General features: G+C 45.8%; 2 protein-coding genes and 1 long non-coding RNA gene across 4 annotated transcripts; 1 reads left to right on the top strand and 2 right to left on the bottom strand.

Annotated features, from left to right (window-relative positions):
• Positions 1-3376: 3376 nt before the first annotated feature.
• LOC130593997 (uncharacterized) lies at positions 3377-4800 on the bottom strand. The gene is made up of 3 exons (XR_008970949.1): positions 4702-4800; positions 4177-4342; positions 3377-3467 (listed from the first exon to the last, which is right to left on the bottom strand). It is a non-coding gene; the product is annotated as an uncharacterized LOC130593997 (long non-coding RNA).
• A 56826-nt stretch (positions 4801-61626) lies between these two features.
• Positions 61627-99526, top strand: SESN3 (sestrin 3). Of its 2 annotated transcripts, none has more exons than XM_057399823.1 (10): positions 61627-61732; positions 84282-84347; positions 87494-87691; positions 88415-88597; positions 88971-89207; positions 90482-90650; positions 92853-92968; positions 95333-95523; positions 95940-96084; positions 96894-99526. In XM_057399823.1, the coding sequence occupies exons 1-10, from the start codon at positions 61634-61636 to the stop codon at positions 96978-96980; spliced, it is 1491 nt and encodes a 496-aa protein (XP_057255806.1). In that variant the 5' UTR covers positions 61627-61633; the 3' UTR covers positions 96981-99526. The 2 variants fall into 2 exon arrangements, with proteins under 2 accessions (XP_057255806.1, XP_057255807.1); XM_057399824.1 differs by having other exon boundaries at positions 90503-90650.
• A 13913-nt stretch (positions 99527-113439) lies between these two features.
• On the bottom strand, positions 113440-120289 carry ENDOD1 (endonuclease domain containing 1). The gene is made up of 2 exons (XM_057399825.1): positions 119683-120289; positions 113440-115073 (listed from the first exon to the last, which is right to left on the bottom strand). Exons 1-2 carry the CDS (start codon positions 119974-119976, stop codon positions 113940-113942), a joined length of 1428 nt encoding a protein of 475 aa, XP_057255808.1. The 5' UTR covers positions 119977-120289; the 3' UTR covers positions 113440-113939.
• Between the last annotated feature and the right edge of the window lie 4283 nt (positions 120290-124572).

The raw sequence follows: 124572 nt of genomic DNA on the forward strand, positions 1-124572 counted from the left end.
TCCTTCATGAACCAAGATTCATTTCACATTCAATACGTAATTCCACCAGTCTGCAAAGGCTTCTGTGGCTCACTAAACAGTTCTTATACGTATTTTCAGTTCCAAAAGACAGATGAAGAAATGAAAAATCTCTGCTCCCCAGCCCACTCTTCATCTCACCACCAGTAGTTAGGGGAGCAGTGGGTATGGAGGAGGAAAGAAGCAAGCTCCTGTGCAGTGTAGGGAAGTGAAGCAGCAAATGGAGAATCCTTGTAGAGCTGAGCTGCAAAAACATGGGTAAAAAGGAGTGAAAGAGTAGGACCCTGGCTGGATAGAGAAAGAAGAAAACCTCCATCTATAATGATGGAGTGACATGAGGTAGAGAAAAGAAGCTAACATCCACCATTTTCTTGCACACGTATAGAGTTACCTGCTAAAGACAACTGAGATGGCTGATGGAGAAGAAGACAGGATATTTGAAAGTAAGCAGCTTAAAGGAATGTGAATACCTATGTATATTTGTCAGTAACTGAAGTTGGAGCCAATGCTGGGGTAGAGTCATTACCAACTGGGATAAGAGATGGAGACTGATATGAGAAATCCATTCTCTAAATGGAAGTGACTGACCAAAACCAGTGATATGATGAGGATATGACTAATAATGTGACATGGGCCCAAACCACAGACATCAGGCCTGCATTCAAAGCTGGATCTCTCTCAGCTCAGTGGCAGTGAGAGCCAGCCCGTACAAGAGCAGGACTGAACCGTGAAGGCTGGATACAAACTTGGTCTTGCAGAGATTTGGGTTTGGCTTCTCTTTACTGAAAGTGACATTTATTAGAATAAATGGTGGCTGAACCTCCAAAAGCTCAGGGCTGAAGCGTGTTCTTGCTGCTTCTGTGTTTACCTTAAACAAAGCTGAATACCTGCATTTAAAGCACAGCTCCAGAAATCCCACAGGAAAAGAAAACTTTCAGTAAGAACCAGAAATATGCAGGAAGCACAGTTTCTTTGACAGAAATGGTCTCTTTCATCATGAACCCGTCCAAAATCCCAATAGGCAAAGACAAGTGGATATGAGCAGAGACTCGTCTAAATAAAGTTCATCTCAGGGTCAGTACTAAAAAGGGTGGAAGGGTGGAGGAAGAGGGATCCCATTTTGGTGAAAGGTTTTATCCCTTAAAGCCTACCTTACACTATGTGTTTTCAGAGTCAGATAAGGGAAGAACATCCCCTATGGCTGCTTATATATATTGAGTTACAGCTCATTATGTGGAGGAGAGGAGCTGCTAGCCCACAGCAGTTTCAGGCTGTTCATACTGCAGTGGTGAACGAATTAGGTGGTCTCTTCCTGTGCCTCATTAACCCTTAGAGGCACATTGTCATGGAGAAACAGGAGACATTATTCACAGTAGACACTAGATACAGTTTTAATTAAGGAAAGGTCCACACTGAGGCATCCCAACCAAGGTCTGAATCTCCTTGAAGCTCAAAAGAAATAGGATAATCTGGAATTTCACTTTGAAAGCAACCCCCTACAATCCACAGAGTATCTCTAAAGCACAGCTGCCTCCTGCATAACCAGGCAGAGGCTGATTCATCTCATCGCTCATTACTTTTATTGCCAACTTCATAGGTTTTGATTGCACAATGCAAAAGTGATAACAACACTGCAGGGCAGCAGAATGACTCATCAGGCATTACTGCTCCCTGTTAGCAAAGGCTTTTCTATTTACCTAGGTGCTTGTGCTGCCTTCATCTCCCTGGTGTTTGAGTGCTTCCCAAACAAATAGAACTCCATCTCTGCCCGTACTTCCTCTGCAGACCCAGCAGGAGTGTTAGGCTGCTGCGTGTGCCAAGGTCCTGAGACTTATGCCAATAAGGCATGACCTGTCCCCACCAGACCATTGCCAGCTGTGAGATGGAGACTGGGAATATGGTGCCCCAGCAGAGAGGTAAACAGGGAATTCAAGCAGTTGGTGACACTCACAAACATAAATAGCCACTCTCCCTACATGTTTTTTTAAGACTAATAGAACTTAATGCCCTCAAAGATCTGTTTCTTTGGCACAGATTTTGCAAGGGGAAACAGAGCCAAACTTAGCTCTCAGATCACTGGACATGAGGTATTCCTTCCATCTCATCCCAGGCAACAGCAGAGAAAGCAGTGTATTTTCAGATTTGTTCTGTGTGAAGATGTTCCCAGGAGCTTGAATCTGCAGGAGAAAATGCGGATAGCAGCAAATGGGATTACCCCCATGTTGTCCTTTGGGAAACAGCTGCCTGCTGAATACTGAAAACAGGGACTAATTCTCTCTGGACAACCCCTCACAAATGTGCATGTTCATCACCATCCCCTTGGGATGCTGGAGGATAGTAACACCATTGATCTGCAGTCACATAAGAGGACAGCTCCCCTTGAACCTGGGTCTAAGTGAGCCTGGCAGCCCAAAGAAAATGTGGGTCTTGAATGCTCATCCCTTGCCCCTTGGCTTACAAGACCAACATGAAACCTAAACTGTAGTCTTCAAGCAGCCTGGGACAGCGGATTAAAAACCCCACTGCAGTCACATTCAAGGACCCACAATTGGACTTGAACCAGGGAATGGCTGCACAGGGACTGATCCATCATTTTGTCCTGATGAGGACTGACTCAACTCTGAGCTTTCCTACGGTCCCAGAAGCATTTGGTCCAGGGCTGACACTGCAGGCACCATTCTGTATTAGTAACATAGTCTTCTCCAATGGCCAGATCAGGGTCTGGGGCTCCAGATCACACGCACCTCTAATGACATGATGGTCCAAAACTCCTGATAAGAAGAAAGACCTACACATGCCACCAGGGTGGGTTCAGACAGCATGGGTGCTCACCTGCACCCTCTCTTCACCCTCTTGAAGATCTTCTGCATACAGACACCACAATGCTGCAAAATGTGGCCCATAGCGGGTTTGGAGTGGGACCAGAGACAACATAACTCCTGGAGAGCACTGCGCACCAGGGATGTCAGAGGGGCAGGGAGAAGTATTAATTTAACATGTTTAACTTGAGCTTGTACTATTTTAAGATGCAAAACCTCCCAGAGGCTCCGAACTGATTGCAGCTAAAAAGGACTGCTATTTGAGTTTATTTCTTTATAAAAGGCAGATTGTATGCTTTATTTAAAAATACACAGATTCTCTAAGTTGGCAAGGTCTTCATAGCTATGTGGCAAGGATTAATATATCTGAGTTTCTAACTGGATTTTATACCTCCCAAGTATCTTTCCTGCCATTACACAGGACCAGGTCCATATGTGGCAACATCATATCTGGCTTTGTGATGGACTGGAGACATCTAATGAGGCTGGCCTCAGCGTGGGGTCTCCCTGTTTGAGTCCTTGCAGAGGAAAGTGAACAACAAGAGCCAGCTGCATTCAGGATCCCATAGGTCTGCATAAAGACTGGTGTCACCCAAGTTTACTGCTGCTGAGCCACAGGCGGTTTCCTTCCTACCACAGACATCAAAGGAGAATATAGATTCTTAATTTGCAGTGAGAAGATGACACTGAGATGTCCGTGTCCTCTGTGGAGAGGCAATAGGCTACCCTGATTTATAAAGGGCAGGGAAGAACTGTTTTGGTTTGTTTTTATGAGAAAATAGAGTTTGAGGTTATGGGAATTCCATAAAGGACAATGTCTCACAGTAGTAAAAGATTATAAAACCGAATTACAGTTCAAACCAGTAAGTGTTACATTATGCACGGAGACACACTGACTGTAAGGCTTAACAATACACCAAAGCGCCAACACTAGAGCAAGGCAAAGGGCCTCCTTTTAAAACTCAGTTTAATAGTGCCTGACACAGAATGAGCAATAATGTTAAGCAACAGAGAATGGACCATAAAACAGTGCTATATGCAATAGCTATTATCCTATGTGCTAATCTTCATATCACATTATTTCCTCAAATAATCATAACATTGTGCCAACAGCCCCTTCATTCCAACTCATTATTTCTCCAGCTTGCTTCCTTCACAAGGAATAGGACTCACACTAACAATGCCCTCAGGGTCCATGAGCAAAGCTGCGCACTCGGGGTACCCAGAACAGAGGAAGTCTCTTTCTTGGTCCTTTTCTTCAGTTGTCTCTGTTTTTCCTTCATGCAATTACAAGGTAGTAGGAAAGATTTTCATGGAATAGAATAAAGAAATCCTTTACCATCACAAGTCTTCTGACTGCTCTTCTGGTTTATGCCTGTCACATGTTTATTCTCCTTGTTCTCACTTCTCACCAGTTGGGTTCTAATGTTTGCGCTTCTCTTGGTGCAGCCTTTGCTCTAACATTGTACAGCGTGTTCCTGCTGAGAACTATCAGCTTTGACTTTCTGCAAATAAAAAACCCTCTTGTCATTATTTTGTCACACTTTCAGCTTCTACTAAATAACTAATTCACAACAATAAACCTCCTGGTTGCCATTAGAGGCAGGCTGCCAAGCGGTTCAGATGCAATCTCGTGTTATGTTGTTTTTATAAAGGTTTCCCAAAACCCAGTGTGAATAGACTTGGGTTTTGTGACTTAAAGTAAAATATTTGCTTAATTTTACATTCAAAATGTTACTACCCAGAGCTGGAAATGTGAATGCAATGATTTGAGGCCCTTACGCCAGCACAAACAAACTTCTCGTACAAGCTCATACACAAACTCAAATGTCTACATGGAATAAGTTAAAATAAGTAAGCTCACCTCATTCTTTCTTTGCATCTCTCTCTCTGTCCATGTCTGTCCCCTACTATCTGCCCTTACATTTCAGTTCCTGGCACTGGGTCTGGGTTTTGAGGGTGATTTGTACAGCATCTAGCACAGCGGGAGGGGAACGTAAACAGCAGTGAAGTTGCCATTTGAGATCACAAGATGTATGTGCGTCTTCCCCGTGGCCCGTGTCGGGCCAAATGCATCATTTCTGCCATGCAGCAAACAAAGCCCTGGATGCTGATCAGTCGTGAGGACCAGGCGTAATGCTGATAAGGCAGAAGGAGGAGGGGGGCCCAGGGTGGGATGTGAGCAGTCTGACGTCCCTGACAGGGCTGAAGGAACTGAAATGGCTTTGAGCGATGTCAGCAGCAGAGTACAAGATGCATTATGGAAAACTTCATTTCAGTGGCCTCAAAGGGTACAAAACCATCCCTCACATTTTCCTACAGTCTTGTTTATGAATTCCACCGTGACACGGTCCCACCAACCAACACAGAATGGCTTTAGCAAGATTTTTCTTCCACTTGTATATTAACCAATTCATTGGCCCACTGATGCTTGTTCCATCCATCTAATGACACAACTCAATGGGTCTTTGCAAGATTTTGTGCAATAAATGTGGCAGCCATTAACTTTCCCTCCTGTTGGGCACTTGAGAAGATAAAAATCCCCTCTTTCTGCTGTAAATTTCTGCTATAAATCCACAGATGCAATTGCACACAATCCAATTTCAGCCTCTTGGGCCCACATTCATCCTTGTCCAACTATTCCTCTTGACTGAGCTGATTAGATTATAGACAAGGGCAGGCTCTCTAAATGCAAGGTCATGTGGCTTAAATTAAATCTAAAGGAGCTACACTAATATATATAACAGAACTTAGACATCTTTACTATGATAGAGGTGGGGAAAAGGTGCTCAGCTGGCTCCACTCCTGCATCATTTGGTCTTGAGAAGAATAAAGTGGCTTAGTCTTCCCTTGGAAATCCTCAGGGACCTGGTTCCCAGAAATGTTCATAATCTGATTGCTCCCAGAAGCCACATTTCTGGAACCATTTGATGTTCCTGTAGGTACTGTGTAACCTATGGGTGACACGCTGTCCCCACCACTGCCTTTGAGCAACCAAATGGGAGGAGATGGGACAGACGCCAGAGTGAGCAATAATGCTGCCTCCCGTAAGTCACACTGCAACTTACTGTGCACCATGTCTGGGCTGCAGAGTACAGGTTTGAAACCTATGCTGTTTTAAAAGGCTTGCTGGCTTGGTGTACCATACAGTTATTTTATCCTACGAACAAAGCAGCTTGCGATTTTCTGGCTATTGTCTGATTTTTTTTCCCTTCCTTTTAGAACAAATGGATGATGGAGTTACACAATATGTGACACACGCTGCTTATTTACCAGGATCATAAAAGGCCCCTATTTCCCAACACACAGAGTGAACTGAACAAGCCTCTGTGCTCAGAGTTCCCAGCTTTGGTCTGGCCAGCCATCAGCCCAAAAGCGCTTCCTTACGGGTGCTTCGCCAGCTCCTCCTCATTGCCTTGTTTGCCCTCCTTACTGCTTTGTTTGCCCTCCTCACTACTGTTTCTGCTCCTCTCACCCCCCTGCATCCAGCTTTATCCAGCAAAGCATTTTCTCTTGGACCCCATCAATATTGTCCCTGTTAACAAGCACTAGAAATGAAAATCTGAGATTTCTTTCATGGGAATTAGAATGAGAATAAAGTGATTTGGCTTGAACTGAAAGGTTGACCCTCTGAAGCAATGAGAACAGGGCAAGAGTGGTATGGAAAGGGTAGCTAAGCTGCGTTTTGCTAATCTGTTCTAGCCACAGAGCCAGGAGAAGCAGCTCATCAAGCAGAACAAATGCTGAATGCTCATGCATTTCTGAAATGTACTGTCATCAGCTTACGTCTCAAAACCAGAACCATTCTGGGTATTTAACTGGAAGCAACTGAAATTCTAGAGCTGGCTGTGAAATTCTGCTTTGAGGTAAGAACTGAGGCAGAACTAGAGCTGGCCTGCTGCACAAGGGGTAGAATATGAGCTGTAAGTGCTTCATTGCTAAAACAAACTGCGTTAACACTGGTCCCCCAGCAGCCCCACCAGGCAGCCTGGCTCAGCTCTCACTGCTGTGCTGCCTATTTTGCACATCTACTGCCACTATTTAACTGCACAGAGCTACTCCAACTCCTAGTTTTGGGGTGATCCAGAAGGTGAATGAGAGTTAAGTCCTGGGAATAAGCCAGGACCTTGTCTTTCTAAATCCAGCTCTTCCTCCAAGAGCCCAAGTGCAGGGAAAGCTGCGTGGCCTTCACCAATGTGGGAAAGGTGAGCAGCAGCATAGAGGCTGGAGTTAAAACAAGGCTCCCCTCTCAAGTATTTGAGCTTAGGCAGAAAACATTTAAGCAAGTGTTACCAGATGGGAGATGGGATGCTACAGCAGGGCCTCATGGAGGCTGGGGGCATTGGTCTCCTGATGGTACCCCTGGGAAGCTGGCGTTTCACCATCCCGTGCAAGTCCAGAAGGTACAAATGCACTGATGTTGGAGTAGTGCTTTCCAAAGCAGAAAGGGGAAGGGCAAGAATGGGATATGAAGGAGGGAAGAAAACATCAAACACAAGGAAAGAGCAAATGAAAAAGGATAAGAATGGAGGAAGAGTGGGGGAGAGCTGACACACACAGAAACAAGTGAAACATGGCAGGAAACTAACAAGAGACAGGGACCTTAAAGGCACCCTTACAGGTGCCTTTGCTTCCCTTTCACCTGCATGTGTCTTTTGACCCCTTGTGGGTCAAGCTCAAGATTTAAAATCACAAAACTTGCAGAGGAACATGCCTTGTTTTGAAGGGCTTTCCTTCAAATTCCAGTCAGTCACACCAACAAAAATACTGAGCAAAAGCCACAACTTCGTTTGATTCAGTGTAAAGGTCAGCCTGAATGAGAGCCCAGATGAAGCCAAGGAAACAGCTCAAAACACACTGTTAAAAGGAGCAACGGATTCACCTCTAGTGGTTCATGCCCAAGGTGGCTATTTCTGTTATTATTTATACCCTTTATGGGATAAGATGAAGATGTTCATTCTATCTTGGGAACAGCTGCTGGCTGCTGATGCCATGTCTCACTACCACATCTTGCCAGCTTCAATCCAGCCAGATCAACCCCCACCACACAGATGCAACTTAAGCCAGCATCAAAGTCCTTTCCCCAGACAAGCTCTGTATGCCTGTGCAGATAGGTCCTGAACGGTCCCATTCAGGTTTTGGGAATGCTAAATGTTCATTGAAAACATGCCATTTATCACGCTCCAAACCCATCCATGTGACCCCTGGGATCATTTGTTTGCAGGAGTTTGACTGCTGGCATCCATGTGAATGCAGTACCACAGATGCACAGGACACCGTGGCTAATCTTTATGTCTATATAACACTCTGATGATGGTTCTGTCCATGAAATTGACCTTCATGGGAATTGCACTGAATAAAGGAGTGGGTGCAAGGACCAGGTCCTTGAGACCTCATGAGGAATTCCAGCTGGGTGCCAGTGCAGCCTCAGGAGAGGACATCGAGCACCAAGGGAGGGTTTGTGGCCCCCAGGAGGGGCACAGACACAGGCTCCCCAAAGCAGATGCTGCTGAGGCCAGGGCTGGTTGAGCTTCCTAGCTACAGGGCCTTGGTAGCCACAGGGAACATGACTCAGCCTCCAGGAGGGGCTGCGGGTTGGGTGTGAAGAGCAGAGATCGTATTCTACAGCAAAAAAACCCTTAGATTTGAAGAGATGGAATAAAGATGTAAATGCTGTGCCCTGCAGCAGGAGCATGGGGAGAGTCAAAACAACCTGGTGGGAAGGGGCTGAGTCCCACCCTGCAGGTGCAGTTAGGGACTGCATCCCTGCTTATGGGATGTGAAAAGAAAACATGGCAACAACAGAGGAGAGACAGGAAAACCACCCTGCAGCAGCCCAGAAAGAAACCTCAGTGTCTGTGTTGGTGGTAGTGTGAGCACCTAAACCAAGGAAAACAAACCAGACCCAATGGAGGGACACACAAAGTGTAGATGTGCTTCATCCGCCCTGCACACCAGGGGTCAAGCACCAAAGGACTGAGCTCCCCGTGCTCTCTGCACACTGTGAAGGCTGCATGTGCCCATGTGGGTCTGGGCCATCCCCAGCTGCAATCCCACAGTCCCAGCACCCACTGAGCAAAGGCATTGGACATACACAGTGCCTATGGTTTGATGAAATGCACTTCAACTCCCCCAAGGCTCTTCCCTACTGGGATCATCCTGATGGAAACAGCATCAGAAACATTCCTGTTTGTAGCCCCAAATCCCTTCATCTGCAAAACAAATAGTTTGGTCTCTAGTGCCAAACCTTCCCCCTTTTGTTGCTGCTCCTGCTTTTTCTGCCATGCCCCAGCACTCACTGATCTTGGTTCAGGTTAAAGCTGGTGGGAAATGACAAATCCTTTCCACATAAATCTTAACACTGGCTTGAGTTCGTTGAGAAACAGTGGTGATTTATGGGGGATTAGCAGATCAGAGTTGAGGAATGTAAAGAGGTTTAGGCTAACTAAGTGGAATGCTTAGAGCTGGGTCACGGAGAATTTGATGCAGGCTCAGGACTCTTAAATGGTGTGCAATAAAAAGCAGAAGAGGGAAGCATGCGATTCAAATGCCCCTTGCAGCATGGGAAATTGTTTTCCTGTGCTACAATTTGGAGATAAAGCTTAGGCAGCCTTCTGTGTGATGCTAGTTCCCGGTTCCTGAAGGTTAGCATAAACAGAACACTAAAGGTGCATTTATTTATGGTGTATTTTGATTGATTGTAGTTATACATTCCCAGCAGATGGAGGAATAGTAAGACAGTGAAATCAGAAGGCAAATGGAGTGAAGTCAGAAGGCAGTGAGTCCCTATGAAATGTTAAAGGCAATGCACTCAAGAAGGGGCTAATGGGTCTTTTCTTATGCGAGAAGAAAGAGAGTCAAAAATAGAACAAGTAGGAAAAACATCTTTTCTTTAGTCAGGATGGGGAAAGTGAGGAACAACCCCCTTGTGCCTTGCTTTGATTTTGTTTTCCCCGTTTGCTTTGTGGTTCTTGTGAGTGTTGGGGTGCGCTGTATCGTAAGTAAGCACATGACACTTCCTGAAGCTCAGGGCTTAATATCAAATCCCCAGGCTCATAAACCAGCAGCTCCTCACTGGGCTTGTCAACAGCTGTCTTCTGCTGTTGGCTCAGCCCAAACTCCGAGGCACATCACCGGCCCCGCGCATCGCACCCCGCACAGGAGCACAACCCTGCCCTGCCCCTGTGTGCGAGAAACAAGCAGCGAGTATCAGCCAGGCAATCAAACGCTGAGGTTCAGCAGGCCAGGTGAATAATTACACATAGGCCAACTCGAGTAAAATTATTTGGATGACGCAAGTTGGTGCAGAATAATGCTCGTGTCAGAAGCCCTGACAGGGCCAGTGGTCTCACTGCAATTACTCATGTGAATTGCATTACGCAGGACTAGACCCTATTTATTGCATAACATTTATATATTTCGCTGCCCTGTCTTAGAATAATCTATTTATCCAAGTAATAACGAATATTTCTTATACGTTTTGCAATGAAACTTCAGAGCCCTGCCAGGCGGTTCTCTTCCTGAATTACCCCCTCTACTTAGTTTGTAAGGCCAAAATTTCCTTTAATTTCACCAACTGCAAGACAAGAAGAGCAGCAATTAAATTCACCCATATAAACTTTTTAATGTGGTTTTAGGGGATTCTTTAATGTTTGTATGCTACAGATAAGCCACGCATCCACCCATCCACTTAATTACAGGCCTAGTACCTCCAGTCACTCTGTTTTTTAATTGAATTTGCTGCCCAGTTAGAATCTGGAGGAGCCTTTGCCATAACACGCCTGCCACCTGCACCTTCTACCATCTTAGCTATGAGCTTCCAAAATGAGCAGCTCTTTACCACTGTGAGACACTGCGAGCAGGTTTATTTTACAGCATTTCATCCTTCATTCTCATGTAGAGGACAAGAAATCACATCTCTGTATCCTGAGCTCTGAGCAGAGATAGATGCACAGGGGTTAAACGATTACCTGTCACCTCCACTAAATGCAATCCTTTTGGAAGTGGCCAGTGATTCTCACTTGACTTGCTTCTGCATAGAATCATAGAATCATAGAATAGTTAGGGTTGGAAAGGACCTTAAGATCATCAAGTTCCAACCCCCCTGCTGTGGGCAGGGACACCTCACACTAAACCATGTCACCCAAGGCTCTGTCCAACCTGGACTTGAACACTGCCAGGGATGGAGCATTCACAGCTTCTTTGGGCAACCCGTTCCAGTGCCTCACCACCCTTACAGTAAAGAATTTCTTCCTTATATCCAATCTAAACTTCCCCTGTTTAAGTCTGAACCTGTTACCCCTTGTCCTATCACTGCAGTCCCCAGTGAAGAGTCCAATGCACAACCCAAGGCCCTTTCAGAGAACCTGTGTCTCAAGGCTGGGGTGTGACCAAGAAGCTCTGGACATCTGAACCTGGGCACCTTGTTCCTGATTCACAATCACCTGAAAACAGGGAGTAGAACCAAGATAGGCATGGATGAGCTAAGCAAAGAAACTTACCTTCCTATAAGAAGCCCACCATGCCCACCTAGGCATGGCAGCACTTCTCTTTCCAGCCCCTCTGATTATTAATTGCAAATAGTTCAGACAAACACCACTGGTCAGTGGTATTTCAAGCCATCCTTCAGTGACAGAGCAACGTGTATTTGCATAATAATCTTCAAATCACCCATGGACTTTGACTGAACAAGATTTCATAAGTGGATGGTAACAAAAGCTTGAACTTGCTGTAATGGGGTGAGATATTCATCACTGAGATGTGAAGGTTAGTTGCTGCAGTGCAGCTATTTGTGTCAACTGAAAGAAAGAAAACAACCATGGGGAGGATATTGAAAAAGAAACATACCTAATTAACACATGGCCCCTGTGTTCAGCTATTGGGTCACTGCAAGAACCACCAGGGATCACTTATCTGACCCCAAGGGTGGCAAACCCCAACTTGTTAAAATGCAGTTCACTTCACCATAAAGAATGTTAACATTTGCATATGTCATTGAAGAGTGATGTCCTTTCCAACCCTAACTATTCTGTGATTCCATGATTCTATGATGGGGCTGGAACACTGTGTCTTAAAAAAGCTGACGGACTCTCAACAGTGACACCCTGTATTGAAAACTGCATTTCCACCAGCACCAGGGGAATTTCTGCCATTCAACACCAACGTCAGCAGAGTCACAGCAAAGATGAGAAACTGGTCTCTGGCTATTTGGCTGCCAAAGACCAGTGCCGTAAGGCAGCCACTAAGGGTTTTTGTTCCCCTCTGCATCAGCAGGTCTCAGGGCATGAATGCAAAACTGACTTGATGAAACGCAAAACCCACATGGGAAAATTCATATGGCTTAGTGCTTCAGACCTCGAGTCTGCTCTGCCAGTGACACCTGTATAAACCTCGAAGCGGGCGTCACCGAAGCTTGTACTTGGCCTGTTAGGGCATGGAGCAATGCAGAAAGGATTAAGCACAGGACCGGATCCAGCAAGCAGTAACATAAACCTCAGTTTGGCCACAGAGTGGATGGGGTGAGAAGTGCTGCAGGTGGTATGACATGTCTTTAGAACAAACCACAGAGGTGTCACTGCTGGAACATGCAGAAGGGGTGGGAGGAGGGTCACTCATACCCTCGTGGACCCATGCTCCAGACAGGAACCACCTCACTGCTGGGGTCTGGGATGGGTGAAAAGACAGTCCTTCATAAGGTTTGGGCATGGCCCTGAAGGCACTGCAGCCCAGACTGAGCAAAGAGGCACTTTGCATTAGGAAAGACTCAAAGTAATAACACAGAGCACAGGGAGAGCAGTCCTGACCCCAGCCCTGCTCCTGACTGTCACCTCATGGGATGTTTCCACCGAAAAGCTCATTTGGGCGAGCGGCATCAGGGACCAAAGCTGTCTGTGAGCCTGGCAATGGGTTAGCTTCCGTTTGCCAGAAACACTTTCACTTTCAGGCTTTCCCTACCGCTGAGTGTGTTGTGTTTTGGTATTTCTCCCTTCTCATCCAGGCTGTGAAAGGGGCAGTGTTAACACCCCCCGCAGAGAGGATGTTGAGGCACACCTAAGCCAAGCCCAACACCTGTGGAGGACTTGTGCGAGGTCCCATAGGAAACACATGGTGAGACACAGATAGGGACTTGGAGCAATACTGGGCGAGCCCTAGGTCAGTGCTGTAAGGAGCAGTCAAATGCTGACTGTAATGACGAGCTCCGTATGCTGACTCTGCTAACAGATACAACTGTTGCCAGGCCTAATTAACAATAGCTGTAAAGGCCTTTGGATGGAAGTTTCTCTAGATGTAGATAGTCCCAAACTGATCCTGCACTTGCTCATCAAAGCAAGGACTATGGTAAGACAAGCGAGTTTGCACTGCACTTAATGAATAGAGCTTTGGCTCCGACTCGGGATCAGGGTGCTACTGCAATGTAAATACAGAAGAGTAATGGTTACCAGGAGAGGGGCTCTTGAAAGTCTCCATCCCTCACAGCAGAGATTTCTGACAGTCAGTGACTCAATGTTCTCTCTTTCATAACCATAATGACTCACAGCCGCAGGATGGAGAACGAGTGCAAGACAGCGAGTGCTATTGTTCCATCAAAATAAGCAAGGTCATTTTCAGCATTTAAAAGAAAATGAAACCCCATTGGATTAATTTGGGCGGGGGGGGGGGGGGGGGGGAATGTACAGGAAAAGAAAAAAATAGATGAGTAAATCTTCAGAGATTAAAGTTCACAAGGAGATTCAATCTTGAATTTTATAACCACAAGCAAGACAGAGCAGGAGTTTGACTTTGATACCATTTGCTCAGCAATAAATCAAGATTAACCCCATGTGGATTTATGAGGGGTAAATCTGGCATAACACAGGAGAAGGATCAGGCTTTGAGTACTAAGTGCATCTGGGTACCTTCTGCATTGCCTGACACTACGAGGATCAGAGAGACTGCTCCTCACCACTCTGTGGCCTTACAACTTAGAAACACATCTTAGGATAAGTAAATTATCTCTGAACATGTAGGAAGGATGGCTTAAACACAGGAGGTAACTAGCATCAGTTGCAGCACTCCCTGGAGTATGTTCCAAGTGATCTGCAGCTTCCCAAATCATGTCAAGGTTAGGCTTTGAGATGGTTGATTCAATGCAGCTTGGAATTTGTATTTAAAACTAACGCAGTGCTTTTACACTTAATGACATACCAGCTGTAGATGAGAAGCTGGAGTCTCTCACTGTCATCAATGGACGTACAGCCACAGTCTTCCAGTTTTTCCTAGCTGAGGAACACAGACACTGGCCTCCATCACTGTCATCAATGGACGTACAGCCACAGTCTTCCAGTTTTTCCTAGCTGAGGAACACAGACACTGGCCTCCACCAGACCACAACCAGCTCAAGGGCTTGACTGTTACAAGGTCAATAAGCAAGAGCACTATGCTCATTTCTGAACAAGGTGGACTGTGATTTTTAATGCATTCCTGAAATGGAAACCTGCTTGGCTAAGTGGTCTGGTTTCCCAGAAGTGCTGAGTACCTACCAGGAGGTCACTGGGTACTTGGTACACCTGAAAATCAGACCAGACAAATGATGCCATCAGGGAGAAAAGCCTCTTTAGTAGGGCCATTTCTGTAGCTGTTGTCTGATGGTGAGATTTCTAAAGGTCAGCAGTAGCTCCCACAAATGTTTTTTGCACTTGGATGGTACACCCCGATGAGTCTCATCCCTCTCTTGTGCAATGTCCCTGCACACCATTTGATTTCTGTCTTTCACACGGTAAGTTACACCACAAGGGGTAAATGATCCATCTCAGGTGATTGACAGCTGGACAACATTTCTACCCTTCCTAAGAGGACACACGATACTCTCTCCCCATCAGAGAAGCTTTTCTGCCAGTGGCACCACCAGATCAGTTTCCTAGATCACAGGGAAGCTGTTCCTTCAAGTTGGTGTCATGTGGCCTGACCCTGCTAGCCTTGCTCATGCAAAATGCCACTGGTGGATACTCCACAGTGTTGGGGCTCACCAGCGGGAAGAGAATGCTTTGGAGCGAGGTGACAAGTGCCAAGGGGTGAATGCTGGCTTTATCTTTCCAGCCTGGCAGGGATAGAAAGCACAGCCCAGCATGCACCGGAGGAGTTTGTTATTCTGTGAGAGGCAGCTCCTACCCAGACCCCAGCCACTGGAGAACTTCAACCTCCCCATTGTAAATGGAGCCTGGAGGGTCACTGACTAAGCAGGATGCCTGTTAGTGTCCCCTGGTGCTGCATGTAGGACAATGAGCCCTACGCACCACCCTTGGGAAGAGGAAATAGCACCTATAAACTTTAAACAGGGAGAAGGATAAGGGGCAAGTTTGGCATTAGATTCCTGGTGGTAGGCACTACCTGGGCAAATATTTGTAAAAGATAGCTCCATCTCTGTGAACAAGGAAGGGAAGTGGAGGGGCAGGGACCTGCCCAAGGTCAACCAGACAATCTGGAGACCTTTGGGTCCCAACCCAGCCCCCATGCTCTAAACAGGGCCATGTCTCACCAGGAGCCAACAGCTTTGCAGCTTGCCTTGTCTGTGTTGTGTTTTCTTTCTTCTCATTGCCTGGGCCCTGCTGGATGTTCTCCCGATTTCCTGAATCATGTTTCTAATTTCCTTTCACTGTAGTGAGCAGTACTCGTGCAGGCAGTTGCTTGAGTCACTGAGTCCAAAGCATCTGAGACCTAGGAATAATGTCAGCCTTCTAAACATTTAATCAGCAAGTCTCCCCTCTCGCCAATCAAAAATGCCATAAAGCTGATACAGTCCTTTGCTACTGGCATACAAACAAGAAGGTCAGAAATTGCTTCTGCATAACATACGGACTAGGTCACTGGGATTTCTGGGGCATAGTGCTGTACCTGGACTATAAGGAGTGGGGCACATCAATACCTGATGCACTGTTGACACAAGTTTCCCATTCTTCAGAAGAGTGAATGAAGCTAACTAATGTCTGGATGAAGGAGAAAGGAAGCCAACTTATCCCACAGATAAGTTTGGTTGCAGGTCTAATATGACTTGACACAATGTCTGCTAAAAACTGTGGGATTTTCCATGGACTTCTTTGGGCTTTGGGCAGACACATACTTTGGAAGGACCAAAATGGCACTAGCCTGGTACAGACATTTCAAAAGCCCACTGGGGAGGTTTTGCTTCTGTTTTTTACAGTGTTTCTTTAGCGGGAATCAGGTACTTCAGTAACAATACAGAAACCTCATAAAATCCCACATCAAGCCTTGCTTATCTAAACATGAAAACCATCTCCTGCCCTGCAATGATTTCTGATCTACAATTACCTGAAGCCTGCAGATGATTTACAAAGAGGGACGCGGCTCTGCACACCAGCCACCCACTCCCACCTGCCCACTCCCTTGTATGCAGGAGCAACCATCAGCAAAGGGAGAGGAGAAGGAGAGCTCTGCTCTGCAGAGAGGAGCTCCCAGAAACTGCTCTTTTACTGTAAAAATAACTGCTGCTTTGCACAATACTCCTTGCCCCACATGTCCCTGAGAGTTCTCTTTTCTTCTACGTGACATGTAGAATATCAGCCATGCTGATGCAGCTGACAATTGCACTCGCATTGTTTATACACAGCCTCACATCACCCTTGAGGTCTATTAAAGGCCTGGTGCATTCACAATGTCTCCTGCTTAACCCAACTGCTTGCTGGGCTCCTTCCATGCCCACCAGCAAGGGAGGGCTGAGATAAGGTCCAGACCCCAGCCAAGCAGCAAAACACGTCTTGAACCTGTGCTGGTGCTACCTGGGGCTGTTCAGGTGGTTTCACATACACAGTGCAGGCCCCCAGCACACTCTGCTGCTGCAAACACAGCAGTGGTGATAAACAGCAGCGACAGTGTGGTGTAGTCAACGCGCTGCAGGGAAGGGATGCCATCCAGAGGGACCTTGACAAGCTTGAGATATGGGCTACAGCAAAACCTCATAAAGTTCAACAAGGCCAAGTGCAAGGTCCTGCACCTGGGTCGGAGCAATCCCAAGCACAAATACAGGCTGGGCAGAGAATGGATTCAGAGCAGCCCTGAGAAGAAGGGCTTGGAGATGTTGGTTGAAGTGAAGCTCAACATGAGCTGGAAGTGTGTGTTTGCAGCCCAGAAAGTCAACCACATACTGGGCTGCATCAGAAGCAGAGTGACCAGGAGGCCAGGCTGGATGTGGTTTTGGGCAACCTGATTTAGTTGAAGATGTCCCACCTCATTGCAAGGGGGGTTGGACAAGATAACTTTGAAGGTCCCTTCCAACCCAAACTATTCTATGATTCATTGCTGACAAGGTATCTGGGTGATCTGGTACAGACAGAATAGTAAATAACGAGGTCATTGTACAGAGCAATTAGGATCCATTCAAACAAAATATGGTTTCATAAAACCTGATTTGTATCTACTGGTACACGGAGCAAAGCTCAGATGATTTAGGGCCAGAGATGAGGAGCATCTCCCCAAAGCACATAGCAAGAGACGGTAAATGACCTTTGGATATTTAAACAAGAGAATGATGACGACAACAAGGAAGATTTTACCTCTTCATATGGATTTGATAACTGTATTCAACTTAAATGTCAGCACTTTTAAAGGGCTTTGAAAACAATTATAGAGGCAGCAAAAACTTAGTGTGAGGGTAAGGAGAAATTCTTGCAATGAGAGTTATGTGAGTCTTGTGCTGTTCAGTTTATCAGGAAGAAAACTGAGAGGCAGCTCTGACTGGTGTGGATAAGGACACCCACCAGGAGAAATAGGGGATCTCAGTTGCCTATGATGCCCAGCAGGAAAATACATGAAAACCTGAAACCTCTGCCCAGATGAATGGGGAATTAAAGGGAATTAAAATGCACAAGGAGGACTTCATCCAGATGTAAGTAACTGGGCTCAAAGCAGAGGTAGTGAGGTGACTGCTCGGTGGCCTGGGACACACGACAGACCACACTGTTTGAAAGAATGCTAGACAAGATTTAAGCTCAATTCACTGACCTTCACCTCCAAACCTGATGCTGGGGACTGCTTCATGCGGGAGATGAGAAGGCGCAGAGCAGGGTCTGTATGCGGCCTGCAGAAGAGCATCCCCACATCAGAGACGCACAGCATCAGTCCTCCCAGTGTTGCAAAGAGCAAACCCTGGGAAACAATTAGCAATCAATGTTTGGGGTTTTATCCCTGCAAGACAATTATACATCAGGTAGCTGAAGTTGCTTGCCTGGCAAGAGGTTGCACTTTGCATGCTGTTGTGGAAAAGAGTCCTCAGCAGTGAGGGCAGAGGAGGGGTTTTCTTCTGCCTGCAGTGGGTAGCACAGGACCCTGGCTTCTCCAATGCACCCTGTGCTGCTCTTCTGGATAATTTCCAGTTCAGCCCCACAGTGCTGAACCTCTGAAGCAATTGTTGGGCAGAAATAAGCACATGAGAGTACATGGAGCTGTCAGTGTGACCTAAGTGGTGCAAACAGGAACCTGGAGACCCTTTGCTGGGGGAAAACTAGATACCTAAGCTGATTCTGACCCTGCATGTCAGATGGCAGTTATAACCCAATGGCAAAAGCAGCACCAACAAGAGCTTGGGGAGGTTTTCCAACAATTAACAAAAGATGCTGCTGTGTTCTCCTGTGCATAACTTCATACAATCAGCCTGGGAGATGTCCTGGCTCTTGAACAAGAATTCCTTCCCGTGTTTGCTGCCCAGTGAGATATCTGAAACAGCTAAATTGAGGCTGATTCTTCCTGCCAGTGCAATTGAGCAAGGAAACCCCTGTTTGCCTGAAGCTGATGGCAACTGGCAGTGTATGTTTTGCTATGGTGGACAACACCTAAAGAAGGATGTAAAGGTTGATAGGACTCAGAGTTCACAAGCTCAGAGCAGTTCAAATAACACCATTTCCACTTCCCCCAAGCTGTCGGTGGGGACAGCAACTTCTTCCTCTCTCACACACAGTGATTTTGGGGCTCCATGTCCAAACTGCCAGCACCATGTTAGTAACCAGGTCCTCTTGCTCCTGCTGAGGATGTCTTTTCCCCCACCCTGCTCCGTTTGAGGGGCTCAGGAACTGGGCAGTCAGCGCTGAGCCTCCACAGCACTTGGTTGGATTTCATCTTTGCAAGCGGGATGTTTGAGAAGAAATCTGTGTCACTGCCCAGTCCCCACTGCTAACAGTAGGCCATCAAGTCTGAAACTATACAGGGCAAGTGCTTGAAGGACAAGTTAGTCCTGCTTCCCACAAGATCACAGTTTCCTTCAGAGATCATCACATATGCATGCCAGTTAGGTCAACAAGTGGTAGCATGCATCAGAACTAATACAGCCAGCTTGGATAAGAAGGTTCCATGGATATCTTATACCCTACCAAACTCCCTTTTGCAGGCGTTAAATCACCATATTTACCTTGGTATGTGGTTCCCTTCTCCTCTGCTATTTGGCTTCAATTCTCATGTTCACTCCAGAGTATGATCAGGGGCAGCACAGATTTTGCTGTTGTAACTCACAGGAAGGTCACAGTATTAACCACAGGCAGTATTGCAGACTGGATTCATACGCGTTTTCCTTTTGTGAGCCATCTGCAGACAGGGATGGCCGCCTTACTCTCTAAGCCCTGGAAGGGAACATAGGGCTGAATGACTACAAAATAGATTCAGTATTTTCCCTTCAACCTAGTGGGATTTTTATCCAACTGAGATAATCTGCACTGGGACCTTGGATGTTGGCACTGGTGGTTTCTACTTGGTTTGTTCCTCAAGATCCTGTCACAAAGGGGCACAAAGCAGGGACAGATTTAGTGGGTTGCCTTAGGAGATTTCAGCTTTCTTACAGATCACATCAGTGACGTGGTCCTATTTGCATCTTCCCTGCTTGCCTCCAGTTCCTCAACACAATCCATTAGACTTAAGAAGCAAGACAGGAGTTGTGGTGAGATACCAGGAAAACAGGAGATGGAAGGCCATGGGGTGGTCTTGCACCTTTCCCAAGCAAAGTCCCACTCCACAAACCCTTCCTTGCCAAGTGACTCAATGCGGGGAGCTCCGTCACCCCATGGGTATGGAAACTCACCTCTTTCCTTCTCATCAGGGCTGTCTTCAGGCTCACCTGTGCACTTTAGTGGTGTCTGGATCTCAGTGAAACAAGATTCTTGCACCCTGTGTCCTCATCAAACTAAAACCAGGCACAGAATGGGCTATAGGTAGATGCTGGAGAGAGGCAAGTCCAGCAACAGCGTGGTGATTGCTGAAATGAAAGTGCTTGTCTCTTTCTTCTTCCATATTCATCACTCAGAACCAGTATCCACCAAAGCAGAACTGGTAAAATGAATGTCCTTTCCAGCACTGTCCCTGGCCCAGCTGCCTCTGTATTACCCACTACTCACGGCAAACAGACACATCTCACTCTGACACTGTTGTGCGAGGAAAGGAGCAAGAGCCTGCTTGTGTGGTGCCTTCTTTACCAGAAGGATTTGGGGTTTTGGAGGAGCAGAAGGTGAAGGACAGCACACCAACATGAGCCAAAGAGTCAGTCAGTATAATCCACACATTTACACAGCTGGATGGCTTCTGCCCTCAACTCAGGGGTGTGAGCTTGACCTTTCATCTTGGTTTGTGCTGGTGGTCACCACAGGCAGTTGCACCACAGAGCATGGACTGGACAGTCCAAAGTGGATGGACAGGATGGTAACCACTCCTCAGGTGCCAGCATGTCTCCACCACGTTAGCTCATTCACCTGCTAGGCTTGGGATATCCCTTTGGTAGATCAGGCAGTTGGTATAAACAAGCTGCCTGAGAACATCTGGAAATAAACTCTTCTCACAGCAGGTTCTTCCTAACAGGGTTTCTTACACCTTCTTCTGAAGCAGCTTAAGTTGGTCCTTCAGTGTTCCTTTATCTGTGCCAAGATCCCCAGGTGGGAGAGTCTCAATTCATGCAGATGATGAGAGTGGCTGTCCATGGGTGATGCTCATGACCTACAGCCCTTCCTCACCATAGCAACTACCTGGACTATGTTGAGCAAACTCCCACATCAGTGACTGCTGCCTCTTGACTGCTGTCACCTCACCTCTGTCCTGAGGGGTTAGCCAAGAGTGAAGGGGGAAGGGAGGACTCAAGGATACTGCGGCCATGTAAGTCTGTAGGATGAGGCACTCACCCGGGCACACTGAGAAGAACAAAGGGGATCTCCAGAAGACCTCACATGTACTGTGCTTCCCCCCATGGCTGCTGGACCAGTCTGTGTTCATCCAGCAGGGTGGAAGAGCCAACCTCAAACCATACTTCAAGCATTCCACCACTTACATAGTCCTAAAAGCAATAGCAACAGGTAAGCACCAAGCACCAAGCCCTTTGTGGTGATTTAACTAAAGGAACAGCAGACTTGAAATAGGAACTCTAACTACAGTCTGCAAAAACACTGGCACTGCATGCTCAGATCTTCAGTTTATGTTCTCAGGTTGCCACAATATAATACACTTCTTCCTTTCAGTAGTGCAGAGATAAGCCCTGTTTGTGGGAGTTGTTATTCCTATTTAGCTTTCATGCTGGTGATACAGCCAAGAGGGAATGTGTAGGGCTGCAGACAGTCTTAATTTCTTGAGCCAAACCTGAACTCTATAAAGTCAGACTTGGACCAGCAGTGTTTATATAGGACAGCATGTGGTTCTGCTCTGTTATGTGAGGTAGGCACCAAGACTTCTCAGCTCTGTGGAGAGGAAATAGGAAATACTTTGAATGTATGCATCTTTACTTTCATTTCCTTTATTTTTTGGATTATTATGTGTAGCCGCAAACATTTGCATTTGCTACTTCTAGCAGAGACCCAGGCTTTCAATGTGCTCCAAAAGTTTCTTGAAGTAGGTTTTCTAATGGTTTTCTCTTCCTGAAGGTGAAATTTCAGCCCCTATCTGCAATAGCTTCACAGAACTGCATCCTGCCTTCTGTCCATGCCTCATTCAGCCCCGCAGCTGTAACACTAGCGCAAATACCCTGAGGTCAATACAGTTAATTACCTTTGGTGAAACTGGGATCAGTATCTGTCCTTCATATGCACTCTCCACTCTCTGTTGAAGAATTCTTTATGGGCTGCCAGGGTCTCTTCGCTGGTGGGCTGGCTTTAAAATGTTTCTCTTCTTGGTAGTAAACTGCCTTTTCCACTGTTTCCTCTGGTAATATCTAGATTTTTGTAGGCCACCTTCATAGGTGGTCTAATTTATGCCAGATGCACACACTTGTTAATGTGTCCGTGATGATATATTAAAGCTCTATATTTAGAAATGCCTAATAGGGTATTTCAATAGTAAAGATTAGAAAGGAGAAAAAGTGAAATAAAGTTCTGCTCTAGAAGTGCATGAGACACCAGTGAAAATTAACTGGAAAAGTTGGGTTTCAGTGACTGCTGAAACCAGCAGCAGATCTAGGTGCAACAAACTAGTGGAAATTCACCCTGATAGTAAATAGCCTCAAGCACAGATGCCCACTTTAGTGCTGCAGCAGCTCAGAGAAGCTTTGAGATCCAGGCTCAACAAACCACTCCAGGTTTGGTTGTTGTATTCATCAGGATAACAACACCTCAGTAAACCTAGGGAAACAATGCCATGCTTTCTCTCCATCCCATTTGAAGCATTCCAGTTGTAATCTTAAAACTTCTTTCCAGACAAGCCATTGCTAACCACAAAAAAATACTGTAATTGCTGAAAATATTCATCAGTCTTGAAGAGTCTGAGTCCTTTTGAGCCAATGGACCAAAGCTGGGCTTACCATCAGTAAGGAGAGAATTTGTAAATGCTGAATCATAGTCATAGAACCATGGAATCCCAGACTGGTTTGGGTTGAAGGGACCTTAAAGATCATCTCATTGCACCCCCCCACCACGGGCAAGGACGCCTTCCACTTAGAGCAGGTCACTACAAGCCCTGTCCAACCTGGCCTTGAACACTGCCAGGGATGGGGCAGCCACAGCTTCTCTGGGCACCCTGTGGCAGCGCCTCAGCACCCTCACAGGGAAGAGCTTCTGCCTAAGGGCTCATCTCAGTCTCCCTTCTGTCAGTTCAAAGCCATTCCCCCTTGACCTGTCCCTACATGGGCTTGTAAAAAGTCCCTCTTAAGCTTTCTTGTAGGCCCCCTTTAGGCACTGGAAGCAGCTCTAAAGCCTCCCTGGAGCCTTCTCTTCTCCAGGCAAGTTGCATGGAAATCTCCTGATCTGTACACTCTCATCAGATGTGATGGAGAACCAGTGCAGTGGAGTTTCAGAGGCATCCAGCTGGTTCCCTTAAAGAACATAGAGCCTGAGCACCAAAATCTAGGTAAGAATATCCCAGGGTTTGCAATACTTGAAATTCCTGAAAACTTTGCCAATTCATTCTTTCAGGAAACACTGAACTCACTCTTTCTTACTCCTTACCCCACCTCAGGTGGGTAGTCTAAACATACCTGGAATTAAGCAAGTAACTGCTTTATAAGTAGGTCTTTTCTGCCACTGCTCTGTCAGTACTTGAACAAACCCATGAACTTAACTCAGGTTTCTCAGCTAAGCAGAACAAAAGGATGAAAGCATCACCTGGCTGGCTGTGCAACAAGAACCCTCTGAGCTAAGTTCCATGAGCTCTCAGCATATTCTTTCTCCTTAAAGCAGTCTTCAGCTGCCATAGATTGCTGTAGCACTATCTTAATTAATCCCAGATGGAAATCTCAGTTTTTCCCTCCTTTTTTCCTTCCCTTCCCCACAAATTTTAACCAAGTCCAGACTCTGAGAGCCTCTGGCACCATTCCTATAAGCCCGCAGGATTCACAGTATTCAGAAGCTGCAGTAAACAGTCTGAGGATAGTGATGTTCACTGCTGATCCAGTGAGGATTCGCAATGTAGCAGGAGCCTTATGACAAAACCATGTGAGCAGGAGCAGATGACTGTAACAGCACCGCATCGCTATACTGTTTTCTCACATTCAAGCCATGATTTGTAAAATACCCAGTTACCCAGATGGCTCACAGAGCCAAAAATACTCACAATTTCTGGGTTTAAAACTTAACTATGAATTTTCTACATCACTTTTACCTCTTTCTGTTCCCTGCATATTATATTCAAATTCACTAATAATAGTGAATGTATCTTTTATTCTTCCCTTCCTACCTCCATATCCTTTTAGTAATTCACTGTACATACAGTGAATGCTATTGTATTTTGAAACTAATGTTTTGTCAAATTAAGCTTGATATCACTCCCTCAACTTCAGTGATTTTGCTGTCTGTGTGCTGGCATGGTGCAGGGAGGTAGCAGAATAATGTCAATAGTTTGTGCTGTTTTGGTCCCCTGACTTCCATAATCCTATATATTATTCAAACTACGCTACCAAAGCGTTACTATGCCTTGTGGCCTCCTGAAGACTGAGCATACGGCTGAAGTGCAACCCCTTTTGTGATGGTCCTCTTTGCACTTTTTAGCATAGAGCTGTAAATTTAAGCAGGGCTGTGGACTAGCACTGATTTAATAATGATAACACTTCATGCTCTTAGAATGCTCTCCACTTTCAGAGGGCTGTTGAAGCAATCATTAACTCGGCATGGTGTCAAAGCAAAGCAAGTGGGTTGGTGTTTGCTGTGACTACCAAACAGAAGGAGAAGGCAGAGCAGTGAGGCTGGGTGAGCTGTGGCAGCACTCCCCGATCCCGCTCTTCCATGCAGGCTCCGGTCCCGCTGTGCTCCTGAGCTGAGCCATGCTTAAGCAGCAGTCCTCAGGAAGCAGGCAGGGCAAGCAGCTCCAGCAAAGCCCTGCAAAGATGAACCTCTCCATTGCCACCCAATGCCACCAGTGCTTGACGTGGTGTTGGGCCACCTATGTGTCTATGTGCCCATCCTCCAGAAGACAAGGAAGGAGGCTGCCCTCATTGAAAAGTCACTGGACAGAGAAAGGATTCTGTCAGGATACTGGTATATAACGTACTATGACAAGATATACCTTAATATCTTCTAATGATGAAATTATAGGCTGGGTTGATGAAGGACACAGAGCTCATCTAAGAGATCCCCAGAAGGCATCACAATTGCTTATACATGGCACTGTGTCTCAAACAGTGGGAAAACCAGCACAGCATGGTTGAACATCAGTTAAACACCAGCAATGACAAGTTTCAAATGTAAGGGTAATCAGGAAAACATCCCCAAACCGGATCCCATGAGACCTTTTCTTGACCTTATTTTATTTAACATTTTTAATTATGACATGGAAAGAAAAGTTATTTAATAAATTTGATAGCATAAATATAGGCATAATAGCAATTAATGAGGACAGTGCACCACTGACAGGGCAAAGATCTAACAACAAAGACAATTGATTTTACCTACAAGCTGGGGGATGTTGTGGAAAACTGACTAAGGCCACACGGATGAACAAAAACTTGTAGCCAAAAGCAAATGAAACTGAAGTGATTGAATGAACACAGAAACGCTCAGTAGGAGTTCAGAGATCATGGCATCTGAGGTGTGATCATCCAGCTTTGGTGAGAACACCTTAAGGGCAATTTCAAAACATTGGATACCATTCAGACTAAAGCTCTGGGAACCACCAAAGGAAACACATTTGGAAGACTCAGAGAGTTCAGTCTTTTCAGCTACAGAAAAAGAGATTAAATGGTGTCTTGATGATACCATGTAAGTAAGGAGGAATTCGAACAACAAAGGGCTCACTACTCATGGACAAACCTACAACATGATCCAATGTCTATAAGATGTCATTTGACTCATTCAGAGCAGAAAGATGCATTTCAAAGGGTTGATCACCAGAACAGCTCCCTGATTGCTATGGAGAATTCTCTGTCAAAGGGAAACCTAACATCAAGGCTCATGTTAAATTTCTGCCCTTGTTCTGGCAGATTCGTGGCAGTCACAGCTTTACAGATTCTGGCTTCAGTGAGTGACCAGGACTTGGCATAAGGCCTGTGTTGTGCAGGACATCAGACACCTGATACGATTTCTAAGCTTTACAGTCTCAACTGAGAAACCTGGCAGATGACCGCTCTCCAGCTGTGTGAGCACTCGGGTTTGTAGGTGCATCCTGAACTGAAGCTAACTCCCAAGGTAAGACTCGGCTGGTAAGTAGTAACTCCCTTCTTCCTCAAAGCATTTAAATGCGTGAAAAGTCAGAAATGCAGTGGATTGAGTGAACTAGAGCTTTTTAGAGTAAAGATCCATTTTAAAAGTGGGGTAAAATTCTTCTTTCACCATCTGAAAGTTAGCAGTGAGATTCAGTTGTAGACACACCTTTATGAGGGTGTCTGCCACATTAAGATGCGTATGTGATCTAGGTGTCTAAGTTCCTCTGTATCCCATTGAGGTCTAGAGTCTCAATCCACATGGGCAGGTATCTGAGGTGTCCCAGGGTATCCTGTCTATCCTCCAGCTGCTTCCCCAGAAGGTCGCAGATCTGCCTCTTATCTACCTGCCCTGCATGGATATCTTGATATTGCGAATCACCTCATATGGCACTATATGTTACGTGTAGGCCACCAAATCTTACCCCAGCCAATGGAGCCTAGAGACTGTTACCTTAAAGTAGTATCTGTATGTGCCCCCCTGAATCTCTCACTGATTGCACTGATTAGATCTTCCCTGATTACAGTGAGAGTTTGGACCCCCAACTCATATGTAGTCAATACCTAAAAGGAGGTGTCTGAATCTGCAGCTGCACCCCACCCTCGAAGCTTGGTTTGGTTTGGTTTGATTGCTCAGCATGAACATTCTGAGCCACACAATGAGTCCTTGACTACCCTGCCTGCCTTCCAACTATCATTCATTGGGATGCTCATGTCCACCAGCCTCATGCAGGTGTCTCACATGCCCCCAAAAGTCTCAAGGAGCACAAAATGCTGTTTTCAGGTAATCTAATCATGACTTAGCACACACTGTAAGGTAGTTGTCTGTGATCAGTGGTGAAGAACAAGGAGTATATTCAACAGGTGATCAATCCTGTCTGTTCTAGGATTATTTGTTTCACAGCACACCAGCCCTGCAATGTGCTATTGGTTTAATCCAATCTTGAACATTACATGTAAAACCTCTTGTGCAACTGCATTTTGCTCACTTCCTATCCACTTCTTCTTGCCCAAGAGCCTGCTTCACATTGACAAAACAATTTCCTCTAGTCCAACAATCAGCTAAATCAGACAAATAGGAGGTGACATTTGCAACTTTCTTTCCCCTTCAGCGGGATGGGAATAAATTGCAGAGCACATTGAATGTCTCCAGGCATGTTATAAAGGAGGTATAAGAAATGGAAACAATTCAACAGCAGGCAAGCATTTGGGGAAATATCCACTTCTGTGGTTAAGCCAAAGCCCGCACTCAAAAGCAACAAGGTAGAAGAAATAATCCTTCAGCAAAACAAAATGGGAAAAGGAACCCTTCAGTGGGATGCTTTGTTTGGTGATGGGCCTTTGTGCAGAGCCTGCCCAATGCTCCAGCTGCATCTGAGTTGTGCCAAGCATCAGCCTGACATGGGGAACCTTCTCCCCATGGATACAGCCATGGCAATGCTGAGCCTGCCAAAGATCCAGCCCATCATCTACACCCCCCAGCCAGGCCTGGGCTGAGCACACTCACTGCTAAAGCCTTCCCTAGGTCATTTCAGAGAATAGACATGCCCTACGTGTTCAGTGCTGGCCCTCACTGACAGACATAAAGCTGAGAGCAGTTCCATGGCCCTTCGCCAAGAGTTGTATCATTCAATTCTTTTTAATAGGAAATGTATGTCTGTCTTCATTTGCCCACTGCCGTCCAAGCTTTTAGAGCTCCTCACTTTGTTTGCAAGCCTTCTCTTCTCAGCTTTAAAAATTAGACCTTCTCTAAAGGCAATCATTGATCATTCTGCAAGATCACTTAGCTCCAGAAGCCAGAGCTTTAGGACAGCAGATACCCATGGGTTAGCGAGTGAAATACTGAGCTCTGCCTGCCAGGCACCCACTGGTGTCAATGTGGAGGAGGGATGAAGAGAAGAGGGCCCACAGTCCTAAACCCAGACATGGGCTCATGAGCAAACTGCAGATCTACTGTCCTCTGTTACCTCCTGAGCTAATGATAGGTTGAACCTGTTTGACTTTAAACATCTCTGAGGATGCTCACAGCCTCCCATTAGAAATGACAACATTTGCACTAGTTATTTTCTAAACTATTCATTATTCGCGTGTCTCAGTATCTGAAACACACATATTTATGAAAGAGAAAGAGAGAAATGGAATTTCCCTCCTGTCCAGTTGGTCGAGACTAGTTTCTTGTGATTAACAGAACAAGGTCTTGATAAACTACAAAATACAGCGATCAGGGCTCTGATAATCTGCATGCTGCAAGCAGCACACAAAGCTATAAATACAGGATGGGAAAAAACTGTGATCTCAGCAAGGCAACTGCCAGTAGGTGAGCTAATGAAGCAGACACAATATTAACGTCAATCCCGCAGTCTCGTCTGAGCACTGGTAGAAATAGGAAAGGCCATTATCAGATTGACATCATCTCAGTCTTTGCAAGCACACTTTTACAGGAAAACAAGCCAGAAGGGTCTGCCAAGCTTAATGGCTCTTTGTTCAGGAGCCTTCTCGGTGTTTAGATAAACTGCCTTCTAAATTATGGAGGTTAAAAGTGAGTGGTTCTGCTAACACAGCTCTTACCAGCAGGCTTAACAAGCATGTGCCTAGACTCCACTTGCAATGCTCTCAACCAGCAGCGTAAGACACAGCATAAAGACTGATTAGAAGTTCTTCCCTGTGAGGATGCTATGGCACTGGCACAGGGTGCCCAGAGAAGCTGTGGCTGCCCCATCCCTGGCAGTGCTCAAGGCCAGGTTGGACACAGGCACTTGGAGCAACCTGCTCTAGTGGAAGGTGTCCCTGCCCGTGGCAGGGGTTGGAACTGGATGATCTTTAAGGTCCCTTCCAACTCAAACCATTCTGTGATTCTATGATTGGTACAAAGACTTGAAGCCATGTGCCATGAATGGCAGGCCCACGTTTGGATCCAAAGTCTCTAAGTCTCTGGAAACTCTTGGTTGGGACAATAACCAAATTGTGCAAGGCACCCTAAAACGGGCCAATTCCACCCTGTGTCTTTCAACTTCGGCATGCAAACTGTGCTTCCTTCATCCAGAAAGAAAACTTCTCCAGCTACTCAGTTGGAAAGGGTAATATTAGCATCAAGCATTCCTTACAGACCCTTTTGTGTTGTTTCCGTACGTTCAGCTGCACAGGACTAAAACCAAGAAAAAATACACAATTAATGAACTTTGAACAACTCTAAAACTCATGTACATTATGTTTTCTGCAGCAAAAAACATGACTTTAAGGTCTGCTCAATTTGTCAGTCAAAGGAGATGGCAGTGGTCCCTAAAAAAGGCTGAGAATTTATCTTTTCTGGTCATATAAAACTCCCTTTCTCTATCCTGCACAGTCACACGATAATTGGATTTCAACCTCATTTTTGGTCCAGGACCCAATATTGTGTAGCCTGCATTTCTATGGGTAATTATATGGGGTGTGTGGGAAACGAATTTCCCAACAGGGGGAAGAAGGGAACCAGTTCTGTGCACGTTGGTCTCGCTTCAAGGCCCACTGGCTGCTGGCAGCCTCAGGGAGGTTTTGGAGCAAGAGAAGCACCCTTAGGAGGTGGATTAGCGTGGCTGAGCGCAGCGGAGGTGGTCAAAGGTGTGCAATCCATCAGGATCACTGCCGCAGATCCTGTGCGTACGTACGTGGGTATTTACGTGCGTGCGCAACATAATACATCCCCATTGTCGGTTTAAAGGATCACTGCCATCTCACCAAGTATTTCATGGTTTTTTATGGTCTGCTTAGCCTTGGATCGGCTGAATCACTGAAACGGACCAGGAAGTGCTGTCTAATAGATTGCAGGCCTCTGTGAAAAACCACTATCAGGGCTGCAGCAGCGCGCTGTGCCTGTGTCAGAGAAGTGCACTGTCAGCAGGATAGCGCCTGGGCGTCTATCCACGTTCCCCTTACTTTTAAAAGAGCCAATGACCTTCCAGAGGCCTTGATCGAAATGGGGTGAATAAAAACTAGGTTAGGTATTGTAGTTCTCCGGGCTGCTCCTTTCGCTGTGCATAAAGTGGTCTGCATGTCCATTTGCGGGCATGGAGACGGGGTGTGAGCACTTCTTGGGCACTCGTTATGAATTCATCCACGCAGGCTGCTACTGTGGTGCCAGGAGCAAGCTGCACCTTGTGTGACTAGCTTCCAGAAGCGGATCCATGAAGCTACAGAACAAACAAGTCACAAATGAAAGGCAGCTCCAAAGCACAAAACTCAGCCCACAAACCCAGGTTGCTTTCCTTGTTCGGTTCCTGCTCTCTTTGCTCTCCTGCAGCCCCTTTGGGTGAAGGTATGGGCAGAATGTGCTTGCTGCTACAGTTTGGGTGTGTTTTGAGCCAATGTGCTTACACAAGATACAAAAAGCACTGGGTGCACAAGGGGAAGAGGCAGGGAGAAGCAGAACAAGAAGTACACTGAGGAGACGCAAAGTAAGCTTATAAAGTACCCTAGATACCTGGCTTTCAGTGCTTCGTCCCAGCACTGGGAATTTGGTCAGGCAACAGCTGCCAAAACCTTGCTATCAGCATTATTGAGGGACAAGGCATGCCATGGGGGGATGGAAAAGGGACCATGAAACACTCCTTTTGGGACTGAAGTCCCCCAGACACACTGGAAATCCTTACACTGATTTCACCAGCCTTTGGATCAGGACTCCCATCCACTGAGGAGGACAGAACAAAAGCTGCAGGACTGCTGATTAAGTTCAGTGTGGTACACTGCTGTGCCAGAATGCACCAGCCCTACCAGGACTATGTGAGTTTCTCAAAGGGGCCCATGTATTTGTCCAAGTGGTAATGACTCAGGAGTCATTAGGGACCAGAAAGGCTGATTGCCATTAAAAATCCCGCACCCTGGCTGGGCATAGCAACTGGTTCTAGCTACCCTTGGTGAGTTAGGAGGTATCAGACCTTAAATCTCTTGCTTCTTATTCCCATATCTTATATCTGGGATGTGTCTCATGTCTGTTCTTATGGGGTTAGAGCCCTGCTTGTATTTCTGCCTGGGAAGGAGACACATCTGCCCTATCCTGCTATGGAAGCAGGTCTCTGACCTGCTGCTGAGCCTCTCAGATGTCTGGAAGACCCAGCAGTGAAAATCCAAACCCCAGACCCGACCGCATCCTCCATCCCTTGCTGCTTCTGGTGGCTTCCCTCCTGCCTGTGCCACATGACAGGCATGGACGGGATGTGTGACCTAACTGTGGGCCAGGTACAAGCTAGGAACACGTCAGCCTGCAGGGCACCACGTGCAGTGATCCTTGATCAAATCCTTGCACAGTCCCAGCACTGTGGTCTTCCCTTGATGCCTGGTATGGAGCAGCAACTCACATAGGGACCAGCAGCAGGGTCCTGCTGGTACCATTCAGAGCACTTCATATACCCATCAATGGCTTCTGAGGTGCATGAACACCTTAGTGGCTGCATGGAGGAACAGAAGGAGAAGGGAGGGTCTACAAATGGCTCAAAGTGCCGTATTGCTGTCAAAACTGAAGAGATTTCTAAGCTTTCTAAGGAGGCAGGCCATGCTCAAACAGTGCCTGAGATAAGGGGTCCCTGGCCTTGGAGGATCTCAGTATCTATTGACATACAGATGATAAATGCATTATGGAGAGCTTGCTAACAAAGCTGGAAGCACGGGAGCAGGCAGAGCCCTTTGCACACTGCATGGCTGATGCTGTACTTCCACCAGTAGGCCTCAAGGCCTTTCAGGATGATTATCCCCACTCATGGATGGGGAAACTGAGGCAGGACCAGTGGCAGCTCACTGCCACGCAGCAGGCTGGCGAGAGCAAGGAGGGGGAGCAGTTGGATGCCGCACGCAAGCCTTGTGCTAAGAGATATGGTAGCAAAACTAGGCAAACCTAATCTGACGCATCCTAAAGGGAAAGCACCCCATTGGGCTTTACTTCTGTGTCAAGCACTACAGATGAAACCAGATCTTTCCTTGCTCACTTCATCCCAGCACAGAAAGGAACTATTCAGGAGTTGCTGTCAGGAACAGCGTGAGCTGCCCAACCTCTCTGAGGCACCAGGGCTACCTGCAAGCACCCAGGAAAAAGCTCAATGTGCTACTGAAAGTAAATCACGCATCAGGGTACGATGACATTCACACACAAAGCTGCAAGGAATGGTTATTTAAAAGGCGTGAGTCAGGCTGCAGGTATTGTACCATTCAGCTTTGCTTGGTGCTCTTTAAAGCACTCTCTACAAGGATATGGCAGGAAGAAAATAAAGAGGGGATGAACAGAGATGAAGCAAATCTGTCAGCGCAGGAGAGAATGAATCACAGGTTCCCAAGTGCTCTTCCCCATATATTGTCAAAGCCAGTGGTTCCTGTGCTGTGTATTTCAAATGAAATCTGAAATGGAAAATAATGTGAGATGGAAAATCCAACTTTCAAATTGCAAGCATATCTCAATAACCATATGAAAATATTTCATCCCTCGCTGGAGGCTGCTGCTACCAGCCTCTGCCCCTTCCTCACTCCTTTGCTCTTCCATCTTTCTCCAGGTCTGTTCCTTGCTTTCCCATCCATTGGCTCCCACAGTTCCCCTGTCCCAAGCTTTAACCATCACTTGGACAAACACTCCCCATTCTGCCCCTCTTGGGTGTTACCACCTCCTGCTACCCACCAGTGCTTGAACCCAGCTAGCACTAGCCTCTCCCAGTGGCAGGGTAGTGGGCACACTGGGCAGCCCCTGTGACTCACTGTGTGCCTTTCCTCACATGGGCACTGGGCCCTGCTACCCATACTTTACAGAGGACACAAATATGATACTTCAGGGCACAACAGGACATTATAGTGTGTAAAAACACAAAGAAGAGATCAAGAGGTATTTTTGCCACTGCTTTCTGCAGGGCAGGGCTGGGCATGTCCAGTTTGAGGGGGTTTAACTCTCTTTTCTTGGGACGTCCCTTTTGAGAGTGATGCCAGGAATCCCTCCATCCAGCAGGGTACTTCAGCTCCTGTCTGACGGGGAGGGTGTCACTGCTCTGTTTCAGCAGAAGGCTCTCAGAGGTAAGCTAGCCGCCCCTGACAGCGCGCTCTCCTTCCTCCCCCACGCTCCCCCTCACCCCTGCCAAACTGGATGGACTGGATACCTTCCCAAGATACACCCCGGCTTTCAAAGTGCCGTTCTGCTGACATGGTTCAATTCACGTCTCCCTTCAGCACCTCCACGTACAGCGACACAAATTCCAGCTGCCTCCCAGAGAGCAGACACCAAGGGGACCCGAGGTGCTGCACAGCCTGGGAGGGCAGGCTCAGTGCCACCAGGAGCAGCCCGGAGGATGTTTATCTCCAGGGGATGAGCCCTCAGCAGAGCTGCGGGTCTGCAGTGCCCATGGGAAGCTTATTCAGTCTATCAATCAATCACATTCCTCTTCTATACTCACAGTGGCTTAAGCCGCATCATCATAAATTACAGTAGCAACAAAGGTGGCCCATATACTTTCAGTATGGGTTTGGTACCCTTGACTGGGAGAAGATGTTTGGTTTCCATTGATGTAGGAACCAACTGACTCAAACTTAAATAGGAAGATCATGAAGAGCAAAGATGACCTGATCCACAGCGTTCACCTCTCCTCCCACTGGTGAAAGCTCCATTTTTCCCTTATCCTTAGAAACCCTTGTCCCCTGCATGCAAAGCTCCCCAAGGACAGAACAGCACCATCAGGGTTTATGAGGCCCTGACCAGGATTTGGTTTCTGGGCACTCAAAAATACAAGAACAATTTTTGGTCACACAGTCTCAGTATTAACTTACTCAACTGGAGTGAAAAGAAATTGGGTCATATTTTGAGGATGTGTGTGCAAATAATAGCTCTCAAAATCCCATTTATTTTTCTAGCTTTCACTTTATTTGATCTGTAATAGCCCAGCACCCAGAGTGACCTCTAAAACAAACAAGTAGATGTACTTTTTCACCCAACACACAATTACATTGTGACACTCTGTGGCATGAAATGTTGTGGAGGACAATAATTCACACAAGTTCATAAAGGCCAGACCTACCAAGGGCTGCTGAAAGTAATGCTCTGGATATAACTCCCTGGCCAGGAAGATCTCAGACTGCCAACTGTGAGAAGATGCATCTCTTTATTGAACTCCTATTACTGACCAGATCGAGCCCAGACTGAGCTCAGTGGACTTTTGCTCTGCAAAAGGATGGCTCTTCCCTCTATGTATGACCTCTCTGCCATGAACATAAAGCTTTTATTTCTCCAGCATAGCTGGAGAGCCACACTTTGAGGTCAGATGTTTGCTTGCTCTGGAGGGGTATTTGTTTGCTTGGGTTTTGGTTGGTTTTGTTTTGAAGAGTGATGCGGTTAAATAAAAAGAGGTGCAGGCTGGACTCTTGCATTATTCATCAGTTAGGCAATCCCAAACAAAAGCCAGGTTGGCATTAGTGGGAGTTTCATGTGCTACTTGTTCCTCAAGGAGATCTGCTCCATCAGCGCTAATTGGTAGCCTCTACACCAGGAGTCCATGTCCCCATCTCCAACTTTCCCAGGGTATGATGACATGGATGTCACTTGTGGCTGCTGCAGATTGCAGACACCATCCAGCAACCCACCTTCCCCACGGGCTCAAAGGGAGGACGCAGGAGTACCGAGGCAGCTAACCCACACCAGGCTGCAAGGAAAAGTAGAGGAAGGTGAGATGGATGAGTGACATCTGAATAGGAAATGGGATGCATTATACTGGGTTTTCTCTTCGTGTACATAGCAAGGCTTGCAGGGACAAAGAGCTAATAGTAATGGTCCAGTAGAGACCCCATGGAGCCAGAGATGTGCTCAGATATTCCTGTGTTGTTGATATGTGCTGTACCCATGGGCTGACTCATCCTCATGGTACTTTGGTGGATCCCCTTTGTTGTCAGGGCAGCAGTGTCAGCACAAAACAAGGAATCATGGAGCAGTGATTTTGGGAGCCAGGGAGCAGCATTTCCACTAGAATTGGCTCTGTTTGCCATGGTCTTTGCTGTGAAGAACACATAAGGCTATGGCATGAACTGAACTTTTAAACTCAGGCCATTCAAGTGGGTTTGATATTGGGACCTTCTTTACTTAATTAAAAATGAAAGGCGCTTTACAGCATTAAGCTGGCCTTTGATACAGTTAAAAATGTAAGGAGGGAGAAAAACCAGAATCCTAACTGGGGTTTGGAGAGGTAGCTGCTTCACCTCAGTGGAGCACAAGTTGTTTACAAAACTGATGTTTACAACAGGAACAAAGCGCCCTCAGATAAAGCAAGAAAACCCCCTTTTACCTGTGTGGTAACAAGATGCCTGAGCTAAAATCCCTAGTTCGGCAGGGCATACCAAAATGAGTTATTTTGTGCTGCTTTCTGTTGATTTAAAGTGAGATGACACAGAGACAGATTAGCTAAAACCACAGACATTATAAATTGCAATTTGGCCTACAAAGCTGAAATGCTTTGATCTGTGACTCAACTGGGGCCAAACTGAAGAGCATTTAAAGAAGGGGAAACACGTACAGGGGGAAAAAGGCTTGGACATTCACATTTTCTCAAGTTACCGTAGCTGACCTGAATAAGTCTTTGCCATTATTTTCATCAGAGTTTAATCAGGTCCACAAGGAAAGGTGCATGGAAGCATCCACACATGGAGTTTCTAAGACAAAACATGGGAGTGTCTAGTATGTTCATTAACCACAAGCCTAGAAAGTGTTTCTTCTTTGCTGCCCAGTTTAGGGCTTATATTTGGTCTGGCTTTTCTGAGAGAAGTGTGGTAAGAGATTTTGGAGCTGATACAGAAGAAATTGGTTTGATTTGATTTTTTTAAATAGAGTCAGAAAACCTAGAATTTGGCAGCTTTGAAAGTCCTTACAGGTTAAGAATATGCTTGAAGTTAGGTGTGCGAGTCAGTGTGAGCAAAACTGTCCTGCTCTTCAGTGAAAAAGATTCCCCATGTCTCCCTCCCTCCCTCCCTTTGGAAAGGTTTCCGCTCCATGCCGCCCTCCCCACACTACCCAATGGGTCATGGGGCAAAAACCTGGCTCATTTTCTCATCAACGTGAGCTCCTCTCACTGCTCTTTATGCAGTCTGGAGGCATTCTGCCACCTCTTACAATATTTACCTTTTAAAATTACATTTTTCTTTCACCTTGTGAGCAGTTCTTCTTTGTGCTCCCAGCTCCCTTTACACATGCCCTCACTACATCCCAATGTCAGAGGGAATCCGATGGAGTCTCTCTGGAGCACAGCAGAGAAGAGATGTCAGATTTGTTTTGCCAGGAGTTTGGCACAGGTAGTTTAAAGCCAAAGGACTTTCCCACTTCCCAAAGCATAAGAAAAATGCACTTCCAGTCCTTCTCCCCTTGCCCCTGTTACTGCTCAGCAAGCATTAGCACAGCAATGTGAAGAACCTTTCCACATCCATCAGTGCCCCCTCTCTCCTCTTTTAGGGGTGCAGTCATACCTGGGGGGGGGAGTGTTACATTGCTTTTCAGAGGCTGATCAGCACAGCGCTGTAAATGCTACTTTCCATCCCGAGAAATGTTCTTTCAGATGAGAAGAGAGCCCTGGACTTCCTGGGATTATCCTAGACTGAAGGCAGGACACTTTTGGTGGTGGCCTTTGGTGATCCTATGGTCTAGTCCTGTATCTGCCATGGCACCTACTGATTCCCTGCACGCCATAACTCACTTGGTTGTTCTGCCTCAGCAAACCTTTGGAGAAAAATCAGTAGTCATTTATCCCAGGATAATTGCACTGTTTAATGAGATAGCGGCCCTTGTCTTGCTTTTCTTCCTTTAATTGCTCCTACTGAAGACAGATCCATCTCCAGAGGAGGAGGAGGAGGATTTAATGCAGTATTTGCACAGACCTGAGGGATGAAATGCTGATAGGAAAGTGTTTGGATGAGGGAGTAAAGATGACTTAGAGGAGTAAAGACTTTCAGAAAGGCTCGACTTGGAGAGGTCGATAACTTAGGTACCAATCAACGTACTGCTGAACCAAATGCCGCTCTTCTGTGTGCAGTTCCACTCTTACCACTCATGTGCTTAAAATTAAGCATATGCTTAAATATTTCGTCAGATGAGGTCTTCAGAGCTCCATTAGTGCTGTATGTTTTTGCTCTAAATTCACTGTAATTGTTTCTCATTGAATAGATGCTCACTGAGTAAGATATAAAAAGAGCATGGGAACAAAGGGGCCCTCAATCTGAGACTTTGATCCACATATTATTCAAATACATAATGACTGCTTTGATTTATGGATTTATAATTCTATTGAGGCATTCTGGAGATTACCCAAAACATTCCAGCTCCACTCGATGCTGGAGGGTGTTACCAGAGCCCCTGCCTGGAATTAGAGGGATAAAATTTAGTTGCCTGTTTGCTGCTGAGATTACATCACAGATTGCAGGATAAGAGCAAGCTGCACAGCAATGCACTCACTTATATTTGGTGCTAATTGCAAAGGCTTCCCCCCCCACCCCCACCCCGTCACCTAAGAAAAGCATCTGAAAGTACAGACTCTCTTCTACCCGCAGTATATAGAGTGTTGGCAGTATAACAAGACAGCAGACTACATAGTGGGTGTGTTGAAAGAAGGAGCAGATGGTAGCTTGCTAGCACAAGGATTTAGCAATGCATTTAGAAAACAGATTATTTTGGAAGATGAGAAATTATGAAGTATGATTAGCCCCGTCCCTCTACTCCCACTCCCTTCCCCAAACATAACCCCACAAAATGTTCCTTTGGCCATGCACCGCAGGAGTGACTCAGCTCCGACACTCTGTAAGACTCCTGCAAGAATTCAAATAGGTGACAGCTGTCAAGAAAAAGATGCTCTGCTTTTCATTTGCATCAATACCAGCTTGGATCCTTAAAGTCATCTCACCTAACACAGCAGGCCCACCTTGTTGCTAGCAGAGATATTACTAGTAAAGGGACCTGGCCGGCAAGAGGGACTGTTCCTAGATGATGGGACTCATCGCCTATCTCAAGACCTGGTCTTGCTACTGCCACTCTTGTGGGTAGAGATCTTTCACTGTCAGTGGTTACTTGGATCTTGGATAAGGACTTACCTTCACACCTCCCTGGCTGTAAAATTTCCTTTCTCCCATTCACTGTACGTTGAGAGGTTTAGGTGTGGGATAGAGTGTGATGATTGCGCTGTGTGAGCGAGCAGAAAGAGTAAGACTTTGTTAAGTGACAAATCTCTCAATGTGATCCATATAGTCTGGCTTCTGGGAGAGAAAGAGAAATGGGGGGAACCTGTACTGGTAAACCCTAAAGAGCCTTGTTTCTACTTGAGGAGTCCTCTCTTTCTTTAAAGATGGTATTATCATGAGGAGGAGGAAGGCGAAGGGCTTTCTACTGCAACTGGGTGAAATCCCTAGCAGTGACAGGGACCTAATATAAGTATCAGCAGGGGAATCTCATGCCCTCAGTCCCTGTGGCATCTTGAAATTAGATAATGGCAAACCACAGAGACAATGCAGATCCTGGACAAAGAGTTTAATTTGGATCCTTTCCAGCTCATCCTATCAGGATCTCAAATTCCTGGGACAAAAGGGTGAGATTCACCTGGAGACCTGGGTCACTTCGGGTGTTTCAACCCATGTTACCCTAAATACGAGGTCTAAAATTGCATTCTGAAGGTGCCTGCTTCTTCCAAAAACTATATAAAGAGCCCAGAGTAATCAACATAGATTATTACTTTGTAGCATTGTATTAACTTATCTCACCCAGCTTAACTGCATGACCCAGTTAAGCTGCGTGAGATAAATGCCACCCAAAGATCCTGGTTAACTGCAAGAAATGTTCTGGTGGTAGGAAAACCAGACACCTGCAATCCAAAAAATAACTGTAGTGTGTTACCTGTGCATGAGAATAGCATTGAACATGGCTGTCCTTCACCAGTGCACCCTGACTTAAAGTCGTAAGGAAGAAGAGGAGGCTGTACCTGCGAGTATATTCACTTTGGATGGAACTGAGAAAGCAAACAGCAGCTATGTCTCAGTGATTACCACCAGCTGAGTGTTTGGATCTCATTTCTCAGCTGCGAGAGGAGTGCAGGAAACCTGATCTTACACCACGCATCAACCACTACCTCAGTGTTTCAGAGGAGAGGCACATACCTCCAGAAACCACCTATTTTCCATTCATGCTAAGGCTGTGTCCTTTTGCTATCCAGGATCCCAGGAGAGGTTTCTTCTGGTTTTAGATAGACTGGTAAGTCTGGATGGTCTTGATCTCACAGCAAAGCTGGGGGCCTATAATCAGGAAGGAATTGCTTTTTTGTGGAGAGGGCTGATCTGGTGGTGGAACAAATACAGTCCCATCTTCTCTTGTGGAATGTGGACTATAGGTATTCCTAAGATCATAGAATCATAGAATGGTTATGGTTGGAAAGATCCTTAGGACTGTCTAGTTCCAGATGTTGGAAGAACAGACTTTATCTTGCATCTGTGTCATCTGTGGCATATAAAAGCTGGTGAAGAACTATCAGGTCCTTCACTTAGAGATGGTCAGCACTGCTTTTGCAGGGCTGATTCTGCTTTGAAGGAGTCAGTAAAGTGTTTTTTGCCCAAGAAGTCATTGCTGAGTATTTGTAGTCCCTGTCATTCTCATCTACAGCATTTTCTTTCGGGATCAGATTGTGGAGAGACAAATCTCAGAGGAATCAAGTGCCTTTACTCTCCTTAGTCTCATTATAGCACTGTGTAAAGTGCAGAGGTGGTTTAGAAGCCTCCTTCTGGAGACTTGTGATCACCAGGGACATACTGCCATTGGGCTGGCTGCTGGATGCAGACTTCCCAATTAGCTGCTGCTTCTTTTTTTCCCCTGGAAACGCTGATCTGACACAAAGACACACACTTCAGGAATGGGATGATCCTGACAATACTCTGACAGAAACCAGGCACGATTCCAGAGCAGCCCCAGTTGCCAGGTGGGTTTCCAAACTCTCCTCGCTTCTTGTCAGCTCACACACAGCACCCCTGGCAAGATGCCCTGCTGAATCCTGGGAACAGGGATGTGGGATACAGAAAGTTTCCAGAGCTTCCCTATACTGCATGGAAAGAGGCCAGCAAAGGTGTCTGAGTTACAGTGCTAAGAAAGGCAGCCTCTCAAAGTCTTCTCTCGTTGGAAATGCTTGTAAGCAGTTGACACACAAAACACCATCTTAAAGTTTTTTCAGATGACTTTTGGAACTTTGCCATCTCAAAGTTTTGTTTGCTTTTGGAGCAGACTTTTCTCTCTTTTTTTGGTCCCATTCATGGAACTGAGCATGGAATATAACGCAGAACCATCTGTTCGAAACTATGGACTCCATCAATAGGAAGGTGTTGCTGCACTGCCTGAAAATGCTTCTAGTTGTAGCTGTGACATTTCCTTGGCAGCTTCATGCTTTCTCCCTGGAAGATCACCATAAACAGCCCCTCTCCCCACACACCCTCCCAAAGAGCTCTCAATCATGGGGCAGAACAAGGTGTTAATCTGGTCAACCTCTCTTGTTCCTGGTGGCTACAAGGAAAAGCCATTCAGCAAGATGCAGCTCTTTCTTTTTTATCAAGTCCACAATGGTCAAAGGCATGTCACTGTTTGCTCTGGGCTGGAGGACACAGATCAGGCTCTGTGTGGGACTGATGCACTCCCAAGGACAATCCAGAGGGAGCCCCAGGCAGATGAGATGTGGAGCATTATGGCAGCCTGCAGACATGATGGAAGCCACGACAGCTCTTTTGACTACAGGATTACATTTCTGTAATTTAGGGAAATCTGCAATTCAGGACTGACTTTAGACACCCCGCTTGTCCCTTGGTGGTGTGATTGCAGCAGTGACACACCAGCTTTGCAGAGCCTGCACCTCCAGCCCATCCTTTCCATCCTTTTCTCACCAGGCAACCAGGTGGCTGCAATGCCCCAGTGTGTTCAATGGGTGCTGCACTCAGAACCCTGTGAGAACCTGACTCTGCTGCACAGACCTTACAGCTCATCCAGTTCCAAACCCCTGCCACAGGCAGGGACACCTTCCACTAGACCAGGTTGCTCCAAGCCCCGTCCAACCTGGCCTTGAACACTGCCAGTGATGGGGCAGTCGCAGCTTCTCTGGGCACCCTGTGCCAGTGCCTCAGCACCCTCACAGTAAAGAATTTCTTCCTAAAATCTAATCTAAATCTACCCCCTTTTGTTACCCCTCCTCCTATCCCTACTTTCTCTTATATGAAGTCTCTCTCCAGATTTCTTGAAGCCCCTTTAGGCACTGGAGCTGCTCTAAGGTCTCCCTGGAGCCTTCTCTCCTCCAGGCTGAACAAGCCCAACTCTCTCAGCCTGTCTCCACAGCAGAGCTGCTCCAGCCCTTGGAGCATCTTTGCGGCCTCTTCTGGACTTGCTCCAACAGCTCCACATCCTTATTTAGTTTGGGACCCGAGCTGGATGCAGCACTGCAGGTGGGGTCTCACAAGAGCAGAGCAGAGGGTGGGAATCCCCTTCCTTGACATACTGCAGTGCCAGGCACTGCTCTTATGCTGCAGCTGCAAGCAGGGCCAGGAGCAGCAGGGAGCCCCTTGCTGGCACAGGGCTGGGCTGGCAGCTGATCGAAAGCACTTGGTTCCCTCTTTAAAGAAAGACTTGAAAGGCTCCACCATGGGGGAAGAAAAACACAGGAGCAGTGGTATGAGGAGCTGGCTGGAGGGACAGACAGGCTGCAAGCTGGGGTTAGCAGCTGAAGCCTATTAAATAGAGAGAACAATCAATACCCCTTTGAATGGGAGGGAAAGATCAATCTTTCCTCTTTCCCTGCTGCATGGTTTACCACTACCTCTGCTCCCTTGTATTCACTTCTTACAGCCAAGTGAATCTGGGAGAGCTGGACTGTGGGAGGCTGGATTTGGCCTAAGAAACTGGCACTGGAGAAGGATCCTGCTGTGCTGCGCTGTCTGTGACAAGGGTCCCCTCTCCATCCCAGTCTGGCCAGTTGGTATTCACCTGCCCCTGGCACAGGACTTGGTGCTGTGCAATGGACACATCGCTCTAGGCACAAGGGTGGGAAGTTAGTGACAGTCACACTGGTATAACTCATACTGTTCAACAACAGGGTGAGGTACAACACCTGGTTTTGACCAGAATCAAGTGAAAGAGTCATCCTTATGATTTATACCCATGGCTGAGGAAGTCACTCTCCTGTTTCCCACAGTGAGCAACACTGGAAGCTTCAGAAGACGGATCTAGCACTCTTCAATAAGCAGATATGGTCTCCCCAGTTGGAGATTAGCTTCAACCCTGACGTGTTGCTTCAGAAATGTTCCTGTCAGCATTTTGCTGGGATCCTGTACTTGTCCACGGCTAAGCAGAAAGCCCACGAGTCTCAAGAGACTGGCCCTCAGCCGTGGCCCATCCCCTGCCTACTTAATTTGGGAAGCTCCAAAGCACAGACCAGCATTCTCCCGTAGTCCCCCCCAAGAAACGTGCAGTGCTCTAGACATGGTTTTTATTCAGAGTCATGGAAATAGTCCCCCAGTCAGACAGGCACAGCTTTGTATTGTTAGGAGCTGGTTCCACTGGGGAATTTCTGAACTGAGATTGCCCAACTCCTGCTCGGCAGGGCCGGGTGCCAAGGTATTTGGGCACAAAACGGTCAAGTGAGGTTTCATTCTTTTCTCTTCTTGTTTTTTTTATAGGCAGACAATATTTTTATGCCCCGTCATGGCTGGGCAATCAAAACAGCAATTAGGTTGCATCAGCAGATGTGCTCGCTTTCAGTGACTGCCGGTCTCATCGGCGCACAAGCTGTGTTCTGTTTGGTACAAAGATCTTTTTATTTCCAAATAAAACTTGGACCTTTTAAAGTGCTTCATCAACCATCCGTAAGCTGAGCAGGGCATTTGCTTCTAGCACTCTCAGCCCAGAAAGCTGCAGCTGCTTATCCTGAGCAGCCCCGGTAGGTGAGCAGAAAATAGAGCCTCTGCTTCTGCTCGGCGAGGGCAGGCAGAGCACAGCCTGTGCCATCGCTCGCAGTGTTGGATTGGAACAACAGAGCTTGTTTTGTTTCCATATCAGCACAGAACCAGCCCAGGTTTTGTTCCCAGGTCTGCCATGGCCAGCAGAGCTCCACGTCATTGCTCTTCCTCCAGAGTGGCCTGGCCCAAAGTTAAGCAGCTCTCCTGAAAACCATGTACTATTCCTATGGGATCAGGGATGGTGATGGTGCTGCATGAGGAGTCATGTGCCATGAGCTCCCCGTGTCAACAGAGAGAAAACAGAGAGAGAAAACAGAGTAGATGTTTTCCCCATGCCAACAGAGAGAAAGCAGGATAGACCATCTCCTAAGGGCTCCTGCCTCTGTAAGTGACTGGAGAAGATGAGCCACTGAAATGTGGCACTTCTTCGCCTATAGATGACCAAAGCTAGGTGCCATGAATCCTGCCCTCTACCTATACATAGCATCTGCACCCAGCACTTCCCAAACATCCTGCATTCCCCAAGCAGCAATGAAACTTGCTGGTACCTGTCACTTCGGAAAGTCAGGTCTCAGCCGTGCCTCAAGCTTTGCAGGAATTTCTGCAGGTTGGAACAACTTGGGGATTAACTACAATAATACACATGAATTTCACTCAAATCAGCTAAGATGCAGCAAAGTGGATATATAGGTCTAGAAGAGAGATTTGTCTCCTGCCAGCTCAGGTCATCATGCATGCATTCTGGCACCAAGGGAGGGCAGGAACATCTACCTAGCGGCATGAGCACCTTGCGTTACAGCATACCACCCTGGAATCACGCTGCAAGGAGACAATGCAGGGAAAGCTCAGGGCTTCAAAAGCACTTAAGAAAATGGGGCTCCATTTTCATTTGAGCTTCTTTGGTATTAATAGAGTATGAACAGAGTTTAACATGCTACTTCATATGGCAAGAGCACAACCTGCTCACCTTTAGGTTGTCATTAGGCTGCCTGGAAGGAAAACAGTTTCACTCCTTCATGTTAAGTCATAGAAATAATGTCTGAAGTTAAGATAAGCCTCTTATTTTTTCATATTGCTCTTACTTCTGTTATATTCACTTTGCTCTTTTCTTTCCCCTCAGGTCTGCACATGCAGATGTGTACTGAGGATGGTCAGCTTGTAGGAAGTACGTAATTCAATGGATGCTGCTGGAACTGGCTCAGAAATGAATTCCACATCCAGGGTCTGCACCGAGGCAAGTGAAGATCACCTAAAAGTCTGTTTCTGGCTTCAGAGGAATCCTACATATTTTGTGCCTGGAAGGAAAAAGCCTCCCAAAAAGCCCCCAGCAATAAAAAGACGAGAAGCAAATTCTGAGCCTCCCAGCTTTGGCCCTGGCCCATCGGTTAGTGACTGTGTGTGGCAATGGCCAAAGCACCAGCTTCATGGTGAATGTGGGAGGAGCCAGAGAAAGGGTTCATGAATGCTGAGAGGGCAGGGACTTTTCCACACGAAGTTATGAGGGCCCTGAGCTAGGGCTGATGGAGTGGTTGTGATGGATAAGCCTGGCACTGAGAGCCAAAGGGTTCCCTGGGGCTTTCTCTCCAGTGTGTCACTTGGGGGCAGATTTCATCAGATGCAATTTAAAAGATATCAAGCTCTTTGCTAACTTCATTTGTCTGTATAAATAACTGCTGCAGCTAACAAAGGGCTGTTCCAGGATCACAAAAGGGATGGGAGTTAGTACTCAGAGCTGGAAATAGGACGACAGGCTTGATACAGCAGTGTTATTTCTAGGTGAGCTGTCCAGGGCATCCTTTAAAGCCTCTGCAGCACCCTGAATCCTCGTCACTCCTGCTTGGCTGGGACATTCAGGCTGGGTGCGAAAGGTTGGCTGATGAACTTCCACTCATTACATTGATGGAGGATTTCAGCTGTGCACACCCCTTTCAATAGACAGGGGTGCTACTCATCATATGTTACTGTGCAATTTATGTCTATTAGAGCCCTTATCAAATCACCTCCACTTCACCAGCCTGTGTAACCTCCTTACTGAAGCAGGGCCACTAAGGCTAAGGGCAGTAAGTGACTACCAAAACAGTCCACTGCACTGTGGCTCCTGGTTTCTCCTGCCTATACCAGGACACATCTCTCACCAACACTAAGCCTTGGTTTGTCTTCCTGCCCTGGACCCATGGCTGGAGAGTGACTACCAATGGTAGCCTCAAGGATCTATGTTTATTGACCTAAGCACAGGGGACTGACCTGCCCAGAGACCTGGGGAGACTCAGTCATTTCTCTCATGGTGTGCAGAGCTGGGCATCAGGACATGGCCATGGAGCAACGCAGGAACCAAGGAGGGTCCCCAAATCATGCTGACTGCAGTACTAGGGAGGGCACAGCTACATGCACAGGACACATCATCCAGGCTAAGGGGGGAACCCAAAAGTCAGCATCAGACACATGTAAACCCTGAAATGCCAATATACCAATACACTGTAAAGCTCAGACTCATCCTGTATCACTCACAATTACAGGAATTTACAGTGACGCTTCAGATGGACTGATTTACCCTTTGGGAAGGTCCATCTCTTTGGGAAGCTCACTGCAAAGGGAGTGTGGCACATCTATTGTCCTAACTTAAACACCTCTGCTCTGCACATAACTCAGGTGAGCTGAATAATGCCCAAGAGCTGTTTGTGAAACTGCACAAACACGCACTGAGTTCCTGGGAGGGAAATATTTGTTCATTCCTTAATCCCTTATCTGGTCCGCTGCAAATGCTAAAAGAGGCCAAGGAATTTTGCTCAAGATTAGCGATGAACTAGTAATGGAGATTAGCTCTGTGTACCAAACAGGGGCTCCCGATGCAGTGGGATTTTGAAACAGGTGGCAAAAGGAGGGTATGAACCGCAAAGAAAGATATTGTTTGCTTTTGAAAGAAAGCCTCAGCCTACATATCTATATCTATAAGTTCAGTTCTGAAGCTGCCTGAGAGTCTTTCATTTTTTCCTACCTCATTCTTACAAGAAGAACAAACGCAAGGGGCAAGCAGGGGAACTGCAGCACCCTCTAAATACTTTGTCAACCCATTCGTGTTCCTCTACACTTCAGCAACTACAGAAGTGACCAGATTTCTATAAGAGCAGCTCACAGCACAGGGCTGCCTGTTGCATGTATTCAATAAAAGCTGCTACTGAACATCTTATTCCTTTGTGGGTTTTTCAAATAAGGTTTACACCCAAGGACCTGCTTTACATGCAACAACTAGGCAGAAACATCAATAAAGACTTCTCATAACAGTGGCTGTTACAAAAGTACTATTTAGGCAAAATATCCATCTCACTTGTTGGATCCTATCCCTTTAAATGACGACTTTGCAATATCACCAGGACGTCCTGTGCGATGCCCTTAGCTAAAGAGCATCTCTGCTGGCAAGGGATTTTTTTGCTGCTGTGCTTGCAGCACAACCTAACGTAAGAGTACAGCCAAGTCAAATGGTTTCTGGAGTGCACCACTGCAGTAAGACAGATACAGAAGTCCAGTTCTCAGCTGTGCCCATGACCTGCACCGTGACCTGCACCAAGTCACTTCATCTTCCTGTTTCTGTTCCAACCTTTTCCCATTTATCCCCATGACTTGTGAGTTGGGCAGATGAGTTTCATTGTGTTTGTACAATACATGCTAAACCAGAGCTGTCAGCCTGATTTGTGCCTCTTGGCACTGCCAATGGTATCAGTTCTTAGGGATTTACTGCACGTCTGCATGGTCGGTGGCTCTCATGAAGGCTCCTTTCCTGGGATGATGCGCTGAATTAATCTTCCTTTCAAAAGGAAAGCACATAGTTAGGCAAGCTTGAAAAGGCAGGAGCTAAGTTCATACTTGAGAATGGAAATAATGCAGAGGTGAGGTGGTGCTACTTTGAGTGTACTAATCATTGTTTTTAACACTTGGTTAAAACACGTGCTTTAACAGCAGTGCAGCAGCTACACAGAAAGAGCACAAACGACATACCCACAACAGTAAAATTAGTAGAGAGTCAAAATACTCCTGTTGCAAAGGCACTAGACAAGCAAGCATCTAATTACCGTGTTTTAGCAGTATGGAAACACAGTTAGTTTACTCAGGGTTGCATAATGCATCTGCATATTGTGTTTACAAAGGAAGATGCTGCCATTCAAAGGCTGTGGGGTTGTCGGTGGGGATTTTTCAGTGTGTTTATCAGCCCCACACTCCTCTGCACAATGCCACTGGCGGCCCCTCCTCCAAACAGTGCTGCTGAGCCAAAATCTGCCTGCTCCCTTTGCACTGCGCAGGGCAGCCCTCCAGGGAGCAAGAAAAGGGGGTGGCAAGGAGGAAACATGGACTTTCTACTTTGTTGTTGTTGATTCCATGGCTGGCTTGTTACAGCGTGTGATGGCCTGCTAGCCCGCCTCTAGAACAGGGATAATGAGTCATTATTCTGCCAATAACAATGTGTATCTTTATTTAATTCTTCTCCTGGCACTGGCTGCCAGCAGGTGATGGAGATGGCCTGTTTTGGGTGACAGCAAGTGACTGCCAAGCATCTGGTGTGCCCGGGTGGATGGACACACACCAGCTAGGCGACAGCACGCAAAGGTCACCTCATCCATGGGCCTTTTGGGGAGGTGCTGGACAGGCAATCACCACCCCAGGGAGCTGGGCACAGTGTGCAGGGGCAGCCTCCCATTGCATTCACTTGCACGGAATTCAAAAGCAGTTTTATTGTATTGCCCCTCAAAAGGTAGGAGGCAAAATTACTTGCCCACGGGTTAGCCCAGGAGCCTGTGGCAAAGTCCAGCCTGCAGCTAGATTTGTGAAGGGTGACAGAGGAGGCAAGACCTTACTCTGACCTCACCCATAAGATGCCCTGAGACTTCAGGGGGAAAAGCTTGCTGCTACCTTGCAGGTAATTTGGTAAAGTAAATCTTGAGGTGAGCAAGTCAAATTGCTCACTTTGGTAGCTTTATGCTTGTATCCAGACTATCTTGTTTGTTCATGAGTTTCACAGTTTATCTGATGCTGGGGGTGCACGGATGCTGCTGTGCTCCACCAAGGGTACCTGCTCCATCCCGGTCCTGCCTGTATCTTGGCATCAGATCTCACTGGGCTGGCGTGCTGCATACAAACCATTACATGCAATAACAAGTAAAGCACTGCTTGAACCTTAGCACAAAGAAGTGAAAAAACAAAAACAATAAATGCATTTTCCACAAGGGCAGAGACAGCAGCCTTTGAATGGGAATTGCTGATCGGCTTATGACTCAGCTGGCTGCTCGCAGAGCACTTCAGTACATGCTCAACTTGGGACAGCAGCTGGGGCTCTGATGGATTTGTTAATTCCAAAGCCAAATGCACACCGAAATGCGTGGCTAAGGGTGTGGGATATGGTCAAGGTCTGCAGCACTGGTAGAGCATGGGGACATGTTGCCCACATTCCTCCTCATGATGGGGTCACCCCGCTGCAGGCAGCCCCTCAGGATGAGCTGGGATGCACAGTGGTGGATGAAGGGCACTGTGCTCTGTGTGGTGTGGGGTGCAACACGCAGGGCTTGTGGGATGTGTTTCACCACCCGGGTCAAGCCCTGCTTGTTGTAGTGGGAGGAGGGAACCGGCCCAGGCGCCAAAATGTCTGTGACTCTGCTTAGATCATACTTATAATGTTTTTCTGCATACGGATATACGTAAATAGAAAGGAACCATTCATCTCAGCTGGGAGGACTGGCAGCCTTTGGAGTCACCCTGTCCACTGATAGCCAGGCACCTTGTTTTTCACCCGGTCTTTGATTTCTGCCTTCCTCCCCCCACCAGCACTGTTCCCAGGGCATCACCCTCATGAAACAGCCTTTTGTTCATAGGTGCCCGAAGCCAACGTGCCTCTTTGACTGGCTGCTTCATTTCACGCCACACTCTTAACTGCTGGTTTCATCTTCCTGGTAGCGATTGTCTCAGATGAAGTTTCAGTATCACTGTTTCTCATCTGCGGCTTCAGAGTCCCATTTTCACCAGCTAGAAGCCAAAACCCTTGCACTTGCCTGACCTCTGCAATTACTGGCGGGACTCTTGCTCCATGGCGCTGCAGCCTCTGGCCATGGGGAAACTTTAGATAGGTTCATCCCATATGGATAAGCCACAGGGGACCCAGGAACGGCACAGAGTTTGCTTTAAATGTCTGGCTCTTCCTGCAGTCTCATTCAGACTCGCTGCTGAAGCCTCACTTGCTGTGAAGTAGTTTTGATTGCAGTGTCACTTGAATACTGCCTATGATGGCAAAGGGCCTGTCCTCACCTCTGGAGGGTCCACTTGTTTTCTACTGGTTTTTGCTTCTCAATCTAAAAGCCACTAGCCACTCTAGACTGCAAGTCTCCCATAGATCTTCCTGAGCAAGAGGCAAATGAAAGCATTAAACACAACTATTTGGGGATTTCTCACCTCCAATGCGTATTTATGCAAAAGTTCATGCAAGTCTCTTGGAGCTGCTCAGGATATTCTGCCAGATGCACACCAGCTTTGGTTTTCATTAACCATGAACATCCATCTGACTTCAGCCAGCAGCTTTTAATAGCTCTGCAGCAAACCCCACACATTTGCCAATGCCTTCAGTGGTGTGAGGAGCCCGCAGCATTGTATATCTACCATCCTCTTAAAAGGTGAGGAGCAAAGAGTGTTAATACTTCCACAAGAGATCTGAGTGGCAAAATGGCAAGCCCAGCAAATGCCCATAATGCTGTTGCACTGAGTGGGTCTGGTTTTGATTTCAGCTACACATTTCAGCTGAAGCACATGGGAGTCTGGGCTGGAAACCCCCGTTACATCATTGCTGCACCGTGGGTGTGATGAGTTCCAAATGTGAACTGTGAAGACCATCAAATTACCCACAAGCTAGTATCTGGGTGCAGTGCCATGGGAAGCCTGGCATCAGGTTCACTCCAAGCCCCCTGGAGATTCTGCAGCAATTAGGCCTGACATTTAAGATAACTGAGAGGCCCAGGACCTAACTGCCTTCCTAGAGGCTCTTCTCAGTCAGCTGTTTGTCCCCAAAGGGAAAGCTGCCCGATGAAGCAGCAGCACCCTGCAATGGGCTGGAGGCTCATGGTGCTGCTCACTGGCTCTGCTCAGGGCTGGAAGAGGGACAGACATCCAAACCAGAATCAGGGAAGCTAACCTGCTCTGACCATGGACTAGTTGTGTCAGTACAAGCTCCAGGAAACACAAGCTTGGAGGTCTGGCACTGGCTATGGCCATGCAATGGTTTACCCAGGACAAGAAGTATTCTCCTCTTTCCATTCATTCCCCTTTCCCACCTTTGGGGGATTGATGGAACCGTGGTATTGAGGGGGAGGGAAAATCTGTTGCTCAGGTTTTCCCCTGTAGTAACCAGTGGCAGCTAAATAGATGGCTAATGTCCCACCAGGCCTTGTATTTCTCCTAGGAAACCCTGCCTTGGCTAACCACTTTAGCATGAACTGCAGGGAAGTGTTGATAGCAGAAGAAAACGAGATCACGCTAAAGCTATCATACTGTCCTTCTTGGTGAGAAGAATAAAACGTATTCCCATCCGTCACTCAGACAATTGTGCATGATCTGTTGAGCTCTTCCCATTGCTGTCATTATCAAGAGCTCAGCAGCCACATCATCTTTGTCTTCAGTTTAAGTATTTTCTTGATTTACTTTCTCTGCAGTTTATTTATCAAGTGTAGACACTGTTCTTTGATAAATCCACGGATAACTGCTCTTTCTGGACTCCTATTTTCACCATTCAACACCTCGCATAAGTGGATCTCAACATACTTCAGGAAGCCTTGAAGGTGAGTATCAGTAGGCAGATGGGGTCTGATTCTGCAGTGCCTCATGCTGTCCTTTGTAACTGCACAAAGCTTAAAGACCTCCAAAGCAATTCTAGGTGTAGGAAAGGATAATCTAGTCTCATGGAATTGCAGATCCTGGCTGTTTTTCACCTGGATGCCGGTGAGCAACATGTCTCTAGAATACAACTCTCACACAAAACAAGACACAAGAGGCCTGTGGCAGCCCCAGAAAACAGCAGTCCCAACTCCCAGTGCCTTGTATGAAGAGTGAGCCACAGCACACCGAGCTAGCTTGGGTACCAGGCAGTTTGGGAAGATGACGGTATTTTTAGCACTGAGGATCTTCATTGCTGCTGCGTTGTCTGCCCAGGACAGGTGCCTCCACAGCAGCCAATCCTTCTGGTTTCTGAATAATCTCTCACATCCATCACCCAGTGGGCAAAAGGAAAACATGCTGCAGAAAGGATATGCCCCGATTAGGTTTTTCACCAGACACCAACTATTTTGTCCAGTATTTTTCAGATTAAATGCCAACTTCTCTGCTTTAGGACAGATAGCTACAGGTCTGTGAAGCCAAAGACATGATTTACTCACTGGTGCCCCTCTCTCCCACTGATAGCGAAACAAGTTGGTGATGCTTTAACAGCTGGCCTTGGGGCTCAGAACACAACTAACAAAAATACCTGGCACGGTTGCAAGTCGTTCACCACACTGACAGTTACCAGTCACTTTCTTCTGCCTTCCCTAGCTTAATCATATTGCAGACACCACTTGCAAACCACATCCTTCTGTTGCAGGATGACTTTCCCATCGCTTGTGACACGTTTTCTGATTAGATGCATGAATGCCATGTTTATCATGGGGAGAAGTCGCTGTAGAGGTGTGGAGGATCTCCAGTCTGCACAAAGGATGCTTTGCCCACCAGATGTGGGAGCTTACTCAAAGCACCAGGACCCCTTAGCCTTTAACTAAGCACTATCCTTAACCAATGATGGAATTCTTGGCTCACATGTTACTTGCATGGTAGCACACCACTGCTACTTCACTCAAAGGGAATCTCACAATCCTGTCAGGGAAGTAGAGGGAGAAATTCACTTCTCATAAGCTGACTGTGAAGAGACAAATTCTCTGCCTCCCAACAGGAACGTGCCTATGCACAGCCCCTGTGTTAACACAGATTACAAATTGCAGAATGACACTGAGCACGGTTACCACCAGACATCTCTTCCTGAAATTCAATAGACATTGACATTTATATCCAGTCTTTGAGGTTTAGCATGCTTCAGCACAAATATACATTTAATAATACCGCAATACACTGGGTCTTATTGACTGTTATTGAGTCTCATTCCACTCACAGATGCACTTTTTTCCCGGACTGTCATGCTTGAAATAAGTTAAGCCAAGAGTGAATGATCTTTCAACAGAATAAGTAATATCCTTAAGGCCACATTCAGCATTATTTTCCTTACCTCCCTTGACCAAAGTGATATTTATAGAGAGGGTTACATTCTGCTCAGCAGTACATTAGTGGCAATGATATGTGACTCCAGTGATTGCAGCAGAGTGGCTCTGAACATATATTGACAAAACAGGGAGCGGGAATTTGGCCCAGCATTCTCAGAATAGGAGAACTGGGACTGGAGTTATGCCAGGGAAGAATTTGGCCTGTGCCGTTTCTGAAATGAGGGAGCCAAATAATACAAAAATGTAAACTGATCTGTAGTCTGTTTATAAGAAAACCCTGATTTCCAGTGATTTAAAGAGCCCAGCTAGAGAAAGGTTAAGTTTCAAGAGCAATACAACATGACTAGAAGTTATTTCTCCCTGATAAAGGACATTTTCAGAGAAAAGAGGAGGAATAAAATTCTAGAGATATGACCTTGCTGTGAAAACACAATCCTTTTATGCTTTCCATCTCAGATCATGCTCCTGTTTTGTACAAAGACATTGCTCTGCCTATTGAAGTTATTTCTCTGCTTCTGTTGTCCAGCATTCCCCTAAATCTTCAGCAATAAAAATGCTTCAGTGGCGATAGTAAACAGTCAGGTCTGCGTGCCTACGGCTCAGTTATACCAGACAGATCTGGCAGTGAGCAGAGCGGATGCGATGACCCCTGTTATTACTCATTTATGTGCCTAAACAGGAGTCAGGTTCTGCCATTTCCAGCTCTGAGGCTCCAGCCCTGAGGCTGTGACTGATAAAGCTTCACCAGCAGAACAAGGTGGATTGCTTACAACCTGTTTCCAGTTAGAATTAAACTTGGCTAGGGACGTGAAAGGTAACATGAAGGGATTCTATAGGTAGCAAATTAAAGACAGACTAGGGACAACGTAGGGCCCCTCAGGAAGCTCTCGGGAGAACTGGCTACCCTGGATTTGGAGAAGGCTGAGGTTCTGAATGACTTCTTTGCCTCAGTCTTCACTGGCAAAGGCTCTGACCACACCACCCAAGTCTTGGAAGGCAGACGCAGGGACTGTGAGAATGAAGACCTTGGGCCCACTGCAGGAGAGGAACTGGTTCGAGACCATCTTAAGAACCTGAACATACACAAGTCCATGGGACCTGATGAAATCCATCCGTGGGTCCTGAAGGAGCTGGCGAGTGAAGTTGCTAAGCCACTTTCCATCATATTTGAAAAATCATGGCAGTCAGGTGACGTTCCCGATGACTGGAAAAAGGGAAATATAACCCCCATTTTCAAGAAGGGGAAAATGGATGACCCGGGGAATTACAGACCAGTCAGTCTCACCTCTGTGCCTAGCAAAATCTTGGAGCAGATTCTCCTGGAAGCTGTGCTAAGGCACATGAAAATCAACGAGGTGCTTGGTGACAGCCAGCATGGCTTCACTAAGGGGAAAACCCACCCAACCAATTTGGTGGCCTTCTATGATGGGTCTGCAGAACTGATGGACAGGGGTAGAGCAGTTGATGTCATCTACCTGGACTTGTGCAAAGCATTTGACACTGTCCCACATGACATCCTTGTCTCTAAATTGGAGAGACATCAATTTGATGGATGGACCACTCTGTGGATAAAGAACTGGCTGGATGGCAGCACACAAAGAGTTGTGGTCAATGGCTCAATGTCCGGCTGGAGACCAGTAACGAGTGGTGTCCCTCAGGGATCGGTGTCGGGACTGGTCTTGTTCAACATCTCTGTCGCTGACATGGACAGTGGGATTGAGTGCACCCTCAGCAAGTTTGCCGATGACACCAAGCTGTGTGGTTCGGTTGATATGCTGGAGGGAAGGAATGCCATCCAGAGGGACCTCGACACGCTTGTGAGGTGGGCTGATGCCAACCTCATGAAGTTTAACCACGCCAAGTGCAAGCTCCTACACCTGGGTCAGAGAAATCCCAGGCACAGCTACAGGCTGGGCAGAGAAGAGATTCAGAGCAGCCCTGTGGAGAAGGACTTGGGGGTGTTGGTTGATGAGAAAATGAACATGAGCTGGCTTCAGCGTGTGCTCACAGCCCAGAAAGCCAACTGTATCCTGGGCTGCATCAAAAGGAGCGTGACCAGCAGGTCGAAGGAGGTGATCCTGCCCCTCTACTCTGCTCTCCTGAGACCTCACCTGGAGTACTGTGGGCAGTTCTAGTGTCCTTAACATAAGAAGGACATGGAACTGTTGGAACAAGTCCAGAGGAGGGCCACGAGTATGATCAGGGGTCTGGAGCACCTCCTGTATGAAGACAGGCTGAGAAAGTTGGGGCTGTTCAGCCTGGAGAAGAGAAGGCTGTGTGTGGACATCATAGCAGCCTTCCAGTATCTGAAGGGGAGCTGTAAGAATGCTGGAGAGGGACTGTTCATTAGGGACTATAGTGATAGGACAAGGGGTAATAGGTTGAAACTTAAACACGGGCAGTTTAGATTGGATATAAGGAAGAAGTTCTTTATTGTAAGGCTGGTGAGGCACTGGAATGGGTTGCCCAAGGAAGTTGTGAATGCTCCATCCCTGGCAGTGTTCAAGGACAGGTTGGACAGAGCCTTGGGTGACATGGTTTAGTGTGAGGTGTCCTTCCCCAAGGCAGGGGGGTTGGAACTTGATGATCTTAATGTCCTTTCCATCTCTAACTGTTCTATGATCTTTTCTATGATCTTTTCAATTTTTCCCCTTCCAGATGGACCCTCCCTTTCCCCTCTCCAAAGATTATAAATAGAGCTTATGCCTACTGCAAAGCCAGGCTGAAATAGGTCAGAGAGTCTTCAAAGGCAAATCTACATGCAGGAGTCATGCAGTTACATCTGGCAGCAGACAAACTGGCAGGCTAGAGGAGACGGGAGCAGAAAGGAGTCGGCTGATGTTGGTCCAGGGAAGCTGCTGCTCCTTTCCTCTTGCTCTGCAGTACCAGATGGCTGGGCCCATCCTGCGTGCTGTATTTTGGTATGTCACAGCGGGCACTGCCTGGCCATGAAGGAGGGAAGGAGACAGAAGTGCCAAGGTTGGTGGGTTGCATGGCTCCACACAGGCATGCTGTGCTGCTGGTTCAGTCAGCAATCTCCCCCTCAGAGGTCTTGCTTTAAGGCTAAATCTCAACATTTGGAACCTCTCCTGTCCAAGGATATTCCTGGCATCTGGATGGCAATCGATGAAAGAAGAAACATGCCATGCAAACAAGCCTTCAGCACTTAGCTGATTTTGCCGGGGAAGATCCCATGTGCTAACTGCCTTCACTCACATGCCTAATTGCTTCTAAGTGTGGTACCTTCTGAGGAAATCCCATTTCACTAACACTCTGTTTTTTCAGGGTGTAACTGTCAGAAAAATAATGAAACAGGGTAAAACCATTTTTAAATCAAAAGAAGCCAAGTCCGTAACAGATGCAAATCTTTCAGCACTTCAGCTCTTCTTTGTCTAGAAACAAAGAATAAAACTCTGCCATAATTCAGCCTGATCTTCCAACATACTTATGTTCATATCTCAGGGTCTTCAATAGGAAATGGACCTAAATTATGTGCCATATCCCAAAAGCTGTTGAGTTTTGTATTTGCTTTTTGTATTTGAAAATAATAAAAGTCATAACATTGCCAGTGAATACAGGAAGCTAATTTCACTGATGAGCTCCATTCTTAATGTGTCATCCTGCCGTACCATGTGTTTCATTTGCAAAATATGAACAGACAAGTTCTGCTGCTTGAGACATTTCAGGATTTTTCAGCCAAAGACATTTGTGTGCTTCTCACTGGCTGGGCACAGAATGGAGCCACAGCAGTGCAAGGAAACAGGCAGCAAAACCCAGTTTCCAGTTCACCACCCCAGCCAGCAGGCATCTGAGCCAGCTACCTCCTGCTTGCTCTCTCTGGGCTCCTTGGCTTTTGAACTCATGGTATGCAGAGGAGGGCTCAACGTGTTTTTACACAGCCTGACCTGCAGTGGCTCGGTTGTACTCTTCAGTGATGTGTGATGTACCTGGGAGCCAAGGCACAAGCTCCCATGTCCCAGCCAAAGGTCAGCAGCATTCCTCTGTCTTCTGGAGGAAGTCTTGCCTCCTGGACCCATACCCACAGCACTGCAGAACACCAACATCTCACAGAGATGCCATAACCACAGCTTTGATGCAGGCACCCATGTTTAGGAGACAGATGAAAATTAAGGTGCATTCTTCACAGTGCCTCACACCATGGTTGTGTGGCCAGTGCCAAGACCCAGACTTGTCCCTGTTTTGCATGTCCATCCCATGAACTCCACCTCCAGCCCTGGAGGAGAGACACATTTCTGTCACCAAATATAGTCCTGCTGCTGTCGTTAAATCTGCTAGGTATGGCTATCTTCAATACTAATATGAATACATTGCAAGGGATTACTTGTAGTTCTCCTTTTGCAGAGAGTAAGACCAGGCTACCTTTGTCCTGCCTTTCAGATTCTTTTTCAATTAACGCATTTCCCTGCTGTATCACTCCCAGAAACTGTACAGGACAAAATACTTCCAAAGTTAACTCAAAGCATAGCTTATTTTTTTCCAGATGATCCCTATTTACAGGCTCACAGCATTGGCCAGTGTGGTCTCAGAAGGCTGAAGTAAACAACATGTTGAAATATATTTAGTGAATTACCATGCAAACCACAGCAGAACATAAAGAGAGAGGACAAGAGATTTCTTGGCTGGGTAGTGATTTAATGCTTTTTTTGAGTTATTTAACTGTCAAAGAAATTAGATATTAAAAAGGCCTATTAGGCCAGTAAGCTCAGCTCCCCTGCGCCAGGCTGTAATTGTTTCTTATGATAAACATAATTTTGAGTGCTTTATCTAGTCAGGGTTTAAAGGCTGTAAATGAAAAGGCGTGTGCCCCCACCCTGGAGGAAGAATTCTACAAACTATCACATCTCCCTGTCTCGTGCAATTATCTGAACACTCATTTTGCAAATTAGGATGTGTAATCATAAGGATGGGAAGTCGTTTTGGAGTGTCAAAGCATGCATAACATCACTCAGGGCACAAACTTTATCTGCTGCCCTTCCTTCCCCTAACAGTGCAATATAAATCCTGTGCAAATGAGAGCAAAACAGTGCAACAAACACCACGATAATGAAAGCAGGATTATCACTCGTTTGACGTAATAGCAATGGGCTGGATTTTTGGCCTGGAGAAACCACATTTATTTTCCTATGTATCCATGTTTGGGATGGCTTTACTGAATGATTCACGGGCTCTTGAAACATAAGGCATGTGACATGTGTCAACCACCTCATCTAACCACGCACGCAGCGCTTTATTGTGGCAGTCGGACAGGGAGAGTGGGTACAGCTCCAGAGCTGGGTGCTCCGGCATGCCCTCCTTCCATGCTTCTGGGCAAACCGTGAGGATCTTTTAATTTCATGCAGGATTTCTAGCAGCAATCCTGTCAGAACTCTTGCGTGGCAGCTGCCCCCTCCCTTCCTCTCTCTGCGAGCTGCTGGAGGTCTATGAATCACAAACATATTCACTGCATAACGAGTTCGATTTTACAGCTCTTGATCTTGTCAGTCCAATCTTTTCAGGAAGCATCAAGCTTTTGCATTAATGTATGAACAACAAAAGCACTGCACACTTTGTGCAGTAGGTGCACAGCTTGGGAAGCATCATGTAGACATACCAAATGCTCCGATAGTGCCTGCACAGTACGTAGCAGCTAGACTGGCTTTGCCAGGACACAATGCAGAGCCAATACTGTACGGTTGATCTACATAGGTACTTCTTATTGCAAGAACAATCATAGAATCATAGAATGGTTTGGGCTGGAAAGGACCTTAAGACCACTAGATCATGATGCCCAAGGCCCTGTCCAGCCTGGCCTTGAACACTTCCAGGGATGGAGCATTCACAACTTCCTTGGACAACTTGTGCCGTTGTCTCATGACCTTCATAATAAAGAACTTCTTCCTTACATCTTACCTGAATCTCCCCTGTTGTTAAGTTTTAACTTATCACTCTGTGCGTGCTCTCTCATGGATTGGTTGCGTAGGGGACGGTTGTTGGATGTAATGATTCTTTAGTATGGGGATGATGAGGCACTGCCCCATCCCTGGTGGACAGATGCAATTGTGTCCCCATCTTAACCTTCTCTTCAGGAAATTCCAGGCAGAAATACTGGATCCCCAGCAGGGGTTCAGAGCTGGTATCAGTGTTAAACCGTGGTATAAGTGCTCATTCTGGGATGGAGCAGCTTGATGTTTGGATGAGCTATGGTTCTTAGTGAATCTGTTTGAACCATGTTAGCTTGAAAGCTAACATGGCATAAGGGACTGGGAAAACTTTGGCCTTCTAGCAAAGGCTGTCACATCTCATCCACTCCTACAGCAAGGGCAGCAGTCCACACCTGGCTGCAATGTGCCTGCCAAAAAGGCGATGATTTCAGGAGGCAGAGAAATCCGTACTTCCTTTGGAAATTTGCTCCTGTCTTGTTTCATCATAGTGTTTTGGTTTTCAGACTTTGCAAAAGTTATGATCATTGATGATAAAAATCTGTCTAAAGCCATACCACTTGTGCAACTCTATCTTGGTAGGTCAGTAATCTCTCTGGAAGGATGTGATGGTCTCAAGCCAGTATGCTCCGTGTCATCAAGAAAACAGAGGTCTCCACCTTTCCCACACATGGCAATGACTCGCAGCCTCTCCAGGTGACCTCAACAGACTGGTTGGGTTTATAAAACTGACAACCTTCTTTGAGTTTCCAGGCAGGTCAAGATGCCAGGCTGCTTGTAACTCATTTACCTCTTATTTCCAGGTTTCTGCTTTCCTGTACAACTCAGTAACTGGGCAAAACCTGAAAGAAATCCATAGCAGTGGATGGAGAGTGAGGTGCCGTTGGATCATAAAAGCTGCCAGACAATTGTGAAGGGAACACTGAATGTTTTTTGCAATATTTCTTCTGAGAAATCAGTTTACAAGGAGAACTTCCAAGAATATGAATACATTCACAAAGAAGCCAGCTTGCACAAAGAGAGGCTTTTACTCTGCAGAGCTTCTGCATATGTTTAACTCAAAATGGAACAAGCGAAGTTCTTATAATCTACACATTACACACTAATTACCTAGTACTGGATAAGCACTGCATCTAGCCCTATTAGGTCAACTTCTGATCTCTATTACGCATCAAAACTCTTTATAAAAAGAAAATGCAGCGAAAAAAAAACAAACTTCAGAAAATATATCCAAGAGAATTCCTGTTGGGTGCAGGAAAGGATTACAGGCAACTTCCATTTGAGGTATTGTTTCCAAAACCAATGAAACACTTTCAAAGTTTATGCTTCTCTTGACATTTCTCAGCTACTAAAGCACTGAAAGGCAAGACTGGGAGCCACAAAGGTACTTAAGTGCTTATGGTTTAAGTGAGGGTTAGTCAACCAAATACTTCAAGCATCTGGGCATACACATCCCACCCCTTGCACAAGAGGTTTGTGGCAGAACAGAGAGCAGATATCAAATTTCTCCAATTTTCAGCCCAACTTTCACACTTGGGAAATGGGAAATTTTCCTAGGTTTAATGGGCTCTGCTAAAGGTCTGAAGTTGTCACTCAAGGCAGAAATAATTTCAGTGCAGAGAAAAGGGATCCAACCCCATTTCTGAGGATGTCCAGTCATGTGTTCTTGCCACTGTGGAAATAAAAATAAATTAATGGATGCAGTTATTGAAATCTGAGTATTCACCAATGTCCCAGTGTTAAATATTAAGAATAGCTGAGTCAGAATCATTCTCCAACCTGTGTTTCAAACTTGCCTGCTACCATCCTTGCCAATGGATTTGAGTTTTGAAGCAGGCACTTTGACAGTAAATGACTCAAAGTGATGCTTCTTGTACTGAAAAGTCAACTCTCCATTGCTTGTGGCTATAACTGATCCTATTCTGCTTCTTTCAAAACTTATTTCAGATAACATTATCACAGAGTTCAGCAAGAAATAAAAAGCCATTTACATCATTCATATTGTTTACTTACATCTTTACATGTGTGGCACTTGAGTACGTGGTTTAGTGGTGGACTTGGCAGTGCTGGGTTAACAGTTGGACTTGATAATCGTAAAGGTCTTTTGCCAACCTAAACAGTTCTATGATTTTAGCATTACATTCAAATTAAGTGATGGAAACCAACTTGTTTGGCTCCCCTTTGTCACTCAGTTTAAAAGCACCATGCTGCAGCACATGGGATTCAGACTTGGCACAGCAAATACCTACACTCAAGCAAACTGCTTTCTCACATTGGGATGCCATTTCTATGACACTGCTTGGAAAAAGAAACCCACTTCCATTTATTCCTCTCCAAGCATTTTGCATGGCAGCCTGTGACTGCAACATTTGGACGCATTCCACACTGAATTGACTGGCAACAACAGAGTTCATAGAGCGCCTGTCTGCTGAAGGCAGCTCCACCTGAGGAAAAGATCCCTTTGGAAACGGGTGGAAGGGGAAGGACGGAGGAGGATTTTGCTGTCATGGAAGAGGAAGGATGGAGGATGATTTGCTGTGGATGGAAGGGGAAGAATGGAGAGGGGTGTTTCTGTGGATGGGGTTCTACTTACAGTGGCAAAGCCTGATCAGAGGAGTTTTTCAGCAGTTCTCAATCAGATCTAGGTACAATCAGTCTCCTTTAAGAGATGTAAATCACTAATTGCATTGTGCCCCTTTTAGGCAGCCAGTTGACTAAATTACACAACACTTCATTCTGCAGAAAGTATTCTCAGGCAAAGCAGATGACGGTTCTCAAGCAGCTGATTTACAAGTGCTTTGCCAGGAGAAACCTTGAAAACAATGTATGTAACATCCCAAATCTGCTCGGAAATTTCATAGGGCTATAGCATTGTTTCCATAACGAAATCAAATCCATCTATGCCATCATCTTTCAAGACAGGAATTATATAATGGTCGATATTTAATAAAGTTTTATGTCAGTGGGACTACACGTTAAAGCTCATTACAGACGTATTTAAAACCTAAAGCTGAAGAGCACACAAACAAGGAAAACTTTGGCGATGCCATGATGTAAAGAAGAGGTTTATACCCCAGCTATCTCAGGCTGCAGATTATAGATTTGCCTCTGTCCTAATTACACACTCCATCTCCGTGCATTAGCATGGAGCCTAGAAAACCTGACTCATCATTTCTAACAATCCCGGCTTCCCGAGGCAAACACACACATGCGTGCTCCCATCGTTCCCCTAAAGCAAATACCTAATGCTGCTCTGCCTGGCAGCACAGCAGTCTTGTCCTTGCATGTGCGGCCTGCCGCCTCGGAGCGGGCACTGCTGCACAGAGCAGCTCGGCCTCCACACAGGCAGACCCCCGCCCCGGACTCCTTCGGCCACGGTTAACGGACCAGCGGCTGTAGGAAGGGGCACCGAGGGCCTAGCGGGCCCGCACTCAGCACACCGGTAACCCCGGGCCCGTACCCTTACACTTGGGCCTCCGGGGATGGCTCCGCAGCGGAGCAGCCCCGAGCGGAACCGCGGTCCCAGCCAAAGCTGGCCGCACAGCACCCACCCCGCTCCGGCCCCCCGGCACCATGAACCGCCTCGGCTCCGGCCCCGTGGGCAGCGCCACTGCCGCCTCCGCCGCCGGCCAGTACCGGGTGTGCGGCATTTGCCGGAAGGTGCCGAGACAGGTACCGGAGGGGGGGGGGTGGGGTCGCTGTGAGGCGGTGGGAGCTGAGGGCCTGCGAGAGACGAGGGGGGGAAGACTTGGAGCAGGGCGATGGGGCAGAGACTTGGGGGGGGTGGGGTTTGCCAGGAGAAGTGGGCCATAGGGCAGCAGTGGGGCGGGGGGATGGAGGGGAGTGGGGTGGGGGCTGTGGGGCAGAGGCGGCAGTGTGTGGGGCAGCCGGAGCAGTGTGTGGGGATCTGGGGGGCATTCCCTGAGGTGGGTGCCGGGGGTGTGGGGCAGGAGGGATGCGGCCCCAGCGGTGCCGGGGGGTGCTAGGTCCCGCACCCCCATTGCCTTCCCCCCATCGGGGCAGGTGTCACCTGCCCCTGCACAGGGCTGCCTCCCCACCTTCCGGAGGGTTTAGGGGTGCTTGGCCTCCCCTATGGCATGGGGGGGTTGAGTTGGGGCTCAGCCGCTCTTGGAAAGTTTATCCACGTACTTAACCGGCAGAATTCACTGCAATCCCCGTCCGGTCTTTGGGGGGGGGGGGGGGGGGGGGGGCTTTAAAGACATAGAACATCAGAGCTTTAAGGACATAGAAAAAGCCCCCCAAAGCCCCTACCCGCCTCCCCAACCCGCTAACCCCTATCCCTGCAGTGTCCAGCAGCCCCTTTGCTGAACCCTGGGTGCTTCAGAAGAAGGGTAATCCCTTTACCACCTCCTCCCGACATCTGCTTAACGGGGAGCATGAGTTGAGGTGCTTTTTGTTTGTCCAGCGCAAATGAATTAAAATTGCTGAGCTGTGCAAACGCGCCGAACCAGCCCGAGCGCCCGGGATGAACGCGGTGCCGTCCGGGGGTTTGGTTTAATTCAATCTCTTCCCCATACATTCAGCTCCAGGTTGGTTCTTGCAAGTGCTAAGAAAAGCCTGTAAGTCAATGAGCTCAAATATTTGCGCTCTTTGTCCAAAAACTGTTTTTCTTCCTCTGTGGGTCAGGCCAAGTGCCAATCAAAGTTGTTTTTCAAGCCTCTCTTCCCTGCAGTAGGACTGCTTTTTTTTTTTTTCCCTTCTTCTTAAGGGTTTGTTTTTTTGGAAAGGAGGTGTGTGCTGAGGAGAGGGGGGAGGAGAAACACTGAAAAATCATTCAGGGGGAGAAGCAGATCCTAAAAAATCGTGTTTTTCCAATATTTTAATGGCAACAAAATCTTATTAAATGTGCATGCTTGGTATGTGCAGTTATTTTTTCCATAAACTCTTGGATCATGTTACAGTTGATACTTGGTGCTCAGCTCTTAGCTCAGCTTGCGAGAAATGGAATGGATCAGAGAAGCCCACATCAGCAGAGTCTGATTTTTAACCATTTCGTTGCAGGATCAAATCCCTCCTTGGCTTTAACTTGCTGCTGTTACTGCTTTAAGAAAAACAAGTACTTAAAAGAGAGAAGTTCTGCGGGGTTAAAGCCTGAAACAGCTTCAGACTTGACATATTTCTAAAGACATACAAATTAACCGGTGCCAAATATGTCTGTGGAGAAAGCAGGGAGGGAGCTTGCTTTGTTCTGCCAAATAATCAAAAACGTTTTGTTGACAAATAAAGTGGTGCTTGGCAGCGCTTGCAGATCTAAAATTACATTTAAATCACTGGATTTTTTTTTTTTGAAGCCATAGCCTCATCCTGCTGGGTAGGACTTCTTTGTATACCTCGTTAATATCAGGGAGCGTGGGGGGGAGCAACAGCACAGCAGGGCTAGATGTTGCTTTTCTGGTAACAGGAAACTCACCAGATCAGGTTTATTTTTTACTTTATTCTTTCTTTTTTTAATCATTTTGTGGGAGGGTGATGGTAAAACGTAAGTACCCGGCTGGGTCTCTTGGGGCAGGCAGCTCAGCACTGTCCTGCTTTGTCTGTGGTTATTTCAAGTACTTTCATTGCAAAACTGGGGAGAGAAAAGAAGAAACTGAGTGACAGCCCATGAAACCCACTTGAAATATGGGTGTTCTGTGGTTGTGCTAGGACTTCATTGCATCTGTGTCTTAGGCTGGACAATAAACACAAGTACAAAGCTTCTGACTACATCTGTAATTATTTAAAAGCTGGTGTAATAAAAATTAACCTTTTGCACTTCATTGGCAAGGATGCAAGTAGAAAACGGGGTAAAAAAAGGCTTGGTGGAAGTGAGATGCAAATTTGACCTGAGTCTCAGAGTAATAATCTTCAGCTAAGTGCTGCCTCATCTGTTCTTTTGATGGTGTTGGGGTTTTTTTAATGCTCATGTGATAATATACTGGAAAAATGATTGGTCTTAAAACGTGTTGAATCTCTTCTGCCCTTCTCAGTCTTGAGTCTTTACTTGATGCCACTTGAGCACTCACAGCTTAGGTAGTGCTGTTGTCAGAATTAGAAGGGAGAAAGGGAGCTTTCTACTCAGTGGGATGTAATGAAATCTGAAATAGCCTAGCAGGTTTTGGGTTCTCATAGGTGAAGGAAAGTTTCTCTTTCAACAGGGAAACAGGAAAGTCTAGGTGCAATGCTTTAGGTTTCAGCTAATCTCAAATTAATCCAAGCTGTGTTTTAATATATGAAGTTCTATTAGGATAGTGCTAGAAACTTGCTACAGTTCCATGGGCTAAATTTGCCTATGAGGAAGGTTTTTCGTATTAAAAAGATACGATTTCCAGTTAGGTTTATTGTTATGAGACACTTTAAATAACCAGATCTACTTGCAGAACAATTGCTGCTAATCAGAAGTGCTTAGGCATAGACAGGACAGCTACATCATTATTTGATTTGGGGGGAAAAAAAAAGAGACAAACAGTAATAGGTGATGCTGGTTTGGCTTTGGTGAGTGAGCTTGTTGAACAGAGAGCCGAGGCTAATACTTTGGCTCAGCTTAACATAAATGGAAGAATGAGCAAAATAAGATAAGTAGCTCTGGTTCATGGGATTGATGGGCAGGCTTTGTAACAAAAGTGTGGCATATCAGTGGGAAAAGTGCTTAAAATGGCATAGGAGTGCTGTAGCCAAGTCTTTCCTAGAGGTGACTGAGACTTGCTGCCATTGCAGTAACCAGGACAGCATCCAGCTCTCATGTTTGAAAACGCAACGTCTAGGGGAGTCTCTGGGCAGGGAGCTATGGGGTATAAATCTGGAGGGGGTCTGGAGCCTGATGGAAACCCTGGAATCTCCTGCCTAAACAGAATCAATAGCCCTAGTAAGCAAGAAGAGAATATATAGGAAGGGCTCAGTATTTCTTTGGACAAATAACTGCTTCAGGAAGGCTTTCAGGAATAAGCAAAAAGTCTTCAGGGGATGGAAAAATCCTGATATGTCAGGAAATGTAGGAACAGGGAGAGTTTGCCAACTGTTCAAGCTTAGCTGCAAATTGCAAAGCATGTGAAGTAAAAGGTTCTTTTACATGTACATACAAGTTGGTAGGATAGAAAAGAAAATGAGTATAAACATCCTGGTTCCAGGATTAAATATTTGGTTTGTGTTAGGTTTCAGTGAGGGAGATACATGGGCAATGAGAAAATGGGTGATGAGGGAGTGTCGTTTATGAGGCTCCATTGCTGTTAGCAAGGTGGAAATGAACCCGACTTAGCTGACCCTTCTAGCTTGAGCCAGTCTGTGTGCTGGAATCCTGGATAAAGTTCTGTGAAATTCAGGATATGTTCCCATTTCTCATAGACATACCCAATCAGGGTGATCCTGTGAGAAGGAAATAGCCATCAACATGATGGGTAGAATTAATCAGTGCTCCTCACCACCCTGAGTTACTGAAGCAAATTTCGGTGGAAAAGCATACAGATATAAGAATCATAAAATCCCAGACTGGTTTGGATTGAAGGGACCTTAAAGCTTATTCAGTTCCAACCCCCTGCCACGGGCAGGGACACCTTCCACTAGAGCAGGTTTCTCCAAGCCCTGTCCAGCCTGGCCTTGAACACTGCCAGGGATGGGGCAGCCACAGCTTCTCTGGGCACCCTGTGCCAGAGCCTCACCATCTCACAAAGAAGAATTTTAGTGTATATCTAAGCTAAATCTCTCCTCTTCCAGTTTAAAGCTGTTCTCCCTTGTCCTGTCACTACATGTCCTTGTGAAAAGCCCCTCTACAGGTTTCTTGTTGGCCCCTTTAGGCACTGGAAGCTGCTCTGAGGTCTCCCCAGAGGCTTCCCTTCACCAGGCTGAGCAAGCCCAACTCTCTCAGCCTGTCTCCAGAGCAGAGCTGCTCCAGCCTCCGATCATCGTTCTGGCCTCCTCTGGACTTGCTCCAAGAGCTCCACGTCCCTCTTGCGTTGTTGGCCCCAGAGCTGGATGCAGCACCGCAGGTGGGGTCTCACCAGGGAAGAGTAAAGGGGGAGAATCAGCTCCTTCGAAAGTGAAAAAATATGTATGACATGATACCTCCAGAAATAGGTCACACTGGTCTGATGTACTACTCTGCTGTTGGTAAGACGTCTGCTGGAGTGTCCTGCTCTGGAAGCTTTGTATGGACTAAAGCTAGACTTTGTTAATTAAACATCTAACTTAATGTCAAAGGTTGAAGTCCTTGCTGCACTAGCAAGTCAGGTCAAATTAAACTTTGGGATTTACTAACACAAAATGTTCCAAATACAAAAAAAGTTTAAGTGGGTTTGAAAAGTATTTGGGCAAATTCGTAACAGCAAAAATCAAACAAGATCTGTCAATAGGAAAGAGCAGCACTTTCCAGTATAGTGCCTGTATGCCTTCCTAGTTGTTACATGTCTGCTATTGTCCCCTGGCAGTGACAGGTTACTGAGCAATAGGGACCTTTGATCTAACACATTTTGTCTATTTTTCTGTTCCTGATAATTGTAGAGGAGTGACTGGAAAGTGATGGGACTGGTGATGGTAGTGGGCCATGCTGAGAGGGGAAGTCACAGTGCTGAGAGAAGACTACCAGTGGATTTTCAGAGGATCACATGAAGCTAACCTGGTTTAAAACTGCCTCAAATCACAATGAGAGCATGACTGTTTCTAGAAGACATACACATAGCAGAAGGGGTAAATGTTGTTGGCTCAAGGAGAGGAACATCTCACAGTTGAGAGACCTCGAGCGCTGGTGTAGTTAGAAGTGGGGTGAAATGCAGTGGTATGAAGTGTAAGAGTTATAGGCTTGGCTGTTTGTTACTCATAACTTTTAATAAGAGCAGCTCCCTGGAAGAGGTAGAAGGATGTCAGTGTGCAGGAGGACCAGCAGCTTACTTTCACCCTGCAGGGCAGTGCTGGTGGGGAGGAGGGAAACCAGGAAGGAGGGACCCTAATTAAACAGGCTTAGAGGTGAGCTGGGAGAAAGGGAGTACTGATTTTGCAGGAGGAGACTAAGAGAGTTTGTTTTTTTAATCCAGCAGAAACAAAGGCTGAGAGGGGATATGATCCCTGTCTATAAATACATCTGATGGTAAGAGTCAGTGGAGAGAAATTAGCTCAAGAGTAAATGGATATAAAATGGTCATAAATACATTTAGGCTGGAAAATTGAAGTGTCCAGAGGTGTGAGGTTCTGGAAGAGCTTGTTCTAGTTCTGGTGCTGTCAAAAAAAGCACCTACTTTTAAGACAGAAGAATGGGCAAGTGGCCTTAAATGATGCAGTGCTTACAATAGCACTAACCTGAGCTCAGGAGTTGAGGTCATACCCCCCCAAAAAAACCCAAAAAAACGACACACTTTCATTCATTTTATTGTTCTGTGTGGGTGAGTAAGAAAATAACCCAAAAGTGAACCAAAAATAGTCTAATGTCATGTCTCATAAGCCCATGTAAGCTAAAATATGTGTCACCATGAGTCATGAAGGTGCATGGAGATGCTGTTACCTGTTCTGTAGAAATCAAGAGGCCCTTCAAGGACGTCTCAGCTATTTTGAGGAAAGTCAGCATGGTTCAATCTACTCTGAACATAAGCAGATGAAAATTGCTATGCCTTTGCTTGGAAAACACCCTGGGTTTTCCACAGGGCAACATCTTCTTCTCATTTGTGAGTTGCATAGTGCAGTTGGGTTTGGAAATCCCAACCATCCTGACTGTCACAGAGAATCTTATTTTGTAAAATGAAATGATGTCTCCATAGTTTGACCACTCAATAATAGTCTCTTCACACTGTAGTTGTCTTAATTTATGGCTGCCTAGGTGGCTTTAAACCTCTGCCGTGCCTCTTCCTGAAGGAGTTCTCAAAGTGATTTGCAAAGTCTGTCATGAAAACCCAACTGTGTTTGTATTGGTTCTAATTTTAGCAACTTTCTGTTGTGTAAAACATGGTGTCTGCCTTCACTGTTTGTGTCTTCCAGTCCCCTGGAGCACTGCCATGGTGAAACCAGCTTGGGTCGTTCCTCCATTAACCCCACTTGTGCAGCTGGGGGAGAAAATGAGTCTTTGAGGGTCCAAAATCTAAAGCTATAAACCAAGAGCAACAAACCCAGCCTTTTAGGGCAGTTAAGACTGCCTATGGTTTCTGTCCTTCCCCATCCTCTAGAGTCTTGCAGAGTATTGTATCTTTTCAGAGATAAAAAGCCTTTTGAAATAATTGGTCTGTCTCCATTCCCCATGTAATTACTGGCTTCATTACCTGAAATCAGGAGTGTTATTGCTCTTTGCACGTGTGTGCTGGTCTTGAGGGTTCCTGTGCTCTTCCACTTTCACCTTAAAAGCTAGTGTAAAATTTTTCCCTTGAACCTTTCTAATCCTATGGGCTGCAAGTGAGAAGGCAGAACTATTACATTTTCATTAGACCTGTAATGAAAGTGGTGTGAGTGAAGTGAACCTCTGGTGAAGGACGCTGTTTTGCAATGGAAAGCTGCAAGATGAGGCCTCGTAAGAGCCACACTGGTTTAGAATGGTCACCTTTATTTTAAAAAAAGCAAAAACACAGTCTTCCCTGAATTACAGGCAGGGAGTGGAGGCAGGTAAGGAAAGAAAGTGGGGAGGAGGATTTTCTCCAAAAGAAACTTTGAGGTTTAGCATTGGGAGTGGGTTCACCGAGCATGGAGGTTGTCCTCTGCTAAGACTGACTGCTGCAGGTAGCAGTGGTGTGTTGCATTAGCTGAATCGTAGGCTGTGGTTTGTAGATGTGGACTCTGTGAGCATTTGATTTAAATGTATGCATGTTACTTAATTAGTGCTTCAAATCTCACATCTCTCTAAATGGCGATGTTTTGAAATCTGAAAAATAGAATATGGTTGTTGAACATCCTTGTTTTTTCTTCTCTCACACATTGGCAAGGGAGCTGTTAATACTTGTTTGGTTCTTTATTTGAACCTTTTTATCTGACTATGGAGATTTCAGTGAGAGAAGATAGTGGTAAAATTCTCCCCTGGCTTTGTGTAGCTAGGGGAGTTGGTCTGGAGATTTTATGATCATATTTCCATTTCCAGGGCTGGAGAATAAAGAGGGATTGCAGTAGTTCGCCTGGCCAGGCTGAATATTGGCGTTTGTCTAAGTGGGTCAGGACAGACTGGGGGGAAAAGGGGTGTTTTCAATAGAAAAGAAATTCAAATTGTCAGGAGGGAGACCTCAGTTAATGAGAAATTGCACCTCATCAGCTTTGGAAAAACCTGTATGGAAATAATTTATGCTGTTTAATTTCTCTGTTCTTTGCAGGTGTTCCTGTTTGTATGCAGAGGTCCTTCCCATTGTTGTCTCTGCTTCCCAGCCTGGTAGTCTGTGTGCTTTAAGTAGAAGCTATAGGGAGCATAATGCAGATGACTCAAATATCTTGTGAAATTCCATTACAGGGAGGTAGGGATATTCTGCACAAGCAATTTTTTTCTGGCTGTTTATCTATCGGTCAGTCCATTTAATGTGTTAGGGGTAGTTTAAGAAATTCCATGGGGTTCTTGGTATGCCACTCTGGTCAAACTGGGGTTATTAATAATAGGGAGGCTATGATCAAGGGGTATTAATTTGAAATGTCTCTCAACCACTGATTTCTAAATTTTATTATAGGATTATCTTAAAGGGCTTTTTTTCAACCTAAAAGTTTCTATGATGCTTCTTGCATGTTAGACATTGGATGACTATCAGTTGAAGCAAAATATCAGTGTAGATAGTAGTCAATATTACATGTATAGAATGCTATTTTGTTCTTGATATAGACTTCATCAACCATTGGTTTATTCAAGTATCTTCATTCTCACATTTTATTTAAATTGAAAGTAAGGTGTTTTGAAGCAAGGGCTTTCTTCTTCCAGGGTTTAGTGCTTGGCACGGCTGAACAGGGTGCAAGTGATGGTGTTCAGGGTAGAAGAGAGAAGTTAGTGCTCTTAATCTGGAAAGATGTCTTAAGTCTTTCCTGAATGTCCCTGGTTACCTGATTTAGAGTAGATAAACAGATACAACCTCCTGGTTGAACAACTACTTTGTTCTTGTTAATGACCCTCATATTTCTTTCAAGGTAAGCATCTTGTTTTGTTAGACCAACAAGGGATACCTCATGGATTCTGAGCTCAGCCTAGTGAACTTGGTAACAGTGTGAGGCTACCTGCAGTCCCCTTCCTCAGGGAATGAGGTGAATAATAATAATCATGGAGAGGAATGTGAACTATTCCTGGCTTCATATGTTGTGGGTAGGCTAGAAATGAAGCGATAAGCCTGCGTCACACAAGAAGTTCCTATGAACTTGCTCCGTATTGTGTGGTCAGTGTGTAGACCACCCCCTTGTGGTTTAAGTCTTCCCACATACACACATGTTAGTTTACCATGTATGAAAGCCAGGAGAAATTTCATTCTTGAGAATGTTGTGGAGCCATAGGTCTCTACTGTCTCTTCAAGTGCAGAAGACGTTCAGAAGAAAAGCGAAAGGTGACTTTAAAATCAGGTTTTCATCTGTTCAGAATGAGCAATAAACTCATAAATACAACCAATATGTCACAATTGTGTATCTGTTTTAAAGCATGTTAGCTTTGAATTTAGTTTTGACTTGAGAGTACAGAGAATTGTTAATTGTTTCAGAGTCATTTGATACTTTAAAGAATCCATTAAATTATTCCTTAGGGAGAATGGTTGCAAGTAATGTAACATTTTCACACAAAACTTAACATTGAATATGACTTGGAGGTTATTTGGACATGAAGAATTCGTGCTTCTGAGCAATTTCACATAGCCTGAGTAAAATAGAGTTCTGTCGATGATAGTGAAGAAGTACTAGCTGTTTTGGTGTAGCCATTTGTAGAGCACTACAGAGCTGCTTACTCAAAATCATCCTTCAGCTGTCTCTGGGCTCTTCATTACTGCGTTGGATTTGATCTGGCTGATACCAACAAAACAACTGAATGTCAGCATATGTTCTCTCCTCTGTATGAATTGTGCAGTTAAAAACTACTTAATAAGACAGTATCTTAACAGCTTTGAACCTAATTTAATAGCATGTGCTTGTAAATATGTTTAATATCTCCTGCTTCAGCATGTGGTAAAGGGAATATAGTTGCGTTATTGGCTAAATGTATCTGGAGGGGTTTGGGCCATATGGTTCTAAATCTGTTTTAATGTAATTATCCCTATTAACTGGAAAAATAAAAACTATTCCCTCTGAGCTGATTGACATTCTCCTTAGTAAAGCACCCTCACTGCTGATTAGAGGTGTGGAAATAGTAATTTGTTCTAGCATTTGGAAACTTGATTAGACCTCTAGTGAAACGGAGCGCCTACACGCTGTCTAAATATTCTACCTGACACCAGTTGGATCTCATCCAGTGTGGAGGAACACTTGAAATGTTGCTTTACTACATTATGTTTTGTGTCTTGAAATCAGCTGTGCTGCCTGCATGCAAATACCCACTGGCTGCTCAGCGAGCAGAGTGAACCTTGGCCCTCCCTGGAAATCAGCTTCAGGATTTGGTTATTCTACTGAGCACTCATTGCCCGACTGCAATAATTAGCTTAGAGTTAGAAAATCAAGACAATCGTTTATGTGGAAGCGCCCATACTGCTCACTCCGTAATCTGGACTTCAGAGTGGCTGTGCACATACATTCTACATAGTGTGAGGTGTATATGAGGTAGAAGCATGCTGTTAAAGTCCACAAGTTGTCACTGTTCTTGTGTAGTAATAAGTTGATAACAACACACTACAAATGAAAATTTAAAGTTAAAGCAGCACATTTCTCTCCCTGTTACGAGCTTTTTCTTTCCCTCCAAAGGCTGATTGAAACACCCAATGGATGCCATGGCAGCTGGTTTAGCACCCATGCTCTAAGTCCTCTTTAACTCAGTTGGAGCAGTTTTTGCTCAAGAGCGCTACTGCTGGAAAACTCTGAACCAGGACTCTCTATTAGCATCCTGCAGTAGAAACATCCTGCGGTGGAAACTTCCAGGCCCTAGTGGTAGGAAGTGAACTAAAACAACACTTGAGGTGCATGACGCTCATTAGTCAACAGTTCGTTTTGACTGGTTAGCTTTTCCCTCTGAAATACAGAAGATAAGCTCTAAAGTTATACTAGACTCCAATGTGGCCCTTTGTCTTCTTCCTCATAGGGTTTTTTATTCTGTTTCTTCACAATATTTGATAGTTTTACATTTTGCAGTCACCACATTTAAACAAACACAGTGGAAATGCTGAATCAGAAGAACTCCAACTAGTTTATGCTGTATTAGCACTCGGGAGAAGTAAGAAATTTTCGCCTTCTGTTCCTTCCAGAAAGCTCAAACAAACTGTTCAATAGGATTTGTGTTACTGGGAAAAGATTGGATGAGGCAGTAACATCAGGGCTCATGCAGGTAGAACCTGCTTTGAGATAGGTAACTTTTATGACAGTGGTTTAAAACTTGTCTCACTTCAATGCTGGTGCTTCACAAGTAGTTAGAAGAAAAGGTGTGTTGGTTGAAAAGGTCAACTGTAACGTAATTAAAGGCTGAAGGAGCCTGCAGCTGGCCTTGTAGTTCTTCAGGGGAGACGGAGCTGGGTGCTTGTTACACCTGAGCAGGACGAGTGGGAAGAGAAGGCTCTGCACCAGGGGAGGGTATGCTGGAGTTGTCTTTCACGCTTTGCTTAGAAAAGCAGAATGGGAGTGGAGGTGGAAGGAAGGTCTCCCTCCATGCCCCTGCTCTTTAGGTCATTTATGCAAAAGGTATTAGATAAAGCTGTAGTTACTTGACCTATTTATCCAACAGAAACTTGCAGTACAAGCAAAAGCAGTTTGACTATCCAGTGCTGTTGCTGTTTTGTATGGGACACTCCTTTGGGTTAAGCTGTGCCTCGTGAATACTTACAGGCAGCATCCAGCCATCCATCATGAGTAATTTGTCTTGTTTGAGGAGCTAGGTCTGCAGCATTGGTTCTGGTTTCCCAGGAAAGTTGGAATACCCATTGAATGGTCTAACTTCTGTCTGTGCAGAGCTAAGATGGGCACAGATAAAGGCTGTAGATGAGTCTTTTAGGAGCTGGGATTACTGTGATGCAAAGGTCTCAGTTTGGGTTTGTGACTTCATTCAGGAAAAGCACAAGCAGACTGGAGCAGTGGAAGGTCTCATTAGACAATGAACATTAATCACTCTTCCATAACCACAGAAGTCCTTATTCAGGCAGGGTATAAACTGTATTTATTATTTCTGTAATACTCACTGGTGAGTTTTTTGTGGAGTCATTAAGTCACTAAAATGTAACCAAAAGTCCTCTTAGTAAAAGTGTAAAAGTGTAGGCATTGATCTAGGGAGGCAGTAGTGCCTTCAGCCCCGAGGTTGGAGGTAAATCTGAAGTCCTGCCAGTCTGCTGGCCTGGATGGCTGAAGAGAGCAGGAATAGCTGATCTGTCTCTAGACATGTCTATTCACATGCAGTAAATCTTCCGTAACAGTTAGGAGTCTTCATTTTATAAAATCAGCATCTCTTTTAAGCTCTCTCAGGACAACACATTTGTAGTGTAGGTCTTTGCTGCCACCAGCTCAGCCTCATTAAGTCAGTGTGTTTTGGAGATTGTATCTCAGTCATGAGTCACTTTGGTAAGACATAGTTCAAGAGGCAAAATGTTCTTAAAAGAGAGGGAAAAGAGGAAGAATCTGCCCGACTGCAAGTATTGTTATGGCTGTTCCAGCAAGTTGGTGCTTCCAAGATGAAGCCTTTCCTTCAGCAGTCTCTTGCCCAAACCTCTCCCAGTCTAATCAAACCGGTTAGCATGTCAGCTACTTGCTCATTGTCAAGCAGTCTCCAGCCTTTGCAAACAAGACTCCTTGGAGGAATAATTTGCTCTAATTGGTGACTATTTTAGGATTTCCTATCAGGTGAAGAATCAAGCGAGCTCACCTGTGGTTTTCCATCTGTGGCCCTACCACCTATAAGATTTCTCTGGACTTCTTTCAAGGAGACTTTGTATGGAAACTTATTTCAGTAAGCTCAGAGGAATGGTATAGATACCACCTCCTTCTGAAAAATGCTTTTACGAGTCAACTAATCAAAAAAGGCTTAAACTCCTGGCTTAGACAGCAAGGCGCTTGCTCTTGGAAATTGTACCTTTAGGCTAGAGGTAAAAGCGTATTAGTCAGGGAGATTTTACTTTTTGTCTGGCACGTTATTTCTGTTTGAGTCATCGACCAAAGAAAGACGGTAAAAAAAGGCGCTTCTCTTAAAGCAGGAGGACATTTCTGCTTCTGGATGTCTAGAGGGACTGTCCCTGTCCAGGCAGAGCTTTGAGAACAGCATCATCAGTGTTCCTTATGTTCTTTGAACTGCAATAAAGATGCTCAGTGGTCATCAATGGTACATGAGCTTTTGTCTTAGAAACTTGTGCCAAGGGGGCTTCTTGGTTTTTAAAATGCTTTTCCAATGGATTAACTTTTAGAATTTTAAGTTCTGTTTGCTGCAAACTAGAAACCTTTTATCAGCCTCTTGTTTTAGTATGTTTATGGCAGCTTGAATGTTCATGTGAACAGCTTAGCTGAAGTTCTCTATGGTGAGGTGGCATAGCCAATGTCTGCTTATATTCTTCCAGGTAGACACCATCAATCTAAGCAAACATCATCTGCCCATCAGGTGAGTAGGGAGGGTACATATTTATATTGTCTTCGTATTTTAACTCTTAAAGGGTTTTTTTTGTCACCTTTTTCAGATCTAACTTCTGATGAGGTGAATTCAGAAAGGGAGAAAAATAACATTTCCTTCCTAAAAACAGTAAATAATTGAAGTGTAATGAACTCCAGATTAGGAAGTAAATTATATGTTACCTAAATGATACGATACCACCTGATTTGAACAGTGTGGAAATGTGCTCACCCAGGCACTAATGAGCTCCATGCATCTTTTAGCCTGGATTAGCACAATGCTTGTTTCTACAGTTTAGATAAAACAGCTCCCCGACTAGGTGATGCCACTTCCTACCTCTATTAGAAAACAGGGTTCATTTTTTTAGCATTTATAGACTAAGTAAGATTCTTGAACCAATCTGCTGCAGATATATAGCAGCGATAGAGCAGGTATAGTGGGTCAGATTGCAGTTCAAGTGTCCTGGTCTCTGACAGTGGCCAAGGGAAGGTATCTAAGGAAGAGGACTTAAAATGGAGCAAGTTCATCTTGACACTCCCTCAGCACTGTCTCCCAGTCTTCAAGTATTTGCAACTTGACTTTCTAAGATGGAGGTGTTATATTTAATATATGTACATTTAATAACTGTTATTGCATTCCCCTTCCATAACAATTAACTTTTAAACACACGCTGGCTTCAGGTGTCCACGGCATCTTACTGCAGGGATTTGCACAGCATAGTTGCACATTGTGGAAAAGGTCAAGTACCTCTGCTTGAGCTTGTCACCTGCTGATTGGTTCCTAATCCTTTTATTGGAGGTGGTAAAAGCACACTATGCATGGACTGTGACAGCCAGGAGGCAATCAATTAAAATAGCTTGACATGCTTGTGACAGCAAGCTCAGTAGTTCAGAGCTGCTTTCCAAGACTCAAGCTACTGTGTTTCACAATCCTATGTGAAAAAGATGGCAGAAAGCTGGCTGGGGAAGCTCCAGTACTAAGTTGAGCACATTTTCCTCTTTTATCTGGGTGAGAGGATTTGATTTTCTGAATTTTGGCAAGTTACTTCCACAACTCTGAAGCTAGTTCCCGCACACGGATTTAAAATAACTGCTATGATCATTGTACATAAATGTGTGGCAAAAGCAGTTTGGAAACCTATGCTTCTGCCATCTGCTTGACTTTCTTATGTCTCAGAATAGAATTTGTTTTTATATAGTACCTACCCGGTTAGTGAAAGGTGCTTGGCAGCATATTTCTGTAGCAGAGTGTTCTGGGACACTATTTATTTGCGCAGTAGTAGTTTCTGTTGAGCTGAATACACTCCAAGGACACAGACTTATCAAGGGGGAGTGTCAGCAGGGATACGTGGCGAGTTTATTTCTAGAGTCTGGGGCTTCTGTGATTTTGCCTTTTCCTGGAGATGCAGCAAAGAAGCACCTGTAATATGCTCCAGGTAACAAATGCTCCTGTGCAGCAGATGTGCTGCTCCTCTGCTATAATTCAGACTTTCCTCTTGAACATCCTGGTTCAGTGGTTTTCACCAGTTGGCTGATCAGGGGGGCAGGCAGGCTACAAGAAACAAGTGCTGTAACCAGACAGTGACATTGCAGGCTGAAATATTTGGTGACAAGTGGTGGAAGTGCCTGGGAAGCAGGACTGTATGGTCTGAAATCTCATAGCCACCGGTCAAACAGCTTTTCACATTGGAAAGTTCCTCAGCCTTTGCCTCCTGATATTAAGCCCTTTGATGGGTTTCCATACTTCGCTAGTAAAGCTTTTTCAGTGTTCAGTAGTTAGTAAATATGTAGTGTTTGACGATAGTTATGAACATGTCTTGACTAACACAGCCAGCAAAATACCTTCAGTATTAATATATATGCAATATCTGTATATTAATATAGTATATTATATATACAATATACAACATACCAGCACACCAGTCCAGCCTTATTGCCTGTCATGCAAGTAGTTGAAGCTGGGGAGGAAACAATTTTAGTGAGCTGGTGCAGAGGTCACAGCCCAGCTTCCTCCCCTGCAACTGGAGTGGAATTGAGATGCTAATCAGAGGAGGATATTGTTATTATTTTTTCCATCAAAGTGCAAAGGTAGGACTCTATGCTTGCTGTGACCAGATCTCTTCATGCTACCGTTCAGTTTGACCTTTCTAGCTTCATCATTTCAACTGGAAACTCAGCAGTGGCTGGATTAACGTTGTCTCAAGCAGGTTGTGTAGCTGAGCTCCATGCGCCCGCGTGACATAGGAACTGTTAACCAAGAACTTCTGTAAAACTCCTGTTAGCCAAGGACTTCTTTAAAGCTAGCTTTCAGTATGTCTAGAAGAGAAGCAGTTGTCCTAGCAGCTATGGTGCAAACATGACTATAAGAGTCTTACCCATGGTAAAAGTATAAATCTAAATGTTTTAAGGCACACTGCACCGGAATTGTGTCTCTCTCTGTTCTTTGTTATAATGAATATGACAGCAGTGCCAAGGAGGAGAGGTAAGAGAATGTGGCCTCAGTGCCAGTCCCTGGTTAAACAATTCTCCCAGTCTGCTTTTATAGTAACCTGCAGTTAAACGCATCTTCTTCCTATAAGCTCTTGGTGATGATGATGTCTGCTGGAATACCGTAGCACTTGAGAATGTTCCAGCATGAATTGCAGTGGAGTCCGTTAGATATATTTATATTGAAATATTCCAAGAATATATTTTAAGGAAAATATATTCTTGGAGTATTTTGCTGTGTATTGCTCTAACATTAATCTAATATTTTGAACATATACCATTTTGAAATACTTTACAAAAAAAAACAGAACTAAGCCACTTTCTTCACAGTCGAAGGATGCCATTATGCATTTACAGCATGGATGAATACCATTCAATTTTCCTTGTTTACAAGGCATGTATTTTCAGACAATACTTCTATTAAAAATTCTGTAGAGCATTCTTGGGAGGCAGTTCTGCCAGAGATACATGATGGATTTACATAACCCTAGGGGGGTTTCTCTCTTTTTTTGTGTGTGTTTTAATATCCACCAGATATGCCTCTCTGATTGGCAGTATGCCCAATAAATCAAATGTGTGTGCCTTTATGAATTGAAGTATTTAACCATTCAATTGCTGTCTTGTAAAGAGGCTATGCTATCAGTAGTTAATATAGGTATTAATTCAGGCCTGTCAAAGAAGCTGCTGGTTTATCTCTACTTTCTGTCAGATGTTTGTTCTACCCGTTGGCGATGGTTTGCGGCATGGACCAAGTAGGGAAGTTGATACAGTCTCTCTGTAGGAGGATGGAGACCATATGCGTGACCACGGTTGCTGCCCTTCCCATGCTAAGCATGCCTCTGGGCACATGAGACCCTGCTGGCAGAGTGAAACCAGGCTTGGCAAGATGGGCTGTGCTCAGGCAGGATGAAGCAGCCCTCTGCATGGGAAGCTGCGGATTAAAGGATATGCTGTGCTGCTTCAGAGGCTCTTCATTAGCAAGCATTGCTGTCCTAGCTGATGATGAGGCAGATTAACTCAATGCAGTTTTGACAATTTAGTGGCTAAAGGCTTATGTTCCCCAAACCAGATAATATAGGTCTGTCTCAATATGTCAGACTTTGACTAAAGCTGAAGGTGGAAGTGGGCCAAGGTACGGATAAAGCAAGTCCTAGCTTAAACCACTGTAATTTTCCACTGTAGCTTTTGCTCTTGCTACCTGATGCTATTGAAACATAGAAAACACTCTTCTTCCATGCTTTTGAAGGATTTGAGTCATCTTGATGATCACAAGATCTCCTGTCCTGAGGGCACTTCTTGGGGACCACACTAACTTCAGTGTTACTGTTGTGTGTGTGGGGAGGAAAGGAGGTGAGGTTCTCCATGGACTGAGGAGGGAAGCCTTGTTTCTTTTTTTCCTGAAGGCTGAAGTAGACCAGAAGACCTTTTGTTGTCTCTTTGGTGTCTTGCCTATCTTCAGACCACTGTGGTTGACCTTGTTAACCATGGATTCCTCTTAGTCTGTGGAGGAAAATGAGGCCTTTCCATGGCACAATTCACAGTTGATCTCATCCTGAGTTAGACATCACCCTTCTAAGTTGTAACCAGGATCCAGCTGGCTAACTCTGATTTGCACGTCTGTGTTTGGTCAGTTGAGTTTCACCCTCGATATCTGATAAGAACTGGGACATAGAATCATAGAATCTTCAAATAGTTGGGGTTGGAAAGGGCCTTAAGATCATCTAGCTCCAAACCCTCTGCCGGGGGCAGGGACATGGAGAACTCAGATGTTGAGATTTGGCGTAAATTACATAGAAGTGATTCTCTAGTAATGAGGAATTAGAAAAGTCGCTGTTTGTCTCTTATCCTTTTCATGTGTTAATAATCAATGTCTAGGTTTGACTTAGCATCTGTAGTTGAGGAAATGCCATCAAGATCTTCCCATTTTTCCAGTCAGAAGTCTCAGCTTTACTTTCTCAGTTAGATGTACTCTGCTTCAGTTACCTTAAGGTTAAGTGTCTTTTACTTGATATATTCAGGACTATTCTGACAAAAACACAAAACACATTTCAGCCTTCTTAAATAAAGAAGGTATCTGTCAAAGATCAAGGAACTGCCGCTGGACTTCTGTTGCCTGGTCATCCATCTTGGCTGGGGTAGAAATTGCTGCCCTTTGGTTTCTAATTAGTGTGGATTGTGTTCTTAATAGCTGGTGGAGGGATTGGGAACTTGGGATAGGCTTCCTTTTATTGTGTGAAATCCAAAAGGGCTGTAACCTGTTACCAGAGTAAAAGCTCCCCATCAATTGTACTGTGCTGGCTCTCTTCCCAGCTCCTTACAACACTTCATCAGCTGTTAAGCACAAAGATGCCAAATTCTTCATGTTAAAAGTGACTGGTTTAAGTATTCTGAAATGCTGTTCCATAAAAAAGATTTCCTACTGTTTGACTTCCTCTGCTAATTTTCATCTTTATTGCTTAGTTTGCATCTTTGGAGTTGTACAGTCTGTTAAGAGGAAGAAACTGTTGCAAAATCACTTGAAATACCCTCAACAAATGACTGTAGGCTAGGACTTTGCTTTGTGAACTCTTAACATTTTGACATTGTTTATTCTGAACATCTCTATTGCGTCTGGAGATAGGTCCTGGGTTTAATTATAAGAATGGGTCAGTCATGAAGTAACTGCACTGTCAGCAAATAAAGTGTTGCGCATCACTCCAGTTATTCCTTTTCACATTTTCTCTTTTGGCTTTTCTTTATGGAAATTGTTTCAAAAAACAGGACACCCAGTTCACCACCCAGTGACAGACTTGACTCAGGTTATTGCCAAAGATGATAATGTGCATTATAAAGAGCTAGACCATGAATTTAAATAACAAAGATCCTTTCAAGATGCTAGATGGTAGCAAAATTGCTTGTAGATTATAGTGTAAAAAACAGTGTAATGAATAAGAAATACATACTCATCCCATTACCCCCTCAGAAAATCCCTGTTTGTTTAGGAAAAAGAGGTTGTTCTTCAGAAGCAGCTAATTTTGGGATGCCCTTAGGCTTTATAAGTGATCCAGTGCTGTTTGTTATCCTGATGTCTTTGTGGTGGTGGCAGGTTTAGTCAGAGTGGTGGCTCTGTGCCCCTTTCTGGGTGTTGCCCATTCTCTTGCCGCGCTCTGACAGTTCACAGGGAAGCATTGCCATGGCTCACAAAATGTTTCTTCCCAGTGACTTACACCCACACCCCCGAAGTCACAGCATGACCACCTTGATACTGACTTCAGGGTGAATTAGATTTTATGTGCCAAGTGTGTTGGAAGCTCCCGTACACCCTCATCAATGCAACCACTTGCATCTCTCCTGTGTTTTGTTTTCATGGGTATTGAGAAGCACTTCCTAAACCAGCTGTTCCATCTGCGCCACCAGTGAGCGGCTCTGTTCTCACATCAGACTGCCTCCTTTTACAGCTCACTAAAAATAGCCATTTCTTTAAAGCCTGAGGACGTGGTGATTCGTGTGATAGCGAAGAGGAAGAAGGGTTATTTCTTTTGCTGCAGGCTCTGGGAGGAAAGCCACCTTGCTGTCCTGGCACTGGCTCATGATTGCTCCCACTTGGGCTTCATAGCCAAGTGGCTCTGGCATCCCTTCCTTTGGTGCAGCAGCCCGGCAGCTATTTGGAATGCAGGTGCCATGTCCTAGTGCCTGCAGCCTCTTGGCTCTGCAGGGAGGGTGTGTGGTCAGTGCCACAGCTAAATATAAACCCCTGAGATGGCAAGTGGCAGCTTTTGGCTCTCTGGGGTTTGGGCAGAGCTCGCCCAAGGATGAAGGTGTTCCTTGCAAATTATAGGCATGGGAATGGGAAATGGTTCTACTTTGTCACCTTTAACATTCCTGCAAAAGCTCCCGACGCCATTGCAATTGCAGCTTAAGGACAGAAAGCAAGTCACTGATGAAGTGTGCTCGGAGCTGATTCTTCATGGATTCCTGCAGCAGCTCTTCTGTGGTCTGCAAAGGTGTCATTCTGCTGTCCGTCACTGCAGTGTGCTACTGCAAAACCTGCTTCTAGGCTCTTGCTTGCCCTTCTCCCAGTAACCTGCTCAGTTTTCTCTGCTTATCTTTGAAGCTCTTCATCATCTTTTCCTTCGAAAGAAGCACCCCCCAAAAAAGCACTAGTCTTAATGTAAATGGAATTGGCTGCAAACCTTTTAAGGTAACTTGCTTATACTCCAGCAATGTGTTTCTGGAGGAAAGTGAAGCAGAAGATGGCTGATAATCAGCATTTTAGTTGCTGAGCAACTTGTTTCTTGCTTCAGCCACTTAGCATAAGATCCAATTTCAAATAAGATATTTGGGACCCTGGCTGACTTGGTGGTAGTTAGTGTGACCTGCAAAGACTCATTGGACAGGAAAACAAGCTGCTTTCTTGGGAACGAAGCAGCTTCGCAAGAATTTTCTCCACAAAGGACCGTATATCTGCAACGTTGCTTTCTAATTCCCATACGTAGTTTTTCATATTTGGGTTCTTAGGTAGGCCTTAAATCACTGCTTTAGATAAAGCATGCCCAGAAACAGTGGTTCTTATCTACAGCTCAACAAAGCCAATGTTATCATTCTTAATGCTTGCAAACTTCCAAAACTTTTTATTAATAGCATCCTGAGAACTTGTGCAACCAGATGACATTTGATCTTTTTCTTCTGACAAGCTTGTTTTAACCAGTTTTAATAAAATAAAGTCTTTGGCGTGAAGGCAAAATAATCTTACGTGTTGATGGAAGGGAAGAGTATACATTTCTAATGTAGAATAAAACAGCTCCCTGGAAGCGTGCTGTGATTAGACTCACCAACTTGAATTACCATGTTTAGGACTTTGGGTGTTTTATTCTTGTTTTGGTGCTTTGCCTGTTTTTTCCAGGCTTGTGTTTTTTAGAACTGCCACCACCCAAAAGGAGCTGGGTTTTGTCATTTTTGTAGTTTATTTAACACACCCCATTTTTCATGTCTGACTGGGCTTTCTGTCATCGTTCACAGGAATTGGAGGTACTTGCCTATGTTCATCCACGCAAGTACCATTTCCTCCTTTCCTTCTCAGCAGTAGCTTATCTGCAGGGTCAATGGCAGTCACATTGAATGGAGAAACAGCAGACTGGAGCCCAGCTCCTGCTAGAAATGTATGCACTTTTTTGCCCTGATCTGGGTTTGAGGTTTTCTTTGCAGAACCTGAAGCAGCAGGGTATAGGTCAGAGAGCAAGATGGGGAAGGCAGTGGGTCAGCTCTGATTTGGACCTGTGCTCCAGTGAGAGCTGGCAGTCTGCAACTATCCAAATTGTCTCACTCATGCAAGCTGCTTCCTCTGGGTTATTCAGTATGGAATGAAGATTTTAAACTTCATAAAACACATAAAATACAACCTTAATAGTAATCTTGGAAAGCATTTCTTGTTTTTAATGTTGGCAGGAATGACTGGCTGCTGTCAGGATTGTGTATTTCAAGCTAGAAGATGTCTTCCTCTGCCTTGTGTAGCTGTCTGATGAAGGGCTTACATGTACAGACACCTGCTCTCTCTACACCCTGTCTTCTTGCCTCAGACTGAGTACCTTTGAAACATAAGAAGTATTTCATGGGATTTTGGGGGCTGTGACAGCAGGCAGCAATTGCAGTAAGTTATCTTCTGGCTGCTGGGCTTCATACAGTAGATCCAGCTTATTTCTGCATCTTTTAGCAGTTAATTATTACAAAGTCACAAATGTAATTGTCCTGCAAGAGTTTGCTTTGGAACATCTTTCCTGAATAATCACTGCTGATTTTTTTGCATGTTTTTTCATAATCTAATTTAGAAAGGACAGGATGTTTTTAAAGATGAGGACAATAGTTACGCAGCTCCAATGGCTTCATTTTCCTGTGTGGAAATTGGTGGCATGCTCCTTCTGGGACCAGCGCTGCTGTTCGTGCACATAGCAGTTAAGCTTAAGCCCCCCTCATAGAGGTATTTAAAGGCCATTTGTTATGGAAAACCTTGAACTTTTGCATTAGGGGCGTGAAATATTTAGTATGCAAGTCCAATACTGCTGTTGATGGATAACTTATTAAGAGTCACCGGTGTTGCAGTGCAATTAGGGACTTGAGAAAGTGTGCAGCCATAGTTCCCAGGTGGGTGGAATATAACCGTAAAGAGGAAAAGAAGACAAGAAGCAACTGCTTTAAATTAGTGCAAGGCAAATTCAGGTAGGACATTAGGAAAACTTTCTAACAATCCAAGGAGTTAGTCACTGAAATAAATGACCAAGGGAGACAGAAGAAACTCTTTAAGAGGAGGTTGGACCAACATTGGTTGGGAATGATGTGGAGACTGCTGGTTCTGCCCCTGGTCAACCAGCGGAGCAGGCAGCCTCCCCAGGCCCCCTTCACCTCTCCATCACACTATGAAAGCCTCCACAGTTTATCTTAGTTCAGTTTTTTACCACTATTAGATCAAAGAAGCCCTCTGGCCCTTGCTACGCTGTCAGCCTGTTCTGTACTAAATATGTCATTCTCACAGGGCCTTTCATGACTTCTAGCTGGGGTTTGCACACCAAGGCTTGTGCTGTGGGGGGGGGGTTTCTGGTCTCAGCAGCTAAACAAGGCAGCTGTTTGAGCAGGCTCCTAGGAGGAGTCTTCAATTGGGTCTTGGGGTTCACGTGGACTGTGATTTTCATGCCAATATCTGGCATGCAAGGTGCTTACACTCCTCAACACTGAGGATCTGATTAGATGCTGGTATAACTTCCTGAGTGTAGGTTTTTACCCCTTCCACTTTCCAAACTTCCATTCAATCCAGTAAATGACTACTTTTAATATTGTGCCGAATGTTTTATTGCTGTTGTTCATGTATCTTCAAGCTGTCTGTAAACCAGTCAGAATCAGATTTCTGTTTTTTTCTGCCTTACCCTTACCAAAACTGGTGCACAGAGTACAGAGGTTGCAAAACGGATCTAACCAACATTGTGTGGTGGCTTCACCTCCTCGGCAGGCTGTAAAACACCCTGGTGGCCTGGGGAAGAGAACCAAATCGAGGCCTTGAAGATCGTATCACATGAGATAAAGCAAGTTGGTATGTTCTTCCTGACACTGACCCAATTATGTGGCTGTTTTGCAGGAAAAAAGAGTACAAGTCTCCCCACCGCTGACAAGAGGACCAAGTGCCTTTATACCAGAGAACGAAGTAAGTTTGCGGTTTAGCTGGGCTGAGAAGGTGGCAACTTTTCAAATGGGAATACTGAAGGGCAGTTTTATGATCCTGCTTGTCCATGGTACTTGGATGAGCTCCTCTGCAAGCAAAAGTGATGGTTTCTCTGGAGCAAGCTCCAGTGGGTAAGAACTACCCTGTCCTTCCACACAAGTAGTGCCGTTTGACATCATTTCAGTTGCCAGCACTCCTGGAATAGAGAGTGGCTCTGCTATTCTCCTGGGGGATGGTCACTTTTCTTAATGCCAGGTGTAAGGGGAGGCCTATCCAGTATGCAGCAATATGATTATATAGCTCTCAGAGCTGCGTCTGACCTTCGGTTTAAGAGAACCTGAAAATATGGCTTAACTCAGACCAAAACTGTGGTTCTTGAGAGGATTTATGGTTGGAAGGTATGGTTTGACTTCAAACGCAAGATTTCTGCCCACGATTTAATGTTCAGCTTAAGTCTTGGTTTGTAGCTTGATGCACTAAGTAGAAACTTTGCTGTGGTGCTGTTCTCTGTGATCTTGATCTTCACAGAATCTTAATTACTGATCAATTAATTATTTGGGATGGCCAGCCATAAACCTAGGACCTTTTGTTTTGTTTTGAGCAGTTTCTAAAAGCGGATAATTCACATGCTAGAAGGGCCAAAAAGACATTTTGAACGATGAGATAGCTGCTGTTCTCCGAGTCTTTCTCCATTTATACACTGTCAAGTTTTGAGTTTAAAGAAAAACAGAGTTGAAAGGCTGGCAAAAGGAAAACATATAGAAGCAAAAAAGAAAAGAGGTCAGAAAGAGTCTTGGGAAGAGGGGAGCAGAATGAGTTCCAGCCAGCAAAATTGTGAAGGGGGCTTCTCTCTTGTATGAAATATGAGATGAAATGGAGAAGTCAAATTTTATAATAATTTGTTTCAAGAAGTCAATAATTATACAGAAAGTAGAAAAATAATTGTAGTTAAAATGATAATGTATTTTGAGAGAATTGTTAATGGATTTATTTCGTGGCTGATGCACCTGGTGAAGGCACTAGTCAAGGGTGCAGGAGGAATCACTGAGTAGCTCTCAGAAAGGAGTAACCACAGTGGTTACCCTGTACAAGGAGGGAACCTCCACTTGTATGGATAAAAATAGGTATTCATTATCACAAACAAATGTGAAATACTGTTTGTTAAGCAAAGAGATACCTTTTTCCCCCATTCATTGGCATGAAATAATACAGTGGAAAGGAAGGATGTAGTTAAGAGATTAGTAACACACTGAATATCTCACAAATCTTTATAATAACGCTGCTCATGTCAAAGCCTGCTTTATTGTCATAATGGAAAGAATATGGACAGAGCAATAACAATCTAATTGTAAAGGTTCCTGTTAAAGTACCATAAAGCTTTACAAGCAGAATAAAAAAACGTGCTTGTAGATCCATGGATGGTAATAAATCCGGAGGAAGTATATACACAGTATGAAGAGGACAGTAATATAGGTGGAAATAAATCCCAGAAGCAATAATGCGGCATATTGCTGTACCTAACATAGCAACAGTGCAGTCCTAGAGGATTATATTCCGATTTTGTCAGCAAAATTTCTTCTTCATAACTGGTACTGTTACAAGGAAGACTCCTGGCAAGCTGAAGAAGATTAGAAACCTTACCAGGGACACTAAAACTATGTTTTCCCCAAGAAACTACTGAATGAGACAATGATCTCTTAAATACGTGGGAGATACACTTGCTAAAGAAGAAGGAGGATTCCTTGGAGTGGAGCAAGGGATGTACAATAGTGAGATAAAATGATCTCTCATGTGTGAATAGATTTCCAGTGGTAAAAAAATTCTTAAGGAAAACTGAGGAGGAATCATTTTGGATACAGAACAAAGAGAAGCTGCCATAGTGAAGAGCTAAATGATGGAGCTGCCTAAGTGCATAGCTGCTTCTTCCCTTTCTTTATAGAATCATAGAATAGTTAGGGTTGGAAAGGACCTTAAGATCATCTAGTTCCAACCCCCCTGCCATGGGCAGGGACCCCTCACACTAAACCATAGCTTTCTGGGCCCACAGATTAAACCAGGCAGCTAAAGTGGTGAGAAATGAAGAAGGTGGCATGTTTCTCATGTTTCTTTGTATGTAACTTCTATGTAAGATTTAATGGGAAAATATTTGAGACATGGTCCATTCATCAGCCCATCATAAAGAAGGAAAATATATTACAAATAGAATATTTCAGCAAAAGCATTTTGTCTTCTCGGCTTTAGGCACTTTGTTTCTTCATGTGCAGGAAACCAGCTAAAGTGTCTCATCTCATGATGTGTGCAATAGTAAGCTGGTTAGTTTAATACTGTGCTGTTTCAGGATAAATACTGGGTATTCTCTTCTTGTGCTTGTAACTTCAGTGGTGAACATGTTGAGAATGGCTGCTCTTGGTGATAAACACTGAGTAATAGCACTAATACTGTGTCAGGGCTTGCAGTGAAAGAGCTACTTACTCTTTTTGCTGTTTCATTTCATCTCATGCCCAAGGTTTGGATTGGTTGGAATAATTAAAGAACAGCTTTTGTTTAAAGAAAGCATTAAATTCCTATTCTAAATAATACTTGAATGTTATGGACAAATTAGCATTTGATCTCCTCTTCAATTATACAGGCGCAGAAGGGGTAGATTGCCAGGGCTGTTTCTGTAATTTGGTTACATAGCCCAGTTCCTCTCCATTAATTTTGAAGTTGGTTTTAGGGCTGAATGCTGGGGTGGTGTGTGTCTGTACAGCCTGACTTCCATAAAGGCTTGACTTTCCATTAGCTCTTGCTTACTTCCAGATCTCTGTACAGGTTTGACATTAAGCATCTGCAAGTTTAGCTGTTTCAGAAAGATCTAAAGAAAATGGCTTTTGGGTTTTGTAGAAACATATTAAAATAACAGAGGTACAGTGTAGAGTGTTGTTTAGTTCTTAGTATACAAGTAGCATCTCTAGGTGCATATTTGCACGCGTGCAAGCATGTATATTTACAAGCATATGTCCGGATCATCCAGCGTTGCCTTTAAGTTGGTACACAAGTACACATTTCATAGTGCAATATGCTACTCCGCAGGTCTAAAACTAGAGAAAATCTCTTTCTCTGTTAAGTTCTTCCATCTTGTTTTCAAGGTTATGCAAGCAAATGGTTTGGATGAACGTACTAATCTTCTTGTGGAAGAATATTCTACATCTGGTCGCCTGGACAACATCACACAGGTCATGAGCATCCATACTCAGTACCTGGAGTCTTTCCTGCGCAGCCAGTTCTACATGCTGCGCATGGATGGGCCCCTTCCTTTGCCCTATAGGCACTACATTGCTATAATGGTATGTACCAAATGGCTATATATCTTCTGTGACCTTGAATTGTGTATTTAAAAGAGAAGAAGAAAGGAAGACTTTAGAAAGGAGAGACTAGGGTGATATTTTGACAAGGGGCAAATTTGTGTAGTTGATTTTCATCAGAATAAAGCGTGCCCAGCCAGAAGGTTTTCAATGAGAAGGGAGAATTGGCACTGTATGTTTCCCTGTTTCCCACAGTGATAGACTTCTCACATGCCCACTAGAGTGAGGTTTTACAGAGTGCAGTAAAAACTGTGTAACCTTATTTCTGGATATTTAACCCTCAGTGCGCAGCAGTAGGTTGAGATGCAGTGGATTTAAGTCACAACAAATGTGAGATGGACACTAGGAAAACAACATTTACCATGAAGACGTAAATGGGGGCCAAGAGAGGTTGTGTGACTTCCAAGGAGGGAGATGTTGTCTGGATAAGGCTCCAAGCAACTTGATCTAAATCAGCCCTCCTGTGAGCAGGGGCTTGGACCAGATCTCCTCTAGAGTGCTCTTCCAACCTAAATTAGGTTCTGCAATTCAGAGTAATGTAATGAATCATATCTTTATTGGAGAATCCTCCATATGTACAGAAATGAATATAAAATATGGCATTTTGGAATGAAATTGTTTGGGGGTTTGTGTGTCTTCCACCTGCAGCGAAATCAGATTACACACCAATGTGCTGCACTTTTCCCTCTGTTTTAACTGTTCCAGGCTGCTGCCAGACATCAGTGTTCCTACCTAATAAATATGCACGTGGATGAGTTTCTGAAGACTGGTGGGATTGCAGAGTGGTTGAACGGTTTGGAATACATTCCCCAAAGACTGAAAAACCTGAATGAAATAAACAAGCTCCTTGCACACCGGCCCTGGCTGATCACAAAAGAGCACATTCAGGTACCTGCTCAATCCTGCCCTGTAACAGGGGTAAATGTCCGGTAATAAGAGCTGCTCAGAACTATGCAAGTGTCTGGTTAGGCTTCATTACCCTGAGTTAAAGCATTCAGGGAAGTACTAGAGCATCGAATAAGCCAATACATTCTCTGTGACAAAGCCAACAGGGTTTACTTTTTAGGAATAGCACTGGCTAAAATAACCCCAAAAGAGGTGATATATGAGGTGTCTCCTTTTTCAACCAGTGCGAGTTTATGTGCAAGAGGACTATGGTATTTTCGGAAGAAAGGAATTGATCCCTTTTTAGAAGTGTTTTCTAGAAAAGCTGGGGTCCGGAAGAAATCTTACATTTACACTTTTTTTATTCTCATTTCAGAAACTTGTCAAGACTGGGGAAAATAATTGGTCTCTTCCTGAACTGGTGCATGCTGTTGTCCTGTTGGCACATTATCATGCCTTGGCAAGTTTTGTATTTGGTAGTGGCATTAATCCAGAGAGAGATCCGGATACATCTAATGGAGTCAGACTTATAGCAGTCAACAACTTCTGTGTCTGTGATCTTGCCAACGACAACAACATAGAAAATGCATCCCTCACAAGTAGCAACTTTGGGGTTAGTGTTGCAAGAAGATTCTTTTGCTTGACTCTGTTTTGCGTTAGAAAACTTTCTTCCATTCTTTCCTGTTTGAATTTCTGGGTAGTTTGAAAGTTTTTGTCTACTTTACTGGAATGCTTGAGTCTGGTAACTCTTTACATTCACTCCAGCAGTTTTCAGTGTCACCTATTGAAAACCACATTGTAATGGTGGATGGTAGTCAGAGCAAGGGGATTTCGATAGTTAATCTCACAACCCATTGGGCAAGACTAAAACTTGTTTTCAGATAGCGTGTCACTGACTGAAGCATTGTATCATCCATGTTCCAAAAGTAGAATGAAAAAAGAAATACGGAAAAAAAAAAGAAAAAAGCCCCAACAGAAATAATAATAATAATCATCTTAATAATTATTGCAAGAATAATAATGACAATGATAATTTTTTACTTCGAGGCCTGCAATCACAAAACGGGGCAAGTCTGAAACGCTTCTATGTAGGAAATGTCTGAAATAAAATGACTTAATTCTTCCTGCTGGTGTTCCAGTCTTGAATCAACCAATAGAGAACTTTCATTGCTACCTAATTAACTTAAATGTGGGACTTTTTTCCTGAAAGTAGCTCTATAATGCTTTGAAGACATGTCCTTGAGTTAATGCCAGCTGAGAAACTCACCTCATTGCCTTTGATGGAAGATCGAATTATGAGCAGAGTCGCAGTACAGTGACACAGACAGTACAATGTGCACATGTGGTTACTTGGTTCACTTGCTGTATCTTACATTTCTGGGCTGTAAGACATGCTAGTTCAAATCACAAGGATATCTTATTCCCCATTTGTAGTGGACAAGGGGCTGCTGCTGACTATGCTGCTTGCTGAGCCGTGAGTAGCATACTAGGAAACAGTTACAGCTATGGGCAGAAAAACAGAATCAAAAGGAAAAGATGGAAAAGAAAACCCAAACAAGTTATCCTGTGAAAAATCTGAACGATAAGTGCAGATCACAGAACCCAAAACCATCTACGTGATGGAATATGTATTATAAGCAACTGTTCAAGCACCACCTCTTCAGCTGTTAATCCCACCACAGGAGATTACTGTGACAGGTTATATCAGCACTTCCCAGCTCCCTTCCTCTCACTGTCCAAAAGCTGTGTGAAGCTGTTTGCTGTATGTGACAAAATGCATTCTGGCTTGAATTTCTGTGTTTGCTGCTGCTATCTGTTTTTGAGAACGTTTGTTGTCAAGCATGAAATCTGAAGATGACACATGTTGTCTATCTTCTAATTTTGCAGAATGTCATGGTGTTTTTGCAGATTGCAGATTCTTTAAGTGAGCTGGAAGCCTTAATGGAAAGGATGAAGAGGCTACAAGAAGATAAAGAGGATGAAGAAGCCTCTCAGGAAGAAATGGCAACTCGCTTTGAAAAGGAGAAGAAGGAGAGTCTGCTAGTAATTAGTGGAGGTATTTGTGCTTTTCCATCTCTGTTCTGTTTCTGCTTTGTAAGAACTAAACACTTGAAGCCAGTTCAGTGACTACAGTTTTCTCTGTCCATGTCTCCATTCTGTCCTTGTCTGGTAGGAGTCTAGTAAAGGTGATCCTGTCACTTGCTTCATCTGCTTAAGATTTCTTGATTGCCAAATAACACCACTCTTTTTGCTACTTGAAATCTAGCATTTGTATATTAACAAAAAAAAAAAGGCTTGCGTGCTTCTCTAAAAAGCTGGGTGTAATTTTCGCTTTCTTTATATGCCCTGTATCTTCAAATTCATTCATTCATGTAGATATTCAGCAAATATTTCACAGATTTAGGTTATACAGTGTTTAGAACTTTGCTGACACTCATAAGTAGCCTTCAGATACGACGTTCAGTTCAGGAAATGGATTGGGAGGAGACTCAGCATCTTTACTATTTGTTGCCCACCTGGAAAGGACATTTCTGACTTGCCATTCTGAATGATGATACCACTGGGCTGTTCCACTGCCTGTTTTGTGGTAGAGATTCTTAACAGGTTTTTTATTCTTAAATGATGTTCAAAATTCTGAGCTCAAAGCTTCTTTTCTGGTATTCTTCATATGGTCTGAAGGCTTTCACCTCTAACACACCCTACAATTAAATCTGCTTCCTGTAGACAGGAAGGTGGGTTTGTTTTTCCAGAGAAAGTGTTCTAAGAAAGAATATGGAAGACAATCAGAATCTCCAGCCATTTCCTCATAGTAGAGGCTACTTGAAGATGGCAGCTTGTGTTTTTCTAAGAAGTGATCCATAAAATGCTTCACATTTTAATGACACTGTGAATTTAGATCTTGATAGCTTCAGACCAGATGTGTTTGAAGGTACCTAGTTTTGTGCACTGAGCCCAAAAAAAGAGAGACTGTGTTGTGGATTGGCACAGAGATTGTGTTGTGGCTCTCAAAATCTCTGAAAGAAGATAAAGCCAACAATGTCATGGCTGGATTTTAAGAAATGGACATTGTCTATTCTTGCTCTTTTTCTCTGGACAGACAATATCAACAGTGCAGATAAACAGACACCCATTCCAGTTTCATTATCAAATCAGGACTTTCCAAGAGTCTTTGCAACTTCAAGTGTATACAGAAGAGGAGTCTGGGACAGAAGGGGCTTTTTGATAGGGTTGCTGATAATTCTGTTGACTTTCCTCTTTGCTGGTTTGAGTTAAGGAGTCTGTATGTGTTGGGCCTTCTTTTATGGAGGTCAGTCCTTGTCAGGGGAGAGGAGAGTTTATGTGCAAGGCTTTTATTCTTCACTGAGGATTTGCTGCAGCAGATGTTGTGCGAGCTTCCTCCTACGCAGTTATGTTTTGATTGTTTAATGAGGCAAAGAGGAGATAAAGCACTTCTGCAATTCTTAGATTAACTGACTTTTCAAGGTGCTAACAGTGGACATATGGCAACTGTTCTGTCAATGCATGTGGAAGCAAGCCAGGATTTTAACATCAGGGTCAAATGCAGTCAGCTATGCAGTAGTCAACTTCTGCAGAGGTAGTTACACAATCGAGCCACCTGTTTATTTGGGAGGGAAAGATTGATTCACGATAGAGAACCTGCGCTTGCTTAGTGACATGGTTTGGAGCTCTTTGAAGATGCTTAGTTACTAAAGCTTCTGGCAGAATTTCAGCCTGATGTACTGTAGAGCTCTTTGCTTTCACATAATCTTCAACTGGTATTTACAAGTGGAGTGTTGCATTGCTTGCTGGTTGCTCATACTCCAGGTTATAGAACAGAGCTGGTGTAATTCCTGACACCATACCTGCTCAGCATAGCAATCCTGTTTTAAAGGGTACTTTTTTCTGTTTCTTATGCCAGCATAGTGGCTTTACCAAAGGGATTCATCTTCCTGATTTAAGATACCTAGCCTCCCTCTGAAGTTAACACAGAGAAAAGCACACCTCTAGACAGAACTTAGCCCTCTCTTCCCCTTTTTTAAAAGCACATTAGATGATGGGTATAGGCTGACATTTAGTTGGCTCAATGAAAGGGATCCCATACAAGCAGGTTGGGATTGAACTGTTTCTTTCCTTTGTACTGCTGTCTTCCTTTGCACAACTAAAATTGTTCTCTAGCCCTGTAGTAGGGTGGTGGTTGGAAGTCAGCACTAACTCTTGTGCTAGCCTAAAGCAAAGCATTTTGCTGTTTTATTCACAGCATTTGATGATGAAATAGTTTCTACAGATGTCTCCCGCTATATTGAAGATCCTGGATTTGGGTACAAAGACTTTGCAAGGCGAGGAGAAGATCATCTGCCAACATTCAGAGCTCAGGTGCTACATCTTTACAGTACATTCACTGAAACAATGTTTGTATATCTCATGACAGGGCAAGCAGCATAAAGTGGTTGTAATGGGGCATGTTTGTTGCATGCTCCTTTTCTTGTTCTGGTCCATTAAACAACTTCCATAAGTCCACCTGGGATGAGCATTTTACTATTCAGTCAAGGGAATATTGAGCTTTCGGTCTTACTGCAATTATTACCGCAATTAATGTTTGAAAACCGTAAAGCATGTCACTATATCTGGCAAAAAAGAAAAGAAACAATTTCTTTCCTGTCCCTTCAGATGGTGTATTAAAAAATCCACTGGAAGAACTCTTTATTCCTGCCATTTTATCAAGTATTCTCTGTCAGTGGTTATCAATACCTAGATGTATATATAGGAGCAGTTTGGTGAATATCATTCTCATATATGATCCAAATCACTGGACTTTAAAGGTCAGGAAAGAAAAGGAATTCCTAAATACAATTACTGAAGTTTATGGCTATATTAGAATATATTTTTTTAGTGCTGTTAAAAGAAAAAAAAAAAATACTCATTTTAACTGCACTTTTTCTTACATATTGGCATATTTTTCCATTATCAGACTCGTAAACTTCATAATATGTATAACAGGATCAACTTTCTAGGTGCTTCTGTTCCAGCTTATAAAGTAGATAAATCAGCAGTCTGGTAATAAATTGAAAGCAGTGGAAGAAATCTTAAAACAAATCAGAGCATTTCAATTAAAAATACAGTGGGTGTAGGAAAACTCCATGGTCAGAAGATGTATCTAAGAATGTAAAATGAAGAATCCATGATCACTCTCAGGAAATGTATTTAGCTATATAGCAGTCTCTGTTGATCTGGGTAATTTATTCTCTGGTCTTCATATGAGCCTGAAGTAGGTAGGTACTGCCAAAAAGAGTAAGGCAGAGTGAGCGCCTGTAAATCAGACATTCTGCTTAACTACTTTAGGAGCATCAGGCTTCCATGGAAAAAAGCTCTGCAGAAGTTGAAATTGGATCTAAAATGTCTCTGCTCTTAAATAAATGGGACAGCTTCTGCCTTCTTTCAGAGGAGTCACCTTGATAATTTAACTTTTATTAGTAAGTCCTACACTTAAGCAGTCAGATATATATACCCACAGCCTCCCAAAAGCTCTGCTTTTAATGTTGTTCAGATTGCAGTAGCATCCCAAAACCTTGCCATAGATCTAATCCCTATTCTGATAAAACAAGACTGCCTTTATCTGTGTGGGTTTAAATTTAGTAATAGAAAAAGGCATTCTATACACCGCAGAATGTCTTTAAACTGGGTTTTTTTCCCTTTTTCATTGTTAGTATGGATCAACTGCTGTTAGTAAACAGCACTTTCCCCCTCATGGGGCTTCTGGCTTTCAGAGGCTTTTATGACGCCCCAGGTCTCCTGGACACCTTTACAGGGCTGGTGGGTACAACATACGTCCGATAAGCCTTACAGTCTTTTGGATTGGCAGCTGGAGACCAAATATGATGTGACACATTTCAGACATCACTGAATGCCTCTGTTAGGCAGTTGAGTACCGTCCTACCTACTCTTCCCCACTATCCTCATCAGAGGACCAGTCTCTAAAGCACCTGGGTGAGGACCCTTGCCTAACAGTAATATTTGAAACCAGCCAGACGCAGGAAGGATATGGAGATGATGCCCTCAATTGTAAAGATAGCATCAGTTATTGAATGATTGAGCACTTGTCAAGGATGTGGGCAAACTAACATGTTCTGTGTAACCGCAACATGGAAAGCGGTTGCACTCTGCTCTGAAACAGGGTCATTCTCCCTGCTGATGCTGGGCCATCACTCTGCAAAGATTTCCCATTCCTGATAAGAGCAGGCAAGCTTTCATCCTTGCAATCTGTGTGCTTGTCTAAGACCAAAGAGGCCTGGATTTTATTAGTTTGTTCAAGGATGGTTTAGCACTTTACTCAATGATTGTACATCCTGGCTGGAAGCAAATACTCTGTCTCTGCTCAGAGCTATCCATCAAAGCCTCCAAGAAGATCAAGTTTTTAAACTTACAGGCCCTCCAACACAGAATGGCACTGGTTGGAGTGGCACAGCAGACAGTGGAAAATTGCCTCAGCATTTCAGGAGAAGCTTGGGTTTTTTAGTTCTGTAGGGTCATGGTACCCAGCTGAGGTGAGGTGTTGTGATTTGATACTCACTGCCAGGAAGCCTGGGGGAATGGAGCAGGTGATATGGATGAAGGATTCAAAATGCAAATCTTCTGAAGAGAATAAAGTTATAACTAGCAGACAACAAAGCTATTGAGCTATAGAGAGGATCAGATAGGGATTTCGTTTGTACATTTATATATTTCCTTCTCTTTCTGCAGGATTATACTTGGGAAAATCATGGCTTTTCCCTTGTAAACAGGCTTTATTCTGATATTGGGCATCTCCTTGATGAGAAGTTTCGGATGGTATATAACCTCACGTATAACACTATGGCAACACATGAAGATGTTGATACAACTACGCTACGAAGAGCTTTATTTAACTATGTCCACTGTATGTATGGAATCAGGTATGGACAAAGATCCTGTGGCTGTAGGAGTCCGTTTTAAACTGTGTGAACAGAATGAAAACTGCATCATGTGAAAAGCATGATTTTAGACTCCAGGTGTTAAAAGTGGAGATAATACCTGAGTCTGGAAGTTAGAATGGTTTTGCTGGCATATCAGTGTAACTTCTACTTCCAGTGGAGGAAATTATTATGAATATGGATGGAAATTTGACAGAGCTACCTTTCTGAAGCCAGCATGTATCCTTTGTTTAGGAAAGACAGCATCCTAGTACTAAGCCTTTGAGATCCTCTGTTAATGGGGGGGTTTGTAGTGTGTATGATAAACGTTCCAATTCCCAAACATAAAAACATAATGCTGCAAAAGACCATGCTTTTAAAAACTTACGTCCAACAGACTGCTTGCCTGTGTTATTTAGGTATGATGACTATGATTATGGAGAAGTTAATCAGTTACTTGAACGCAGCCTGAAGGTTTACATAAAGACAGTGACCTGCTACCCAGAGAGAACTACCAAGCGCATGTACGATAGTTACTGGCGTCAGTTCAAGCACTCGGAGAAGGTACGGATTTCAAAGCCAAACTGGCTTTGTGGAAACCCCCATGCTCTTTAAGAATTAAAGTATGGTGACACCTTAGCATACAGTATCTGTCAAATAAGCTGGTTTTACCCGGAAAAAACAAATGAGATGAATTCATTGAGTGTTAGATGTCAGTTTTACAGCAATACTTCTTAGTGTACTGCAAATGCCAATTCTATTATTTTGAGTGATCTCTACATAAAATTGAACTGACAGCTGTGAAAGAGAAGTGGATAAACTTGGGAATGCAGAAGCAGTCAACTATGCCAATACTTGGGATTTGGGGATCAAAAAGGACCTTAATTCATATATATGAGTTAATCCTCATGGTGTTTTTCATCAATAAATATGTCAACGTGCCTTCACGTATCCAAGTTAAATGCTTCCTGACAAGAGTCAGTGCCTGTGTGCCTGATAACCTATCTGTAATGTAAACCATTCCTTAGTCTGCGCTCCTATATAGCGATCACAGGTGGTAGTAAAGAAAGCAAAATATAATTCATAGAGAACTAATGCCATTAGGAGACAAAAATGGTTTCATTGGGACTTCTGAGATGGAAGATTGCTTGAAGCAGCAGCTGGGGCTAGTTTCTTGCAGTCTTGTGATGTGATCTGGTATTGGCATACAGCACAGCTGTTTGAAGAGGAACTGGAGTCCTGCAGCAGGGTACAGACAGAAAGGACGTAGTTTCTTGCAGTGATACTTTACTAAAGTCTATACATTTTAGCCTGAACGAATAAATAATGATGCATTGAGAGGCGAACTAAATGGCTGGTTTAATTTCTAACAGGTTCATGTCAATCTGCTTCTAATGGAAGCTCGTATGCAAGCGGAACTTCTGTATGCCCTTCGTGCCATAACTCGTCACTTAACCTGAAGCATCCGCTGAGCAGGAGTAAAGGAGTTTTACTGAGTATGTAAAGACCTTTTGAAATAGATACACACCAGAAGCTGTTTGTGATGTAGCATCAGGTTATTCAATTCTCTAGTGTCAAAGTTTAGCCGTGCTTCTTGGCGGCTGTAATGTGCAATGACGTGTTTTATTTTTCTTGATGCTTAACATTACTAATGATAACAAAAGTAACACTGAGGAGCACTACTCTGCATTGTTGCCGGCTGGATTTCTGCGCAGTGGTCAGGATCCTGAAACTGGTTTTGTTATATCCAATCCTAGCGCTTTGTTCTTTAAGCACCGGAGTGAAGTGCTTAGAGACTTCTTTTTCCAAGCAATCATTTTTCAGATTAGTGGAGTCCAGCAGGAGATGGGTTCTGCCTGTCCTGAGAACACACCACCACATCGTGACTTGTGATGGAGACACACGGGCTGAGTTGCATTGAATTGCCCACTGGATTCTCCTGTGTCTCCTGGAGATGGCTTGCCAGTCACTGTCTTACTACAGCAATTGAAGGTGATGCGAGATGTGGATGCGAACATTGAGCACACTATAATGTGAAATGAATCATGATAAATCCTACAGCATGCTACTGAAGTGCAAAATTCATCTGCTTTGTCGTGCCCCTTCCCAAGAGAAGAGGCCTCACGATTTCCCATTTCAGCCACACTTACTGTGTTTCAATCATGCATAACCTTCTTTTACTGACAGTCACCCTCAGTTGTCCTTACAATATCCATGTTCATCACATGCTGCAATTTGTTTAGTTGGCACCTATAAAGTTAATACACAGGCTGACCAAAAACAGGGTGGTGGGTTTTTTTGCACTCTCTTCTTTCTCAATGTTCTACCTAAGGAAAAGTAAAGGAAGGCTAGCATATCTGTTCTTTCATATTGGATGTGTAGAAATTTATTTCCCATAACTTTTTCATAGCATGAAATTTTAATACTTAAAGAAGTTTCTATGCATTAGTGTGAGTGAACAAAAGAAAAGTGCAATATTTAAAAGGAAAGCAAGCTTTTTTCCCTATCATGCCACTGCTAAAGTGTCCTTCTTACATAGCCATAAAGAAATTTTAAAACCAAATTTCTTTATTGTCTAAGGCCTAGCAGTTTTGTTTTAGCTTTTATGGCTTCAGACAACCTGATACTGAGATGCCAAAGCATCCCCAAAACAAAGCATTCTTGGACAACCAGTAATATTGGGGAAGGGAAGAAATAAGCTGCCAAAAATGTCACACACTTTTGTGCTGTTTTCTGTTGCTTTCAACTAATTTCTAAGAGCACAAAATGTTGATATTTATAGCTTTATTTTGTATTGCATTTAATGAACCAGTGAAGTGCCTAAAGAGATGCTTAAACTTACCCAGTAGGATGCAAGTTGTCACCGCTTCAGCTTCCGTCTGTTGGTTTGGGCTTTTCATATTTCTTTGAGGAGGGTGACCTTTATTTCTGCTGCATACATTCAAAACTAACTGGATAGGTTTATTTTTAATGTGCCATTGGACTGTACAAGTTAATACCGGATTTTTTTCATCGGTGATTGCAGAATAGTTTAAAAACCTACTGTTCATATTCTAACACTTCTCATTGACAAAATCATGGACCAGAATGCTCCTAAAGTCAGTTCTCTCTTTTCTTCCCTTTTCCTGAACCTTGCTGTGACTCCACATGTTGGTTTTTTCGCTTTATCTGTCTGTTCCAGATTGGAAAGCTAAATGATTGTACACTTTCCTGCACTTTCAGACTGCAGACTCTGCATGTGAAAACCTTTTGAGGAAGAAATCAGTAATTATGGTTTTTTTTTGATGTGACGTTGGCTGTTTATCAAACTACCCAATAGAGAGCATCAGAGAGAGCGTTGGGTAAAACATCACATTTATTTATCTTGCATAGCTAACTGCAAAGATTTCTCACAAGTACTGAGATGCTCATATATATGAACTTAGGTTAACTTCCTAAGTTGTTATGATCCTTTTTGCTCCCTCCTCTGAGTGTAGTGGCCGTACCTAATGGCTTTTGTGCATAAAACAGTTCTGCTGAGAGAAGTTTTCATGCAATACTTTTAGTTTTCCTCAAGTGATGGGAACTGTACAGTACTACTTTAAATCCCTTTGCTTTGAGAAGTCAAGTAGTTCTCAAGAAGCACAGTTGAGCTCTGGAAAGGACGTGAAACTTGGTTTGGTTAACTAATATGATGGCTTAGTTTCCCTTCAGAAAAGCAAAGACTCTTAGAGTAGATTGAATTTTACATTTGGAAACATGAGTGCCTTTACTTCTTTCCTTATGATACATACTTGCCAGCTCAAATGCCTTCTGAGCAAAGTACATGAGCAGATTTGAAATACAGAAGCCATCAATGGATTGCTTCATGAAATTTATAGTAAACCAGTGATTTCTTCTTTCTTTAAGGTGCCATATCACGTCGTATATGGCCTGCAAGGCATTCCGCTATAGGAAATGTCATTGTGCAACTAGTTTGCTATTTCTCTCTCTTTCTTTTTAACATTAAATGCAAACTTGAAACGTCTGGAAATGTTTTCCACGTGGCTTTTTTTTTCCCCCAAGTATTGCATTTACAGTGTAACAATTTATAGCCTAGTTTTTATACTCAGATTTATGATTTTGAGTAGGTGTTTGTTCAGAATAGGTGTTTAAAGTCAGACAACTCTGCCATACACTTTATGCACGCTTTAGGCTCACACTGTGCCAAATTTCAATGTGCAAGTGTTCTTGGATGTTTCTGCATTTTGAAAGCACTCGTGAATGTGAATCTTTACACTTTGTTTATCAATATTATCCTTATGGGTACCGTAATCATTGCAAATGTAGATACTCGCCCTCCATGTTCCTTTATTGGAATTGGTATTTACCGGCATTAATGTTAGTCCACAAAATGCCAGCCAGGACCAACATAAAAACAAGTGTACAGTCTCCTGTCTACAGAAGAGAAAGCTTGGTAGGCACAAATGAACCAGCTACACAGGGAATGCTTTTAAGTAGGGAACAGAGGTTTTGAGCATGGACAGCTTCTTATTATTGCAGAATCACTTCAAACTCTGTGCTGGGACAGATACATTCTTGCTGAAATTGCTCCGTTTTTTTGCTAATGAAGAGAAATGGAAAAGATGCTGATTGGAGAAAGCATTTGCATTTCCCAGAACACTCCACCTGCAGCTGAACATCACAAGAGTGGCATCAGACAGGAATAGAAACCATTTTAAACTAGGGAACAGTTTGTGCAGATAGCCACTAAAGCCAGCATTGTGGTACCCTGAGAGAATTTTGGTGAGCTGTAGATGGATTTATTTTCATCAAGACTAAACTGAAACATAAATTCTTTGTCTTAAAGCCTTCATTGCAATGAAAAGGATGTACTTTCAGCTGTAAGAATTAAAGAATTGCCCCTCTCAGCTCTTCCTAGGTATAAAAAAACCTTAAGGACAGGAAAATCAGTGGTTGTAAACAATTATAAGTCTCTATAAACATAGAACAGATCAGAACAGAACAAAAAGGAAAACATTTTGCTTCTCAGTTACTTGAGTGCACAAAGTCAAAGCTCCAGATTCCTCAAAGTATTTTTGTTCATAGTGATACTCATAGATATTTTCATGGGATGTGGAAAAAGCAGGAGTTGCCTAAATTTCAATGGGAATTTAAGCACTTAGCAAAATTCTACAAGGTGCCCACTTGCATTTTTGAGTCAGGTTTTTAAAGATACTTAGTCACCTAAATCCAACAGCATAAAATCAGTTTCCATAGAGATTAAAGGAATAATGTGTAGCAGACCCACGTGATTCGCAGTGATTGATGGTTAATGAAATGGGTTATTTTGGGGACTTAATATAGGCTTAGAGAAATCTTTCCCAAAGCAGTTAGACTGTAAGCTGCTGCTCTTGTAGAACAGGTTCTCAATGTTTCTCATGCATGTGTGTTTTCCATGAACATAGGCATGCATTTCAGGCTCATGTTCCACAGTTCGGACTCCCTTTTAGAAGAGCTGGATTGGATTTAGAAGAGTTACTGGTGGTAGCAAGTGGACACTTGGTAGCTTGTACCCAGACTAAAAAGTTTGGGGTAAAAAGAAATACTCCAAATCTTGATTTCAAGTGTTCAGTTAATTTCCTTAGAGGTTTGGATCCTTCTCCCGTAAGTAAGGGGTGATGTTGCACAAAATAAAGGGAGAAAGGAGTGGATTCATTGTAAGTGAACCTTCCCAGAGCCAATCTGAATATAAAGCTGTAAGAGTTGGTTTGCTGTAAGCGATCATTCCAAGAGCTGGACAGAAGTGTCAATTTTCACTATATGAACTCCAGATTTATTCTCCCTCATGTCCCCCAGCACTGAGTTTGTCAGAAGAGGTGCACCCACCAGCTTTTCCACATTTGGGAACTGAGAATGTTTATCTCCAAATGAAACTGAATTTAGCTTTTCATCCTTACTGCATAGATCACAGGTATGGGAGATGGAGAGAGCACAGTAGCATGAGGAAACTTTAGGAGCATCTTGATCAGTGTTAATGCATCCCTTAGAGCATGTTTCCTGGCATGTGGTCATGCTGCTGCTCCCACAACTTGCGTCAGCTCTCTTTTGCAGACATTTAATCCTTCTGCTGCTCAAAAGGGGCAAAAGTTGTCATTTTCCAACCTGGCATCCTGCATCAAGTGCTTCCTTTCTTCCCAGCTCACAACCCCTCGCAATCATGCAGGGGCAGCCTCCGAGCCTTAGCCTTGTAAAACAATGCTAGGTTCCTCTATTGCCATTTGAGTTCAGAGGGACTTTCGCATGTTCAGAAACACTCAATTGTTGTATTAGATTATTTCTGGACAGGAAAATTCCAAATCTGGTTCAAAAGGATGACAGTCAGTACTTGCTTACAGCATCTAGGTAGCATTTGCCAGTAGCATGTTAGGTCCCATCTCTGGAGTTACAGTGATAATCCAGTGAATCCAGTAAGGAATGCTTTCTTTGGCAAGACTCCCCATGCTTGAGCTGTTCAGCCATGCAGGTTTCTTTGGGGGACATATAATGGGGGATATGAGGTCCTCTTGTGACAGGCAGCTTCTTGGGTGCCCTGCAGCCAGCCTCCAGAACAAGTGGATTTGGGTTTTTCACTTACCTATGGGATAAATCCAGATGCACTCCATGGAGTGGCTGCTGGAGACATAGGCAGGGTTGGGTGTTCCTACAGGTACTGAGTATCACCAGGGCTCGTGGAAAATAGAAACCTGAGTTCTGCTTTTGTTCTCAACAGTAGTTAGAGGTGGTATTGAAGACGCCAGTTAATACACTGATGGTGGGGAGCGAGCCATGCTGTCAGCATCAGAAAGTAGAGACCACAGGCACCCATGAGGGGACGCAACCAGTGCAGGAGGAGCTGACACGTTGGCCAGTTGGAGAAATTTGACCAGTGTGTCTGAGAGATTCCTGAGCTTCTCTCTGCTTAGAGACGGTGGGAGATGCCTCATTCCGAGGTGTCCAAAGGGCTTATGTAGGACAAGAGCTGGGACCCTTTCCTTGCTCCACAGATGGAGCAGGGGAAGGGAACCGTTCGCTTCTGCCCAAGAAAAACATGCTGCTGTTGAACTGCATCTTCTTGCCCCCACCAGATGGGTGAACCCCCAAGCGTTGTGTCTCCAGCTCAGGGCCCTGGGGGGCAGCAGCAGCAGCAGGTCCAAGCACCCACAGTCCAGAACTCTTCCTCATTGCCCATTTCACACTCATGTCGTGCCACCAGACCCAAGCCTCCTCCCTCCAGCCCAGCCGCCGCATGCCCAAGTGGCTGCAGGAGATACTGGCTTTTAGGGGGAAAACAATCCCAATTAGGCTACAGCCCTTGGACTCGACAAGGCAACGCAGTCAGGAATCCTTTCACGACTGTGACCTGGAACTGGATATAAACCGTAGCTTATAAAAGAAACAGGAACTTTGTAAACTTGAAATCTCTCGGTTTTACCCTTTTCTCCTTTTGCTGGAAAGCCACACGATGAATGTATATGCTTTTCTCTTTCTATATCCAACCTAACTGAGAATCAGACTGCCAACACCTTGTTTTGTATTAGCCTTTTTTCCTTTTTTTTTTTTAGAGAAAAACAACAAAAAAAAGAGTTTGTGAGCAATATATGTAGCATGCTGTGAACGTCTGTTTTGATCCTTATAGTTACTCTTTAATCCATCAGTATTAACACCAGTTCTTTTTCGTGTTCCCCTTGGTACTTTGTATGCGGTGTAAGCAGAAGCTGTGATCGGCTTTGCAGTCCTGTGCCGTGTTACTGTAACTCCTTGATTCTTTAGGAAGCACCTGACTGTGGGCCACCCTGGCGCAGGCAGCGTGCCCAGACACGACTGCCACCCTTCAAGTCTCTTGTACTATGTATAGTTTTAAGTAGAATAAGCTTTTTAACAGAATATTGATGCGGTTTATGAGTCACGCAGGCTGCAAGTGTCTGGTGTGTGAGAGTCTTTGTATTTATAGTTGTTGGGGTTTGGTTTATTTCTCGTTTTGTTGATGTTTTTTGAATTCATAAAGTAGCAAACTTGATAAACATAGCCACTTTAAACTGCTCTTGCTAAACAGACCCTGCTGTAGATAAAATACCACTGTAGATACAGGGAGGTGCTCCAGCAGACCCTGGGTGAGCAGAGCCGCTCTTTGCAAAATCATGGTCCGAGCTGCGTGGCCGCCCTGTGTTTAAACACATTTGGACCCAAACGTGGGGCAGGCTGAGATCTGGGAGTGTTTCATCCCCTGTGCCCATAATCCCACCACTGGCATGGTCTGCTCACTGTGCATGAGGGGCACATGAGCCTTGCTGGTGTCTGGAGGGATGGACGGACCAGCCGCCGCTCCGAAAACATGGGCATGGCCTTTCTGCAGCCCGAAAGCTTCCGAGCCTCTCTGAGTGCAAGCGTTAGCCCTCATTTGCTGTATGCAGAGCCCGGCATGGTGTGATAAGGAGCGGCATCGGCTCCCCATGGGCAGCTGTGGGTCAGAGGGGCTGTGGCAAGGCAGTGCCCAGGGGTTGGCATTTCATTGCATCTCCCCCCTCTGACATGGGGTCGGTTGTACCCAGCTTCTTGCCTCCTCTGCCACGGCCCCAGAGGTGTTCCAGGATGGAGGATTAAGGACAAAGCTCTGGTCCTGCTGCTCCATCCCACCCCCTGGAAGCGAGGTGGCTCCATGGGTACCACGGTCCCTCCAGCATCCCGCAGGCCTCCCGTCCTGCCTGCCCTGAGCTCCGGAGACACGCTGCAGACCCCATACTGTCCTAGAGGGTTTGCTGCAAGGTGAGGCAGCTGCTAGGAGCTCCCTGCGGGTTCTCCACAGCAGCTTTTACCAGTTACTTGTTCTGTTATTGCTGGTTGGGGTTTTCTTTGTTGGATTCCTTTCTGTTCCCAGAGAACGGGCTGACCTGGCGGGATGGATTTTCTCTTTGTGTGTGACTTGTGTTAGTTTTTAAGTTACCCGACTTGAATTTATCTGAAAGATGCAGAAGGAACTCTTTTTTTTTTTTTTTTTTTAATTTTTTTCTTTTTTTTTTTTTGGTGAGTTAAGAGACAAAAAAAATGCATTTTTAAACAAAGGAATCGTGTATTAACATTTTAACAGCAATTCATAAATCTGCACTTTTTATGAGGTTTTGAAAAATCTATTTATAGGTACGGAACAATGGGGTTTGTTTAAAACTGTATCGCATTTATACTTGCTGAAATTACTTTCATTGTTATCAGTAGGAATTTCATTGGTTAAATAAAATGGATAAAACCTGTCTGCTCTTGGAGCTGTCATTTGGCATGCGCTGGGGAGCACATCTCCGGAGCACAACATCCTGTGGTTTGGGGGGAGATCCAGTCCTGGAAGCGTCCTTCCCCTCCATGCCCGTGTCCTGTATAGATTGTTTGACCTATTTATAGATAGGTAATAGATAGTAATTCCATTTAATCTATGTGAACATAGGTCCTGGAAAATGGATAGCGCTTGCCTAAGGGCATCACCAGTTAGTGATGAGGAATGGGGTGATGGGCATCACAATGTTCACTCTTGATACGGGGCTAGTCACCTTCCCCTTGGAAATCTGATCTGGGCAGGCCATTCATGATGGGATGGACCAGGAGCTGCTCCCACTTCCAGGGGTGAGAGCCCTAAAACCATGCGAAGGAGAGCAGAAGTGTGTGCTGAGGGTGCTGGCTTGGGGCAGTGCCAAGCTGATCTTGAAGCCAAAGTACCCCTAAGCACCTGCAGTTCTGCCCTCTGCCCCATCCTGCCCCAGGGAAGGTGGCAAAGGGCTGGGGATGACCAAGGAGGTTGTCCTGGGAGAGTTGCTCATCTCCCTTCCAAAGAGACAAAAGTAGCTTACACAAGCCACAGACCTGGGGTGTTTGGGTGTGTTATAGAACCCCAGACTGGTTTGGGTTGGAAGGGACCTTAAAGCTCACCCAGTTCCAACCCCCTGCCACGGGCAGGGACACCTTCCACTAGAGCAGTGTGCTCCAAGCCCTGTCCAACCTGGCCTTGAACACTGCCAGGGATGGGGCAGCCACAGCTGCTCTGGGCGCCCTGTGCCAGCGCCTCAGCACCCTGACAGGGAAAAATTTCTGCTTAAGACCTAAGCTCAGTCTCCCCTCTGTCAGTTTAAAGCCATTCCCCTTGTCCTGTCACTGCAGGCCCTTGTAAAAAGTCCCTCCCTGGCACCAAATGTGACCTCAGGTGAGCCCAGCCCTGAATTGGGTCCCTGCACCTTCCCCTACTGCATGGTCTGAGTGCTCAGTGGGGGACCAGCACGAGTGGGGGGCAGCTGCACTCCCCAGGGACCTTGGGTTTACCATACACCATCCTCCCCTCCCTGCCTGGTTCCCAGAATGCCAAACGCACTGTATGTGTTGATGATAACTCCAGCCATTGTCCTCAGGGCTGTCCAGCTCTGCTGCCTCTGGCTCTGTTCGAAACCCAGCCCAGTGCCAAAGGAGCACAGAACCCAAAGGGCAGTGGCAGACCAGGGACCGTGTCACAGGGATGCTCCTGTGCCCACCTGGCTGCGGGACCCCCCTCCATCCCATAGGTGATCCCCATGGGATCTGGGAAAAGCCCATGCCCAGGTTGAGGGTGTGCAGGCCGGCACTGCAGCATGTCCCTGGGGAAACCTGGCTGGGCTGACCCTGGTGTGCTCCATGGCAGGCATCACCCGAGAGTGTGGCCATCCCCAGCCTCCTGGATGCAGGAGCTCCAGCAGGGTGGCTGCAGCAGTGATTGCTACCACAAGGGCAGCCCGGGTGCCCAGCCATGGCTCGAGCAAGCCTCACCTGTAAGGTTGGATTTCAGCTTGTGCTGGGGTCTCCTTGGCCTCTCCCCCACACCCCCTCAGGCCATGGCACTGGGAAGAAGCAGAGACAAGCCCTAGACCCCATAGAGGGCCACGAGCAAATCCTCCTTACCAAGCATTTGCATTAATGGCTGCTGAAGTGCACCCACCAGCAAGAGGCTTGGTTTGAACTCCCTGTGCTGCATCAGCCCAATGACAGACCATGTGGGAGCATCCAAACTGTCCCCAGTAGCTTTTAATTGGGCCATGACAGAGCAATCCGATGGGACCCGTGGACAGCACAGCAGAGGCTCTGAAGATCCAGTCTATAGATGTTATAAATAGCATCATGCTAATGGGTTCGTGTAAATACCATCCATTTTTTGCAGGCATTTCGGTGTGTAGGAAGATAATCACTGGATTTGTGTTTCCTGCTGAAGTAACCCCTCCTCCGCATCGCACAGGGCTGGGAGGTGATGCTGCCTGAGCACACGCCTTTACTCAAGGTTGCTGAATCCCCTTGCTAATCCCTCCTGGGCAACCAGGGGGGGAGATGGGGAGACTCCAGCAGAGGGTGACAGCCACCCAGAGCCGTGCTCTGGGGAAGCCTGACCCACCTCCACCATGCACATCAGGGCAAACATGGCTGGAGTGCAGCGTGCTGCTCGCAGGGCATTAAACTGCAGCTGCCATCTGCAGTACAGCACAGTGATACGGGAAAGATCAGCTGAAAACGTTTCTATGAGATTAAAGCCAACCCCGAGGGGATTTTTCCTTTCAGCTTTTCCTGCTGGAAGAGGAAAACAAAGTAAGAAAATGCCATTTTTGCAGAAAAAAACAAACCCAGGAGCAGAAGTGGCTCAGCTGAGGCATCGTTACCAGCTCTATTTGTAGACCTGAGTGCAAATCACCCCCATCACAGTGGCCCAGAACCTCAGCGCTGTGTCCCAGCAGTGCCAGCAGGAATGTGCTTGAGGCTGAGCACCTGCATCTGCTCATGGCTGGGGATGTGATGGAGAAAGAGTGGGACTGGAATAGCCTCATGATAGGCATGAAGGACAGGTACCGGGTTCCCAAACCTCCCTCTGACTGGGCCTGCGGGTATGATTTGTGGCATGTGGGGATGGACAAAACCATCCTCCATTCATGGAGCCTGAGCGCCTGGTCCCTAGTCCTTAATGCCACCGAGCACTGGAATTGTCACCCTTTCTCCTGGTGGGATGGTGAGCCTCAGGGATCACCCGCACCTCTCTGCATCAGCCCCTGGTATCATTGCCACCTGCATGGGTGGACTTGGTGATCCAAGAGCTTTCCAAGTGGCTGTGGGAAAGACCCCACCTGTACATTCACCTGGGTGGGACAAGCACCCTCATCCACCAGCCCCAATTAAGCTCCATTGGCCCCAGCTTTAGGCATCCAGCTGAGGTGCCCGAGTGAAAGGCATGTGAGATATTTATACTGGATGGAGGGAGTCCAGCGCTGCAGAGAAGGGATTTCACATGCCCATGCTTGGGGAGCATAAATCCAGAGAGCGAAGTCCCCCTGGGTCTATTGTATCATCCCTCTGGAGCTGCTCCACTTGTCTCAGCAGCTTGTTGGTGTCAGGGCCATGCAGAGACCACTTCTCAGCCTCCCTGTTCACCATTTACCTACAGGCCACTTGATTTCATAGAATCACAGAATGGATTGGCTTGAAGGGACCTTTGAAGATCATCCAGTTCCAACCCCCTGCAATGAGCAGGGACACCTTCAACTAGATCTGATTGCTCAGAGCCCGTCCAGCCTGGCCTTGGATGTTTCATGGGGCATCCACCACCTCCCTGGGCAGCCTGTGCCAGTCCTCACCACCCTCATTGTAAGAAACCTCTTCCTTACATCAAGTCTGAAACACCCTGTCCATCTGCTGCTCTTCTCCCCCCAGTGATGAGCTCCCATTGTTCCTCTCCTGCCCATCACCATCATCCTGCATCCCTGCTGCAGCTCCTGGCTTTGGTCCATGACCATCTCCTACCAGCAGACACTGGGAGGCTTGGCAGGACCCTCAGTATCACAGCAGTAACCACACAGTGACATCTGCTCCAAATGTCCATTCTCCTCCATGTTAAATTGGTTTAAAACATCGAGTTATTAATAAAGATGAGAAACTTGAAGCCACTGCTTCAGCTTAGTGGCTTCAACAGCTTTGCTGCTGGCTCAGTGGAAAACGGCTTTCTGCCTCCCAGGAAATGGTCACAGATCCAGTCGTTTTGGGAAGGAAACAGTTTATTTTCACCCTTACGAATGGGGCAAAATGAGACATACGGTAAGATGGGCCGTGGCTGTAAGAGCGCTCCTCTGGGATGGATACAGCCACTTTCACATGCCAGGCCGGCTTCAGGCAGGAGAGGGTGCTGGATATCCATGTCCAAACCTCTAGCCCAGCCCCTGGGCTGCTCTTGGATGATTCTCTCCTTGTTCCAGCCTGGACCTGGAAAACCTTTTCCACTGGAAACAGCAGATTGCCACAGAAGGAGCCCTGTTTGATAAATCACCCAGTTCTGATGGGATAGATTTCCTTGGAGAAATTCCAGCCAGCTGTAACACTAGCATCGCTGGGAAGCCTGCAGCCTTTCTGCTTGGCTGGAAACAACAGCTCTGTGGAAATCAATGGCAGATGTTACCCAGTGTGAGATACATCTCCAAATCAACATAAATCCAACAGCATGGGAGGCTGTGCAGTGAAGAGGAATGGTCCTATGCTGAACCCCACCTAGACACAGCTCACCAGGCCTCCTGGCCAGGCTGGATTATGATTTGTTAGATAAATCACACTGCTGTTTACCTTCCAGTACCTTTTCCATTTACTGGCACTGACTAAGCTGGAGAGATAACCTATGGCCAAGCATGGCTCCGGTCCCTGCCCTGCTGGAGCAGCTCCCTGGCTGGTAGGAGGCACGGAGCTGGTGATGGAGGTGAGCAGCTCCAAAGCCTGCAATGGGAGAAGAGCGGTGACCCAGAGGACCTGAGCCCAGGGCTGTGACCAAGGGGCCATGCTGCTGGGGTTGCTGTTATTGGTGCTCAGCCCAAGGGTGAATACAGCAGAGATAAGGGACACCTCGAGGTGCACACAGACTCCGGTGTCTAAGTGTCTGGTGACCAGGTTGCTCAGAGCCCCATCCAACGTGATCTTAATCACTGCCGTGATGGGACATCCACAGCTTCTCTGGGCAACCTGTGCCAGTGCCCCGCCAGCTCCTGCAGACCTCAGAGGGACACTGGAACCAAAGAGAGCTACGTGCAAAATGCAGATGCCAACATCTGGTTTACTCATCCCAGGACCCCTATGCTGTCACTGGAGGAATGTGGCCACGTTTAGGGAGCGCCTGCTCTCCCTCTAAAGAAGTTGTGCTAAGACCAGCCAAGGGAAGAGCATCACAAGAGGGAGTTTGTCCCTGTCAGCTGCGAGCAATCATCCTGTTGGGATGTGATTTCTCTGTATCCACACCAGCCATTGTGCTGCACCCCGGGTGCATCTCACCAGAGTAAAGCAACCCCTCTCCCCTCTCTTCTGGCACACACAGAGCTGCATTCCCTACCTGCTACCCCTCAGCTTTTACCTGCACACTCTGTAGCTTAATGAAATGACTTTCACAGCACCCTGAGAGGAAAGGTGTTTTAAAGCACAAAGGGACCATTAATATCAGATGTCAAGCTGTAACAAAGAACAACTGTGCCACTGGTTCTTTCCTGATTAGTCAGGGCACCCCAGGTTGCATTATCTTGTTTGCAGCGGTGACAGGAACGTGATAACAGCCCCTCTTTGGAAAAGTAACTTTTATTTTGTAGAAGCCATTTGTTTCCAAGGACAGAGCAAAGCTCAGAAGCCATAAACCATGCCCGGATACGAATAACCTCAAACAATGGTTAAGTTTGTAGCAGGATGTTGCTTGTTCTGCGATGATTGCTCAGTGCTTGAGGCACAGTTCCCATTGCCTGCTCAGACATGCAGCACAGGATCACAATGCCCCGTGCAGGTTTGGAATCAGAGCATGTTTAGACAATGTTAGTGATACTGTTCCACATCGGCCCAAATCCCACAGTGCCACGGCCCCTTAGATCGCAAGGGCTGTCCACTGCTGGCCTGAAGACGTGGTTGCAGCACCAAGCTAGGCTGGGTAGTGATGGGGATGGGGATGCAGACCTGAGGTGCATCAGCTTTGCTGCATCTCAGCACACGAACTTCCATGTCACTGCGAGCAGGGGTGCCCTGGAGATGCTGGGATGTGGAAGCTGCTGGGTTCAGGTGTGGGGAAGCTGCTCTGGGTGCAGGACCCCCCAGAAGTGCATCTCCAGCCACTGCACAGCCGAGATGGGGCACAGATAACGCAGAAGGCACAAGACAGGAAGCTGTGGGGGCAGTCACCTCCCGCACAGTGCTTGGGAGCTGCTGACACCACAAGTGCCCTCAGAGGCTGCTGCGGATGCTGGGTCACCCCACCTTGGTGTCTCCTGAGCTGGCTGCTTCCCTGCCTTGGTGGCTGCCACGTAGCCTGAGAGCAGTGCCGGGGCTGGGACAGTCTTGAAGTGGTGGAAGCCAGCTCCACATCTGGTTCTGCAGCAGGGAAGGCACGTGAGTAGCAGAGATGCATCGTTTGGTTTGGAGAGCATCCACAGGCTGCTGTCTGTGTGCTGGGAGGAGCAACATACACCTTGCCTCTTGCACCCGAAATGCCCAAACCAACAGCTCCAACATGAAGGAGGGACTTGTAAAACACCACTAAACTCACCCAACTATACCCACATTGACACACATAAGCTGCCTTTCCTTTCCAATACAGCCAAGCTTGCAGGAGGCTTTTCTGCACAACCTAGCCGTGGTCCATGACAAGGAGTCATCCTCTGCCCCCTTCTCATACCACCACCTCCCCACTTCAACCCCATTGTTGGCATCTCCATTGATGCCATTAGCATCACTGCTGAACAGAGTACCTCCTGGTCAGGGTGTGCTGTTCTGGGACATGCACACACACCTGGTTGTGTTGAACCCAGCCCCCAAGCTAAGGAAACAACTCTGTCACCACCATGAACCAACCAAATCCCCTTTACCCTCTAAATCTGCCTATCCCCAGCTCAGCCCTGCTGCAGGCAGCATGAGGCAGAGAGGCAAAGCTGCCCTGTTGAGTTAATTGGGCTTTCTTCAACCCATGACTGGCCAACCCAGCACTGCAGGGTTCCCTGTGGGGACAGGAGCACCAGCTTGCACACCCCTAGGACTCCTTATGGATGCTATGGCAGATCAGGGGTCCAAAACCAACCTGGCAGTGGAGGGAGGGATGGAGGAGCAGGTGAAGGGAAGGACCCATGTATGTAGGACTCCCAAATGCCTCCTGGAGCCCAGCCAGAGCAAACACTGCTGGGACCAAGAGTCTCCCTCCTGCACCAAGAGGTCCAGAGCCCTGGGGCAGGCAGCTCCCCTGTGCCCTCCTCCGGCAGCAGTGATGTCCCTGTGCCCCTCATCCAGCTGCAAACCCCTGATGGTCCCCTGCAGACGCCTGTGCTCCCTGGCTCCAGTGTTCCAGATGTGTGGGTCCTGGCTCACACCAGTGAGGGGAAGGAGCGAAGAGCAAGCAGAGAGGATAAGGAGTGAAGAGCAAGCAGAGAGGATGAGTAGCGCAGGAGAGGGGTTGGATCTCCTTGTAACATAAAGGTGTGTGGGCTTACAGGTGGGTATTTACCAGTGCTGCAGCCCTGATCAGTCCACAGTCCCCATGGGGAGACAGAGGATGTGAAACTGCCCTTTTCCTCCTCCAGGTATCCAAAACCAGTGGGAAATGCCCAGCAAAAGGCTGATGCTGGGGCTCAGGCTGAGCTTGGCCATGCTGTTTCCTGCAGCTGCAACAGCCACACTGACCTCTCTTTCTCTCACAGGTGGCAAAGGCCTCTTCTATGAGAGCTGCCAAACCTTCAAGTGCAAGCGACTCACCACGAGTGTCCTATTCCCTCTGCCTTTCCTCTCCAGATGGCAGGAATACCTTCCTTTACATCCTTCTGACCAGCTTCACTCCCTGCACAGCACCAAAGGATTTGGGGATTGTTTACACTCGAGAAAAGGAGACTTAGGGGGGACCTCATTGCTCTCTACAACTGCCTGACAGGAGGTTGTACTGAGGTGGGTGTTGGTCTCTTCTCCCAAGTAACAAACGATAGGACAAAAGGAAATGGCCTCAAGCTGCACCAGGGGAGATTTAGATTGGATATGGGGAAAAATTTCTTCACAGGGAGGGTGCTCAGGCATTGGAACAGGCTGCCCAGGGTAGCGGTGGAGTCACCATCCCTGGAAGTGTTCAAAATCCATGTAGATGAGGCCCCAGTGCCATGGGTTAGTGGTGGTCTTGGCAGTGCTGGGATAAAGGTTGGACTTAATGATCTTAAAGTTCTTTTCCAACCCAGCTGATTCTATGAGTCTAGTCTAAGGGGACTGCCTGCTCGGGGCTGGCTCCTGCCCTGCTCCAGCTCTGCCTCTGGGTGGGGGCTATGAAAACACCAAATACCTCATGTGAAAGCAGCAAAATCCCCCCACAAGCTCCCCATGCATCTTCCCTGCCATGTCCCCTTCCTACAAGGACATCCCTGCTGCCAGCCCAGGCTGCTGGGAAGAGCAGAGCTGCTCTCTCCTGCCCTAGAGGGACACCCAGGAGGATCATCTTCCCCAGCCTCAGAAGGACACCTTGGTGATACCCATCACCATCACAATCATCTCATGCTGACCTCGCACACCTACACACCACTGCATGCCTGGGGAGTCGGCAGCAACCAAGGGAGGCAGAGCAGGTGGCAACTGATCCAAGCCAAAAGCGTAATGCCAGGATGCTGCTGTTGGAGCTTATTCAGGGTCTCAGACCTTCAGGGAATGCTGTGCCTTGAAGCTGCAGGGCTTAGACCCTCAGTGGTCTCCGGAGAGTTGGGGGAAGATGATCGTGGTTATGCTAAGGGAAGATGTTTTCCCACCATGCAAAATAACAGGCAGCAGGTCTTTCCTCACAGTAAGATTCATGTGATTCCAGCTGTCTGGAAAGGCCTGAGGACTATGAGATACACCCAGTCACATCCCCTCCACCAGTGGAATCCCAGTGCAGTGAGCAGTGCAACCAACAGCATGACCTTGCCCCCATCCTTCCCTGTTCCTCACTGTTTCCCATCCCCAAATCCTTGTACCTTTCCCTCTTTTCCTTTCTCCAGGCCCTGGAAACCCCTCCATAACTAAAACCCTCACCACCACCTCCTCCCTAGCAGGGATGGGCTCTGCAGAGCTCGCTTCCAGTGCCTAGAGTTCAGTGTTATCATAGCTGGAAAGAAATGACCTTGTACCACATTTAGCGCACATCTACCTGAGGAAGCATCTTGAGATCTGCAAATCACATGAAGTTTGTGGCCTGCACCAATGAAACCAGAACACTTTACAAGAGACAGAACATGAGTTACAGTGGTGGAGGCCACCAGCAGTGTCACTTCAGCCTTCCCTGTTACTCCCCAGTTGGTTTGTTATTATTAATGTCACTACAATAAATACCAGAACAAAATGGACAGCGCTTGGCCACGTATCTTAAAGCATTGCCCCACTCCCTCCTTTACTCCATGTCTTTGCAGCCTTGGTTTTCATCCATATCAGTCATCAGAGGAGACTTTAGGGACAAAGCGTTTGACTATGTGACAAGCCAGGTAATAGAAGCCGTGCAGAATGGTGGCTGTGGCATCGATGACCAGGGAGAAGGTGCCCCCAATCCCGTTGGCCATGTCTTTGAGGACAGAGGGAATGGCACAGATGGAGTGGTAAGGGAAAGCAGCGAGGTGAAGGACAAACCCCACGGGGATGCGCAGGATCCTGTAGGTGAGGGACACCACATCTTCAACAATTTGCAGGAAGCCCATGCAGATGTTGACGATGACCCTCCCAACATCATAAGGGATGCTGATGAGCACCATGGTGATGCTTTTAAGGTAGGACACCAGCCCGTTCCACAGGTTGCAGACTCCATCCAGAACTGTACCACCAACCCGCTTGATAACAAGCCACAGGAAATAGAACACGTATTTCACCAGCTCCACAAGCACATAGATGAGGAGTTCCACAAGTTTGATGAAAGGGGTAGCAATGATGCCAGCCACTTTCCTCACCAACCCGCTCTCCTTGCCATCCTGGCTGTCACTTGCTCTCACTTGCTCTCCAGAGCGGACCTGACCGACAGCTTGCAGTATTGCTCTTGTTTTCTCCTGGCTCTGGTTGTCTTCCCCACAGCTGCCCTTGAACAAGTGAACTCCTGTTAGAAGCTTCTTCTCCAGCTCTCTTACTGTGAGGTCTGCCAAGCTGTTGTCATCATTCGTGCTTTTCACTATTCCCAGGGACCACCCGTCTGCAGCATCACAGCAGGCTGCCAGCCACAGAGTCTCTGGCACCGACAGCTTGCCTTTAACCCGGGCTCTGGAAGGAATTGCCCCTGCAAGGAGATACAGGTGATCCTTCTCGGAGCAGTGAGGGACCAGAGCTTGCTCCACTACCTTCCCAATGTCTCTGTGCCAGCTTTTGCTCACAGAGGGGCTCAGAGGGACAGCGTTTGTGAGGGTGTAAGTGGCCATCTGGAAATCCTCCTCATTGAGTAGGCTGGGATTGAGCAGTCCTCTCTCGTAGCCAGAGTCCACATAGTCTGAGGTCAGGGCTTGGTTTGCACCAAGGTTGGCCACAGTGCCAGCAATATCGGCTTCATGCACCATCTCCTGCAGGTCATTTTCTGGGTCATCTATCTGAAATAGGAGAGAGAAGAGTTACCAGATGCAATTTGCCTTCTTAGACAGCAACGTGTAAAATGGACCTTTAAGTATATTTTCCATTATGACTACACATTATGCCTTGGATCACATCCTGCTCTCCCTCCTTGCTTTCCTTGTGGCACTCCAGAGGAACACATGCTCTACTTTGCTGCCCTGCCGAACACATTAGTTTACGCTGCAAGGGATCCTTGCAGCTCTGCAGCCTGGTCTGCAACGCAGCCTCAGAAACCCATCAGCCACGGTGCACCAAGCCTCTAACTTGTGCAAAGAGGTTTCTAAGACCAACAGATGCTTGGTTTAGGGCCTTGTTCTCACCTCCTGTGGTGGTGGTACCTTCAGTTCATGCAAGCACCTATGGCACCTTAATTCAGTCCCTCTGAACTATCAAATTCAAACCATGAAGGAAAAACCCCATGGTATATCAGACACCTACCAAAGGCATTTGCCTCTCACCACTGTGTAGGAAGCCAGAATGAAGGCAGGCACCATGGCAGGTGACCTCAACTTGCCTGCCTTGAACACAGACACAGCAGAGAGCTCCCAGGGCTCTCTCAGAGCTCATCATTAGTAGTCTGAACCTCATCCTTAATGAATGCACGGCTCCTGGCATAACATGGGTGAGGATGCCATCAGTGCAGGTCCTTGATGGAATCTGTGCTACCTGCTTGTGTCTGCCATTCCCATGCTGCGGAGCCATAGGTGGCAATTGCAGCAGCAGGAATTCTTCCTGGAGCCATGCACAGAGCCATGCTCAGGGAGGTAACACACAGTGGGAGCAGGAGCACTAAATGGCAGGGCACACTCAGCTCTTTCCTGGGTGGCCAGGACTGTCTCCTCACTCACCCCTGTTGACACTGCCTGCAGCAGCACTGGAGGTGTGCCAGATGGTTGTCATTTTCCTCCCCAAATGAGAGGGTGAATGTGTTGGTACAAGCTCGGGAGTGACAGACGGTCTCTGGCCTTGGTGCCTCCTGTAGTCTCTGTTTCAGAGGCTGTGGCCCTCAGCTCCCAGCACTGTGCTGGCCCAATTAAACCTGCACTCTTTGCTCCTGGCCTATAAACTGTTTACTGTGTTATATAATATGTACTTTGGAGACGTGTGGCAGAGAGTTCATAGTCTACCTTGAACCACTCCCCGGTCATTCTTCCTCGTCCCTTGGCCATCCCGCAGTGCACTTGGGCAGATGTCCAGCTGTCTCCTTACAACCTCACCCAGTGTTTGTATCCCCTTAGTGCTGCATCGCCTGCTCACAGCTCTGTGCCAGCCTGTGCTGAGAGTCAATGTGACAGGCCCAGTGCCAGCAAGTGTCAGCAGCTACCCATCACTGAGCTCTGGCTGGCCTCCTGCATCAGCCAAACCCCTGCGGTCCTGGCCCTGGGCTCTCTCTGCACCAAGGCTGGTCACAGTGCCATTGCAGAGGGCTGCATTACCCCCATCTCCTGCTAAGGAGGTTTCTTGAAGTATCTTATGCTTACTGCTTCCAGGACTGGAAGGATCACTGTGAGCCCTATGTGCTGATGCACAAGTCATAGGTTTTTCTAAATACACCACTTAAAATGACTTATCCTGCTCTGCCTCTGCTTTATTCTGCTCTTCTTGCTCAGACACCCCAAACTCACATGCTGCAACTGGCTGAGGAGGCCAGACAATGTGTTCCACAAAATCACTGTCCCTTCCTGCCCCCCCAGCTGCTTCTCCCTGTTCTGATGATAGTGTTGTGCCATAGGACAAGCGATGCACCCGCTGTGTTTAACCCTGCAGTACCATGAGGGGAGAGCAGGCACAATGCAAGGCTGTGCCTGGGAACTGCCCCCCATCCTATGGCCCTTCCAAGCCTGACACCCTCACTCATGCCCTCTCTCTCCCATAGCATTGCTGCCATACCACAAGGACATGTAGACCCAAGACAGGTCAGCTCTGCCCCATGGCAGAGATTCCCAGCCTACAGGAAGCATATAGTATAAACTTAATTTTCTCTCTTTATGAGCTGATGCATGCAAACCTTGAGGTGCCTATCAGGAAAATATGTCTCTGTTTACCTGTTTAGCTGCAGGCTTTTGCACATACCATTGGGGATGTTTAGGTGCAATTAAAAAAGAACATCATAAAAATGCTGCTCATGTGTAAGGCTCTGACATCACCCAGTTGTGTTTATAATAACTCACGTAATGGTTTGTAATGACTCCTGTGTAACTGAGGTTTTCATGCCTCCCCCAGCTCAGCCCCAGAGCCAAGCTGCCGCCAGCACTCCATCTAATCTGCATTGAAGCCACCTTTCCTCACTGCTTCAAAAAGCTTTTGGGTTGTGTCACTCTCAAAGCACATCTTCATTCAGGGAGTCAGCCGTGAGGCCATCTGTCCAAACAACCTGCAACAGCCAAGGGCAAGATCCAAGCAGACAGGCAAACACCTCGTTCACTGCATGGGATGTAGAAATGAATTATGCATCTGAGCACCTGTATGGATGTGAGCACCTAACTCATACATCAATGTGTTTCACAAAGTAGAGGTTGCAGTTCCCAGGCAGAGTATAAGAGGGATTTAAAGTACGGCAACACACAGTTATTAGGGAAGGCAGCTTCCATCAGGTTTGGTCATAGGACCAAGGCAGGACGCTGTTACCTCCCACCTTCCCTACACTAGTACTTAGGATCCCAGGTGAACTTCAACATCCCACTGCCCTCGCTACTGCCTCAGGCACACTTATACCTTTGATTGCAGTGGAAATATTTCACCCAGCCTCAGTGTGGGACTCGTTTCTCAGGGAGGTGTCACAGTGCCTCTTACACCAAGGTTTCTGTGGTAGGACAGTCACATGGGTGGCTCTAGAAGTACCTGTTTGTCCTTACTGTTTACCAAGAAAGATGACAAGAGCAGCTCAGAGGTAGCTATACTGTACATAGCTGGGCAATGCAAGTCCCACCTTGGTCATCTGGCTTGTGGTAGTCATCAACCAAACTAAAGCACAAAGTGATTCATGCAGCCCCTTATGTTGCCCCCAGAAAAGGCAACTCCAGAGTTTTCCACCTCTCTCTAAGGCTGCAGAGCCAAACCCATAACTTTTCAGACAGCCAAAACGAGGCGAGGTGAAAGCCACCTGAGGGACTTGCTCTCAACCCCCAGGAAACCTCTGGCAAAGCAGGTTTCCACCCCTGAGCCTGGGAGAGTCCTGTCAGTACCCTGCTCATCAGCCTGCCCTTCCTGTCACTAATTGCTGAATTAATTGGCTGTTTCCAGCTGCCGATGGGCAGTGGGTGGCACTGGCATTCCTCACCCTCCTCACCCAATTACTGCCTCAGTGCTACATCTGGCATTTGCTCCTCAGGCAGACATTCCTGAGGAGGCAGCACCCCGGGGGGGGGACGGGACGGGGACGGGACGGTGCCCTCACCACTGACATCACTACCCCAAAAACAGCATGTGACAGCCCTGAGGAGAGTGGTTTACAGTGATTTCTCTCTGCTTGCTCTGTTTCTGCATCTCCATGTGCATGCACATAGGTGTAAGCACAAAGGGAATTGGTTGGATTTGATCTTAAAGGTCTTTTCCAAGCTAGTTGATTCTATGATCTCCTATCTTTATTGTCTGCAACCTCGTGGCCTTAGCACCTCATCACCCCACACAAGGAGGCAAATGATCACGGCAGTCATTCCCCTGGGACAGGGGTAAGCTTTGACTCCCACAGCATCCAGCACCCGAGGTCCCAACGCAGTGCTCTGATATTGCAGCCACTCTGCCCTGACAAAGTGCCTTCCCTGAGCTCAGCAGATAGGGGTAGCTTGAAGTTTGCTACAGAATTCCCCATGACCACTGCTGAAAAACAAGGGGAAAAGGAAGGAAAAAGAGAGGTGAAGTGTACCTGTTCCCTTAGGGCACTAGCAACTTTTTAAGCATTTCCCTGAAATTTAACAGCTTGAAGGACTTGCTTAAACTTGCCAGGTTTTGCCAAGGGGAGACAAAAACTACTGAAACTCTGGCAAAGTTAACTTTATACCGCACACTTCTGACTCCAGGATAGGGCAACTCATTTCCCTACGGGAGTCTGCACCACAGGGACACAACAAAAACTGCAGCATCAACTTGGTGAACCGCAAATTGATGCTTTATCCCTGTGCAGCGAAGCTAAAGAACTCCTATCAACACAGAAAGAACTCTTATCAACACTGCAGTCACACTGGCGACAGAACAAACTTCCCCTTGACACTGTGACGGTTAACCCTGCTGCCCACCAGCAGCAGTGCTCCTGCCCGTGATGAGCTGGTGTCAGAGACTTTCCTCTTCCCTGGCATTGCATATCACATGCAGCAGCCGCTCAGCTTTTATTGGAACTAAACGACCTTAAGGTCCTTTCCAACCCCAAGTATTCTATGGTTCTATGATTACAAGCCCTGTGGGACGAGGAACTATTTGTTTCCTCAGTTCCAAGCACAAAAATAAGTTCTGCTTGCATTAAATTCCTATCAAAAGAAGTTAAACAAGAGAGCTCCCACCTCCTTTGCAAAATCCTCTCTCCAGCTTCACCCCAGAGGAAAATGTTCCCTAGGAAACATTTGCTTTACAGGCACGGAAAAGCTGACTTACCTGCGGTTCGACCAGCCAGCTCTCCTTCTCGCTTTGGGCTGGTTTTGTGTACTTAAAAGCCGAATAAAGAGGGATTTTGTCCTTAGTGCTGTAGAGGGTTGCAAAGCGTGGCTCTTTGTTGTACTGCTGACAGATTTTCACGTGGAACGGCTGTGTAAACCCTTCGGGTGGGACTTGTCCAGGGAAGAACACGTTACACTCAGCAAAGCCAGCTTCATCCCTTCCGACCACTCTGCCTTGGGAAAAGCCTGGGAAAACCGAGATGCAAAGCAAAAACACAACTGGAGTCTTCATGGTCCACTTCCTGGAGCCCAGGGGAGCCCCGTCTGCCTCCGCTGGGTACGGCAAGGGACCTGTGCTCTGAGTCCATGCAGCAGCCAAGCCGGAGAGCGTCTGGAATCCGGGCGTAGCGTGCGAGGGAAACGAAACGCGCAACCACAGCCGATCCCTGCGGGGAGCCGGCGCGTTGTGAAACCGAACGTGCGCAGCGCTGCGCTGACACACGCCAAGTGCCCGCAGGAGGGAATGCCGAGCAACCTGGAGTCATCGGGGCTCGCTGGGAAGAGGAGGAGGGCAGCGCATGGCGGCCGGGGCTGAGCTGGGCTCGGCGGGCGGGGTGTGCCGTGCTGCATTGCAGCACGGTCCCCGGCAGGGATTTTGGCTGACGCAGGCAGAAGCGTTCCCGGGGCTGCCAAGGGGGATGCTGCAAAGTCAGGCTTACCTCCTGCAGCAAGGTGTTAGCTGTCCCTCTTCACTGCCAGCCTGGACCAAGGTGAGCGGAGGAGGAAGAGAGGTGGCAGGATATGGGAACTGCTCCTTTTTGGGATGTCTGTCATCGGTATTGCTGCTAAGGTGCCTGGGAAAGGTGTTCTCCTCCCGTCTCTACTGGAGCTGTATGGGGCATCCAAACCCCTTCAGGATCACCTCACCTGGGCAGATTGTCTCTTAAAAGAGATTAACGAAAGGTAGAAGGATGTGGATCCTTAGATCACAACCCCCTAATGAGCACCCACCTCTGAATAGTTTGACCAACCCCATAGAAGTAAAGACAAAGAAAAAAGACAAAGCAAAAGAAAAAAAAAAAAAAGAAAAGGAAAAAGAAAGAAAAATCTACCTAAAGTGAATGAAACTGCTCCTCTGGGTTTATGATCATCTGCCCAGTGGCCAGCTGCCCATGATACCTCGGCTACTGCTGTGTAAAAGGCTGCGCTCTTTCAGTGACAGGGAAAACGAGTGTTTTCAGAGTACTGGGGATGGAAACCACAGAGCAGTCTCCTCAGCATCAGGAAAATAAGCATTTTTCCACCCAAGAAGTTAGATGTGATCAGCTGTGTTGCAACAACTTCAAAATCCTGGTGTTGATAAGGAACAGGTCCCTTGTGATTTCCAACCAAAAAAATGCAAGTGCTACCAACCCACCAGTGCTTTGCAAAGTAGGAGCAGTCCATACAGCAGATGATGAGATGGGACAGCGCGTGGTTAAAGTGCCTGCCCAAGGTCAGAGAAGGAGCATGTAAAAGCACTAAAAATAGACCGGACTCTAAGACTACCATTCCTCTACTCAATACTTAATGCTTCTAGAAGTATTAAGGCATGGAAATACGTCAGCATCTTTTGGTGTAGTGTAATCATCTGGGGGAGACAGGCAGGCTGGGGAGCAACAGGAAATGTATAAAGTGGGCTTGGTTTTGGTCCAGGCAAAACCTGGTCACCCAGCCCTGACGCAGAGTCATGTTCAGGAAAGGTGATATAAAAGAAAGCACAGGCACAGCCTGACCTTAACACAGCAGCTCCAAAAATTAGGCTTAAAATTTCGTACTCCTGGATGGCAGAAGGTGCCTGGGAAATCAAGAGCAGAAGCCAAACCTCAGCCAAGAGATGTTCTTTCTGATCCCAGGCTTGCAATTACCTGGGTAGCAGAAAAAAATATTTGCACAAGCATGGTGAGCCCTGCTCCCCAACAAACCCAGGCCTTTAAACACCCCACTCCAAGGCAGGCATGCATCACCCCGGGATAGGCATGGTCCAAGCCCAACAAAAAGGCAGCATGAGGTTTCTCAGGATGGGTATAACAGTGACCAGCACGCTGACTTCCACCAAGAAACATCCTGCTTCTGTCCTGGACCGGTGCATCAACCCCCTGCCTCAAAGCAGCACATCTGTCCCTTTGGGTGCACACCCCCTAAGCTGTCTTCTAAACCTCAAGGGGTTTTTACCTGCTTTTTTGGAAACTCTGAGTATCTCTTTCCTTTAGGGCTGTGAAGGTGGGGTCTGGCTCTTTAGCCCTGTATTTACCAGCAAACAGATAAGCCTTGACTCAGTCTGAAGAGCAAGAGCCTGGGGCTCTCATCTCCCAGAAAGAGCATCAGTGTGAAAGCCAGTATGGAGTTCCACTCTTCAAATCCCAATCCCATTTTCCCTCCATGTGAGGCTCCTGTCCAGTTTCTGTCTAATTTAAGATAGCTGTTGTGACCCTTGAATGTGGAGCTGTATATTTTATGTTCTTTCTAACATCATTATTACTAAAGAGACTAGTGCCATCATCATGGTATGGCACTCACTGGGATGAGAAGACAAAGCCAAAGGACTGTCCCTGCCTCAGGAAAATCACACTCTCAGCCAAGGGATCAATGAGAGCCAAAAGAGTCAAACAGGTCAGAGGTTTTGACAATTCAGTGCTCCAGTAGCTTCTCTGCTACCACATGCTTTTATAGGCATCACAGGGAGCAATTGCCTATAGGCAGTGATAAGGGGTGATGCCTGTAGGGACTGCTGCTCAAGGGAGCATTAAGATCAGATCCAAAACAAGGACCCTAAGGCTGTTGATGCGAGCAGCAGGGCCCTGGCAAAATGGGGTTGGAATTGGGCAGTGTGAGCTGGTGGCAGCAGCATGGCCTCACAGGAGCTGGGGCTGCCTCCTCCAGACTCACTCAGGGGTAACACTGCACAAGCCCAGCAGAGCAGGCAAGCCCCCGAGGTTTAACATGAGGGAGGCCAGGGAGGATGAAGGGACAGGTGATGTGGTCAAAGGGATGTGAGAAGAGTGATCTCCCAGCAGCAGACAGTATATGGGAAGACAGGAGAGGCTGTAGGCAACAGGCTGTATGGATACAGAGTTTGCAAGGAATACCGGCGATAAAGTGTGTCAGGGAAAAAGAAATTAAAGGCAGATTCAAGAAAGGGAAGGGCAAGAAAAGAGGTTAGGATCCAGAAAATGCTGTTGAACAGGAAGAAAAGGAGAATACTGGGTAAAAATTAGAGTTGAGGAGGATCTGAATTCCTTAAAAACTGGGGAAATAAGGGAAGATTAAGGAGGAAAAGAGTGGAAATAGGCATGAGTAAACCCAGGAGATGGATTGTGATAGGTCAAGTGAGGAGATGAGAGCAAGCTGAGGAAACCTTTCTCCTTTAGTGGTAAGAAAATGAAGAGAAGACATTAGGAGGGGAAAGGGAGAAAGGAGAATGAAAGGAGGTTTTCATCCGTATTCATTGACCTGACATAATGACCAGTCCTCCTCTTCCCTAAGGGTCTCAAGCACCAATGTCTCAAAGAAAATAGTACCTCCCTGCAAAACAAAATACAAGAAGCATGCCAGCATCCAAACCCTTTAGTTACAGAGAAGCTGCCGGGCTTGTTTGCCTGCTTTCCTACACTGTGCCTCCAGCCCTGTCTGTTCACAGAGCTGACACTGGGCTTGCTACAAATAGCATATTTTTCTCCCCACATTCCTGACCCCTCTGGTCTGGTCTTTCAAAACATTCTTGATTCCAAATATTTTCTAGGCTGGATCTCCTACCATGAACTCTGTCCAGGGCCCTGTTGCTTTCTGTATGTCACTGTCCCATTTGCCTGAGAAGGAAAAGAAGAGGAAAGTGTCTCCAAAAGCACACAGTGCCCCTGGAGAGACACCATCTGATTTAGTGGAGACACCAAAGATTGGGGTTGGAGCATGGCAGTGCCAGCGGGCATGCCATGGCATGTCAGAGAGCATATCAGCCTCCTCAGTGTCTCATGGGGAAACAGCCTCTTATTAAAATTAGCTTAAAAACTCCATCTGGGAAAGGAGCCCAGTGTTGAGCTGGGGAGAAAAGCAGGAATGAAACGATTTTCCTGTTGAGACTAAGACATTCAAGGGATGGGGCGCAAAAAGGCAATAAACCCTTTGAGGAAGAACTTAGTTAGCAATGCGCTGTTGGGATTTTGATTCCCACCTTAAACCAGGTCTTGATGTCAGTCTCTGCTGCCTACTTGTTAGGTGTTCAAACATCTTCATGCCTTCCCCCTTGTGCTGGTGAGGAATGGCCCACCACCGATGGTGCTGCTTGGTGCTTGCTTCTGCTGAGATGCTCACAAACAGCGGTGGGCAAGAGAGGGACCACTACCCACCCAAAATTGTCAGGGATGCACTGACCTGGATCCTCTGCTGCGTCACTTGCCTTTTCTTCTGGCCACACTCACAGCCACCAACCACAGCAGCCAGTGAATGCCTTGAAGTGGTGAAATCAGAAGAGAAAAAGATGTGGAAGTTTAAAGCATAAAATTACAGAGGAGGTTGTGTGTGGTACCCATTCAGAGGAGAGGGTAACAACTGGGAATGGTGAAGCAGCTCTCTGGGTGATAACACCATTAGGAGAGGGACCAGTTCTGGGTTCCTATAAAAACTCACACAGTGGGAGTCCAACAGGGACCTTGTAAACTGTGGAGTACAAATGCACTGCATAAATACTGGATAAAATGAATAAATTCCAGAGCCCACATCCTTCAGCACTTTAGCACAGCCTTCATGTTCAATGGATCTCTGTTAATCTTCAGGCTGTTAGAAACTAGCACAACCACAATCCCATGCTTGACAGGAGTACGCTAAATTTGGATTAGCAGTACAAGGAAAT

The sequence above is a fragment of the Pezoporus wallicus genome, unplaced genomic scaffold (assembly GCF_028554395.1).
Source record: "Pezoporus wallicus isolate ANWC-B61680 ecotype Strahan unplaced genomic scaffold, APGP_CSIRO_Pwel_v1 scaffold_6446, whole genome shotgun sequence".
In the NCBI taxonomy this organism is placed as follows: Eukaryota; Metazoa; Chordata; class Aves; order Psittaciformes; family Psittacidae; genus Pezoporus; species Pezoporus wallicus.

Excerpts from the sequence above, each read along its gene's own strand:
- SESN3 (XM_057399823.1), top strand. The coding sequence starts at position 61,634 with ATGAACCGCCTCGGCTCCGGCCCCGTGGGCAGCGCCACTGCCGCCTCC. Across the intron at positions 88,598-88,970 it reads TCACAAAAGAGCACATTCAG|AAACTTGTCAAGACTGGGGA; the intron begins GTACCTGCTCAA and ends TTCTCATTTCAG. Across the intron at positions 89,208-90,481 it reads TCACAAGTAGCAACTTTGGG|AATGTCATGGTGTTTTTGCA; the intron begins GTTAGTGTTGCA and ends CTAATTTTGCAG.
- ENDOD1 (XM_057399825.1), bottom strand. The coding sequence starts at position 119,976 with ATGAAGACTCCAGTTGTGTTTTTGCTTTGCATCTCGGTTTTCCCAGGC. Across the intron at positions 115,074-119,682 it reads GCTGGCTGGTCGAACCGCAG|ATAGATGACCCAGAAAATGA; the intron begins GTAAGTCAGCTT and ends CTCCTATTTCAG.